The 144,179-nt window shown below is 38.6% G+C and overlaps 3 protein-coding genes across 6 annotated transcripts in view; 1 reads left to right on the top strand and 2 right to left on the bottom strand.

Moving 5' to 3' along the window:
• Nucleotides 1–843, bottom strand: part of LOC126282514 (probable E3 ubiquitin-protein ligase HERC1) — a 715,173-nt gene extending 714,330 nt beyond the window's left edge. The window contains 1 exon segment of the mRNA XM_049982172.1: nt 291–843. Within this exon segment, the coding sequence (XP_049838129.1) occupies nt 291–662 (372 nt within the window). The 5' untranslated portion in view covers nt 663–843.
• A 40-nt stretch (nt 844–883) lies between these two features.
• On the top strand, nt 884–1,992 carry LOC126281417 (vacuolar-sorting protein SNF8). Its single transcript, XM_049980355.1, has one exon. It carries the CDS (start codon nt 1,137–1,139, stop codon nt 1,887–1,889), a length of 753 nt encoding a protein of 250 aa, XP_049836312.1. The 5' UTR covers nt 884–1,136; the 3' UTR covers nt 1,890–1,992.
• A 32,640-nt stretch (nt 1,993–34,632) lies between these two features.
• On the bottom strand, nt 34,633–128,478 carry LOC126282087 (sodium channel and clathrin linker 1-like). 4 transcript variants are annotated; one of them, XM_049981545.1, is made up of 11 exons: nt 124,471–124,673; nt 118,360–118,408; nt 89,948–90,112; nt 72,741–72,863; nt 72,478–72,667; nt 60,396–60,644; nt 40,307–40,449; nt 36,410–36,645; nt 36,155–36,280; nt 35,947–36,051; nt 34,633–35,866 (listed from the first exon to the last, which is right to left on the bottom strand). In XM_049981545.1, the coding sequence occupies exons 4-11, from the start codon at nt 72,840–72,842 to the stop codon at nt 35,698–35,700; spliced, it is 1,320 nt and encodes a 439-aa protein (XP_049837502.1). In that variant the 5' UTR covers nt 72,843–72,863; nt 89,948–90,112; nt 118,360–118,408; nt 124,471–124,673; the 3' UTR covers nt 34,633–35,697. The 4 variants fall into 4 exon arrangements, with proteins under 4 accessions (XP_049837502.1, XP_049837499.1, XP_049837500.1 ...); XM_049981542.1 differs by lacking the exon at nt 124,471–124,673 and adding an exon at nt 128,006–128,478 and having other exon boundaries at nt 34,685–35,866; XM_049981543.1 differs by lacking the exons at nt 89,948–90,112; nt 124,471–124,673 and adding an exon at nt 128,006–128,340 and having other exon boundaries at nt 34,685–35,866.
• Between the last annotated feature and the right edge of the window lie 15,701 nt (nt 128,479–144,179).

Here is a 144,179-nt window from a genome sequence, read left to right as displayed (position 1 = left end):
TGTAAATGGCCAGTATGTATCCTCATATGTAAATACATTAAATAACGTAGAACAATGTGTTCCACATGTACCATATCAAATTGTTAATAAACCAATACTGAACAAAAGAATGAAAACACTATTGCTTCAACTTCATTGCATTTAAATGTGCATAGAGTTGTAGTCTACTAAGTATTAACAGCTTCTTACGTTCTTGGCATCTATCATTTCTTCATTATGGATCCAATGCGCAAACTTCTATCATAAACACATAAATCAAAGTGTTTAGGAGAACTGTCATTCTCACATACCTTGTCCTTGTCGTGATATTTGGCCCAAATTGCATAAAATATTCGACGCAAAACTAGCAGTCTATGCATCAACACTAACGAAAAAGATGAATCTGCACAAACATGTTGAGCAAGCTCTAATTGAGCCGCCAGTAAACTTGTTATGTGATGGTCGAGTTCAGCTGCTGTTGGTGATTCGCATTCAAAATCAGGTAACCCAGCATCTTGATTAGGTTTGATATGTGATGCTGGTGTCAAAATGACTTCTTTATTTGCTAACAATCGGCTAAAAAGCGATACTAAATTATGACCGGTTACTACATATTCGCAGTTTTCATTCACCCAAGTGCTATTTAGGTGGTCGAGCCACTTTTCCCTTAAATTTGAAGTCATGGTTAGTCAGTTTTCCAATAACAACACGAGCTTAACACTATTTTCATGCATCTAACACACGTATACATTGCGCTACTACGAATTCCATAATCCCTATACACAAAAAATCCTACTGTATTTACAAGTATCAAAGACACTCTCAAAGACACCACTACCATTGCAGCTGTCAACCACGCTAGATAGTCAGATGTTTTTTATAAATTCTTTGACTCGCGTTTCTTTTTTTTTTTATTTCGAGGAGGACTGGGAAGTGCGAAGTGTCAACACTCAACCCTCGACAGTCAATTCCTTCATAGTTCATTCCGAAAGTTGTGTTGTGTAGATTGAGGTGTGTTTCCGTAGAGACGTGCGATACCCAAGTTAAGCGTGAAAGAAATATGTTTATCTTATGAACATTAATATCCAGTGGTTTGGTATCAAATTAAAAATTACGAAATACGTCTAAACTGTCTACGTAAAAGAAGTTAGCTGATAATGAGGCGGCGGGCAGGAGTTGGTGCTATACAAAAGCAAAGACTGGAACAAGAGAAATACAAAGACAAGGGCACTGAACTGCAGGAAAATCAGTTGGAGCAAATGACGAAACAGCTTGAAGTTTTCCGAGCAAATCTTGAAGAATTCGCATCCAAACATAAAAAAGAAATCAAGAAAAACGCCCAATTCAGAAGACAGTTTCAGGAAATGTGTGCATCAATCGGCGTCGACCCTTTAGCGTCCGGCAAAGGCTTCTGGTCGGTTCTCGGAATTGGCGACTTTTACTATGAACTAAGTGTACAAATAGTGGAAGTCTGTTTAGCAACCAACTATAAAAACGGCGGCCTTATTAGTTTAGACGAACTAAGACACCGTTTGATACAAGCTAGAGGCAAGAATAAACAGCATCAGGATATTACAGTAGACGACCTGCTAAGCGCAGCAAAAAAACTTAGAATTTTTGGAGACGGATTTTCTGTTGTACCAATTGGTAAAGGACAGTACTTAGTTCAGTCAGTACCAGGTGAACTCAGCATGGATCATACAGCCGTTCTGCAACAAGCTGCTAATAGTGGGAAAGCAAATGTCTCTGTATCTGACTTACAGGATCAGTTACGGTGGGAGAGAAACCGTGCTCAGAAAGCACTCGATTATATGGTCAAAGAAGGTCTTGCTTGGATTGACACGCAAGATGTTAATGATGTATTATATTGGTTTCCAAGTTTATTTGCTGCCTGTGTATCTGCTGCTTAATACAGAATTGTCAAGAAGCAAAGCAAATTTCATCTGTTCAGACTATTAATGTACTTCACATAAAATATTATTGGCGTTAGAAAATAAAATATATTGTACATGATGTGATGTGTTTCTTGTTGCAAATGTATGACCATTGTCAGGCATTTATTTTAACAATTGCAGTACTTCTGTTAAGGTACATATGTTTTATTTGGCTGTAGAAGCATTGAAAACTTTGGGTATTTTCATTCAAATTAGTGTAATAAGTTTTCTTCTCATTAGACTTATTTGATGCATATTGCAATTTTAGCTGAACTTTGTCATATGTAACATGGATCATTCAAGCTTCAGTTTATAATTTATGTAGTAATGAGGAAGAATTTTTTAGTACACAATGATTTGACTAATATCCTTCTTGTGGCATACACCAAATCATTCTTATGTCCATCTAGCATGTTCTATAGATATGAACAAGGGCAACCTTCAGGGATGTGGAATGGGCAGGGTAAACATTAACAAAAGATAAGTGTTAGTGGCAAAGAGCCTGACTACAAATGTCACAGGTTAGATCCCCAGTCATTTCTAGGTTTTTAATCTAGCACTCATCACTTCCTTCACCTTTGGCAGTGTTTGTTAATGTGCAGAACCTTGGTTCTCAATCAATCAAGTTGCATCTTGGTTCAGAATCCATGTTAAACTGCAGGCCCCCCTGTAACTGGTTAAGTCAGTTCAAAGGTCAGATGAAGGCAACAGGATGCTACCTCTCATAGGACCATACCTACTGAAAGGCAATGTCATGTGGTTAGGGCCTTCCGTCACGTAGACTGGTCACCTGGTGGAAGTCTTTTGATTTGAAGCCACTTTGGCAACTTGCGCGACGCGATTGGGTGAGATGACGATGATGACAACATAACACCCAGTCCATTAGCGGAGAAAATCTCCGACCCAGCTGGGAATTGAAACCCGGGCCCCTTAGCATGTCATTCCCTCATGCTGACCGATCAGCTATCGAGGCGCCTACCTACTAAAGCACTCTCTTGTTCAGTTCTATCTTCAGGTTGGTGACTGCTTCACATTTTTAATCACATATTAGAAACTTAATCCATATACTGCACTAACTATAGACTAGCACTATACTGCTTAATGTTATCAATGCTACTTCTTAATTATCAGTTTGAAGGTTAGTTGGCAGCCATTCTTCTCCAATCCTCTGTGTTTCCTACTGGTCTTTTTATTTCCTGAAATGAAACTGCTCAGTATTGCAGTCTAGATCCTCCTGGCAATTTTAGCTGAACTTTGTCAAAGCACTATACTTTGTCCTGAATCATTCCTACCATTAAATTAATTAGAAAACTATTGTGTTCTCAGTAAAGAGATTCCCCCCCCCCCCCCCCCCCCCCATTCTTTTAAGAGTTCCTTCATTTGTGCATTTTGCTATCCACAAGATTTCTTCCATCCACCTCAAGCACTATGTTTCAAATGCCTCCAGATATTTCCTATATCTGTATCTATACTCTGCAAACCACTGTAAGTTGCATGGCAGAGGGTAAATCTTATTGTACAATTTGTTAGGGTTTCTTCATGTTCCATTCACATATGGAGCATAGGAAGAATAATTGTTGAGTGCCTCTGTGCATGCAGCATTTACGCTATCTTATCCTCACGATCCCTATGTGAGCGTTATGTGGGGAGTTGTAATATGTTCCTAGATTAATCATTTAAAACTGGTTCTTGAAACTTGGTTAATAGACATTCTTGTGATAGTTTACATCTATCTTGAAGAGTCTTCCTGTTCAGTTCCTTCAGTATCTCTGTGACACTCTCCCACAGATTAAACAAACCCGTGACCAATTGTGCTGCCCTTCTCTGTTCTGCGACATATATTGGTATATCATGACTGTGACACATACAGGGCTATATTCCAGACCTCTATATCTACAGACATGCTCTGCAAACTATGGTGAAGGGCATGGTACAGTATCCAAGTCATATATAGAGTGCAGGGAGAATGGCTGCTTAAATGCCTTTTTGCTTGCTGTGGTTAGTATGTGGGAGTGATACAGAAGGGGTTGTTACATGAAGTAGGCTTCTGCAGGATAATTTGCATTTTATCTTTAAGCGTCTACCAATTCAGGTGTGGTCCCCCCCCCCCCCCCCTCTTTTTTTCCCCTGGATGTTCTGTCATGAATCATCAAACCTGACCTTACATGTTTGCCTTCTTTGAATATGTTAAGTATCCGACGTTAGTCCTATTGCTGTGTGTCCCCAAAATGTGGTACTATTCTAAGGAGGGATGCACAAGTAGTCCCCTTCATGGACTGATTGTGTTTTCCCAGTATCCTATCAATGAACTGAATATTGCCAGCAGCTTTACATACAACCGAACCTATGTGAGCATTCACTTTCATAACCATAAAAATTGTTCTACCCAAATATTTGCCTGAGTTGATTGATTCCAATCATGACACACTGATACTCTAGTCCTATTGTTTTGTGAAGTGTGCAGCTTTAATTTATGTACATTTAAAGAAACTTGCCAACCTATGCACTACTTTGAAATCTTATATGCGTCAATAACTGTGCAACTTTTTTCCTGCAGTACTCCATAATAGATAACTGTGTAATTGGCAAAAAGTCTGAGGTTACTATTAATATTGTCTGCCAGACCATTAACATGTAAACTGAGCAGCACGAGTCCCAGTACACTTACCTGGAGCATATTTGTGTCGACAATTCTCCATCCCAGATAACATGCCATGGCCTCCCTAACGAGAAATCCTCAATCTGGTCACATATTTTGTTTTCATGTGATAGTACATTTGTTAGTAAAAATTAGTGTGGTACAAGTCAAGTGCTTTTCAAAGGTCAAGAAATACCTCATTCATCTGGTTGTCTTGATCCACAGCTTTCAGCATGTCGTATGAGAAAAGTGCTAGTTTGGTTTCACATTACAAATGTTTTGGAATCCAATATGGTTGAAACTATGTTGTATAAACCTCACTATATTTTTTGCCTCAGAATATATTCTAGTATTCTACAACAGATGGCCATCAGTGAGACTGAACAGCAGATTTGTGGGTCAGTTCTGCTGCACTCATTATTCCTGTACAAGAACTCTCACAAATGCACTTCGTCTGCAAGAGGACAAGCATCAATCGTGGACTACATGATAACCAACGAGTTGAGAATGTTGCTTGACACAAGAGTCTTTAAGGCCTATAAAATTTATACAGACCATCATCTTCCCGTAGGTGCAGCAAGATTTCCACACAGATGACTAAATGACAACACAAAGATAAGAGAGCCACACAGGTCAAACCCAATGCACTATAGAATGGAGCTATTACAAGATCAAAAGTATAAAATGGCTGTAACAGTGCAGATTAAGAAAAATATAAGTATGAAGTAGGGGAAACAGATGAAATATGATGGGAAACGTGATACAAATTTTGAAAGCATAGGAATGAAGAAACATTGCAGTAGAAAACAAAGACTGAATGTCTGGGTCAAGGATAAGAAGAAAGTTATCAAAGATGAGAGAAATGCTTGAAGTGATATTTGGCAACAAAGGAAGCAGAAGATTTCACAGAGTGGGAAAGGAAATGAGCAGTAGCTAAAAGAGAGACTAGAAAAAGGCACAGTGAAAAATGGGATCATTTCACCAACAACCTAGAAAAAGAGATAGAAAGATTGAATCCTCAACATTCATAAACATTAAGAAACTGAAGAGAAAAGTAAGGTGCAAGTCAGACTTTCACATGATGAAGAGATTTGACATTATTTTCAAGAGCTATAGACCTAGAATAAAACGGGATATCGACAAGAGGAAATATATCTAATAGACACTAACACACCAGATGAAATCCAGTAAAAGTAGCAGATATCCTGGGGAGGATGGCATTAATGTGGAACTTTTGAAGTCAGTTATAGAATATTAGAGGAAGAGATGCAGAACTTCATAAACGTGATCTGGGGAACAAACACAATCACAAATACGACAGAGACAGTTGTCATCCAATCCATAAAGAAGGTGATATCAGAACCTGCAATGGAATAAGCTTGCTCAACACTGGTAAAATTTGTTCCAGCATTCATAATATCAAAGTTAATAACTTTTTTATGGACTACTATTGTAAGAAGAGTACAATGTATTCCAGAAAGACAGATTATCTGAAGATGGCCATTTCACACTCAAGATGCTAACTGAGAAAAGGAAAGAATTCAGCCTAGAAACACATCTGACATTGATTGGTTTAAAGAACACAGTTAACAAGCGAAAACTTTGGCAATTTCGGACAGAAAGTGGTACTCCAACACATATCATAAAAGGAATTTAGAACACATACACTCAAAATGTGATTTCAGGCAGAACTGAACAATAGATGTAAAAATGGAAACACATTGAACATGGAGTTACATGAGGATGTTGTCTGGCCATTTCTATTAAACATCTATGAGGGTTGCCCAGAAAGTAACGCACTGCATTTTTTTTTCTTTCAGCAATTCACACATGAGAGAGTTGTGCTTTAGCTACACCCGCTATTTTTTCACATAATCTCAATCACGTTCAGTGGCCTTCCCCCAAAAAGAAAAAAGGGCCTGTATGCCCTATTGGTACCAGTGCTTGTCCTGGTGGCAGAGCCAGTGCTTCACTGTGTGAATAACCTCCTCATTGTCCACAAAATGTCTTCCATGAATGGCATTCTTTAATGGCCCAAACAAGTAGAAATCATAGGGGCTGGGTCAGGGCAGTATGCTAGATGGTGTAACACTGTCTAAGCATGTTTTGCAATGTGTTCAGGAGTCCTCAGACTTGTGTTGGGCCGAGTGTTATCGTGTTGCAGCTAAACATCTTCTGGGTTGCTGCAGTGGCGGAGTCACCAGAAGTGTATCTTGACTTTTGTTAATGTGTTGACATATGCTTCGGAATTAATGGTACCACCTCTTGGTATCACAGCAATGAGAATCACACCTTCACAGTCCCAGAATATGGTTATCATGACTTTACCAGTGGAAGCAGTTGCTTTGAATTTTTTCTTCAGTGGGAATGGCACAATTCTATTGACAATCATTTCGTTTCGGGCTTAAATGGTGAACCCTGATTTCAACACCTGTCACAACCCAGAACAAGAAGGCCTCCCCCTCAGCTTCAAAATGTTGCACCAAATTTAAGACAAATGTTTTTTTCTGGGCAATTTGTGACCCACTGTTAGACACCCCAGGACCTATCTTGCACACACTTTGAATATTCAAGAGTGCAGATAATTGCATCCATACTTCCTCTTTGCTGATTGATAGATGCAGCACCAACTGCCAAATTGTAAAGCGTCCGTCCTCACCAATGACAACATCAGCTTGCTACAACATGTCAGGTGTGACAGCCGTGGATGGTCTCCCCGACTGTTGCAAATCATGGAGCTCCACCAAATCGACTTCTGATGACCTCACCCTTTGTGCCCAGCAACTAACTGTACTTCTGTCAACAGCAGGTGCTCCCTAGACTTTGCACAAGTGTTTGTGAATATTCTCCACAGTTTCTTTCTCTGCAGTGAGAATTCAATGATGGTACTTTGCTTGTAACACACATCATCTACAGAAGACGGCATTTTGAAACTGTTCTGCAGCTACGGTATCTGTTGGAAGTGACAGAAACTTGGCGTGCTCACTCAAGAGACTTCAAACAATACATTCGTAACGTTTCGCATTCTTAGCATCGTTTTCAGCTGAGAAAAAATGTGATGCATTACTTTCTGCGCAACCCCCATATTTAAATAAAATCATCAATGAATAGAGACAAAAACCTCTTGGTAGAATCCAGGTAGGGAGTGACCTAGATATGCTACTGTTTGCAGGTGACCAGGTACTTTTTGCAGGATCTGTTAATAATGTACTCAGATCAGTGCATAACCTGCACACCAGAGTAAAAATGTACTATATGGAGAGCTCCCTCAATAAAACCAAAGTTAAGGTCTTCAGGGGAAAGGTCAGAAGAGAACTAAAATTTCAACAGAGAATGCAACTCTAGAGTAAGTTTCAAATTCAAATAACTAGGGTACAGCCTCAAACAATGGAAAATTAAGAATGTAATAACAACAATATGGAATGGACAGATTGCTACTCATTATGTAGAAGCAGTGTTGAGTCACAAGGCAGGCACAGTGAAAAACAATGCTATAAATATTCAACTGTCTGACTAAGTCCATCAGATGTACACAACTGAAACACATTCACAAGTCACAAACACATGGCCACTGTCATCTCCAGGTGCTAAGTCATGACTGTAGACAACAGCTAGCAGTCAGGCCTTGGTGCCCAGAGAAGACGGAGGCTGTGTGTGTGAGCATTTTCTACGTCCAATGAAGGACATAGCCCATAAATAATTTAGGAGTAAAGGAGACCACTCACTCAATAGAAAAAGCATTGAGTTGTAAATAAGCACTCAATAAAGAATAAAAACTAACTTTCAGAAAAGCTGGTATTGGAGGGAAGGATCCAAATGGCACAGGTTGTGAAACAGCCATTGAACTCAAGCATGTTGTGCTCAGCAGTGTGCTGTGCAACTAGGTGGTCAAATCTGTTCTTGGCCACAGTTTGGCAGTGGTCATTTGGTTAATTGTCATGCCTGTAAAATGCTATGCAGAAATTGCAGCAGAGCTATTGTGTGACACGGCTGCTTTCACATGTGGCCCTGCCTCTGATGATATACTACAAAGCTTATGACAGGACTGGAGTAGGATGTGCTGGGTGGGTGAATAGGGCAGGTCTTTTACCCGAGTCTTGCACAGGGGTATGACATTACTGGCAAGGAAGTGGAAGCACATAGGAATGGAACAGGTTATGTAGATTGGGTGGGGAATGGAATATCACTTCTGAATGGGTGGCAAGGATGACGGGTAGGACACCCCCATTTCTGGGCATGATGACAGATAATTAAAAACTTAGTGAAGGACATAATTCAGTTGCTCCAGTCTGGAGTGCTATTGGGTGATGAGGAACTGCTCCTTTGCAGTTAGTCCGATGTCTCAATATTTCTACCATTCTTTTTCATTGCACCTGTCTGTGACTCAACAACACCTCTATATGCTGAATAGCAATCTATCCTTCCCATATTGTATGCTGAATAGCAATCTATCCTCTCCATATTGTAAGGCAAAATCTCATGTACACCCAACAAAAGAATGTGCAACAAAAAGTCAGAGGGCTGTTAAATAGCATCTTCAGGCCACCTCTTGTTCAGCAGCAAACCAGGCTCAAACTATGCAACACTCTGGTAAATCTTACCCTCTTGTATCACAGTGAAACTTGTACATTCCGTACGGGGTACAAATGGAGATTAACGATTGCCGAGACACAGTTCATGAAACGAAAAGCTGACTACACACAGTGAGACAGGAAATGATCTGATGACATTGTTAAGGATCTGAAAATAAAACCCATTTTCTTCATGGTTCAGAACAACTTGGAAAGACCATACGCTACAGACCGAAGACCAGTCGCGCCCTCTGAAAAATCCTCAAATATCAACCCAGACACAGAAGAGATGTAAAAAGACCAGCATGGAGATGAAATGAGATCATAACAGATCACTAGGCGTAATACTGGATACGGTATATATGAAGAAGAAGACCTGCTACCCTTCTTGTGGACGGGAGTGACCTGTGCTTTCTTCCAACCACAGGACACAGCTTTTTCTTCGTGGTATCTATGGTGTATTTTGATTAAGATAGGAGCTATCTGAGCAGAAAATGTTGTATATAATCTTATAGAAACTCCTTCAGACATAAGAGCCTTGTTCAACAGTACCTGTTTTTAAATAACATTGGCCATTGACACTAATGTATATAACATTCACCTTTGTATTGTTGTGAGAATTAAACTGGAGCAACGCTCTGTATCTTCCTTTGTAAAGGAACATTTGGAAAAAAAATTTAGTATTTTTGCTTTTAGTGTTCTGTTCAGTTGCTGAATCATCTATGAATCTCTGGATACCAACTTTGGTGCAACTGCAGCATTTATATATGATCATAATTTATTTAGGTTTTATGAGAAACTTTTGATGAGATTCTGCTACAGTAGTCTTTGAAGGATTGACACATTTTTACCCTTTTGACAGCCAAAAAATTTCACTCAGTATTTCTCTGCCTATGTCCCTATGTCTTGTTTTATACCCATTACACAGTAGTTCCATTTCTTTACAGTGAATGGAAGGTCCTTCTATCATGAACTGCTCTACTAGGTACATATGTGGTCAACTGTTCGTTTAAACTAGAGCTGCATTTCCTCTGTGTGCCTTGCCCAGAGGTAAATGTTTCGATTTCGTCTTTGACATATGTCATGATTTTGTTTTTATCTAGCTTACTGAGCACAGAAATCTTTCTGCTTGTGTTATTTACCCTTTGAACTTACATACTCTTTCTTTCAACATGAACATCACTAAGAAGTCAGGTCTACTTTAGCCATTATACGTAATATATTGTCATCATAGGTGGACTTCTGAACTATTAGTTCCAATTTTTTTTTAAAGAAGAGAAAGCATGTAATATTATTTTGCAGGATGTCTTGTCATGCTCATCACTTATAACACAGTAATTTTCCCATTCAATTGCTGGATGATTAATGTCTCCCCCCAATTGTGATAGTATGGTTGAGGAACATATGTACTAGTAAACTTAAATTTTCTCTCAAGCTCTTGGTTACATCAAGGGAAATGGCCATCCATGCTCAGGGGCAATGGGAATGTCACATTCCCCCTCCCCTAACTTTCAGGGATAGAAAAAAAATATAGTGTAGTTAGACATTTTCTTTCAAGAAAATGATTTAAAAGTGGGTTTTTAACTGGGTCAGAGCTGTAACTTCCTTATGGCTACTTTTTCCAGAAACTGTTGTATGTCAAGCTTTGATTCTATAAGGAACTGTTGTGCACAATGACCATAGGCTCTAAAGAAGGTGGGGCACATAGCAATCAGTCGCAATCCCAATAGTTTTCATTACTCTGGTGTATCTAAATTTTGGCAAATAGCCATCTTCAACAACTGCAATACAAGGAAAATTACAGAATCAGAATTAATTTACTTTACATAGAACAATAAGTAGAACACCATGTTATTCAATGGCAGCCGTCCATTCTGGTCAGCATACCAGTCATGGCAGTACATGTCACCCTATGATCTTACTAGTGTTTAACATAGAAGGAAACTGTAGCAGTTATTTACAGCAAGTACAACAGTTTTAGTTTACGTAATATAGTGCAAGTAATGTCCTCTATGTAATGAATTAACTAACAGTGTTTCATTTCAATACAGTAGTTTAAAAGCCTCCTTTTAAATGTCTATAATCAACAAGCACATTTCCATATCACTTTAACATATTGAAGAAATGCCAACTTACAGCATGCTTGCTCATATCTTACTGGTGAAGTGATCCATCAACACCTATGCAAAGAATCATTAATAGGTTCATACAATTGTCTTACACAAAATTATTACATTGTTTTAGAAATAAAAATTAAGAAATAAAAAGATTTTGTTGAAGATCATCTTGATAAAATACAGATACATACCAAACTGAAATTCTTCAAAAGCTAAAACCTAGCGTAGTCAATCATATCATAGTGCTTAAGTGATATATTGCATATTTAATATAAAGGAAATATAAAAGTCTTTGCAAGCAATTTTTATGAAGATCTGTTAATGTAGCTGTAAAATAATGATGATCAACATAACAAGGCTGATTTTTAAGGGTATTTGAAAATTGTTTTCCCAAGAAAATAGTTAAACATAATTCCAAGAAAACATATAAAAAACCTTGGCTAACTAAAGGAATAAGAATATCTTGCAACCGTAAAGAGAACTGTGTCTAACAGCAAGAGGGAGTACTGACCCCGAAATTGTTCAATACTATAAAAACTATTGTGCGGTACTAAGAAAAGTTATTAAAAAGTCCTGAAGTATGTGTATCATGTCTGAGATCAGTAACTCTGATACTAAAATTAAAGCAATTTGGAATATTATTGAAAGGGAAACAGGGCAACCATAGGACAGGAAGACTTTAGTGCCATAAAACTGAATGACAAGTGTACTAACAAACAATCAGAAATTGAAAATATTTTCAATAATCATTTTTTAAATGTTGTGGAGAAAGTAGGGTCTAGATCTTCACTAGAAGAGGCAAGGCTTCTAATAAAAGAGGCCATACCTGTGCAGTTCGAAACAACTGTATTTCCACCAACCACTCCCTCTGAAATCAGTAAAATAATAAACTCGCTGAAAAGCATTTCCAGCAAGATACTTAAAGCTTGTTCCCCACAGATAAGTAGGATTTCAGCCACGTATGTAATAGCTCTTTGGAGCAGGGTGTTTTCCCCGATAGACTGAAATATGGCATTGTAAAACCATTGCATTAAAAGGGGGATACAACGGATGTCAACAACTATCGCCCAATCTCTCTTCTGACAGCTCTATCAAAAATTTTTGAGAAAGTAATGTATTCAAGAATAGTCTCCCATATTTGTAAAAATAAAGTACTAACAAAACGTCAGTTTGGTTTTCAGAAAGGCTTTTCAACATAAAATGCTATATACGCTTTCACTGATCAAATATTAAATGCTCTGAATAACCGGACATCACCCACTGGTATTTTTTGTGATCTCTCAAAGGCCTTTGATTGTGTAAATCATGGAATTCTTTTAGATAAGCCAAATCATTATGGTTTGAGGGGGGCAGTGCATAAATGGTTTAATTCATACTTAACTGAAAGAATGCAGAAAGTTGTAATAAGTGATTCATGTAAGTGAAAAATAAGAGCTGATTCCTCAAACTGGGGGGGCTATCAAGTACGGGGTCCCACATGGTTCGGTCTTAGGTCCTTTACTGTTCTTGATATACATTAATGGTGGTGGTGGTTGTTGGGATGTTTAAGGGGGACTAAACAGCTAAGGTCATCAGTCCCCCATACATTAATGACTTACCATTCCACATTGACGAAGATGCAAAGTTAGTTCTTTTTGCTGATGATACAAGTATGGTAATAACATCCAAAAACCAAGAACTAAGTTATGTAATTGTAAATGATGTTTTTCACAAAATTATTAAGTGGTTCTCAGCAAACGGACTCTCTTTAAATTTTGATAAAACACAGTATATACAGTTCCATACAGTAAATGGCACAACTCCAGTAATAAATATGGACTTTGAACAGAAGTCTGTAGCTAAGGTAGAATTTTCAAAATTTTTAGGTGTGTCCATTGATGAGAGGTTGAACTGGAAGCAACACATTGATGCTCTGCTGAAACGTCTGAGTTCAGCTATGTATGCTATTAGGGTTATTGCAAATTTTGGTGATAAGAATCTCAGTAAACTAGCTTACTATGCCTACTTTCATTCACTGCTTTCGTATGGCATCATATTCTGGGGTAATTCATCGTTGAGTAGAAAAGTATTCATTGCTCAAAAACGTGTAATCAGAATAATTGCTGGAGACCACACACGGTCATCCTGCAGACATCTATTTAAGGATCTAGGGATCCTCACAGTACATATATTCACTTATGAAATTTGTTGTTAATACTCCTACCCAGTTCAAAAGTAATAGCAGTGTGCATAGCTATAACACCAGGAGAAAGGATGATCTTCACTATGCAGGGTTAAATCTGACTTTGGCAAAGAAAGGGGTAAATTATGCTGCCACAAAAGTCTTTGGTCACCTACCAAACAGCATCAAAAGCCTGACAGATAGTCAACCAACATTTAAAAATAAATTAAAAGAATTTCTAGATGACAACTCCTTCTACTCACTGGCTGAATTTTTAGATATAAATTAAGGGAAAAAAAAACTAGCTTAAACATTAGTGTCATGCAATATTTTGTGTAATGCAATATCTTGTACAGACATCTTTTATTAACCTGACACGTTCCACATCATTACGAAGTGTCGTATTCATGATCTATGGAACAAGTATTAATCTAATCTTTAACCAGGCACATTCAGTAAAACATACAAATGCCTTCTATTGCCATAAAATTTCATACATAAATATAGGGTGTAGCTCCAACTATGTATGCTGCCTTTAAGGCCAAAAACTGAATAGTGATTTAATTGTTTGGTGGTAAAATAGACATAGCGTTGAATAGTACCAGAAAAAAAGAAAGACAGGATGATCCTTAATAATACTTGATGTTCTCACATACTACCATGCCAAGTCTTGTCTTTTTAAAGGCAGGCCGAATTTCCCATATTGTATCCCTCCTGGCTCACGATCTCAGCTGCTCTTCACCAACATCTACTCACTTGGCAGGTGAACATCAGATGACCTCAGATGGTAGTAATCTCCACCTCTTCCAGGAGGTCCATGAATCTGCCTTTCTCAGACTTGTGCAACAACTTGACTCCTCACCTCAGAGAGAGGAGGGTGTGTCCACTGTCACCTAGGTGGACAGCGAAGTTGGATCTCCCAACTATATCCCTCCCGTCCAAAGCTACATGCTCACCAGACTTGATCTCAAGTCTTCTAGTCCGCTGCTCATGTTCTCACAGTCGCATTCTTGTTTCCCAAGCACGGGGTCCTGGGTTCGATTCCCGGTGGGGTCAGGGAGTTTCACCTGCCTCAAGTTGACTGGGTATTTGTGTTGTCCTTATCATTTCATCATCACTCATGGACGTGGCAAGATTGGACTGAGAAAAGGTTGCGAATTTGTATGTGTGCTGATAACTGCTCAGTTGAGTGCCCCACAATCCAAACATCATCATCAAGTCTTCTACCTGTCCATCCCACGTAACAGGTGTCACAGCCTGGACAATATGTTCTGTACACGCCTGATTCTTTGTGTATGTTTCTTTTATCAACCTCATTAGTCACAGTATGGCCAAACCTGTTAGTAGTTGAGAAGGAAACCTTTATGTTTTTTAAACTGATACTGTTTTTGTACTAAAGGTGTCATAGTATGGCAAGCAAATATTTTCTTATCCCTGTCTTCCATTTTGTTGCTACCTACCGTTTCTCTTACATTTTTGTATTTTTTTTACAATTTTTTTGTAAACTTTATATACATAATGAGGTGGGCAGTTGTTTGCCCTGACAATGTGTTGAAGAGTGCCCAATTCTTTTTCCTGTTCAGCTGGAGAGAGTGGGAGCTTAAGAAGAAGATTAACAGAAAAATAAAAGAAGGCATTCTTCTTATGCTGATTTGCTTGATTTGAATGGTATTCAATAGTAATATCAGTATAAGTATTTTTTCTGAAATTCCAGAATCTATTTTTCACATTATCATTCCTTATGTTTATGTCTCAGAAGTCAATGGAACCATTGTTTTCTAGCAGGTGAACTTGATTTTTTGATGTAGTCCATCGAACCTGTCTGCAATTGTATGAATTACATCATCATTGCCTTTCACCAGCAGCATTATGTCATCAACATACCTAAAGTAGTACACTATCTTTACTGACAGATCTGGATTTTCTAGACAGTTGATGAACATGTCAACCACTAAGTCGGATATGGAGCTTCCCATGCTAAGCCCATCATTTTGGAGACACATGTTTCCATCAAAGTTAAAGTAACTGTACTTCAAAACTTCCGACAACAAATCAATAAATTTGTTAATTTCATCATTTGACAGCCTACTCTAATCGCACAAATTTTCCTTAATGATTCCAATGGTATTAGTAACCACTACATTCATATGTTACTAATGTTCCTGGTCAGTTCATAACTAATTTTGATTCAAAATTACTTACTCAAATGATAATGTTTCTTTAAGAAATTAAGACATTTCTTAGCAACTTTACTGAATAGGTCCCCCTTCCATTGACAATTGGCCTTATTGACAATGAATTTTTAGGGATCTTAATCTGCGCCCTAAGTGTAGGGATGCATGGGTTCATTACCTGGAGTTGCTGTATTTCTCAATGTGAAAGATTTCTTTATATGTTTGTAACTTATCATTCAGTTTTTTATGTGCTTCTGATGTTAGATCTCTATCTATTCATCTGATACTGTTTTAATCAAAAAGCTTTTTAGTCTTAGTGATGTATTCATCCTTCCCTACTACGAGGGCGAGTCAAATGAAAACCTTAAATCTGTAATAACAAATTGGAATTTCGTGCCATTATCCTGTAAGTTGGTAAGCATGCTACAAACAGCATGCAGAATGGCCTGTAGGTGGCAGCATAGTGCAGATGCACACATACCATCGCAGTTATCAGTATAAAAATGGCCGCTCCACGTGCAACTTGGACCAGGGAAGAACAGCATTCTGTTATTCGGTTTTTGCGTAGTGAAGGTGTGAAACCTATTGAAATTCATCGACGAATGAAGGTTCAGTACAGTGATGCGTGTTTGTCACAGCAGCAAGTCCACGAATGGAGTAGGAAGTTCGCAAATGGTGTGAATTCAGTGGAAGATGCTCCTCGTCCAGGTCAGGCACAACGAGTTGTGACTCCATAGAGCATTGCAGCAATTGAAGCCATAGTGAAGGAAAAGTGCCGAGTGACACTGCATGGCATTGCAGCATGTTTACAGATTAGTCATGGGTCAGCACACCACACTTTGCATGATGTGCTCCAGTTTCAAAAGTGTCTGCAAGATGGGTGCCATGGCAGCTGACTCCTGAAATGAGAGAACGACGTGTTGATGCGAGTTCCCTTTATCTGACTTCATAATGATAGCATCGTCATCAATAAGCTTTTGGTTAGTATGATATGTAACCATTTTCTTCTTTGGCGCTTTGAATGAGAAGGTGATGGCTTCCTTGCAAGAATCGTTTGGGGACGAAACCTGTGTTCACTTCCACCAACCGGAAATGAAGAGGGCGTGCAAAGAATGGCGCCATTCCTGATCACCAAAACCAAAGTAGTTTCGAACAGAATCATCAGCAGGGAAGGTTATGCTGACACTCTTTTGGGACGAAAAAGACGTCATTTTGGTGCATTACAGGTCTAGAGGGACCACTGTCACCTAGAGCGACCACTGTCACCAGTGCATCGTACATAGATCTAAAAAATCATCTGCGCCCTGCAATTAAATCAAAGCACTTTGCACTTTAACATTCCCATTTTTGCAGTTGCTGTTGAATTTTGTCAGTACATATCTTGGTGTTATCTTATTCACAATACATTCTTTGTTAAACACAATAATCTGGAAGGATTTAGCAAGTCTGATCCTTAAATGTTTGTATTTATAATACATTGCACTTGCTCAGTTCAGGAGACTCTTAACCAGCTTTGATGCCATAAGGAACTGTTGTGCAAAGCGACTATAGACTATAAGGAAGTAGAGGCACACAGGCACATCTAGGTATGCAAGAGTAATAAAAGCTAGTGAGATTGCGACTATTGCTGTGTGCCTGTCCTTCCTCAGTTATCGTATGGACGCCCTTGTCTGGGGAATGAGGCTGGTGTCTGATAGAAAGCTCCAAATATAACTATCTTCATTAATCATCACAGTGTATTGTTATTATCCAAATATAAATTTATACCTGCTCTTGATACTGTGTCTTGGCCAATCAATATCACATGCAGCTTCAACAGGAAGGGAAGATTGGAGCCCTTCGGGCAATCTGGATAGTGCTGGGGAGGAACTGATGAGGTTAAGGGGTGAGAAGAGTGAAGACAGGTGGGAAGTAGTAGCAAGGAACAGGGGCCACAGAACGAGAACAGGATCTGACAGTTTCATCATTGGCTTGCCTGGTTACTTCAGTCAACTAAGGAAGAGGCTCAAGTAGATGTAAGTGTAGTCAGCACTCAACAGACTTTCACTAGGAAACCAACTGTTTCAAAAAAAAAAAAAAAAAAAAAAAAAAAAAAAAAAAAAAAGTAGACATTAGGAGGAAAGTTCTGTTGTTAGGAAGTAGCCATGGAAAAATTAGGTGACAGGTACCAGGTCACAAGTATTTTCAAGCCCAGTGCATGTCTTAGCCAAGTGATAGACGATGTAGGATCATTGTGCAAGGGTTTTACAAAGCAGGATCATCTTGTGGTAGTGGGTGAAGTGTGAAATAGTAATGACAGGGATCAGGGCTATAATATTGAGTGTGACCTGGTAAAAATGGCATCTGCAACAAACTATACAGATGTTGGCTTAGTTCTTGATTTCATGCAGTATGATTGGCCCCAATTGAACAGCTCTGTCAGGAGGGTCAATATGGAGCTCGATCAGCTGCTTCAGGCGGCTACTTTGTCAGGCATAGGTTTGGTTCTAGATGATGGTACTGGTATGTGGGACTTCACAAGACATGGCCTGCATCTCGGTAGGAAAGGGAAGGGTAAAATGGCTGGGATGATAGCAAAACATCCAACACTGACTGAAATTAAGCTTAATGAGAAGTTCATACAGGCAAGTCCTAGACAGTTTTGGAATATTACAAGATTCGCATAACAGTACAGTGAAAAATAATGTTAGTATGTCACAAGATTCTCATAAATGCACAGTGAAAAATAGTGTTAGTATATTGCATCAGAATATCAGGGGATTAAACAACAAAGTAGATGAGCTTCTTGTTTGTTTAGAAGATTTAGAAACTGAGGGTGGAATAGATGTACTATGCCTGTCTGAACATCACATAGTCATAGGTATGGAAATGGTAAATGTAGGTGGAAATAAGTTTTAGCACATGTAAGTACAAACACTATGGAGGGAGGAGGAGTTGCCATTTATGTTCCAATCTGTCTTAGTGTGAAAAATTTGGAAACCAAAAAATTTTGCATAGAGCAACATATAGAAACATGTGCATGTGAGCTTAATCTAAATAATTGCACTTTTATAATTGTAGCCATGGATAGGTCACCATTGGGAAATTTTCAACTATTTTTGAAAAAACTTGGATTCTTTGTTGTGCTATCTGTCAGTCATAGGAAGCAAATTAATGTTTGCAGTCAATGTATCTTTTTTTGAAGGAGTCCGATAGAAAGCTCAACTTTGGTTCTTTCAATTTGACATCAGTTATTGATTTTGTTACTCACTTGGTACAGGAAAGCAGCACACTTGATAGATAATGTTTTCTAGACCAAGATAAATTTTATTAAATAAAAACTTTTCCTGTTAAGAATGATCTGTCTGATCATGATGCACATATAGTTACAGTATATGATATAGCTCCATACAGGAATACAAAACAGTCCTCTAAAACAGTGCTTTCAATTAACGATTTAACAATCCAAAATTTTAGGGAAAGCTTGCAACAGTTAGAATGGGATGAGGTGTGCAGCGAACATGATGCTAATTTAAAATTTAACCTATTTCATGATACCTTTGCGAGTATATTTGAAAACAGTTTCCCTAAGAAAACAGTGAAATATAATTCTAAGAAACCACGTAAAAAGCCATGGCTTACTAAAGGGATAAAAACATTTTGTAAACAGAAATGGAAAATGTATCTTATAGCTAGGAGGAGTAATGATCCCAAGACAGTGAAACATTATAAAAACTACTGCACTGTAATAAGAAAAGTTATTAATAAGTCCAGAAGTATGTGCATTATGTCTGAGATTAACGCGTCTGATAATGAAATTAAAACATTTTGAATATTGTTAAAAGGGAAATAGGGCAACAGAGAGCATAGGAAAACTGCATTTCTATCAAACTAAATGAAAAGTTTGTTTCAAAAAGTCAGAAGTAGAAAACATTTTTAATAACCATTTTTAAGTGTTTTAGAGAAAATGGGATCCAGCTATTCACTACAAAATGCAAGACAGTATATGGAAGAGGCAGTACCTATGCAATCTAATAAAACTGAAATTCAACCCACCTCTACTACTGAAATTAGGAAAATAATAAATTCACTCAAAAGCAAAACGTCACGTGGAATTGATGGCATTTCCAACAGAGTACTAAAAGCTTGTTGCCAACAAATAAGTTGGATTCTCAGCCACATATGTAGTAGCTCACTGAAACAGGGCATTTTTCCAGATAGACTGAAATATTATATTGTTAAACCATTGCATACAAAATGGGAGAGGTCAGATGTTAATAACTACTGCCAATCTCATTTCTGACAGCTTTATGCAAAATTCTTGAAAAAGTAACATGTTCAAGAGCAGCATTGCATATTTGTACTAATGAGTTCTACAAAACGTCAGTTTGGTTTTCAGAAAGGCTTTTCAAAAGAAAATGCTATATATGCTTTCACTGATCAAATATTAAATGCATTGAATAACTGAACATCACCCATTGGGATATTTTGTGATCTCTCAAAGGCTTTTGATTGTCTGAATCATGAAATTCTTCTAGATAAGCTTAAGCAATGTGGTATGAGTGGGACAGTGCACAAATGGTTTGATTCATATTTAACTGGAAGAATGCAGAAGGTTGAAATGAACAGTACAGATAGTCTGCAAAAATCAACAGAGTCCTCTAACTGGGGAGGTATCTAGAATGGTTTCCCACAGGGCCCCTTATTGTCCTTAATTTATATTAATGACATGACACACTATATTCATGAAGATGCAAAGCTAATTCTTTTTGCTGATGATACAGGTATAGTAATCACACCCAACAAGCAAAAATCAGCCCAGGAAATTGTAAATAAAGTCTTGCAGAAAATCATTAAGTAGATTTCTGGAAATGGACTCTCACTAAATGTTGAGAAAACACAGTTTATACAATTCTGTACAGTAAATGGCATAACACCATTGATAAATAAAGACTATGGCCAGAAGTCTGTTGCTAAGGCAGAATATTCAAAATTTCTGAGTGTGTACATTGATGAGAAATTGAATTTTAAGAAACACATAGATGATCTGCTGAAACGGTTAGGTTCAGCTACTTATGCTATTACGGTTATTCATCATTAAAAAGAAAGTATTCATTGCACAAAAGTGTGTAATCAGAATAATAGCCAGAGCCCTCCCAAGATCACCTTGCAGACATTTATTTAATGAAATCATGATTTTCACCGTACTCTCACAATACATATATTGACTTATGAAATTTGTCATTAATAATCCATCCCAATTCAGAAATAACAGCGAAGTGCATAGCTACAACACTAGAAGAAAGGCTGATCTTCATTATTCTCGAATAAATCTCACTTTGCCACAGAATGGGGTGAATTATGCAGCCACAAAAATCTTTGGTCGTTTGCCAAATAGCATTAAAAGTGTGACAGGTAATCAACCTACATTTAAAAGCAAATTAAAAGAATTTCTGAATGACAACTCCTCCTACTCAATAGAAAATAATTAATTATTTTGTGTAAAGAAAACTTATGTTTAAGTGACACGTTCCACATCATTATGAAATGTCGTATTCATGATCTATGGAACAAGGATTAAGGATTAATGTATGCATGTATGTATGTATGTTTGTACATACTATTGCCTTGGTACATTTGAAAATCTCATCTACTGTGACAAATACACCACCAACATTCTCCATTAGCTTATCTTTTTGACACTAACTCAGATCTTTAAAGTCAGTACCGCCATTAGACCGTTTTGTATTTGCAGTATTACATTTACACAATCATGATTTCGGCTTAAAATGTCATTATCAAGTGTTTTAATGTTATACAGTGCAAAAGATAGCATACTGTTGTATTTAAAATACACTATTAGACACATTGTATTTTAAATACGATAGTACGCCATCTTAGGCACTGTATAACATGAAAATACTTTATAATGGCATTTTAAGCCGAAATCATGATCGTGTAAATGTAATATAGCAAATAAAAAACAGTCTAATGGTGATACTGACTTTAAAGAAATATATTATGACTGTTGTTGTTGTTGTTGTGGTCTTCAGTCCTGAGACTGGTTTGTTGCAGCTCTCCATCCTACTCTATCCTGTGCAAGCTTCTTCATCTCCGAGTACCTACTGCTGCAACCTACATCCTTCTGAATCTGCTTAGCGTATTCATCTCTTTGTCTCCCTCTATGATTTTTACCCTCCACGCTGCCCTCCAATACTAAACTGGTGATCCCTTGATGCCTCAGAACATGTCCTACCAACCGATCCCTTCTTCTAGTTAAATTGTGCCACGAACTACTCTTCTCCCCAATCCTATTCAATACTTCCTCATTAGTTGTGTGATCTACCCATCTAATCTTTAGCATTCTTCTGTAGCACCACATTTCAAAAAATTCTATTCTCTTCTTCTCCAAACTATTTATCGTCCATGTTTCACTTCCATACAAGGCTACACTCCATACAAATACTTTCAGAAACGACTTCCTGACACTTAAACCTATACTCGATGTTAACAAATTTCTCTTCTTCAGGAATGCTATCCTTGCCATTGCCAGTCTACATTTTATATCCTCTCTACTTTGACCATCATCAGTTATTTTGCTCCCCAAATAGCAAAACTCCTTTACTACTTTAAGTGTCTCGTTTCCTAATCTAATTCCCTCAGCATCACCTGACTTAATTCGACTACATTCCATTATCCTTGTTTTGCTTTTGTTGATTTTCATCTTATATCCTTTCAAGACACTATTCATTCTGTTCAACTGCTCCTCAAAGTCCTTTGCTGTCTCTGACAGAATTACAGTGTCATCGGCAAACCTCAAAGTTTTTATTTCTTCTCCATGGATTTTAATACCTACTCCAATTTTTTCTTTTGTTTCCTTCACTGCTTGCTCAATATAAAGATTGAATAACATCGGGGAGAGGCTACAACCCAGTCTCACTCCCTTCCCAACCACTGCTTCCCTTTCATGCCCCTCGACTCTTATAACTGCCATCTGGTTTCTGTACAAATTGTAAATAGCCTTTCGCTACCTGTATTTTACCCCTGCCACTTTCAGAATTTGAAAGAGAGTATTCCAGTCAACATTGTCAAAAGCTTTCTCTAAGTCTACAAATGCTAGGAATGTAGGTTTGTCTTTCCTTAATCTGGCTTCTAAGATAAGTCGTAGGGTCAGTATTTCCTCACATGTTCCGATACTTCTACGGAATCCAAACTGATTTTCCCCGAGGTCAGCTTCTACCAATTTTTCCATTCGTCTGTAAAGAATTCGAGTTAGTATTTTGCAGCCGTGACTTATCAAACTGATAGTTCGGTAATTTTCACATCTGTCAACATCTGCTTTCTTTGGGATTCGAATTATTATATTCTTCTTTAAGACTGAGGGTATTTCGCCTGTCTCATACATCTTGCTCATCAGCTGGTAGAGTTTTGTCAGGACTGGCTCTCCCAAGGCTGTCAGTAGTTCTAATGGAATGTTGTCTACTCCCGGGGCCTTGTTTCGACTCAGGTCTTTCGGTCCTCTGTCAAACTCTTCACGCAGTATCGGATCTCCCATTTCATCTTCATCTACATCCTCTTCTATTTCCATAATATTGCCCTTAAGTACATCGCCCTTGTATAGACCCTCTATATACTCCTTCCACCTTTCTGCTTTCCCTTCTTTGCTTACAACTGGGTTTTCATCTGACCTCTTGATAGTCATACAAGTGGTTCTCTTTTCTCCAAAGATCTCTTTAATTTTCCTGTAGGCAGTATTTATCTTACCCCTAGTGAGATAAGCCTCTACATCCTTACATTTGTCCTCTAGCCATCCCTGCTTAGCCATTTTGCACTTCCTGTCGATCTCATTTTTGAGACGTTTGTATTCCTTTTTGCCTGCTTCATTTACTGCATTTTTATATTTTCTCCTTTCATCAATTAAATTCATAATTTCTTCTGTTACCCAAGGATTTTTACTAGCCCTCATCTTTTTACCTACTTGATCCTCTGCTGCCTTCACCACTTCATCGCTCAAAGCTACCCATTCTTCTTCTACTGTATTTCTTTCCCCCATTCTTGCCAATTGTTCCCTTATGCTCTCCCTGAACCTCTGTACAACCTCTGGTTCTTCCAGTTTATCCAGATCCCATCTCCTTAAATTCCCACCTTTTTGCAGTTTCTTCAGTTTTAATCTACAGTTCATAACCAGTAAATTGTGTTCAGAGTCCACGTCTGCCCCTGGAAATGTCTTACAATTTAAAACCTGGTTCTTAAATCTCTTTCTTACCATTACATAATCTATCTGATACCTTCTAGTATCTCCAGGATTCTTCCATGTATACAATCTTCTTTTATGATTCTTGAACCAAGTGTTAGCTATGATTAGGTAGTGCTCTGTGCAAAATTCCACCAGGTAGCTTCCTCTTTCGTTTCTTACCCCCAGTCCATATTCACCTACTATGTTTCCTTCTCTCCCTTTTCCTACTGACGAATTCCAGTCACCCATGACTATTAAATTTTCATCTCCCTTTTTGTTTCTTTTATTTCATCATACATTTCTTCAATCACTTTGTCATCTGCAGAGCTAGTAGGCATATAAACTTGTACTACAGTGGTAGGCGTGGGTTTCGTATCTATCTTGGCCACAATAATGCGTTCACTATGCTGTTTGTAGTAGCTTACCCACATTCCTATTTTCCTATTCATTATTAAACCTACTCCTGCAGTACCCCTATCTGATTTTGTGTTTATAACCCTTTAGTCACCTGACCAGAAGTATTGTTCCTCCTGCCACTGAACTTCACTTATTCCCACTATATCTAACTTTATCCTATCCATTACCCTTTTTAAATTTTCTAACCTACCTGCCCGATTAAGGGATCTGACATTCCACGCTCCGATCCGTAGTACGCCAGTTTTATTTCTCCTGATAACGACATCCTTTTGAGTAGTCCCTGCCCGGAGGACCGAATGGGGGACTATTTTACCTCCGGAATGTTTTACCCAAGAGGACGCCATCATCATTTAACCATACAGTGAAGCTGCATGCCCTCGGGAAAAATTACGGCTGTAGTTTCCCCTTGCTATCAGCCGTTCGCAGTACCAGAACAGCAAGGCCATTTTGGTTAGTGTTACAAGGCCAGATCAGTGAATCATTCAGACTGTTGCCCTGCAACTACTGTTTTCAACAGTCTGGTGCTCTCTTCAGGAACCACACATTTTGTCTGGCCTCTCAACAGATACCCCTCCGTTGTGGTTGCACCTACGGTACGGTTGTCTGTATCGCTGAGGCACGCAAGCCTCCCCACCAACGGCAAGGTCCATGGTTCGTGGGGGATAAGATGATATGACTGTGGCCCCAAATTATAAAAAAATTATTAACTCAGATGTGCCCCAAAAATCTCACTGTTGTCAATTTTGACATTTAGCCAGTGTTCTGTATGAGCTCCATTTGTAACATTACTGACCTGGCTTTTGTCCATAATTTGAATTAAACTAACACACAAATTCAGTGGTGAAGTTAATTATTTTATTTTAGATGCTAAACACTGTTCAGATTTACATGAAAAAGTCGCAGTTCATACTTAGTACTATCCTGCAGTAATTTATCGGAGAAAAGTACACTATGGTAATTCAATTAACTCAGTCCATAATGAGAACCACCATGTTGACACAATAGGTTGTTCTGGTGATAATGACATCATACTTCTTGGTAATTGCAACACAGTTAAGTTAAAATGTCCATTCCTCTGATATACAGAAAACACTCGAAAGTTATTAAACATTAATGTTATTGAGTTTTGTGGATGGTGGTGCACATATTTTCGCATGCAGCACAGGCAGAGTATTGGTGTTAGTTAACACTAGAAGCATACCCAGCATATCTTACTCAAGAGCTTTCAGTCCACAAACTGCCAGCTTTGGGTTTGTTTGTTTGTTTTGTTTTAGGGTGCAAAAACAACTTTTGGGTGTTGTCTGGCTACTTAAATATGGGTGTATTAATAAATTGTAAATACATAAATTACATTATGCTTTGAAAATTGGCTAGCGTGGATTTTTGTGTTTTCATGAACTACCAGAACTGATGTGATTCTGGCTTATAGGAAATGTTGTTAGTTATAAATTTAGAAAAATACATGGATGCTATTATTCTTCCACTCATTCCACACAATTATGATTTATTGTGAAAAAGATCCATGGAACGTGAAACGAATTAACTAACTGTGAATCCTCTTGTTTACATGTATGGACACCAACTTGCAAATTAGCATAAATTACATGAAATTATTAATTAGTCAGTTAATTAATCAATGCTATATGGCATTTTTACAGAAAAATTAACTAACAGAAGTATGTAATCAAAGTTCAGAATCCAATAACAGTTACGATAAAATCTGCAATGGAAAATGGCAATCATCTGGAGCTTTGATGTTAACTATGGATAGACAGATATCCATCAATCACAGGCCCTGCAGACCACACGCTGCTTCCACAGACTGCCTCATTTTTTCCTGTTTTGTGCCCAGTTCCTCCAGGTGTCTTCAATCCTCAGGGCTGCTAGGTCCTTCATCTGTCGTCCATCCAGCACTGCGTTGGTCATCCAATGGGGCGTTTGGTGTTTGGTTTCCCCTCTAGTGCCACCTTTGTCTGTCTTCCATCTGGCATAGGGGCTACATGGCCCACCCATTGTATTCTTTTGCTCTTTATCTTCAGTAGGATAGCTGTTTGTCACATCAGAAGGTAGATTTCCTCATTTTTCCTCCTCCTGCATTCTCCATTACGTAAAATTGGTCCCCATATCTTCAACATTACTCTTGTTTCATATATTAATAGTTTTTCCCTTTCTTGCTTAGTCATGCTCCGTATTTTTAAACCATACATTACTGCTGGGTATATCAATTTGTTGCTGATTTTCGTCTTTTTGTTCACTGAGATCAATTTAGAGCCGAGTGTCTCTGAGGGAATGCATGCATTTCATTCCCACTGCTATTCTTTCCTTGATGTCCATTTTTATGTTGTCCGTGGTAAGGCAAGATCCAAGTATTTGAACTGGTGTACACTCTTGAACCTGTTGCCATCTATCTGAAGAAATTCTGCCTGCTCTTGTCTTCTTCCTGAGCCCTGCCTTCTGTGCATAATTGTCCATTTTCTGGTACATTCCTTCCAACTCATGCTTTGATTCACTTTGTAGTACTAAGTCATCTGCATATGCAAGACAATTGAAGTTACCGTCCATATGTACTCCACCCCATTCCTGTTGCCTACACTCTTTTATTACATTCTCCAAGATGACATTGAACAGAACACATGAGAGAGCTACCCCTTGTCTAAGGCCTGTCTGAATCTCGAATGTTTCTGAAGTGGCTACTCAGAAACATACTGCTACCTTTGACCCTTCCATATACGCTTGCACCACTCTCACTAGTTTCCCAGGGATTCTGAAGTCATTCATTGCATTGTATAGGCTATTCCTGTGGATGCTGTCATATGCATGTTGAAAATCGATGAACAGGCTGTAGATATCTTTTATCATATTCCCAGAGTTTTTCAACCAATTGTCTTAGTGTGACAATGTGATGTATTGTCGGTCAGTTTGGTCAAAAGGCAGCTTGGTACTCCTGTATGTTGTTCTCTATAAATGGTTGCAATTTTCAGAGGATAATGATGGACAGTAACTTATATGTTACTTTCAACAAGCTGATTGCTCTGTAGTTACCACATTCCATTTTGCTTCACTTCTTGTATATTGGGCATATTATAGCCAATTTCCATTCTTCTGGCAGTGTCTCCTTCTCCCATATCAACTGCATCAGTTTATATATCTCTAAGTGTAATCTCTCACCTCCGTCCTTGATTAATTCTGAAGTTATTCTGTCCTCTCCTGGCTCTTTGTTGTTTCTGAGTCCTATGATTGCAGTATTCAAGTCTTCTTCACTAACTTCCCATTCTTCTTCATATTTCCTTTCCTCCATAGTGTCTGCAGGTAACATCTCATCTGGGTCTGGGCAGTTCAACAGTTCTGAGAAATATTCTTTCCACCTTTCTGCAATTTTTTTCTTGTCATTTATCCAGTTGCCATTCTTATCTCTAATGAAAAAAGTTGGGCTCTAAAATCAATGTTTCCAATTTTTTATGTATTGGAAGAATTGCCTTGAATCTTGTTTTGGCTCTCTGCCTCAACTTTTTCTAGCAAACTGGTTCGTTATATTCTCTTCTCTGCTCTTAAGATTCTTTGCCTCCCTTCTGACGTTGATAAAATTTTCCCTTTTCTGCTCATTCTCCCCGTCAGCTCCCTGTCAGCTATTGCTTATGTTACTTAGTTTCAGATAATTTAAAGTATTTACCCAGGAAACGGGTCTGCAAGACTTTCCGTTTCTTCTCAAATATACTGATTAGCTCATAGAGTTTTGCATGCTGCGAACTGCAGTACTAACACCAATTAATTATATTTTCAAATTATGAGTACCCTAATGCACATAGAACAACCAAAATGATCTTTCTTCTTCTTCTTCTTTGTTGTCGCCTTGTCCCACGTCACATAGGATTGGCGTTGCTCTTCTGGATCCTTCTCCTCCACAGTACTCTATCCATTGCCTTTCTCTTCTTCCATCATTTCTCCCTTAGGTCCCCAGATATTTTATCCTTCCACCTCTTCCTCAGTCGGGAGGACAACAGTTCAATCTGGTCTCCAGCCATCCTGATTTAGGTTTTCCGTGGTTTCCCTAAATCGTTTCAGGCAAATGACGAGATGGTTCCTTTGAAAGGGCACGGCCGATTTCCTTCCTAACCGTTCCCTAACCTGAGCTTTCGCTCCGTCTCTAATGACCTCGTTGTCGACGCGACGTTAAACACTAACCACCACCACCTCATCTTCAGTCTTCCTCTCCTTCTCACTCCTTCAATCTCTATATCTTCAACTCTGTTTCCGATATACTCTTCCCCTTTTCTCTGTAAGTGTCCGTACCACCTTAGTGTGCTCTCTTGTATCTTTTTCCCCATGAGTCCCACTTTCACAGCTCCTCTAACAAATTCGTTTCTAATCCTGTCCTTCCTTGTTACCCCACACACCCACTTCAGCATCCACATTTCCGCCACTTCCATCTTCCTTTCCTGGGCTACTGTGATTGGCCATGTCTCTGCCCTGTATATCATAGCAGGCCTTACCACTGACTTGTACACTTTCCCTTTCAACCCAATGCTCACCTTCTTGTCACACAACACCCCAATCATTTTCCTCCAGTTGTTCCAGCTGCAATTTATTCGGTGTTGTATCTCACTTTCCAGTCCTCCGTCCCTCTGCATGTACGACCCCAGGTATTTAAATTTGCAGACCGATTTCAGCTCATCATTCTGGATCTAGCAAGACCTCATCTGCACAACCTTCAGTGTTAAATATTCTGACTTCGTCTTGCTAATTTTCATCCCTCTTTCTTCTAGTGCCTTCCTCCAATCCTCCAGCTTTTCCTCAAATCTGTCGATGCTCTGCTCACAAAGAACCACATCATCCACAAACTTCGTATTCCACAGCACTTCCTTCTTCACATCTTTCACCAGCACATCCATAATCAGGTCAAAGAGGTAGGAACTAAGCGCAGACCCTTGATGTAACCCTACTTTTACTGGAAACTCCTTTGTCATGCCCACACTACTTCTCACCTGTGTTGGGTCATTGCTCCTCTGTACATTTCCTTCACTAACCTCACATACTTCTCTGGCAAGCACTGCTCTCTCATGCTTCTCCATATTTCTTCCCTTGGGACTCTGTCATATTCTTTCTCCAAATCAATGAAAGCCATATGTAGATCGGCTTATAGCTCCCTGTGTCTCTCCACTATCCGCCTTAAAGCATGTATTGCATCAGTCGTTCCTCTTCCAGGCATGAACCCAAAATTTTCTTCACACACCACAGTCTCCTTGCGTAATCTTGCTTCTATAACTCTTTTCAAAATTTTCATTGTATGTGCCATCACTTTAATACCTCTACAGTTACTACAGTCCTGCACATCACCTTTCCCCTAAAATTGGGATCAGTGCACTAATTCTCCACTCGTCTGGCATCTCCTCTTGTCACCAAATCTTCTTCATTAAATCCAAATGGAGATCAAGTCCCTTTTTTATCGAGACACTTCCATGCCACAAAGGGGATCTGGTCTTGGCCAACTGCCTTCCCATTTTTCATCTTTTCAACTGCCCGTTCGATTTCATCTCTACTTATACCCATCACTAATCCTTCATTTGCCCCTCCTTCCTCAGTTTTCACTTTTACATTTTCTTCATTCAGCAATTTCTCAAAATAATTCAACCACCTTTGGATTATTTTTCCATGGTCATGCAGAATTATTTCTGTTTCATCTTTCATTTGTTTTAGTGCTGTTAGATCCTTAGAAGCTTTATCTCTTGATTTGCCAATCCATATCAGTTGTCTCATATCCTGATTTTTCTGTAGTTGTTTGTATGCCTCCCTTACTGATTCAGCTTTAGTTTTAGCCATGGCTCATTTTGCCTCCCTCTTTGCACTTTTGTATGCTTGCCCATCCTCAGCACTTCCGGACATATCCCACTTCCTCTTAGCATCTTTCTTTTCCCTCACAACCTTCTGCACCTCTTCATTCCACCACCATGCATCCATATCTTTTGGCATCCCTCTCCCAGATGTTAACCCAAACACTTCCTCCCCGGTCTTCCTTATAACAGCACTATTTATTTTCCACCACTTCTGCACACTCTCTGTCAATTTTACCTTTCCCAGTACTTTTTCACTAAACTCCGCTCAAATTTTTATCCTTTAATCTCCACCATTTAATTTTCCTTTCACATTGATTTATGTGCCTCTGTCTTTTACATACTTTCATCTCACAATCCGCTACAATCAACTTGCTGTTCTTTCACTGTATATGAACTTAGTATTTTGCACCTCCCCACTATTTTATTTCTACATAATATGTAATCAATCTGGCTTTTATATTTTCTTTGGAAGTAGGTATTCGTAATCACTACACCAAAAGCCAGTGCAAACTCCACTATCTTTTTGCCTTCCTCATTTCTCTTGCCATACCCCCATCCTCCATGCCACCTCCCTTCCCCACCTTTCCTACCACCAACATGACCATTTAGATCCTGTCTGACAACCAAAATGATCTGTTGAACAATAAAGTCATGTGAAATTAAGTCGAAATGAGATTTTGAGATGTTCATGTAAATGTTACAAGCCAATAAATAAATGTATTAAAATAACATAAAAGTTAGCAACAAAATTGGTTATTTTTATGGGACGGAAAAAAATAAACCAAGTGAGAAGAATCCATCTAGCTATGTCACACACTGCTTTTTGACTACTGCAAAATTTGGGACTTAATTGCAAATGTATCAGCATTTGTTCACTATGATTTTAATCATTTCATCCATGAGTGATATTTCTTTGGGTCTTATACTAATACTTTGGGTTCTATTATAGCTATAATTATTCTACATACATTTGAACTGCCCGTTAAGTAGTTAACAGTACTTATCATTTTGATGTCCATTCCATCACACTTTATTCTTCCATATCCTCTTGACATTCTCCAATGCCTTTCTCAATGCACAGATTGTACAAACTGTAACGAGTTACACACCTTGTATATTCCTTTTTAAACATAGGACTGCTGTTGGCCCTCACTGTTTGTATGTATGTCGCCTCTTTGGGTTTTACACTGCTCAGTTACTGTTTTTCTGGCTCTAAAATATAGGCCAACAGACATATTCAAGTTTGCATTATTCAAGGCTTTCCTAATCTATGAAAACAGTAAATAATAGTTTTCTAATGTCCAGCATTTTGTCTGTTTATGCATATCATGGTTGAATTTAATCAAGTAAATGAGCAAAAAAGCTGCTAATTTCTGAATACTAAGTCCCACAAACATATGCTCAGTAACACGAAGGACACAATACGAAACCACCATTACAAATCAAAAACAGCAGCATATTTTCAAAATTTGGTACCTTTTGCTTATTATATGCACAAACACACACTGCTGCCTTATAACAATACTGCTTGACAAATGGTGGTAAAACTAAAGCACTACTGATAGTACTTGTCCCTGTTGGAACGGATTCAGATGTCTGAGGTAAAACTATCCCCGTCTTAAGGTTAGTTTGAATACTGGCACACTTTACTAAACAAGGTTCTACTCAAGGAAATTAGAGGTGTTAGTCTGCTGTATATTCAAACATCTTGAACAATAGAATAACTGTTCCATCTGACGCAATTCTCCAAGGAATAAAATCTAATTTAATTTTTAAAAAAAGTTTCCCAAAAGCATCTTTACATTGAAATACAAGGAATTTAAGCTGAAAAAACATATTTGATTTTATCGATTTTGAAAACACTTTGGATCAAGTTGGAAATTGTGTCAATGTCAGTGACTACTATCTGCATATAATAAATAAACAATACATGAAAAAGAAGACAATTCCAGTTGGCAGTAGAATAGCTAAACTAAATAAATTGCTTGAAAAGTGTTCTGAAGCCCATTGACTAGCACAGTCTGTGTTTTCTTTTTCCTGTCAGAAACCTCTTTCTCAATATTCTTCTGACCACAGGACATCTCTATATAGCGATGTAGTGCAGGTAAGAGTAAACCTACATTATCAGTTCAATCCTAGTCAATTGGCTTTCCAGTCAGTAATACAATGTGCCTTGGGTACACTGTTCAGTCTGTTGACATGCCTGAAAGTTGATTTCAAGCTTAGATCGTGCATGTATTAGCATTTTTTGTCACGAATGATTGTCAACAAGTCATCTGCCTAATTACAGTGCGCCACAACAATGTCATTCAAACATTCAACCACTATTGTGAGAGACAAAGCATTGAAGATTGCCTCTTAAGAGTTTCCTGCTGTCAATGACAGCAGCTAATGAGCATTACCATAACGATTAAACTATCAGCACAAAAAAATTGTATAATTAATTTTTGCTTTTTAGCAGGCACATGTCTGCAAACCTGGTATACAAAAAACTCTCCATGACACTGTACTGTAGCACATTGCAAGAGAAGTCAAAACAAAATGACAGAGCCTATCAATAAAGTCAATTGTTGGGTGGTAATTCATTATCTGGATTTGAAGGGGAACGACACCACAGCAATCCGTGCTGAGTGCATGGAAGTGCATGTACATCATATGCCACAGTGGTTAGCTGGCATACACACTTCCAAAGTGGGCAAACAAGTGTGAAGACAGAGAACAAAGTGCCAGAGTGCATATCTGTGAAGTATTGGGAGACAGAAATGAGGTGGGGGATCTCGTGCTCAAAGACTTGTGTACCATAATCGATGTTATGGTGGAAAAATTAAAAATCAATCATGAATCAGTTTTCGCCTTACATAACATTTTGAACACAACAAAGGTCACCACATGCTAGGTTTTGTGATTGCTCATACAATCAAAAAACCTGCTGAACCAATGCAGCAGCGGAACTGTTGCAGCTGTGTCAAGCAATTCAGATTACTCTGTAAGTCACCTAATCACCAAGGATGAGTGCTGGATGCGTTACTATGGTCCTGACACAAGGGAGTAAAGCAGGCAATCGAAATTTTTGGATTCATCTTTGCCAAAAAAGATGACTGAACAATCATTGAACACGGTAATTCTGAATGTTTTCTGGGACCACCATGATGTGGTGGTAGCAGATTTTGCTTGTAAGTAGCAAAATGTTACAGGAGCATATTATTGACATCTGACTTGGTTACATGCAGATGTTAAAAGTCACAGAAAGCTGCTCAAGGGAATGTTTGCGTTCCATGACAATGCCCAGGGTCATCCTGCACAAGACAGACAGACAATAAACGACTGTGTGGCAGACATTTTAAGAACAGCAATGAAGTGATTTTTGAGGAGGAACATTTCCTGAACAGCCAAAATTTTATGACAATCCCTGGTATCTGCAAGCTTTGTGGGCTTCAGTTCCATGAAGGGGCGGGTGGGGTTAAGAAAGAATAAACTTCATGAAACCATCAAAATTTAACTTCACTGTCAAATAAAGACAACACAATAACTAAAGGAAAGGCAGTCTGTCAGAAAGTGCACATCATTCGAATAACCTTGAATAACTTGCTTCCCTACACACTGTGTGATATGCATGCTAACATCATCCTTAGCATTCTGTTCACAAGATCGTTGCAGCTCAAACTTGTTTTAGTTTTGGTGGTAGCTTTCCTGCAGGGACCCAGTGTGTTAGAAAGGTTCCAGTGCAGAGATACAGCAAATTTCAGTGTGTCCCAAGTGAATTTACTATTGTTCATGTCAGTAAATTCCACATTCTATTCCATTCGGTCAATTCCTGAGGCTTGGAGTGCACAAGCATTATCTGTTAAAAGACATTCCAATTGCAAAAATGTTGGTAGGGCTGGAAAACAAAAACAGGAGGATTGTCTTTTACTAGCACATAGCCATCAAATTACCTTGCAAAAAGTGAGAACTGTCTGAAATCCATAAATGCAGCTGCCCCAAAACACAAATTACGCATGAGGCTGTGTGCCTGAAATGTGCATTGGTGCATCCCACCTCCATACACTCTACAGTGATGGTCAGATGTCAGATTCGTACAATTAAGATCTTCACTAACTCATACAACTACAAACAGAACACATTGCTACATTCCATTCTTGGTTTTCATGTTTGATTTTGAACACTTACCTTCAAAATCTAAAAAGATGCAAAAGTGCAATTTTACAAAACTATAGTGATGCCTTTTTTTTGTTTATGGAAGCAAGAGTTGGATAAATAAAAAGAAAGATGACACCAAAATACAAGGGGCAGAGATGAGATTCTTCAGGAAAATGAAGGTTTGCACAAGAATGTTATCTAATCAGAAACAAAAGCACTTGCAACTAGTTGAATGTGTATACTATTAAAGAGAGAAGAACTGAACACACACACAATTATAAAGCACACCATTCTTTCGATATTCCACACAATTGCATTTTCTGAAGCATTGTACTTTGCCATCCCCTTTTAGCTAAATTAACTGTACACCCAATGTATCTGAAAGTGGAATTTTAAGTTCAATCTTCTGGCCTTAGGAGAGAAGGTTAAAATTTGATTTTGGGAAAACTGTTAGATTCAGATTCAGATTCTTTATTGGTCATTCAGCATTATTACATGCAATAGACTTCGTCAGTTCACTTAACCTAATATTTTTATAAAATATATTTAACACATTTAACTTAAGTTGATATTGGGTATTTCTAAAAATTCTTCTATTGAATAGAATGGGTTCATTAACAAGAAGCTGTGTAGCTTTTCCTTAAATAATTTGATTGGCATGCTTGTGGCATATTTGTACAATTTGTTATATATTTTAATTGACATGTACTTATGGCTATTGTTTGTTTTTGCTAATCTATTCTGTGGCAAGATCAGAGAAGTACAGTTTCTTGTATTGTAGTCATGTCTTTGATTCATTACACTTAAATTAGGTAGTTCCGCAACATCTTAAAACATCCCACTACTCTCGTAAGACAAATAACTCTGAACATCAATGAGATATCTTCTGTTGTATGTGCTTGCAAGAATAAAACCATTTTGTTGAGTTAAATAGCTGACACCTGCTTTTATTCAGACATCATTAAGTTACTACCTGCATTGTAGATGCAATTTTCAGTGTCCACCAGTTACCAGAGAGCTTTTAACATCCCACTATTAATGAAAGGCAGAGGGTGTTTATATTGGCTTCAAGTGCCAAATGGGGATGTTAGACTGGTCTGGTAGAGGCAGTTGGGCATGGCAAGAGGTGTATTAACAGTGAGTGCTATCAATATTGTAATGGTAACTTCCTCATTTAATTTCTGAACAGTATTGTTTTCTACAGCCTTTTCTTCTTTTTTGCACAATGGACTCTCCAGTTTCTGAAATTAGCTTCTGTTATCCTATAATAAATTTTACTTAAATCACCACCTACCCCTAATTTCTGAAACAGAGAGGTGATTTAACTAATAATCCATTTTTATTCAATAAATTTCATGATTATTTATTTTATTACAAAACCATATGATAGTACATAAATTACAATGCAATTATTAGAAAATCACTAGAATAGCATATCCCTGTATTATTTCCATTAGATTGTGTGTCAAAACAGAAAATAAGGAAGAATAAAAGACTAATGCACTTACAACACAAGAACATTAAGAACTATTGTCTAGCCGAGTATGGTCAAAAGCCATCTCTCGTAATGTTCTCTGCATTTCTTTTTCTAAAAATCTATTTCGAATCTTCAGTTCATTTCTTTGCCGTTGCAGATTCTTTATTCGAGATTCAAATTTCTCGGTGAGGCTTAATACTGTGTTCTCCCACCTGAAAGATTTAATTGAAGTTGAATATCAAGTGTTATTTGTCTGTGGAATTTTCATATTCATAAAATAAATTTTTATTACTTGTTTTTTAAAGATATTTGTGCATTGAGGTGATGCTGAAGTTCATTAGTTGTCTCCAATTCTTTTTTCTTTAGTTCCTGTAAACTAGTTAATAAACTGCCTTCCCTGTAAGCAGAAATGAGATTAGTTCTTTGAATGAAAATGATTGTTAGATAAATTTCAACAAAATAATATAAATGAGCAGCACTTGACCATATATTCAGCTTACTTAATGCTATGAAGAGCTGTTTTGTTTTCGCCAGACTGTGCTTTTAATAATGCTACAGTTAGTTCTGCCACATGCTGTTCTAAGCTTAAATACTGTTGCATTTGTTCCTGTATCTCCAATGTGTGCCTATTTACCATCAGTAAGAGAAAAAGTTCATGAGATATCAGAGAGGCATCAGATTTCTGAGAGGCTTTATGTCATATCATGTTATGTACAAAACCATCTTTTTTAAATTTTTTTGCCAGATTCAATTACCTCTCTTGGATGTGCTGAATTCTTGTTAGGAGCTCATCCTTTTCTCTGGAAATCTGCAGCTTATCTTTCTCTGCTTTATGTAGTTGGTGATATAGAGCTTTGAGATATTCTTCTGTGTGTTTGTTGCTATTTACTGCAAATATCATTTTTTCTGTGTGTACTTTCTTCAGTTCTTCTTCAAGCTTCTTGCACTCCTGCTGAGCCTTTTCGAGTTTCTCACTTTGTTCTTTAAGATTCTGTTAATATTTCATACTAAATTATACACAATAAATATTACTTTCATTTACTTAGTACTAAGCTTTTGCAACATAATGCATAAACAAAATCAAAATGTTGGCTTCTCCACACTATTAACATAAGATTTTGAGATAAAAACAAGGGTGTGACAGAAGACATGGTTTATACTATTGAGACACCAGTGAGGATTTGATAATCTGTGCAACTCTCACACACCAACACACACATATATTCTATGTGTAAGTGGCAATCAAAAAGTTTCCATTTGAGGGAATTGCTGCAGAAACAGGAATAGAATAGAATATTTATTCACCTTTGAACATTTTCATGTGGAGTTAGTATCTTCATACAAAAATCTATACATTTATAACTATAACATTACAGTGATTTTATACAGATCCTTACCTAATTACGTTACAAAGAGACAGTTGGATGTGTAAATACTTTAGGAAAGTACACTGTTGTACCAACTGATCACTTTTTGAAAACCTAATACAGTATGCACGGTATATGCAACGTATCGCGACTCCAGTGCCATTTTAAATAAGACATTCAAGAAATCGTTCACATTGGAGAAACATGTAAACATACCATCATTCAACCATCAGACAGAGTCCTGTATGGATGAGACAACTGAAAGATTTGAAAGCAAATAAATCACCAGGTACAGATGGAATCCCAATTCAGTTTTACAAAGAGTACTCGACAGAACTGGCCCCCTGCCTAGCCTTCATTTATCATGTATCTCCCACCCAGCACAAAGTCCCAAACGACTGGAATAAAGTACAGTTGACTTCAGCATATAAGAAAAGAATGGATCTGCAAAATTACAGACCAATACCCCTTAACTTCAGTTTGCTGCAGAATCCTTGAACATATTCTCTGTCTGAATTTATTAAACTTTCTTGAGACTGAGAAGCTTATGTCCATGAATTAGCAAGGTTAAAGAAAGAATCGCTCTTGTGAAACTTAGCTTGCACTTTTCTCACATGATACACTGTGAATTATGGATGAAGGGCAACAGGCAGATTCCATAGATCTAGAATTCCAGAAAGCATTTGACACGACGCCCCATTGCAGGATGTTAACAAAGGTATGAGCATATGGAATAAGTTCACAGATATGTGAGTGGCTCCAAAACTTCTTTAATCATAGAAGCAAGTATGTTGTCCTCGATGGTAAATATTCATCAGACACAATGGTATTGTCAGAAGTGCCCCAGGGAAATGTGATAGGACCGCTGTTGTTCTCTGTACACATAAATGATCTGACAGACAGGATGGGCTGCAATCTGCAGTTGTTTGCCAATGATTTTATGGTGTATGGTAAGGGGTCAAAGTTGAGTTAATGTCAAAAGATACAAGATGACTTAGATCTAAAATTTCTATTTTCTGTGATGATTAAAACATAGTTCTAAACATGGAAAAATGTAAGTTAATGCAGATGCTTAGGAAGAACAAACCTATAATGTTCGGACACAGTGTTACTGGTGTCCTGCTTGACACATTCAAGTCATTTAAATATCTGGGCATAATGTTGCAAAGCGATATAAAATGGAATGAGCATGTGAAAACTGTGGTAGGGAAGGTGAATGCTCGACTTTGGTTTATTAGGAGAATTTTAAGAAAGAGTGGTTTACCTGTAAAAGAGGCCGCATATAGGATGCTGGTGCAATCTATTCTTAAGTACTGCTTGAGTGTTTGGTATTCGTACCAGATCAGATTGAAGGGAGACATCGAAGCAGTTCAGAGGCAGGCCACTAGATTTGTTACTGGTAGGTTCAAACCACACGTAAGTGTTACATAGATGCTTCTACTCAAATGGAAATCCCTGGAGTGGAGGTGATGTTCTTTCCAAGAAATACTATTGAGAAAATTTAGAGAACTGGTATCTGAAGTTGACTGCCAAACAATTCTACTGCCAAAAAAATACATTGTGTGTAAGGGCCATGAAGATAAGAGATGAGAAATTAGGGCTCATACAAAGACGTATACACAGTTGTTTTTCCTCACTCTATTTGCTAGTGGAACATGAAAGGAAATGACTAGTAGTGGTACAGGGTACCCTCCGCCACACATCATATGGTCGCTTGCGGAGTATGTATGTAGATGTTTATAAGCACTGACTTGTAGCCAAGGGATTGGTATGGCATTTGTGTCTTTCCAACAAGTGTGCAGTAAATGGGAAAATGTGAACCATAACGACATTATTACCAAATGCATCCAAGCATTTTCATGGCTGCTGAAGGACAAGCACCAGCAGACAGCAATCAGAGAATGAAGAATATGTATGGTGCAGCATGTCTGTTGAAAACTGCTGTTACGGAATGATGTGCCGAGTTCCATGCTGGTTGCAATACAAAACAAGACACCGGTTGATCTGGGAGGCCAGCCAACTCAAATGAAAGACATTCAAGCACCTGCTCTACAGTCTGGCTCTCTTCCCGCACAATTATTATGTCTTCAGTCCTTTGAAAAAGGCTTCGAAGGGTCAACAATTCCTGTTGAATGAGGATGTACAGCAGACAGTTACAGATGTTTTTGTGCAGTTGGATTCACTGTTTTACCAAATAGGTATCTTCAACCTGGTACTTCAGTGGGATGATTGAGTGTTTTTGCGAATTTCTGTGTTTTGGCCAAATCTGTGTAGTTCTTCGAGGGTATTTTTGTTTTTGTTTTTTAATACAAAATTCAGCAAATTTTTTTTTGCAAATTCAATGGTATTTTTGCCGGATTTAGTGGTGCTTTTTTTGTCCAATTTGGTGGAGTATTTTTATCAAATTTGGTGTCACTTTCTGGCAAATTGGTAGTTCTTTTCCTAATTTCTTTGCTATATACGTCGCCAAAACAGAAATTGTTATGCAGGAAACGAAATTCATTTTAAGATCATACATGAACCCCCAGCCTTGAGGAGGTGAGAAGCCAATATGCAGTTTTAACATTCAGTAACTATCAGTTATGAGTATTAGTAAATTGCTGACCTTATTTTTATAATATTTTTATACACTGGAAAGCTATAAATTATGCAATATATCATAAAAGTTGCCAATTTTGCATTACTTTGCTAAAAACTGGTAATTTTGCATTATCATTTTCATGAAATTTTCCTGTCCCTACATCTATACAGTAATAATAAACACATGTAACCACCTGCAACACCGTGACCTTGATCTTTTAGCACAGTTGCCCAGCTGAGAAGTATAATGTGCTAGACAAGCAAGACGTGCCAATGTAAGGGGGCAATGAGAGGCCACCCATCAATTTGCTACAAATGAATTTGTCTATCCTCATTTTTATTTATTATTTCCATCCTACAAGGATTGTCACTTGGGCAACATTTCCATGTTTTTATTCTTGCTCCCTTATGGATATGACCAATATATGCATCATTGATAAAAATTGGACGCTGATGACCTCAATGTTGAGTGCCCATAAGCCCCAACAGATAAAAATTGGCCAAAATATAACTTATCACAGCAAAAGTTTGCAGAAATATGAACTATCATTAAAAAGGCTTAAATATGACTTTATATGCATAATAAAAATATGTTTTTCTGTACTATAATACCCAGATCCATTCATAAATTGTTGTAAAATTCACTCTAAAGTCCAGAAAAAAATATGGCTTGTCATTAAAGTCTGGGTCCTAATTACAGCTTACCATTTCAAGGTTTCGCATATCGCGAAGAAAAATTTCCATTTTAGAATTACAGTGCTTTTTCACTAAGTCAGTTTCCTTCTTCACATTCTTGTTAACTTCTTCAGATACATTTTTCAGAGCTTTCTGGAGCTGAACATTCTCTTCTGTTTTTTGAAGATAAATAAAAGTCACTGATTGAACAACACTGCATTTTTTTTTTATTCCTTAGAATTGGCATAACATTGCTACAATCTAGGTACATATCATTAAATTAAGTGAATAATAATTAAATACAATGAACAATTACAATACCAATAGTAACAATAATAATAAAATAATAATTGGCAGTGACTTTGAAAAGGTTGTTATTCTTGTCTACATGTAAATTGATTTTATTATCAGATATGACTTTCAAAGACATACAAATTGTCGAAAATCTTATCAGTTCACTGTCAAACATGAAGCATTATTGCCTACTTCCAGATGTGATGTCAATGTAGTACAAACTGAAACCTTTAAAGTTAAGTAGTTTAGTTTGAGTAGAACATGCAACACAACCAGAGAGATACCCAGATTGATATCTAATTAGAGGAAGTAAACTGTAAAGCTAAAAAGTGTTTACACTGCATTTGGAAAGTTTTACTGGCAGACAGTACTGTCTGCTTGTTGGCAAAACCCAGTATTAAAAAAAAGTATGGGCGATGACACAAAGCGCAAGTTCAGATTGAGAAAGGATATAGAAGGAAATTGGCTGTGCACTATCGCAGGAACGATCCTAGTATTCATCAAAAGCTACTAAAGTCTATACCACCAAGCATTTTTCTAGAATATTAGTGAAATAATCTAATATTTGAGTTACAGTGATACTGCATCAAAGAGAAATTTAACTGAGAAAACAAATAAATAGTGAGAGAGAAATGTTTGCCAGTACTTAACTTAAGGAGGTGTAATGTACAGTATTGCCAACACACACGTATATAAATAAAAGAGATGTTCTACTTAGCTTTTGGAACTAGTACTTCCTTCATTGGAAAGGAGTGAGAGATAGGCTGAACAAGGTTGAAAACGAAGGACATGTGTGCAGGCTCAACTGCAGTGAGGAGAAGGGCAGACAAAGATGAAGGGGGATCTTTCTGAGAAAGTGGCCCGATATGGTATACTGGTAACCACTGTGTCAGGTCCAGTCCAGAGGCAATAAAAACAGAGTGAGAAGTAAAGAATCATGCTGCAGAGCATGTTCAGTGGCTGGGTACAGGGTGTCCAATGAGGACAGCTCTTCTATCCTCACTCATCCTTCAGTCAGTTTAGTGGTGGTAATACCTCTATAAAATGCTATGTATTGAACACGTTAGCTGATATACAACATGAATTGTTTTGCAAGTTGCTCTGTCTTTGATATTACAGGATTTACCAGTGGTGGGGCTGGACTACATGGTAGTGGGTTAGTGGGTGGCTGCAGCAAGTTCTACAGGGAGAATGGGGGCAGGGGATGATTGAATGGGTAGCAACCTTGGGGTAAGGATAATGGTTTGGGATGGTCTTATGGTTAGACTAGGATGTTAACAGAGCAACAGTAGGTGTATAATGTGGGGAGAATAACAGTGAGAGAGTGTCTCATTTCAGGATTTGATTTGAGAATGTTAGTCTTGGTGGAGTAAATTATTGAAGCAGTCAAAGCTTCGGCAGTACTAGGTGAAAAGGGGGGTTGCTTCTCAGTTTTTTGGAAGTGGGAACTGTTTTACTCAAGAGTGTAAGAGTAGGATACAGATCGGGAGATATGTTTTCGAATAAGACCTGGGAGGTACTTGAAATTCTTCTGGATCTGCAGCATTATAGATGTCTTGTAAGGACATTATACACTGAAGAGCCAAAGAAATTGGTACACCTACCTAAAATTGATTAGGACCCCTGCGAGCAAGCGGAAGTGCCACAACACAACGTGGTATAGACTTGACGAATGTCTGAAGTAGTGCTGGAGGGAACTCACACCATGATGTCCATAAATCCATAAGAGTATGAGGGGGTGAAGATCTCTTCTGAACAGCATCCCAGATATGTGCAATAATGTTCATATCTGGAGAGTTTGGTGGCCAGTGGAAGTGTTTAAACTCAGAAGTGTTTTCCTGGAGCCACTCATTAACAATTCTGGATGTGTGGGGTGTCACATTGTCCTGCTGGAATTGCCCAAGTCCATCAGAAAGCACAATGGACATGAAAGGATGCAGGTGATCATACAGGATGTGTATTTACGTTTCACCTGTTAGAGTCGTATCTAAATATATCAGGGGGTCCATATCACTCCAACTGCACATGCCCCACACAATTACAGAGCCTCCACCAGCCTGAACAGTCCCCACCTGACATGCAGGATCCATGCATTTGTGAGATTGTCTCTGTATCAGTAAATGTCCATCTGCTCGATACAATCTGAAACAAGACTCGTCCGGCCAGCCAACGTGTCTCCAGTCATCAACAGTCCAATTTCATTCTTGACTGGCCCAGGCATTTGTGTCATGCAGTCGTCAAGGGTACATGAGTGGGCCTTTTCTCCAATAGCCCATGCCAATGATGTTTCGTTGAATGGTTCACATGCTGACACTTGTTGATGGCCCAGCACTGAAATCTGAGCAATTTGCAGAAGGTTGAATGATTCTCTTCAGTTGCCATTGGCCCTGTTCTTGCAGGACGTCAGAAATCTGATGTTTTACCAGACTCCAGATATTCACACTACTCTCGTGAAATGGTCGTATGGGAAAATCCCACGCCATCACTACCTCGGAGATGCTGTGTCCCATCGCTCATGCACCAACTATAGTATCACACTCAATCTCACTTAAATCTTGATAACCTGCAATTGTAGCAGCAGTAACCAATCTAACAAATGCACCAGACACTTGCTGTCTTACATAGGCATAGTCGATTAAAGCACCATATTCTGCCTGTTTACATATCTCTGTATTTGAATACACCTGTGTATAGCAGTTTCTTTGGTGCTACGGTGTATGCGTAGTAAGCTAAACCACTAAGATATTCAAAGACTTTTTAAAAGACTTATTTTCTGGTGATACGAACTTATTTCAACTTCTTGGCCATTGTCAAGCTATCTGCAGACATAAGGAGTTGTTACTTCATATCTCTATGTCTATTAATAATAACAATTTCTTGTATCTCTGTTGTAGTGCTTACTGCCATAACATTGGTAACCCTTTCACTGTCTAATACTTTGTATTGCTGCATACTGTTGGTGCAGTGCAGACGAAATTGTTATGCTCTAAATATTTAATGATTCTGAAGTGGAATTTATTGCTGAGCAATTTCGCAAAGAGCTATTTAAGATTATCTGTAAGTCTGTCAGCTTCAATTGAAGTGAGATTGAATTTATGGTGACCAGGAGGATTACAGGTGGGAGATGGGGGGAATGGATGCTTGGGAAAGTTATTGTTGTCCTATAAGTAGGGTGGGAGGCTCTGTGTGATGAGTTGGAGGTGCTGGTCAACCAGGACTGAAATGTGTTCGGTGGGGTCTTTAATGCCAGCTATTGTATTTGCGTATTTTAGGAAGTAGGTAGAAAGTGGATGTGTGTTGATCAGGATGGGCATGGAGTTCTTTAAAAGCAGTTATGAGTCCTTGTGAGGGACCTAGGGTTTGCAGGATTTCCTGCTGCTGAGCCTGGGTGGAAGGAATGGCGTGATTAGGAAGAAATTTGTACATTGAAGGAGTCCAAGAATTGATAGTGCTGCTCTTTCACCTACCCCAGTCAAGTACTACGGTAGTCAAGCCCTTATGCATATGGCAAATAATGACAGAGTGGTGTGCCTTCAGGTAATGGAAAGATACGGACTTAGCTCAAAGGTTTGGAATTTCAGTGATATTTCTCAGGATGGTCTGAGGGGCAATGTTGGAAGTGAAAAACTTATGGAATGTCTGGAGTGGATGGTTTTGGGGAAGAGAAAAGGTATCTCTTTGGGATTTGGGTAGACCTCTTATAGACTGGATTTTATGCTCATTCTGGCAATTTTGGGTTAGGATTAGGTGATGAAGTAGTATTTCCAGTTGTGGTTCTCATTACATTTGCATGTGGGGTTCAAGATGGGGCCTTTGGAAAGAACAAATGTCTCAGGATCAGTAAATGATCTGGACGAGAGGTTAAGGATTGAATGAGGGCCAGGGTTGTGGGGTTTTGAAGATTGATTAGGGTTATAGTTGGGCACGGATGGAAGATGTGCTGGGGTTGAGTAAGGAGGCCAGGCTGGGCTTATTCACCAGGAAGAGGGATTTTGTTGGTGGCAGTGTTGGGGATGCTAGTTGTAAAAGTGGGAGAGAGAGAGACATGACTTGTGATGTATTTGACTAACAAGATAATATGAGATGTTTTGCTCATGTTTATGACTGGCTTCAAAGGGGGAATGCACAATGTGTACTAGTAAGTCCAGGAATTAAAAGGTGGTGATTTCAAGGAGATACAAAAAGAGAGAGTAGATGTTGGGAGTGGTGGAGGGTACAGGCACTTTAATGGTCAAGTACAAGATGGGTAAGGGCTGAAGATCAATCAATCTTCTGCCAGTGAAGCTGTGAGTACCGGGCGTGACTCATGCTTCGGTAGCTCAGTTGGTAGAGCACTTGCCCGCGAAAGGCAAAGGTCCCGAGTTCGAGTCTCGGTCGGGCACACAGTTTTAATCTGCCAGGAAGTTTCATATCAGCGCACACTCCGCTGCAGAGTGAAAATCTCATTCTGGAAACATCCCCCAGACTGTGGCTAAGCCATGTCTCCGCAATATCCTTTCTTTCAGGAGTGCTAGTTCTGCAAGTTTCGCAGAAGAGCTTCTGTAAAGTTTGGAAGGTAGGAGACGGATACTGGCAGAAGTGAAGCTGTGAGTACCGGGCGTGAGTCGTGCTTCGGTAGCTCAGTTGGTAGAGCACTTGCCCGCGAAAGGCAAAGGTCCCAAGTTCGAGTCTCGGTCGGGCACACAGTTTTAATCTGCCAGGAAGTTTCATATCAGCACACACTCCGCTGCAGAGTGAAAATCTCATTCTGGAAACATCCCCCAGGCTGTGGCTAAGCCATGTCTCCACAATATCCTTTCTTTCAGGAGTGCTAGTTCTGCAAGTTTCGCAGAAGAGCTTCTGTAAAGTTTGGAAGGTAGGAGACGGATACTGGCAGAAGTGAAGCTGTGAGTACCGGGCGTGAGTCGTGCTTCGGTAGCTCAGTTGGTAGAACACTTGCCCGCGAAAGGCAAAGGACCCGAGTTCGAGTCTCGGTTGGGCACACAGTTTTAATCTGCCAGGAAGTTTCATATCCGCGCACACTCCGCTGCAGAGTGAAAATCTCATTCTGGAAACATCCCCCAAGCTGTGGCTAAGCCATGTCTCCGCAATATCCTTTCTTTCAGGAGTGCTAGTTCTGCAAGTTTCGCAGAAGAGCTTCTGTAAAGTTTGGAAGGTAGGAGACGGATACTGGCAGAAGTGAAGCTGTGAGTACCGGGCGTGAGTCGTGCTTCGGTAGCTCAGTTGGTAAAGCACTTGCCCGCGAAAGGCAAAGGTCCCGAGTTCGAGTCTCGGTCGGGCACATAGTTTTAATCTGCCAGGAAGTTTCATATCAGCACACACTCCGCTGCAGAGTGAAAATCTCATTATGGTTAATGTTAGTTATGTGGCAACATCTGGATACAAAGCAAAGGCACACTTATTAAAATATTTAAGCTATCATGCCATCATCAGATGAATTTCTTGATGATACCCAATGTTTCATCCCTAACTGCAGAAATGTCACCAAGAGAGGTTGTAGCTTTCCTGAAAGCAAAATGCAGACACCCTGGCTCGCTCTCGACTGAAGTAAAATTCCACTTCCATGTGCTCCCCTGAAATGGCATGACATCAAACATTTTGAAAACTCAAGAGCAATTGGTCATTAGCCACTACTGCTAACACCGTGTGGTGATCTTCTTCAATACTGGAATCCAAATAGCTTTCAGTTCCATACCCTCCTCCTTACATTTAAATGTGTTTATTAATCTCTATGGCTTCTCTGTGCTGCCTTTCATAGTACTCACATGTGGTTGCCAGTACCTAAGTCTTATCAAACAGGAACTGGTGGTCTCCTGGCTACAAGTCATTTCTGTCACACTTGATCCACATGAGAGCATGCAGAAACAGAATTTTATTTCAGTCAATAGTAAGCTAGGATGTGCATCAGGCCTTCAAAAAAGCTACAACACCCCCCCCCCCCCCCCTCTCCCTCAATCCAGCCCCTGGAAGACATCCTCTGCAGATGGAGATGAAATGTTAGGTTTCAACAAACAATTCACACAACCACAGCATAATGGCCTGGAACATTTTAATAAATGTAACCTTCCCATCCACAAAAATTTACATTTTACAAACCAAAGGCAATGTGCTATGTTGTAGGAATTAAAACAAATCAACTGATTCACGAACACAAGAACACAGCTTTCATTCTCAACAACTTCAGTGCCACAAACCCACAGTAAATTTAAAATATATTCAATACTTTCTATGGAAATATTGTGAAGAAGCTACTACAAAGCATCATTAAACCCTTACACAATACAAAAAATAAAATAAAATCTTCAGCAGCCTCTACATTCGTTTGCACAGACTTGCACAAATAAAGTGGTTGTCCACAATCTGCATTTACACAATTACTCTGCAGTTCAGACTTAAGTATTTGGCAGAGTGTTCTCAGAAAACTTTCAGACTATTTCTTGACTTTAAAGTTTTGGAAACATTTCTGTAATTGGAGTGAAGCAGCAATTGGTACAAAATGCTAAAAATCAAGTAAAACAGTCTTGATCACGTTTTCAGATTTTTATTTGTTACCAACTGGTTTCAGCCCTTTACTCGGACTATCTTCAAACTTTTCCCCACCATTTTGGCTGCTGGTGGCAGCAGATAGAGCGAGATCCATGGAAGTAAGGATGGCACTGCAGTGACATCCTTACTTTGACGGCACCTTGAAAATGGTCTGAGGAAAGGGCCCAACCGGCTGCTAAAGAATAAAAATATGAAAATGCAATCAAGACTGTTTTTATTTGATTTTTAGTATTTATAGACTATTCCATTCTTGAATAGCGTTTGGGAAAAATGAACACATAAATCTCCTTGTGCAGCCTCTTATTTTATTACAATGGTCATTTTTCCCCCTGTAGGTGGCAGTTAACACTAGAAGGACTGTACTGGTCAATCTGACAGGTGAATGTTGTTTACCATGTAATAAATAGTGTATATTTTAATTTATGGACCTTATTTGTTATGACTTTCAATATATCTTGATAGTTTATAATTTCTGTAAAAGACATACATCTATATGTCTATTACAAAATCTGAAAAATTATAAATGTTTTTACCTTAAAGGATCGCAGTCGGTCATTGTGACTGGTGAGATATTTTTACACTACTGGCCATTAAAATTGCTACACCAAGAAGAAATGCAGATGATAAACGGGTATTCATTGGACAAATATATTATACTAGAATTGACATGCGATTACATTTTCACGCAATTTGGGTGCATAGATCCTAAGAAATAAGTACCCAGAACAACCACCTCTGGCTGTAATAACAGCCTTAATATGCCTGGGCATTGAGTCAAACAGAGCTTGGATGGCATGTACAGGTACAACTGCCCATGCAGCTTCAACACGATACCACAGTTCATCAAGAGTAGTGACTGGCGTATTGTGACGAGCCAGTTGTTCAGCCACCATTGACCAGACGTTTTCAATTGGTGAGAGATCTGGAGAATGTGCTGGCCAGGGCAGCAGTCTAACATTTTCTGTATCCAGAACATCCCGTACAGGACCTGCAACATGCGGTCGTGCATTATCCTGTTGAAATGTAGGGTTTCGCAGGGATCAAATGAAGGCTAGAGCCATAGGTCATAACACATCTGAAATGTAACGTCCACTGTGCAAAGTGTCATCAATGCGAACAAGAGGTGACTGAGACGTGTAACCAATGGCACCCCATACCATCATGCCGGGTGATATGCCAGTATGGCGATGACGAATACATGCTTCCAATGTGCGTTCACCGCAATGTCGCCAAACACGGATGTGACCATCATGATGCTGTAAGCAGAACCTGGGTCATCTGAACAAATCACGTTTTGCCATTTGTGCACCCAGATTCGTCTTTGAGTACACCATTGAAGGCGCTCCTGTCTGTGATGAAGCGTCAAGGGTAACCGCAGCCATGGTCTCCAAGCTCCTGCTGCAAACGTCGTCGAAGTGTTCATGCAGATGGTTATTGTCTTGCAAACGTGCCCATCTATTGACTCAGGTATCGAGCCGTGGCTTCACGATCCATTACAGCCATGCGGATAAGATGCCTGTCATCTCAACTGCTAGTGATATGAGGCCGTCGGGATCCAGCATGGCATTCCGTATTACCCTCCTGAACCCACCGATTCCATATTCTGCTAACAGTCATTGGATCTCGACCAGCGCAAGCAGCAATCGCAATAGGCTACAATCTGATCTTTATCAAAGTTGGAAATGTGATGGTACGCATTTCTTCTCCTCACATGAGGCATCACAACAACATTTCACCAGGCAACGCTGGTCAACTGCTGTTTGTGTATGAGAAACCGGTTGGAAACTTTCCTCATTTCAACACGTTGTAGGTGTTGCTACCGGCGCCAATCTTGTGTGAATGCTCTGAAAAGCTAATCATTTGCATATCACAGCATCTTCTTCCTGATAGTTAAATTTTGGGCCTGTAGCACGTCATCTTAATGGTGTAGCAATTTTAATGGCCAGTAGTGTAGATTTCATGTCTGTAAAGGCACAACAACTGATTTTTCATCCACTTAGCTTATTTTATTTCATTGTTATAATGTCGTTCCCACTCTCTCTTCACATTTTACTCTATTTAGTGGAAGAGTGGACATACTTTAGTTACTGTTCTCTGTCAATACACAGTTGTGCTCTGAAGAAGTTTAACATTCTCTTCATTATTATGGGGCACCAGTGTTTTTGTTTTGATGAAGAATTACTGAATTACATGAACAGTTTACCAGAAGAAGATTCTGAAAGAGTAGATATTTTTGACTGTAATGAGTTGGATGATAAAGATGTCAAAGATTATAAAGATGATACAAAATGTCAGCCCCATGAAACAGAAAGAGGCAAATTGTTGGGATTGAAAGATGAATATTCAGAAACTGTACAACAATATACGAATAACCCAGTGCTTAGACGTTCGATTCTGCTGACACCACAAATTCCTTCTCACAGTTGGAAAAAAGGACAGAAAAAAATGACATTCATCTCACCATCTGGAAGTTGGAAGTGCACAGACTGCAGTCAACGGAACAGTGTGAACTTGAATTGGACGAGGGAATGCACCTCGAAGATTAGTGCATCACAATGTGTTGGTAGAAACTCCTGGGATAACCTGTAGTTTCAGGCAGTGTATGATGAGTGTTAATAGACAATAATATTCTACAGAATATAAAAAAAACTTCACAGAAATTAGGGGCCAAGAACTTCTCCAGTATGAGTCATGGTTATTTGATATTGCCCAATTAGAAGCTGCCATTGCTGCAATGCAAGCATATGGAGTGTATGGAAGAAAGAATTTCCCCCTGAAACTTCTGTCGTCTCAAGTGTGGGAATGAGGCATTTTTTCTTGCACTATGGGAAGAAATAAGATCATAGATGTCATGCAATTTTTGAGATTCAATGACAAGCACACTCACAAGCTTTGCAGCAGCTACTCCAGTCTGGAATTCATTTGCAGCTATCTTTATCCAGAACTGTAAACCAGGTGCATTTATACCCGTGGATAAGCAGCTCTATCCACACAAAGCTTGGTGCCGCTATATACGATACATGAGTAATGCAGAAGACAAATTTGGTTTGAAGTTTTGGCTTGCAGCAGATGCCAGTTGTAAATATAGTGTGAATGGGTTTTCTTATTTGGGTAAACAAAGTGCAAGACCCACTAACATACTTGATGCAGATTTTAGAAGAAATGTAACATGTGACAATCTCTTCACAGCCAAACATCTTTCAGAGCACTGAAGTGGGAGAACACAACCATGATGGGTACAATGAACAGAACCCGAAGAAAAGTTCCACCATTAGCAAAGTCTACTGCTGGATCTTTGTATGATACTATTTTATACAAATCTAGTGTCACAACAGCTACTTGCTATAAGAGGAAGACCAACAAAAATGTTGTTCTATTGAGCACAATGCAGCAGCCAGTTGCAGTGGATGAACAAACACAGGAGAAACTCCCTAAAACTGTGAGCTTCTACAATTCCATTAAATTTGGAGTTGATATTCTGGGGCAGATATCTTGTCTGTACACTGTCAAATTTAATTGCCGCAGATGGCCTTTGCACATGTTTTCAACATCCTAGACCTTGCTGGAATCAACACCTGGTTCCTTTACAGAAAGACAACAGGAGAAAAAGTTAGCCGGTGAATATTTCTTTTCAAATTAGCAGAACAACTCTCCTCTGCATATTTATATTCAAGGAAATGACCTTTTCATACATTCTCTGTGACCCCTGAAATATGTAAGGTATCATACGGAAGACCTGCCAGATAGGAGGATGCAAATTTTGAACAAAACTAAAAATCAGTGCGTGCAGAGGAATAAATTTGAACTTCATCCATGTGCTGGAAGTGTTCAGTATGTGTGCAGTGCGTTGATGAATATGGTGGCTTGGACTGAAAAGGTGTCACAGGGAGAAAAAATGTTATTTTCTCATTATTGCTACAGCAATGTGTGTTCATTTTTGTTCATTTTTCAGACTAAATACATGTTAATAACGTATTTGGGGCTATGAATGAGTACAGGTCACACAGATAAAAGATGTTATTGTAAAATTATATGTTTCTTTGCATTTTTAAGTTTAGTTTAAATTGATTTTGTATTTTCTATGTATTCCTTATTTTGATCTTTTTTATTTAATTAAATACACTTTCTACAGAAATTTTATGCAACATGCATTTGTAAGATAAGCATAAAGAACTATTGTCCTATAAAGATTCCGTACTCAACTACCTTAACAAGTAAAATTGCAAACAGAGAGCAAAAATTTCACTGGTAAAAATGACTGGTAGCGGGCCTTCTAGGTAGTTTGCTGATGCAGGTCTTCCTATTGTTCAAAGAATATTTTGGCATTCAGAGGAGACAGCTGGTGACTGAAATTTTGTGAAACATATCTTCACAATGAAAACTAGCTGTTTCAATGATTACCACCCTAAGTTGTTCAACACGTCTGAGACTCTGTCTCACTTACCTTGTCATAATACAAAACAAGCTTTCCTTCTTTGAACTTTTTTATGTCAACCCAATTTGCTAAGGGTGCCATACTGCACATCTATACTCCAGAGGAAGACAGACAAACATAATGTAGGCAGTCTACTAGATTTGTTACATCTTCTAACTGTTCTGCCAATAAAACACAGTCATTTGTTCACCTTCTTCACAACATCTTCTGTGCAATGGTTTGTAAAAGTAATGACAAGGTATTTAGTTAAATAGATAACCTTTAAACTTGCATTATTTATAATGTAACGACAAGATAACAGATTCCTTTTGGTACTCATGTGGAGGACCTCATAACTTTTATTGTTTAGGGTCAATTGCCACTTTTCACCATGTGGATATCGTATCTATGCCATTTTGCAATTGGTTTTGATGACTTCAATTGACAGTAAATAACAGCATCAACTGCAAACAACGTAATACCACAGCTCAGATTTTCTCCTAAATTGTATACATACATTACAAACAACAGGAGGGCCTACAACACTTCCTTGGGGAAATGCAGGTATCATTTCAATTTCATTAGCTGACTTCTCCATCAGTCAGTATGAACTGTGACTTTCCTAGTAAGAAATCACACATCCAAACTGAGATATTACTCTATAGACACACAATTGGATTACAAGCCACTTGTGAAGAACAACCATATCAAAAACCATCTGGAAATCTAGAAATAATGAAATCACCTTGATGACTTCTGTTGATAACCAGGCTGTATTTCACAAGAATTCACACTGGTTACGTGTCAACAGATCTTTTTCTTTGAGGTATTTCAAAATATCAGAACACAGCATACATTCTAAAATTCTATTGCAAATTGATGTGAATGATATGTGTCTTACAATTCAGTGGATTACTTTTATTTTCTTTCTTGTGTATTACTGTATCCTGTACAAGTTTCCAGTCTGTAGGTATGAACCTTTTATCAAACAGGTGGTTGTGTATGATTATTAAAAATGCAGCTACAGCAGAGTGTTGATTACCTGAACGTTGATCAACCAAGCAACCAGTTATCCAAACTGATACATGCTTGCATATGGCATTCTCCCCCCACCAAATGGTCTTACCCCACCCCTTCCCCACCCTCCTACCATACACCAACACTGAGTTGTGAATAGTAACCAAATAGTAACTTGTGTAAATTTTGCAGTGTAAAGTAAACTTGTGATATGAAATGCTGTGACGTAAATGTGCCGTTCTTTCTACGAGAAATAAATACAAGATAAAAGAAAGATTGTAGGAAAGTGAATTTGCAACTAAGTTATCTAATGAATACTAGGTTGGTAAGTCAACATTGACAGTTGTAACAAAAATCATGCAGGACAGCGAAACTGTAACCTCGTCACTGATAAATCTGATGCCACCAGTTTCTCTTCAACTAGTGGTTCAGAAAATGAAGATGAAAATATACCAGCTGCTTCTGAAGCATTTACATCTTTAGGTAATGCATTGTGATGGTTTGAAGCTAGAGATAAAAGTGACCAACATCAAATATCTGTCCTGAAACAAGTGCTTGACTTAGCTGCTCATAGTGGGTAGGTTTGCTGAGAAAGACCAAAATTAAATATTTTTCAAAGTGTTTATTCTGCATGTATTTGCTTTACATACAAAATTATTCTACTCCTGCCTTCAAGCACCACAGTGAATAACCTTGTCAACCGCTTATAGTACCCACACCCGGCGTAGATGACCTTTCCAAACTTCTACATCCTCTAAAACTCCCTTCCAACACTACATGAAATCCAGAACCCAGGCAAACCCAAAACACTGATGTTACTCTTTCCACCAAATACCTCACTCCCACAGAAGTTTCAGGCCTCACCTTCAGTCCCACACTCAATTTTAACCATGTTGGATTTGTCAAAGACCTCCTTTCCTTCTCCAGATCCCTACAGTGGAAACGCTTCTTTGCCATAAATCCCTCCAACTGTAGCTAACCTACTCCCAATATTGAACCATGCCTCTCCCAGGTCATGCCACCATACAACTGTGATCCTCCCCCTTTCCCATCTCCTGGTCACCTTCCAGGAATTTCTTACCTTCAACCTGGCCTCACCATCCTTCTCAGGTCCCTTCCTATGAGCACTAACCTTTCGGCAGAAGAAAGGACAGCTGTATACAACCTCAAAACAGATTCTGACCTAATCATACTGCCTGAAGACAAAGGCTCCACCACTGTCATGATGAAACACATTGATTAACTGACAGAAGGCTTTCACCAGCTCCCTCACTCCTTTACCTACAAGCTCTGCCACAGTGATCATATCACAGAAGTTCAACATAGGCTCCAATCCCTAATGAAATCCACAGGCTCATCCCGTAACCATGCTCCCCATGTCCATCATCCCACACACCCAACCCAACAAACTTCTACAGTCTCCCCAAAATTCATAAACCCAACAATCCTGGATGCCCCATTGTAGCTGGTTATAGTACTCCTACTGAAAAAAAATTGTTCTTGTTGACCAACACATCCAATCAACCACCTGAAAACTAGCTAAGGCCACCTGCATGGCACCCTCCTTACACAAACCTTTTTATCAGCCATCTAGAGGAAATCTTGCTACCCTCCCAAAACGCCAAATCTCTTTTCTGGTTCAGTCTCCTTGATGACGTCTTCATGATCTGGACTCGGGGTCAAGGCACCATATTATCATTCCTTCAAAACCACAACACCTTCCCTCCCATCTGCTTCAATACAGGCCTCTATCTCTGTCCACACATTGTAGTGATTCAAGAATTTCTGCATAAATTCTAGAACCACTTGGCCTTCCACTGTCTTGAACACATGATATATTAGATGTGAGTGGGGAAAAGGAACCCTATCAGACCCATGGCATCCTTCGAAGATGGTAGGTGGAGCACTCTTTTCAGCTGGTGTGATGTAAACTGAACCAGTTGTGTGCAGGTCTGAAGTTTGTCGTGAGAAGACTGTAGACACGACGGTCGATGGCACCGACAAGTACTTGTCGGTCAGTCTATGAAAGTCGTACTGAAAGCAAATGGCAGAACCAAGGAACTGCAGTTTTATTCTGTCTGTTTTGTAATTGTGGCTATTATTAGTGACAAAAGAACAGTTGAGTTGAGAATACTTTTAAGGAACTCTTAACACAGGCTTGCTAGAGGCAAGACATGTTTATGATTTCTGTGGTTGTTAAACCAACTCTGTTGAAAATGTACCTTAATAGTATCTAATGTGAGATGACATGGGTGACTTACAAGAAGTCGAATATTTATTTGAGAAATGATAATTTCTGTTCTTTGTGGAAGTTGAAATATACTGAGAATGAACTAAAAGTATTCTTCGAGAACCTACTTATCTCACGAGAAAAGAGAGAGTCTTATATGTTACTTTAACTAGCATCATTCTTCAGAGAAGAAGTTTTTAGAGACTGACGTAGCCAGCTATCCAGAGAAGAAAATCAGCTATGCATACCAAGTAAGTTGACAAGTGTAAAAGAAGTGGGAAGGTTGCAATCCAACTCCACACATTCTTGTCATCAAAAACATTCCACTAAACATCAACAGTACCTGTATTTCAATAGTTGATCTATCATCATCCCTGAAATGAGAGACATCCTAACCAAGATCCTTCCTACCCCTCCCAACCTATATAATGTCATAGTTCATTCCTATCCCACTCCCACTCCCAAGCCCTTGCCACATGGATCATATACCTGTGGAAGATCCAGATGCAAGACCTGCCCAATCCACCCACCTGGTACTTCCTACTCCAGTACTGCCATAGGCTTATACTTTCCCATCAGAGGATGGGCCACCTGTGAAAGCAGCTGTATCATATACCAGCTGTATTGCAATTTCTGTACAGCTCTTTACGTTGGTATGACAATTGATAAGCTGTCCACCAGAATGAGTAGCCACCACCAAAATGTGGCCAAAAACAAGATAGCAGCTGAACATAATATGCTCAGTTTCAACAGCTGCTTTTTGACCCAGGGCATCTGGATCCTTCCTTCCACCACCAGCTTTTCTGAATTATGAAGATGGGCATTATTGTTGCAATATATCCTTCTCTCCTGGATCCATCCTGGACTCAGTCACCGTTAACTGACTGTCCTCACACCCTCCACCCAACTGCTTCCCTCCCTCTGTCCATCATTGCCTACCAATTGCCTTCTCCCCATCACTTTCATCATGTACTGCTTCCCATTAGCTTCAACACCCGTGCATCACATGCATAGCCTATGCACCTGCCACTCCTCCCCCTGCATTCCTAGCCAGCAAACTGGCTGCATCCCTCCAAACTGCAAGCTATCCCCTCCTCTCCAGCCCCTCTTTTTGCCTCTCTCTCTCTCTCCCTCTCCCCCCTCCTTCCCTCCCTCTGCCCACCCCACCCAACAATTTCAACGCCACTCTAGCACTCTAGTCCACTCCTGGCATTGTGCGTCCAGCCAGCAAGAAATTTGTCTTTTCTGTGTCAACGACTCAACGCTTCTGGTTTTTGGTGAGTGGTCTCCTTTACTCCTAAAGTCTTTGCCTTCTTAATTTCTGTAGAGGAGTTAAACAACATCTTTTATAATGTTGTTGATGTATTTAAGGCTTGGTCTTCCTGTAGTTCTTTCTCTATTGACACGTGTTTGTTTTAGGAGCCATTCATGTCCCAACAGATGACCAATAGTTGGAACTCTTCTTTTTAAGATAGTGTTTCATAAACTCCACTTCCCTCTTACCCTTCTAATGACTTTGTCATTTGTGAGCTTATCAATCCATCTGATTTTCAGACATACCTGTTACAAAACATCTCAAAAATATTCAGTCTTTTCCTTTCTTCACACCCCAGAGTCCAGGTCTCACAGTCATTCAAGGTCACAATCCAAACATATGTTTTCAGAGATTTTTCCTTGATTTGTATGCCGTTACTGTTTGAGATTAATATCTTCTTTTTTCCTTAAGACACTTTCTGCTCACGTAATTTGGCTCCTTATTTCTTCTTGCTACTTCTATTAGTAATCTTGCTTCCTAAATAAGTAACTGACTCAATTTGTTGTAGTAGCTTGTCACATACAAGTAATCATACTATGGCTTGACATTCTTTGTCACAAACCATTACCTTTGTTTTTGCAGTAAGTCACATACATTACATCATACTATGACTTGTCATTCTTTGCTGCAAACTGTTTCCTTTGTTCGGGATGGTTCCTCTGAAAGAGCACGGCCGATTTCCTTCCCCATCCAACCCTAACACGAGCTTTTGCTCCGTCTCTAATGACCTCATTGTCGACGGGACGTTAAAAAACATTAACCTAACCTGTTACCTTTGTTTTACAATCATTTTCATGTTGCACTTTTTCAGTAACTTAATCCAATTTGTTTAATATGGTTTTGAGGTCTTCTTCACTTTTATGTAAAACAACTGTCACCAGCATAGACATTACTTTGCCGTATATTCTACACAAATATCTAAATGTTTCCTGACTCTAGCATTGTGTCCTCAATGTATAGCTTAAAAATATATTGAACAATGGAAATCCCAGATTACAATATCGGCAGTATTATGAGAAGGGTACAATCTCACTTCCTCTAATGATGACATGCTGTGTTGCAGTCAAGCAAAATGAATATACTGTTGCACAATTAGCTTTGTTTTTTTTTCCATTTTACTTTAGCAGACATATCATTTATGTCTTAAGACTTATCTATATTGTTAAATTCTTTTATATACTTTCATCTATAGAGAATTTTAATACTAATATTGCTCCTCTGGTGATTCAACTTTTTCAGAATTTGAACTGATCTTTTGAGTGTGCAGTTTCAACTATTTGTTGTATTCAACTGAGAGTGATGTGGTTATTATTTTTAGCACCTAGACCTACCCAATTTCACATTTGTTCATTATCATCATCATCACTTAACAGTTCCAGTTTCCCGGGTACTGGTAATTAGCCTTTTCCACTTCATCCTATCCAAATACACCTGTTCACGGAGAATATCATACACTGTCCATCCTCTGGTCACTAGATAATTAAGTCCATCCATCGGGTATGAGGTCTTCCTTGACGTCTTTTCCCATCCACCTGTCTTTTCAAATTTATTTAGGCTGTTCTATTCTAGTTGGCTCCATTCTCATCACATGCCCGTACCATTGAAAACTAGATGTACCTATTTAATCTAATAAGGATGTCTTTATTCCGACTTCTTTCCTCACCTCCTCATTCCTTAACTTGTTGATCTTGGTCTTCTGGATGGTGGATCTATGAAATTTCATCTCTGCTGCTTGCAGCCTTGATGATTCTCTTTTGGTGAGGGTACATGTTTCAAAACCATAGGTCAAAATTGGTACGAAATAGCTATTAAACATCATAAGTTTGGTTTGTTTTGGAATAAAGTCATCCCATAAAAGTGATCTTACTTGTTGGTAGAATTCAGATCCTTTTTGCACTCTGTTGATGATTTCATTTCTGACCAAATTATCACTGGAAATTACACTTCCAAGGTAAGGGTCCACACACTCTAGTTGGTGGTCTCGTAGTTTTACACTTGCTGGTTGTCCATCTCTGTTGGCTGCCATCACCACTGTCTTGGTCTTGCTTCACTCTTGGTCTCAAACCATGATGATCGTCCTTCCCCAATTTGTGCGCAACTAGTAGGGTCTTTGTACAACATCTGAATTTTTCTTATTAGTCCTTCTAGCACATTCTTTTTCCTCAGGTATTCCCAGATCTTATCTCTTATAACACTATCATAGGCTTTTTCTACATCCAGGAATACAATAACCAATTTCTTGCCTTTCTCCCAATACTTTTCCATCAACATGCAAGTGCTAAAAATTAGATCTATTGCTGATCTGTTACTTCTGAAGCCGTATTGTTCCTCCTCCACCTGTGTTTCTATGATAGTTCTCGGACTCTTTTCTATGATCTCAAGTATTTTCAGCCCATGAGACAATAGGGTTATTCCTCTATAGCTGGTGGGTTTCTGCCTGCTACCTTTCTTAAACAGGGGAATTATTACATCCTTGCTATAATCCACAGACATTTTGTTATCTGCCCATATGGCATTGAGTACTCGGTGCAGCCACTGTATGCATTGGATACTTGCAGCCTTTATCATGTCTGCGTTCACTTCATCTGCACCTGAAGATTTTCCTTTAGGCAAAGATTTTAAGGCTGCCCCTGTTTCTGTCCAGGTGATGGGAGTTTCCTTATTGTAAGTGTGGATTTCCAGCTCTGTATTTGGTTCTCAACTGTTTCTGTCCAGGTGATGGGAGTTTCCCCATTTGTTAGAGATGGGAATTACAAGGTTTCTGTCAAAACCACGGGCCTCTTTGAAGACAAATTCCCAATACAGCCTGCATCTACGTCTGTTTCTTTCTTATAATAATTTAAGACAGTCTACTGTTTATAAGCAGTTTCTTTATGTTCTGATTCCATAATACTGCAATTCCATCATTTTTCACATAATCTTCCTCTCAGCTAATCCAGTTTTTCAGGATTTTTGTATTCCTGTTCATCTTCCTCTTTATTTGAAGTTTTTGGTTTCCTTCTTTGTTCTAACATATTAAAGCAAGGGACTGACTTCTGTTCAAGAGATCATCCTAATAAGTATGCATAGTAATGGTGCAAGTTCCAAGATACACATATACATTAATTAGCATGTGACAGTTTGAATAAGGTGAGTTGCCATTGTTTATTTAACAATGAAATTAGGGGGAAATGTATAAACAGAAGAAAAGGGGAGAACATATTTTAAAATTACTAAGAATTCCATCATTTTTCACATAATCTTCCTCTCAGCTAATCCAGTTTTTCATATGATGTGCCAAAACATTATGGCCACCTGCTCAGTAAAATTTTGTCTTCCCTTAGAAAGAAATAAATCAGTGATCCTGATGGCATCTTTGGTAGTTTTTTTTGAAGGTATGTGGCACCAGGTTTCTATGCTCCTGTGAATTAGGAACTGGCAGTTTTGCACCTAGAGATGGTGTCCAACAGTGTCCCCAAGATGTTCCATTAGGTCCAGATCAGGCATAGCTGATGGCCAAGACAGCAATGTAAGTTCACTATAATGTCCCTCAAACCTTCTGTCCTTGTGATTGGGACAGATATCCTGTTGCAAAATGCCACTGCCATGAGGAAAGACCTTAAGTATGAATGGATATAAGCAGTTACAATAATGGTCACATGGTCCACAACTGTCATGGTGTCTTCGATTACTAATAAGGTCCCATAAAAGCCCAGGTGAAAGTCTTACATAGCATAGTCCTGCCCACACTGGCCTGATTGTTGGATGGAGAAGTATCCGGGAACAGCTGTCGACCTGGTGAAACAAGAAAAGTGATTCATCTGAAAAGGTGACACATTTCTAGGGATCCACAACCAATGATACTATGCCCATTACAATCTTAACTGACATTGTCATTGGATCAAAATGGGAATGGGTAGGGGCTGTTTGCTGTGGAGCTCCAAGCTCAGAGAGTGGGCAAGTCTCTGTGATGAGGCACGGATGTCCAACAACTTGTTGCCATGGTTTCATTGTTCTTCATTCACTTTTAATAGATGCTTAATACAGTACACTGCTAAAAGCTGACCAGTTTTGCCATTTCCGACATTCTCATTGCCAGGAGCTGGGCTGTAACAATCAGCCCTTTGTCAATGTTGCTTATGTCAGTGAGTTTCCCCATTTATGGTCCATATCATCAGTAGAATGATTTCCCATTCCCCTCTGCTCTGTCTACTTTCCTTACTACATCACCTGCCCATAATTCCAGCAGGTGGCATTCACTCTCATTGTGGGCAGTGGTCGTAATGTTTTGGCTCATCAGTGTAAATATATGTAAATACTTAACGATTTATTTGCATTTCCCTCATTAAGGCAGAATCTTTTTCTGCAATAGCTGCTTCAACAAGAGTGATAGCTTCTCTCACTTTCTCTTGAGCCTCTGACTCACGAGTTATTAGATCTTCCATATTTTTATGGCAAGTCAGCAGAGCAGCTTCCAAGTCTTTACATGTGGCATTCAATGTTTCTGTTTTATGAATAAGCTCCATCTCTTTGTTTCCTGAACAGTGCAGTTTTTCCATAAGTTTACACTCTCCTGTAGAACCAGAAGAATATGAAAGTTATTCCACATTGTAAAATGCCATACAATATTTTTATAGAATAAGATATTTCTGAATCACAAGATATGAAACAAAGCTCACATTAAATCAAACTCTCTCTGTTTTGAACAGATGTCAGTTGAAATAAAATGTTCAACCTTTAAATAATGGTCACCAATGTCATCTGAGAAGTTAAAAGTATGTGACATAATTTATTAGTACTTTATAAACAGCTCTATGATGATGGAATTCTCACACAATGGCATTACATAACTACAAGTATTGTCTGTATTTTTGTTTCTGCTGTATGACAGTGAGTTTTCACCAATGTTATACATTAATTTTGTAGCTATACATTACTGAACCTATAATCTGTATGTCGCACTCATAAAATTAAACAATGGGAAATCCAGGACGGAATGTCACAATATTATGAAAAGGATAATTGTTACTCACTGTGTAATGGTGACTCTGAGTTGCAGATAGGCACAACAAAAAGACTGTCACACTGCAGTATGGCTTCAGCTGCCAGAGACTGAAGTCATGTGTGTATGAGTTGTGTTTGCATCATGTGTGTGTGTATGTGTGTGTGTGTGTGTGTGTGTGTGTGTGTCATCTATTTTTGACAAAGGCCTTGTTGGCTGAAAGCTTATTTTGTGAAGCGATATGTGCAGTTGACAGCTCACTGTTCAAAGTATTTCACGAATAACTCATACAGTCAGCGACAGGAGTATCAACACAACAACTGTGTTTCGGTAGTTACAGGGTCATGGGACTTTTTGACGTCAGCACATGGAAACTGTTCAGCTAAAACAGATTATTCCAGCTTCAGTGCTCACCTGCAGGCAGGCAGGTGCTCGCAGGCAGAGGTGAACAAACAGCTCATGCATTTATGTCAGGCAACCACCTGCTAACAGTCAGGGGTGGGCAAGCGACTTATGGCCTGCAGTCAACACTTAACACACAACAATACTGGCTAGGCAGTTGACAATAACTTCAAAAATATTATGGAAACAGCATATGATAAACAAAAAAATTCAGCCTAAACCAAATAAAAAAATTCAACCTAAACCAAAGGTACTGAAACTGAAACTTTTTTTACATTTGTGGAATATGATCTATGTTTTTACTTGCAAATGATGAAATATTTTGTGTCAGACTCTGTTTTACTGCAAAATGCAGAATGCTCATCAATGTTGGATCTTGAAGTTGGGACCTACCTGCAGTTTCTGCAGTTTTTATCATGTCCACAATAAAATATTGACCTACAGAGTCAAAGGACATGAAAGGGAAGCAGTAATGAGAAGGGAGTGAGACACGGTTGTAGCCTCTTCTCAATGTAGTTCAATCCATACGTCAAGCAAATTGCAAAGGAAACCAAGGAGAAATTTGGAAAGAGAATTAAAATTTAGAGAAAAGACATAAATCTTTAATGTCTACCAATGACATTGTAATTCTGTAAGAGATGGCAAAGGACTATGAAGAGCAATTTAATGGAGTGTATAGTGTCTCAAAAAGAGACCAACAAAAGTAAAACAAAGCTAATGGAATGTAGTCAAATCAGTCAGGTGATACTGCGTGAATTCTATTAAGAAATGAGACACTAAAAGTAGTATATGAGTTTTACAATTTGGGCACAAAAATAACAGTTATTTTCTGGTGTAGGGAGGATATAACATGCAGACTGGCAACAGGAAGAGAAAGTTTTCTGAAAAAGATAAATTTGTTAACACACAAAACCAAAAAACAAAAAAACAAAAAATATTAAATGTTAGGAATTCTTTTCTTCTCTGGAGTGCAGCATTGCAGCATTGAACAGAAGTGTAATGTAGGTGTTAAACAGTTCAGATAAGAGAAGAATAGAAGCTTTGAAAATGTAGTGCTACTGAAGAATGCTGAAGATGAAGTGGGCAGGTTGAATTACTAATGAGGAGGTACAGACTTGAATTGGGGAAAAAGAAGTTTATGGAACAACCACACTAAAAAAAGGGATTGGTTGAGATGACACATTCTGAGGCATTAGGGAATCAGATCCTGAATCTTTGCCTTAAAACTGTGACAAAGCTGCATAATTTTTTGTTAATAAACCATGAAACATGTATCTTGGAGGTAACATGAACAATGAGCGGCATTTGAATAAAGTTGTGTTTCCTTTACCAAGCTGCCTTTGAAACAGGTGCACTTCAGCCATGAATACATTCATTTTATCATAAAAATTAATAATCAGCAAAACTTTCACTTGTATTGTCACATAAAGGGTGTCCCAGAAATGGTGTGATGAACTTCAAGTCATTGTAAAGGGTGTCTTGAGCAATAAATTAAGCATAGAAACCAAGAGACCAGAAATGTCATCAAGCAGTGCTACAGAATGTTGAAGTTATAGGCTCTAGCACCTGCCACTAGGGCACCCCTTCAGCAGCAAACCTGACTCTGTAGGCGAACTGACTGTAGGTGGAACACCTCGCAATCTTGTTTGTTATTCAATGATCACGACTGATTGCCACGATCACCAGTGGTGGTGATGAAGCTAGCTGCTGCATGAAAGGTATTGTCTCTTACGAATGCAAAGTTCTATTGCCTTGGTGGATGATGGTTTCAAGCACAGGTTTCTATCTCCAGTTTATTTTTCTCCTGCACACTGAAAAATGCTGGAGATTTCAGAGGATCCAGTTGGAAAATACAGTGTGGACAGAAACCCATGTCTGAAATTGATATCCATCAAAGCAACAGAGCATCACATTCATAGCAGACAAGGCCTTTCTACACAACAGCTAGCTCCATCTTCTCCACTAGTAATTGTGGCAACCTGTCGCAATCACTGAATAACAAACAACACTGTGAAATGTTCTACCTGCAGTCCATCATCAAACAAAGTCATATTCGCTGCTGAAGAGGTGGACTAGCAGCAGGAGCCAGCACAGAAACTTTGGCTCTCTGTAGTATCATTGGATGATGTTTCTGGATATGGGTTCCTATTCTTGGTTTGTTCCTCAAGATGTCCCCTATAACCCCTCAAAATCTATTGCATCATTTCTGGGGCAATTTGTATAAATTATTTATCACACAAATAAGAGAATCTGTGTAGACATGAAAGAGCAGGGTGCTTTGCCAGCAGATGAGCTATGTGTGCTCACAGGCACCTGTGAGTCACGGGACAGAGTTGGTACAGTCTGAGTTAAAAGAGTATACATGGACAGCCTATTCAGAAGTGACACCACTCCCAGTCTATTCATTCTGTTATTTTTCCCTAGAGAATAGGCACAAAAAAACAGTTTGAAAAGATGATACTTGCTTCATAACAAAATAATATTATTAAAAGAGTTAACTGAGACAATGCAATTACTTCAGTGAAGATTAGGGAATTATGCACTTTGTACATCACAGGGCAGTCTTTGGAGAGCAGATAGAAGCAAAGAATGATGGTAGTTGATTCTTAGGACGCAATGTGACATTACATATCCTCACAAAGTGTTGGATGAAGCAAGGTGACAAAGTTGGAAAACAATGGACTTGTATCCACCTATCCATATTTATATTTTCTATGAGTTCCCTAAATTGTGTCAGGTGAACTCTGGGATGGTTCCTTTGAAAGGATGTGGTTGACTTCCTTCCTCAATCTGAACTTGTCCTACATCTCCAAAGACCCCACTGCCAATGGAATCTTGAACCCTAACCTTCCTTCCTCCCGTGCACAATGGATTGGCTCTACCATACAGTGCTTTATCATCTTCTCCATCTTTGTATATCAGGGAAGTTCTGGACACTGGTGATTCATGTACATATAAAGTGGACATTGCATCATTCTCAGCAGCCAGCAGTTTACATCTGAACACAATGACATTGACAGAAGTGAAAATCTCAAGAATTTTATTTAGCTTATCCTAGTACGAAAAGTATTTTATTCTGTCACTCCACTATGCAAGTCTATGATAATGTAAAACTCAGTGAAGACATAAAGAAAACATACAATGCAAAATGCTAAAGAGGAAACAATACATAATTTAATATCATGTTAAAAGTCAACTGACTAATTGTTATTAGCACAAATGCACTTCTTAGAATTATTGTTACTGTCTTCTGTAAATACCCATGTGTGGCAGAAAAAAGCATTATGGAGTAAAACAACTTAGATCTGAAAAAGATTGTAGGAGAAATAAATCACATGTTTGATTAAGATGCTATGCAGTCTATGGACTTTTGATTTCTGAATCATCATTCATCCTCCTAACAGAACTTCTGCAATTGAATTTTAATGTCACATCAGTGACTATAAACTGAATGGTGAATGCACAAAGCATGTGTCATTAAGTCATTTTTTGGAAATATGAACGGGTGGATTTTTCTAATATAATCAACCTACATATCAGAGATAAAAATGGAGTGTTGAAAACAAAATGCACAAACTGTAAAGTTACAAGAATTTTTTTGCTCAAAGGTTATTACCTCGTGTTACAAGACTCACTGAAATGAGATGCATCCGATATAAGATTATTTTCTCTCTCCTTGACCTGGTCTCTCTTTTATGCTCACTACACGGCACATTTCTGAATGGTGCCAATATAACTGAGGACCTTTTTGCTAATCACCTATCTAATATTTTTGCAACAGTGTTGGTATAAAAGACCCCTGCATCACCTTTTATCGGTATTAACAACAATAGGTATCCTGTTAGTGAAAACACGTGCAAAGCGAAAGTTACCAAACAGCAATGCATAGCAGGTCCATCAATGAAATAATGAAACACAAAGATTCACTCATATCTATGCACTCTACCTCATGTACAACACAGTATTTAAAAGAATGCAAAAAATTTAGTTCTAACTGCAAAGAAAAAATATTGTGCGCTGCAATGCATAATACATTTTGGCCTCCCAGGTTATTACTGCCAGATACAATTGGCTAATTAAACCTGGGATGAAGTCTATACAGTAAACAATGTAGAAGAAAACTTCCAGCCAAAAGGCCTTCTTCAGAATGAGACAACATACACACACACACACACACACACACACACACACACACATTTACGCTAATGCAACTCACACACAAATGACCATTGTCTCTGGTTGGTGTTTTTTTTGTTATGCCTGCTTGCACCTCAACATCCCCACTCTATGGTAAATAGCAATCTATCCTTTTCATAATATTGTCATTATTCCATCCTGGATACTCCATTGTTAAATCCTCTGAGGATCTTAAATACCTCAATTCCTTACAAAAATTCTGTACCAATCAATAGTTCTTAAGTATCATCACAATTACAAAGCAGAATGCAGGAGATACGGCTTGCTGCAAAAAAAAATCATTTAATTACAGAAAAATTACAGAAAGTAAGCAGTATGATATATCATAAACAAGAAACAGGATAATGGAGAAACAATTACAATGAGATAAAGATGGCCATAGATCAATAGAAAATCCATGAGTGCTAGGAAATTTTGTAAATGAAACAATGGAAAAATCCACGATGAAATAACAACAACATGGAAAGGATACAGTGCTCCTCTCCACACAAAGGGGGCCTTAGTCACAGACACATATAACAAAAAAGAATACTAAAAATATTTAAGGTTTCAGACAAAGTCCTTCCTCAGAAGTAAAACTCTTGCCACATTCCCACAACAACAAGTCAAATGCATATGGTTATTGTTTCCTGGCACTAAGGTTAGACTGTGACTGCATCTGATGTGAGCAACACAGTCGTAGTCAGGCCTTAGCATCCAGAGACAGTAGCCATGTGTGTATGGTTTCTTGCTGTGTGAATGCGTGAAAGATTTACTTCTGAGGAAGGACTTTGTTTGAAACCTTAAATATGTCTACTATTCCCTTTTGCTGTAACTGTCTGTGATTCATTGTCTCCCTGAGTAGCAATTTATCCTTTCTATATTGTTGAAATTCCGTAAATTACTAATTTTCAGATATTGTGGGGAAGTTGCAACAAACTCTACATAAAACAAGTGTAGCACGCATTACGAATTATGTAACCAGCATAATGATGTATCCCACAATAGAGCAAGAAATCAATAAACAAAAATTAAAAGGCAGGAGGGACGGGTGAGGTGCCAATCTCTGCCCTGATGGTAAGCACAATAAATTACTGTTTCAGTTTCAGCACTTTTCTGGATTATTTAAAGTACCCAAAAATTGTGCTCCAGCTAAAGGAAGGTAATGCAGAGAACAATTTAAGTGCAGGTTAGTTTCCCTGTTCTCATCAGCCTCAAAAGCAATAGAACCAATATTGAAGGACAGAGTAATGAGTTACCTGAATAAATACAATATTCTTAATGAGTACAGGTTGGTTTGTGAGGAAGCAGATATAAAGTATAAGCCATAACAGAGTTTATAAATGTAATACTTCAAGCTATCAACAGTAATGACTGTGTTACAGATGTATTTTTCAAACTACTGAAGACTTTTGACACTGTCGGCCATATTGACCATAAAATGCTACTAAACAAACTCAAATATTTGGGTGTAACAGATTCTAGGGATATGAAATGGAATGATCACGTAGGCTCAGTCATGGGTAAAGCAGGTGGCAGACTTTGCTTCACTGGGTAAATGCAATAAATCTACAAAGGAGATTGCTTACAAAGCACTCATGTGAATGGCTCGAGAATACTGCTCAAGTGTTTGGGACCCGTACCAAATAGGACTAACAGGGGATATTGAACGTATGCAGAAAACAGAAGCACAAATGGTCACAGATTCATTTGATCCATGGGAGACTGTCACATAAATACTGAAGGAACTGAACTGGAAGACTTTTGAAAAGAGATGTAAACTATCCCAAGAAAGTCTGTTAATGAAATTTCAAGAATCGGCTTTAAATGGTGACTATAGGAACTTACTACAATCCCCTTCATATCGCTCACATAGGAATCATGACGATAAGATTAGAATAATTACTGCATGCACAGAGGCCTACCATCATTCTTCCTATGCTCCATATGTGAATGGAACAGGAAGAAACCCTAATAACAGGTGCAATGGCACATACCTTCTGCCATACACTTCTCAGTGATTTACAGATTTTGGACGCAAATGTAGATGTAGATGTAAAAGGAATAGCTAATGAGTGGTACCACTCATACACAGCAAACAAAGTCAAAAGCCAGAGATGGCCCACACTCTAGGTGAAGCTGAATTTTTAGTGAAGTCATAATTATACCAGAAACACAATAACACAGGTGTTCCTCAGGAGAGTACATTAGGAATGATGTCAATGATTTTGCAGACAATACAAGACATGGAGAAAAAAATAATCTTTGCTGATGAAAGTAACATTTCAGTGCTTGACAGTAATGTTACAGTCCTCCTAGCTGAGGAAGCAAATGAACCCCTCAAATGCACACAACTGACACAATATAATAAATACATCTGTAGCTTAGATACAAAGATGGCCAATTCCATTTCTTTAACAATTTGAGATAATGACAGATTTCAAGAGCACATACCACTGGGAATCGAATTGTAGCATTCTATAGTGACAAAAATGGCCAGAACCATTTTAAAATTATTTTTGAATATTTGCCTTGGTTGTATTGGCCAGCCTTAAATCATGTTGGTGACAGAAACAGCCACCTCCAAAGCACCAATCACAAGGCTTAATTCAGTCATGGGACATCACAATCTCATCATGCTTTAGAGACATATTAATGAGCAGTGTGTTCTGCATCAGGATTTTTTCATGCTATGAGGGAAGCAGAAAATAATATAGCTGTAATGTCATATGATATGCAAAAAAACAAGCCATTACCAAAGATTTTAGATCAAAGCATATGCTAATAAAAGCAGCTATACTACTATGATTTGACAGTGGTTTCTGGATGTTCTAGTGGAAGTGAGCTCTGCGAAAAGAGAATGCATCAATTTATTCTTGGGCAGAGCATGAAATGGAGAAGTCATCAAATGAATTAACCTCTGCAGTGTTCGAGGAAGTTGAATAAATCTACAACCATCTACTTTCAAGGCAAAGATAATGCATGCCTGGTGTCAGATTGGTGTACAGGTCAAAACAAAAATATGATCTTGTCGACAATTTCCATTGTGCCATGATAAATTTAGGGATCATGGAACAATCAAACTTTTAGGAAAGGAAGGCCAATCAAGACTGGAAGGCAGAAGCTAAAGCCTGTGTTAGAGATCCATCTAAGCTTCTTTTTAAAATTTAAAAACCAAACCAAAGTCAGTATGTGTCAGTAATGAACAAAACTATAACTTTAAAATCTTTGGCTGTCATGAAACCAAGGAAAAACCCAAGAGACATTTTTCCCAATGAACTTAAGATCAGAGTAAACACATATGTGTCCAAGGCACAAGACTTGCAAGGATTACAAAACACTACAGTGAAAAATGGAATGAAACTGAACACAGAGATTCACAATAAATTCAAGCTAGGTAAGGGGCCAAGGCCATAGACTACTTCGACTACTCTTTCTAAAATCAAAAGGAATTCATCTGGACCTGGTGATTTATTTGCTTTCAAGTCTTTCAGTTATTTCTCCATGCAAAGTATGCTTATTGCTATGTCACCCATACAGGAGTCTGTCCAAAAGAGAAATGATGGTATGTTTGTACGATTCTCCTGTGTGATATTTAAGACTTTGGCTTTTGTTTTGCTATCTTCAACTATCTCACCAGACTGATCAACAAGGGACTGAATGGGAGCCTTAGACCCGCTTAGTGATTTCAAGTATGACCAGAATTTCTTGGGTTCTCTGAAAGATCTTTTGTTAAGGTGTGACAGTGGTAGATGATGTATGTTTCGCACATAAATCTTATCACAGATGCATGAATCTCTACTAAACTTTTCTTGACATCATTTATGAGTTCCCTTTTGAACCAAGAGTACAACAGCCTCTGCTTCCTCAGCATCTGCCGAATTTTGCAATTAAACCAAACCTACCACCCACCAGCAATACCTCTACAGCTATCACTCATTCCACACAACCTAGCTACCCTTGACCAATGGATCTGTAGTGATGAGCAGTTCCTCTCAAAATATACCAATGGTCTCACTGAGTCCTACACAGACTGAAATTACCCTTTCAACCGTATACAGAAAGAGATCTACCACAACAACACCTACTCCAGTCCAGTCAAAAGCGTCATGTATCCCTTCAAAGGCAGGGCTACCTGTGAAACCAGTCACGTCATCTACAAGCATAGCTGCAACCACTGCGCTGTGTTCTACATGGACATGACAACCAACAAACTGTCTGTTGCATGAATGGCCACCGACAAACTGTGGCCAAGAAACAGCTGGACCACTCTATTGCAGAGCACGCTACCCAAGACGATTTTCTTCATTTCAATAATTGCTTCACAACCTGTGCCCTCTGGATCCTTCCCATCAAGACCAGCTTCTCTGAACAATGCAGGTGGGGACACTTCCTGCAATATCTCCTACACTCTCACAACCCTCCTGGCCTAAACCTTCATTAGCCACTGTCCATTACCCACCTACCCCTTCCCTGTTCCCATTCCAGCACTACACAGCCACCAATGCACACAGTCTTTTTACTTCTATGCTTTTCTGCTGCCTCCTTCACTCCCCACCCCTCCCCACATCCACCACCCTCCCGCCTACCCTCCATCTAACCTCCCAAATGCACCTAGCTGCCCTACCACCTTCCCATCTCATCCCTGTATGCTCCCACAATCAGTATTTTACTGTTCCCCACCCCTACCCTCCTATCCTTCTGCCTCCCCACTCCAGCCTCCTCCTTACCCTGCCATCAGACCACTACTCGTATCATACACTGCTATTCGCAGTCTGGCCTCTGCAACCAGAGATAGTGGTCATGTTCGTGTGCATTGTGTTTGCTTGAATATGTATGCATGTGTTGTCTACTTCAGAAGAAGGCCTTTTGCCCAAGAGCTTACCTGTGTAGCAGTCTTTTTGTTCTGCCTGTCTGCAACTCAACATCTCCATTATATGGTGAGTAGTAGTCTTTTCTTTTCATACTATTGTCATTATTCCATCCTGGATTTTCCACAATTAAAGATTACTTAGAGAACTAAGGATAGGCGTCAAGGATGTCATTATTAGTGCCTATTAAAGTATCATAACTTCAACAACTCAGATCTCACTCCCTCTGAGTGAATGTTAAGTTTTTCATACAGGCAAAAGGGGAAACATGGAGACTTAACAGAAGTGTCCAAAAGTCATATTCAAACATGTGTGGTGAGTAGTGAAAAGTGTGGTGAAACTAAATGAACAGTATGTAATTATTTTTCATATTACTAAGCTAACTTCTTCCAAGCGTGTACAACTATAACAGAATTGCACATTAGGAGTAACTGAACGAAATGGTGTATTTGTTAAAGATGTTCTTCATTGTGGGCGTGACAGACATAAATACATTAAATGAATGCAACATTTTTCTGCTTAGGCTCTTATTTATTTCAAATCATGAAATCTAATGAAAAGTATATAGAGATAGTAACTGTTCTTGAAAGAACAGATATTACTGATGACAGTGCAGCTTCTCTAGACTAAATGATAATTAACTGAAACCCTCAGCTGCCAACAGGTGTTGTTGATATACCTCGATGGGGACTTGAAAATGTGTGCCCCGACCAGGACTTGAACCGAGGATCTCCTGCTTACATGGCAGATGCTCTATCCATCTGAGCCACCGAGGACACAAATGGATAGCGCGACTGCAGGGACTTACTACTTGCACGCTTCCCGTGACACCCACAATCCCAACTGTCCACAATCTACAGACATAATGTACCTAATAGATATTTGCCCATCCACTCATTACTCGTGCACACTAAGGTGATGATTCCCATAAGAGTTTGGGCAACCTGTGCGCATTCGCACAGATGATGGTCAATGGCTGGGTAGCCTTTAACTATATACATGAAGATAGTAACTGTTCTCAAAAGAACAGATACCACTGATGACCGTGCAGCTTCTCTAGAATAATTGATAATTAATTTAAACCCTCAGCTGCTGGCAGGTGTTGTTGATATACCTCAATCGGGTCAGCTGAAAAAGTGTGCCCCGACCGGGACTCGAACCCAAGATCTCCTGCTTACATGGCCGACGCTCTATCCATCTGAGTCACCAAGAATAACCTGTGTGAATGCACACAGGTTGCTCGAACTCTTACAGGAATTGTCACCTTAGTGTGTGCGAGTAATGAGTGGATGGGCAAATATCTATTAGGCACATTACGTATGTAGATTGTGGACAGTTGGGAATGTGGGTCTCATGGGAAGCGTGCAAGGGGTAAGTCCCTGCAGTTGCACTATTCATCTGTGTCCTCTGTGGCTGAGGGTTTCAATTAATTATCATCTAATGAAAAGGATAGTTGCTGCTTACCATATAGTGGAGATGCTGAGTCACAGAAAGGCACAACAAAAAGACTTACCTTCTGAAGGTGTTTTCGTTGTGCCTTTCAGCGAGTCAGCATCTCTGCTATATGGTGATTAGCAATTACTATTTTCATTATATTGTTACATTCCACCCTGGATTTTCCATTGTTTAAATCATGGAATCTATTTCTTTAATGATGGAAACTGAAATATGTTTCGGAAAAAACTTCACAGAATCACGAAATGGAAGGAGTTAATCCACTAGCACAAAGCATAATTCACAAAATACTAATTTAATAACTGCACTGTCAGCTGTCTTATGTTAGTCAGTGACATTGATAATAACAGCAGCAACAGTTAAAAAATTCACATTCAAGATACTTTTTTATAACTATAAGTCACTGACAATAATATTCAGGATGTTGACAAAAAGAGTTTAAAGATCTATGGAATACTTTGGCAGAAATTTTAATAAAGGGATAAAAATATTACACTTACTTTCTAAAACTTCTTTCAGCAATAAACTATTTTCTTGTAGTTCTTTTGATAGAGCCTCCTTTTGATTTTTAACTTCTATTAAATCTTTTTCAAGGATTTTATTTCTAAGCCTTTCTTTGCTTTCATCCCTACTAACTTCCACCAATTTTGCTTCTAAGAGTTTCAGAGCAACAGAGTATTCTTCCTTTGTCTGAAATCATCCAATAATTAGGCAAATAACATATTATTACATCTATAAATCATTTACACAAATAGTGGGTCACCTTATTAAGCTCCCTGTAGGCTGTTTCCACACGTGTACTGTTTTGATAAAGCTTTAACTCCTTCTCTAAAATATCAACTTCTTTCACAGATACTCGCCACATATCAACAGCTACTTCCTTCTCCTGTTATAAACAAAAAGACTGTTTAGTTCAAACTGGACATACAATTTGCAATAACAACACACTAAATAAATAAGACTAATTCAAACCACATGAACTGACCTATTTGGTATAAAAATGTGAAAGGAAGGTACTAATCCCATGTGCACTAACCAATATGTATATATGCTCATTAAAAGAAACAACATCTTTCACATATTGCTTCCCTTTTTCAGAATACCTGCAAAGCACCATTACAGAAATAGAAGAAAGCTCTTTTCCTTCACTTATCAGTGCCCACCCCATTTTCTTTCCTCTCACATCAGCCACATTTCTACACAACATTGCACGACTGTCCTGTGGGTCTTAAAATGTGTGTCAACGAATCTTTTACACTGAACCCTTATAAAAAATAAGTGACAGTTGAACACTACAAAATTATGTTCTGCAGGACTGATCATCACTCACAAATTTCTACATTTTCAAGATGAATATTGATCAACTAATTTAATATTTTCTAAACCATAAAACAAATTTTAGGAAAAATTCACAGAAATTTGGTACATTTAAATAAAGGCACCCCCCCCCCCCCCCTTCCCTGAACCATGGACCTTGCCGTTGGTGGGGAGGCTTGCGTGCCTCAGCGATACAGATAGCCATACCGTAGGTGCAACCACAACGGAGGGGCATCTGTTGAGAGGTCAGACAAACGTGTGGTTCCTGAAGAGCGGCAGCAGCCTTTTCAGTACTTGCAAGGGCAACAGTCTGGATGATTGACTGATCTGGCCTTGTGATACTAACCAAAACGGCCTTGATGTGCTGGTACTGCGAACGGCTGAAAGCAAGGGGAAACTAAAGCCATAATTTTTCTCGAGGGCGTATAGCTTTACTGTATGGTTAAATGATGATGGCATCCTCTTGAGTAAAATATTCCACAGGTAAAATAGTCCCCCATTCAGACCTCCAGGCCGGGACTACTCAATAGGACGTCATTATCAGGAGATCAGGAGAAAGAAAACTGGTGTTCTACAGATTGGAGCATGGCATGTCAGATCCCTTAATTGGGCAGGTAGGTTAGAAAATTTAAAAATGGAAATGGTTAAGTCAAAGTTAGATATAGTGGGAATAAGTGAAGTTCGGTGGCAGGAGGAACAAGACTTTTGGTCAGTCAAATAAAGGGTTATAAATACAAAATCAAATAGGGGTAATGCAGAAGTAAGTTTAATAATGAATAATAAAAAAAAAATAGGAGTGCGGGTAAGCTACTACAAATAGCATAGTGAATGCATTATTGTGGCCAAGATAGATTCGAAGCCCACGCCTACTACAGTAGTAAAAGTTTATACACCAACTAGTTCTGCAGATGATGAAGAAATTGATGAAATGTATAATTAGATAAAAGAAATTATTCACGTAGTGAAGGGAGATGAAAATTTAATAGTCATGGCTGACTGGTATTCGACAGTAGGAAAAGGAAGAGAAGGAAACATAGTAGGTGAATATGGATTGGGGGTAAGAAATGAAAGAGGAAGCCACCTGGTAGAATTTTGCACAGAGCATAACTTAATCATAGCTAACACTTGGTTCAAGAATCATAAAAGAAGGTTGTATACATGGAAGAAGCCTGGAGATACTGACAGGTTTCAGATAGATTATATAATCGTAAGAGATTTAGGAACCAGGTTTTCTCAAATTATAAGACATTGCTAGGGGCAGATGTGGACTCTGACCACAATCTATTGGTTATGAACTGTAGATTAAAGCTGAAGAAACTGCAAAAAGTGGAAATCTAAGGAGATGGGGCCTGGATAAACTGAAAGAACCAGAGGTTGTACAGATTTTCAGGGAGAGCATAAGGGAACAATTGACAGGAATGGGGGAAAGAAATACAGTAGAAGAAGAATGGGTAGCTTTGAGGGATGAAATAGTGAAGGCAGCAGAGGATCAAGTAGGTAAAAACACGAGGCTAGTAGAAATCCTTGGGTAACAGAAGAGATACTGAATTTAATTGATGAAAGGAGAAAATACAAAAATGCTGTAAGTGAAGCAGGCAAAAAGGAATACAAACGTCTCAAAAATGAGATCGACAGGAAGTGCAAAATGGCTAAGCAGGAATGGTTAGAGGACAAATGTAAGGATGTAGAGGCTTATCTCATGAGGGTAAGATAGATACTGCCTACAGGAAAATTAAAGAGACCTTTGGAGAAAACAGAACCACTTGTATGAATATCAAGAGCTCAGATGGAAACCCAGTTCTAAACAAAGAAGGGAAAACTGAAAGGTGGTAGGAGTATATAGAGGGTCTAAACAAGGGCGATGTACTTGGGGACAATATTATGGAAATGGAAGAGGATGTTGATGAAGGTGAAATGGGAGATATGATAATGCGTGAAGAGTTTGTCAGAGCACTGAAAGATCTAAGTCAAAACAAGGCCCCAGGAGTAGACAACATTCCATTAGAACTACTGAGAGCCTTGGGAGAGCCAGTCCTGACAAAACTCTACCATCTGGTGAGCAAGATGTATGAGACAGGTGAAATACCCTCAGACTTCAAGAAGAATATAATAATTCCAATCACAAAGAAATCAGGTGTTGACAGATGTGAAAATTACCGAACTATCAGTTTAATAAGTCACAGCTGCAAAATACTAACATGAATTCTTTACAGACAAATGGAAAAACTAGTAGAAGCTGACCTCGGGAAAGATCAGTTTGGATTCCATAGAAATATTGGAACACGTGAGGCAATACTGACCCTACGACTTATCTTAGAAGCTAGATTAAGGAAGGGCAAACCTATGTTTCTAGCATTTGTAGACTTAGAGAAAGCTTTTAACAATGATGACTGGAATACTCTCTTTCAAATTCTGAAGGTGGCAGGGGTAAAATACACGGAGCGAAAAGCTATTAACAATTTGTACAGAAACCAGATTGCAGTTGTAAGAGTCGAGGGACATGAAAGAGAAGCAATGGTTGGTAAGGGAGTGAGATAGGGTTGTAGCCTCTCCTCAATGTTATTCAATTTGTATATTGAGCAAGCAGTGAAGGAAACAAAAGAAAAATTCGGAGTAGGTATTTGTGAGTCTGCTTTCGTCGTTCATCTGAGCCTCACGCCTCAGTAGTGTGTTTACATTTTGTGGCGTGCACTGCAGCTGTAGTGGTAATAACCTAAGTACTGACAAACTTATTTGTGCTCTGTAATACAGTTATTAAATTTAATAGATTTCAGTGGTGTTGCGTGCCGTTTGTGGCAAAATAACGACTTAATAAACTTTTGTAATTGTTCACTCGCTGTATTTTATAGAGTTTTCAGTGTGTTGAAGTCATTTAGTAAATTTCGTGCTTTAGTTTTCAACTGACATTTATTGTTCTTTCTAGTGAAATATTTCAGTAAAATTTTCATTTAGTGTTTTAACTTCGCTTGGTGTTACAGTGGTTGTTTTAATTTTTTGGTTTTAGCTAGTAATTTTGTGAAGTTTTGCTGGTATTGGTATCGGCTGTGTTGTAGTAGTATTAATACAAGTAGCTGCTTTCTTAGTAGGCAGAGAATTTCGAGACCATTATTGTTACCTCTTAAATAGTTCTACTAGTGTAACTGAACTTTGGTAACGTAGATGTATAGTTTTTTCAGTAACTAAAATTTTACCATGAGTGAAAAGTGTGGGCTCTATCGTAGGTTTGTGATTAGTGGATTACGGTGTGGGATTTCTTCAAAGTATTTTCATTGGGGGGAATGCAGTGGGGAAGCCAGTGATCATTTTAGGGAGATCCTCTCCTGGGAATGTAGAATCTGTAGTAGAAACAAGTTAATAGAGCAGCAGGAGTGTAAGATCTGTGCCCTTCAGGTGCAGTTATAATGTGCAAAGGAGGAACTAGATAGGTTGAGGAGGGTGAAGGGTGGTGTGGAATGGGAACTGGCAGTTGGCAAGAAGGTAGCTAGGAAGAGGAGGTATTCAGACAGTTTTACTTTGCATACATGCAATAATACGGCCAACTGTCAGAGTTGAGTGGAGAGGAGCCTCGTGTAGCCGTAGATGTAGGTAACATGCAGCAGTCATCAGCATTTAGGAGGCCTAGGTTAGTTGCAAAGTCTAGCAGAAAGAAGGTTCTGCAGCTAGGGAGTTCCCACAGTAGAGGTGTGGGTCAGCAGTTGCAGGAAGTGTTGGGGAGTGAGTATCAGGTCACCAGCATTGTGAAGCCTAGTGCAGAGTTCGCTCAGGTGACTGAAAGCATAGGGGAGTTATGTAAGAATTTTACGAAACAGGATCAGGTAGTGATAGTGGATGGAGCAGGGAACAGTCTCGATAGGGATGGGAAATATGATGTCAGTGGTGACTTGGTTAAGATAGCTACTCAAACTGGTGGCAATAATGTGCATTTCATGCAACTGTTTCAGTGTCATGATCGGCCTCACCTTAATGCGGCTGTTATGCGCATTAATGTGGGGCTGGGGAGGGCACTGATGACAGAGGGCATGGATCACACCTCAGTGTTACCAGCTGGGTCTATCAGTAGATGAGGTTTCACTAGGCATGGCCTGCACCTCAATAGGTATGGGAAGGGGAGGCTGGCTAAGCTTATAAGTGACAGTGTAGTGGGTGGTGGTGGAAAAATTCCTGTAGTTGTTGGTGTTAGAGCTGCACCTTTTTTAGACTGAAGTCAGCTGATAGGTATACCTGCTTAAAGGAAGTGCCTCTAACTAAGGGCTCACCTCCAGAGGATGTAATGTTTCCACATAGAGAAGGAATTAGCATATTTCATCAAAATATAAGAGGTATTAGAGATAAAGTTAGTGAACTGCTAATAGATGTTAACTCTGAAATTATTGGTATATCAGAGCACCACTTAAATAATTTGATAATTCAGAGGCTTCCTTTACCAGGCTACAGATTAGCTGGCTGTTTCTCAAGGAGTTCCTTGTGGGGTGGGGGAGTGGCTCTGTACGTAAAAAACAGTATTTCATTTGAGTCCATAGACATATCACGACACTGCAATGAACAGATATTTGAAAGTTGTGCAGCATTAGTTGAATTTAGTGATACTAAACTTATAATTGCTGTTGTTTATAGGTCCCATAACTTCAACTTCAGAGCATTTTTGCTTAAGCTAGACAGGGTTCTTGATTCACTTTGTAGGACGTACCAGAAAGTAGTTATATGTGGTGACTTCAATATTAATTTTGTACATGATTGTGCAAGAAAAAGGATGTTGGTAGATCTCCTAAATTTATATGATCTGATGCAAACTGTGTTTTTTCCAACTAGGGTGCAGGGCAACAGTAGCGCAGTCATAGACAATATTTTTATTCATTCTTCATTACTAGATGGGCATTCTGTTAGTAAAAGGGTGAATGGCCTTTCAGAGTATGATGCACAAATTTTAACACTAAAAGGTTTTTGTACTCAAACCAATGTCGTATTTAATTACAAACTACGTAGGAAAGTTCATCCAACAGCAATAGAGAGTTTTTCAAAACTTGTCAAGAAACAAGAGTGGCAAGATGTTTATAGTGCCGATAATATAGATGATAAATACAATGCTTTCCATAACACATTTCTCCTGCTCTTTGAGAGTTGCTTTCCATTAGAACATTCTAAACAGGGTACCAGCAGTAATGGACAGACCGGTTGGCTAACTAATGGGATAAGGATATCACGTAGAACAAAGCAGGAGTTATATCAAAATGTTGGAAGTAGTCACAATCAAACTACAGTAGTCCATTACAAACAGTATTGTAAGGTGCTTAAAAATGTTATTAGCAAGGCAAAAAGTATGTGGTATGCAAATAGAACAGCTAATTCACAGGATAAAATTAAAGCCATATGGTCAGTTGTGAAGGAAGTGTCTGGTCAGCAGCACAAGGTTGATGATATAAAGTCAGTTCGCAGTAATAATATTTCTGTTACTGATAAATTAGATATATGTACAGTATTTAACACCCATTTTCTGAGCATTGGTGGTGAATTAAATAAAAATTTAGTTTCTACAGGAAATCATATAAATTTCTTAGCAAATGCCTTTCCGAGATTGACGTCTGAAATACTCCTCTATGATACAGACAAGAGGGAGATTGAGTCAATAATTAAATCACAGAAGACTAAGGACTCTCATGGTTATGATGGAGTGTCTAGTAGAATATTAAAGTACTGTGCTGCACATGTTAGCCCTGTATTTAGCCATATTTGTAATTTTTCCTTTAGGAATGGTCAGTTTCCTGAGAGATTAAAGTACTCAGTAGTAAAGCAGGTTTATAAAAAAGGGAGAAACAGATAATGTAGATAATTTTAGCCTATTTCTATGCCATCAGTGTTTGCAAAAGTTATCGAAAAGGCTGTGTATGTAAGGTTAATTGATCATTTTATATCACACGATTTGCTATCAAATGTACAGTTCGGCTTTAGAAGTCGTTTGACAACTGAAAATGCTATATTCTCTTTTCTCTGTGAGGTACTGGATGGGCTAAACAAAAAGTTTCTAACACTTGGCGTATTTTTTGATTTAATAAAGGCATTTGACTGTGTTGATCTCACAATATTGCTCCAGAAGTTGGACCATTACGGAATAAGGGGAGTAGCTCACAATTGGTTCACCTCTTACTTTAGCAACAGGCAGCAAAATGTCATTATTCACAATGTTGATAACGGCTGTGATGTGGGAACTGAATGGGGTACTGTCAAGTGGGGGGTGCCCCAGGAATCAGTGTTGGGGCCGCTCCTGTTCCTTATTTATATAAATGATATGCCCTCCAGTATTATGGGTAACTCTAAAATATTTCTGTTTGTTGATGACACTAGCTTGGTAGTAAAGGATGTTGTGTGCAACATTGATTCGGTTTCAAGTAGTGCAGTACATGACCTCAGTTCATGGCTTGTAGAAAATAAACTAACGTTAAATCACAGTAAGACTCAGTTTTTACAGTTTCTAACACACAATTCAACAAAACCTGACATTTTAATCTCACAGAATGGGCATATGATTAGTGAAACTGAACAGTTCAAATTCCTAGGTGTTCAGATAGATGGTAAGCTGTTGTGGAAAGCCCACATTCAGGATCTTGTTCAAAGACTTAATACTGCTATTTTCACTATTTGAACGGTATCGAAAGTGAGTGATACTTCGACACGTAAATTAGTCTACTTTGCTTATTTTCATTCACTTACGTCATATGGTATTATGTTTTGGGGTAACTCTTCCCATTCTAGAAGGATATTTTTGGCTCAGAAATGGGCGGTTCGGGCAATAAGTGGTGTGAGTTCATGAACCTCTTGTTGACCTCTGTTCACAAGTCTGGGTATTTTGACATTGGCCTCTCAATATGTATATTTGTTATTGTCGTTTCTTGTTACCAAGATTATTTTATTTCTAGCAATAAGCAGCTTTCACTCAGTTAATACTCGGCAGAAATCAAACCTCCATTTGGATTGGACTTCCTTAACTCTTGTGCAAAAAGGTGTGCAGTATATTGCTGCATCCATTTTCAATAAGCTGCCGTTTGAATTCAAAAATCTTAGCAGTAATCCATGTGCTTTCAAATCAAAACTGAAGAGTTTCCTCAAGGGTCACTCCTTCTATTCTGTTGAGGAGTTCCTTGAAAAATTAAGCTGATTCTCATTGTATTGCTGATAGTGTTTGCTTAAACTTATGGACTGATTTTCTTTCAGGTTCATGAACATTTATTTTAATCTGTTATTACTTTTATGTTGTAAATTCATGTACTGACACATTCCATGACCTTGGAGATTTGCTCCTCAATTTGGTCCTACGGAACTTGACATGTAAATAAATAAATAAATTAATCCATGGAGAAGAAATAAAAACTTTGAGATTCGCCAATGACATTGTAATTCTGTCAGAGACAGCAAAGGACTTGGAAGAGCAGTTGAATGGAATGGATAGTGTCTTGAAAGGAGGATATAAGATGAACATCAACAAAAGCAAAACAAGGATAATGGAATGTAGTTGAATTAAGTCGGGTGATGCTGAGGGAATTAGATTAGGAAATGAGACACTTAAAGTAGTAAAGGAGTTTTGCTGTCTGGGGAGCAAAATAACTGAAGATGGCTGAAGTAGAGGGGATATAAAATGTAGAATGGCAATGGCAAGGAAAGCGTTTTTGAAGAAGAGAAATTTGTTAACATCGAGTATAGATTTAAGTGTCAGGAAGTCATTTCTGAAAGTATTTGTATGGAGTGTAGCCATGTATGGAAGTGAAACACGGACGATAAATAGGTTGGACAAGAAGAGAATAGAAGCTTTCAAAATGTGGTGCTACAGAAGAATGCTGAAGATTAGATGGGTAGATCACATAACTAATGAGGAGGTATTGAATAGAATTGGGGAGAAGAGGAGTTTGTGGCACAACTTGACTAGAAGAATGGATCGGCTGGCAGGACATGTTCTGAGGCATCAAGGCATCACCAGTTTAGTATTGGAGGGCAGCATGGAGGGTAAACATCATAGAGTGAGACCAAGAGATGAATACACTAAGCAGATTCAGAGGGATGTAGGTTGCAGTAGGTACTGGGAGATGAAGCAGCTTGCACAGGTAGAGTAGCATGGAGAGCTGAAGACCACAACAACAACAACAAGAAGTAAAGGCAGAAAATAAAGTAAATGTCCAATGAAGCAATCTTTGACAAACTACAAATTTAGCAGTAAGTTATGTTCTATATATTAAAAATTAAATATAATGGGATGATCACTTGATATTTAGAATGACAAACAAAAACCTTACTTTAAAAAAAAGAAAACATATAACACCATTTATCAGAAATAAGGAACATTTACCAAACTGGAACAATAATTTAGCCAAGTGAAGTCACACTGTGTGATAGAGTTTTGAAGCCTGTTGAAATAACCCCAATGACTTACACTCCTTACCAATGAACAACTAATATCTTAAACATGAAAACTAAAGGCAGTGAACCAATGAACAACTAATATCTTAAACATGAAAACTAAAGGCAGTGAACTGTTTCTCTCTCTCTCTCTCTCTCTCTCTCTCTCTCTCACACACACACACACACACACACACACACATATGAGCACATGTTTCTGCAGATCCCAGCAGGAAGAAGAATTTTCGAAAGTCATGGAGTCAAAAGCACATTAATTGTGTCATAAGAAAAGTTCACTTGGAAAAAATTTTAAATTATGAAAAAGAATGCTGGCTAGTAATGACTTTTAGGAGGAGATATCCTTAGTGTATACTGCAGAGAAACACACAGAAAAGTACAGGAAACTATCCTAGCAGTTTTCTATACAAAGGCTAATGAACCTATTTTATGACAATGAACATTACATCTGATAAATTTTGATATTACAATATGACAAGTAAGGGCCAAAGAAAATGATGGCTGCTTCAACAAACACATCACACAGGTTGACATGACAACACATAATACCTAGCAAAAATATGATGCAGTAACTGGAACGCAGTTCAGCACGTTTCATATGAGAAGGGGTTTCTACAACACAGGGCAGCTGCCTCAGTGCAATTTCCCTGCCACAGCTAAATTTATCACCCAACTAGCAGCATACTGTCCACAGTGAAACACACATGAACCCAGCAACATTCAGTGCAGCATTACCTAGTCACATGTCAGGAAGCTCTATATAGAGTGAGCAGACTTTTTTTCTATGCCGTGTCCTGCAAATGATCTTTAGCAACAGAATAGAGTACTTTCATCTTTAGTAACTTGTGTGCATATAGTAATTCTATTTCAAATCAATCAGTGACAGTTCCAAATTATTAATTGAAGGTCAAGAAAAAATCATAATGCTTGCAATAGAACAGTGCACCACAGTCATGGGAAAAACAATGAATATGCCTAGGCAGCTCTTGCTCTCCCTCTGTGTTAAACACCAGCCCATCCATTGGTAGTGATCTTCATTAGCAGTGTTTGGTGTTGGCCCAATCTCTAACCCGATGTTGACCCAATACAGCCTAGGACTCTGTCCAACACTCTAATGTGCCTGCACCAGACACAGAGTAGGACCCCAGCCAGATCTTCATCTAGGACATCGACCAGACATCGACCAAACACTGTCCCAGGACACTGATTTGCTCTATAGTGAGAACTCCATCATTCTACCAGAAGTGGCTCTTATTTTCCATTTAATGTCAGAACTGTGAACTAGTCATCTGTGTGTTACCAATAAAAATGTTCTTTCATTGTAGCCTGTGGACCAACTTCATTACATGCTGTCCTCGCCAACTTGTGAAGACCAAGACATAAAGGTGACAATGAAGAAAGGTCTTATGTGTGTGACAATGAGGAATGGTCTTACATGTGTGACTTTTCTTTCATGGACACTTCTCTCATCGTCAAGATCTCCAAGGCTCGTCCTGGATTAGAATGCTCACTCCTGCAACTTTCCCAGTTGCGGGGTCTGCATTTGCAACACTTACCCAAGGCATTGCTCACTTGACTCATCACTGTTTGATGACAAGTGCCCCACATGTTACAGACGGACAGACAGAAGAGCACAGCTTCTCCACCTTGCATGACACTGAGCTTCTTTGACAGAGTCTCAACTGTTCTGATACCCTTCCCCAGTTCAAGACACAGTGCAACTGCCAGGACACAGTGTGGCTGCCATCAATCCCAGGGCAGTTCTCACTCTACTCACCACTGTCCGGTGACAAGTGCCCCACTTACTACAGACGGACAGACAGAACAGCATGGCTTCTCCATCCTGAATGGCACTTCCTGTGCACTACTGAGCTTCTTTGACAGAGTCTCAACTGTTCCAAAGCCCACCCCCAGCTCAGGACACAGTGCAGCTATTGTCAATCCTCCACAGCTGGACAATGCTTTGGATTCATGATCCACTGGTTCAAACTGTTTCTCAACGTCTCTAGGCTTCTCATTGTGCCTTTGCTGCCTCCAGCTCCTCTGTATTCAGTATCACTACATACATTGCTGTTTTCTTAGGTTTTGTTGCTCCCTATTGCTCTAGCGCTTCCTCGGCCTCTGCTGCCTTCTCCAATTCTGGCAAATCCTTTGGCTCCACAATCCCTCTCCAACAATCCTGTCTCTTCAGGCTCAGCCAATTCCTAGAACCCAGAAGCCTCCTCCAGAGCAGCTCCAGCTCTGCGGGCCCCGCCAGCTCCTACAAAACGGCACCTGCTATTTTCAGCATCATTGGCACCTCCAGCTCCGGTTCCACCAGCTCCACTGTCACCAGCTCTGGTGCCTCCTGCTCCAGTACCACCTGCTCCGGTGACTACTACTCTTGTGCCTCCTGCCCCAGTGCCTCCTAGTCTGGCGCCAGCTGCTCCAGTATCTCCTGCTCTGGTGCCTCCTACTCTGTTGCCTCCTGCTTCACTGCCTTCTGGTGCCTCCATGTCATAATGATGGGACGACTGACTGTTTTCAACAAATGACTGGCCAGGCAACTGCTTTTTTCTTCAGTCAACTTTTTCAGTTGAATAAAAGAACCAAATGAAACTGTTCTCAGTGGCAAAGTTGGCTATATGAATATTTTCACTCACTCACTGGGTTTAACTGGTTTCAGTCAACAACCAACTGAAACAAGTCTCCACTGGTGGTGGCCATTATATGAATGTTTTCACTCACTGATTGGTCTGAATGTTTTCATTCCGTGCAAGACAACCGACTGACATACTTCTCTGTTGACTCCGGCTGTCTGTCGATTGTGGCCATTGCAGAACATTTTTGCTCACTTGTCTAGTTTGTGCTGTTTCCTTAGATGCGAGACAACCAACTGCCACAAGTATCTGTCACTTGCACCAGTTATATGAATATTTTCTCTCAGTCTCTGTTTGAGTGTTTTCACTCTCATACTTTTTCACCCTTTACCATGAGGGCAACGGTCATTGGGACAGGCATGTGGCACAACCGCCACAGGCTCCTACTACTAATGCCAGGGTCGAGGTTGCAGCCATCATGAGGAGGTGGTGCAGTGGCCGGCACGAGCGCAGCACTGCCGGGACCTGTGTTAGTGGCAATTGGCCACCTCCTTCTGCCATCTGTTGCCCTGGCCATGGCTGCAACAAATACTGACATGAGGCATGTGGGATGCTCAGAGGCTCCTTTTTATAATTAATGGATCATTGCACCTTTTTGGTAAAACAGACTGCAAACAGTTGCAAAAATCTGGCATGCATTCTTCGCATACCCTAACAGAACTTTTGTGCTCATTCAAGTTTGTACTTCCAATAAAGCATTATTAGTTACGTGTTGTTAATTTCACCTAGAACAATGTAATTCACATACATTTATATATCAATTTTATATTGCAAAAAGAAGAATTAGTCTTTCAGCACATTATTAAATGAGAACTTGTATGCTTATTTTAACTTTGACACGTCCACTGAGATGCCTTCATGTATACCTGGTGTGGGGCGACTCTCTGGGTGTATACATACCCCAGTTTATATCATGTGCCACTGCTTTACTTCACCTAATGCAAGCACTACAGACTGGTTTCACTCAGAAGAATAACTGGGTAATTCAGTCAAATAAACAACTAAACAGTGGTTTCTGTTGAATGGACAAAAGAATATATGCTTTAACCAACACAAAAACTAAAGACTGGTTTCATTTGAAAAGGAACAATGAATAACTCAGTCAGCACACAAAACACCACCAGATTGTGTCAACTGTTTCCATTTGAAACTTGAAACTTTGTGGCAGATTAAAACTGTGCACCAGACCGAGACTCGAACTCGGGACCTTTGCCTTTTCCGTTTGGTTGCTCCCATAGACTGGTTTCACTCAAAAGGATGAATGAATAATCCAACTGATATATAGAGTTGATTATTTTTCAACAACCAACTGAATTGGCTGTTTTTGTTTGATTGTTCCCAACAATACAATCTGGGTTGCCACTGCACTCCTACACATGCCACCATGTTCCTATGTAACCTACTGCACTCCTACACATGCCACTGTGCTTATACATATGCCACCAAACTCCTACAAGCAGCACTGCACTCCTACACACCCCACCATGCAAGTCCACTACCATATTGCAGCCTTTTGCACCTGTTGCTGCTTCTGCATATGGAACTTGGCCCACAGTCTGAGTAGCATTGCTCCACTTCCTCGCCAGTCTGACACCAACTTTTCTGGATGGATCTTCCATTTTCCTTTTGTGAATCTCTGATGCAAATGTTTTCTTCTGTGCCTTCTTTGTGCACAGGTTTTCCTTTTCCTCCAGTGCCTTTCCTTCACATGTTCCAATCCATTTCCTCCTCCTGCATCATCAGTGCCACAGCCTCCAACGGCTTCTTCCCCCTAGAGCACTCACATTATGGATTTCTACTTCCCTCTCCAACCTCACTGTGTGCTCATCCCGTTCTCCACTTTTTGGTGCCTCTATTGCACTCAGCACCACTTCTCCATCTCTCGTTCATCTCCTCCTCGACCTCCCCCTCCCGGCCGTCTGTGACCGATGGCTTCGCAATCTCTTTTGAAGGGTAGAGGGTCTGTGATTTCTGGCCACTCACCTGGCAATGTACCACCAAGGAACACACATGTGGCTGGTGGACTGCTGTACCTTCAGCATCCTCTGCTGAAGCCAGATACATGCGGCAATCCGAACTATGGTCGCACACATCCTGCTGTGTTCATACCAGATGACAACAGCAACATAAACATCACTCTGTGTATGTGTCAGACTCCAGCAGACTCCCAACAGGCACCAGCATCGCCAGTCAGCAGTGCATGCAGCTGATTGCAGTGCTGCAAATGCGGCATTACTTTTCTCCTGTGTGCCACATGATATGCATCCTCATCTCATGAGACTCTCAAGTAAATCTTTGCACAGGAGTACTTAAGTTGCTGCACAACCATTAGCCAGCACTTGCTTTCACTCCAGGCTTTTTTGTTAGTCAAGTATGTGTTGCTAAACTTATGTCACCTGTGAAACTTGGGTTAACTTCTGATTAACCTAGTAAGTCTAAGAATGTTTATGCCCTCCTGTATGTGTATATTAGTGAAAAAGCTGCTGATATCAAAAGAAACCATAGTAGAACTCGAATTATTCAGATGACTCAGTACCAGACCTGATAAGGATAACCAAATATCCAGATAATTGAATAAATCATGAAATCAGGTAATTTCTTTTTAAAACAGCTAAATTTGTATATACATACTACAGTAATATTAATTTAATGACTGCAAAACAATGTTGTTTAGATTTTGTACAGTACAGTAGTTATGTAGTATTACTTCTTGAACATATCAGTCAGAGTCACTTATTTTACTGTCTTCACTCATTTACATCCAGCCATGTCTCGCATCCACTTGATGGTGAGCAGCTGTATATTGTCAGACTCAGGCTGCTGCCTCACCCATGTTAGACACGTAAATGCTTCACCAGCTAAAGGTCGGGCATCTGGTTAAGCAACACTGTCGCCCACCTGGCCATCAGTTTCTGCTCTCACAATTTGAATGATTTCATCATCAATGAGAATTTGGAAGCCAGGTCTGAAGAATCACAACCAAGTAACTCACCTATATCATCTGCACCGCATTCTAAATGTCCAGGAATTTTTAAAAGGATCTTTCTTATTTTCTCAAGTGATACTTCATCTTCTACTACTTCTGTTTCTTCCTCTTCCTTTTCATATTTCTTCTTTTCACATTTGTCTTTCTGTACCTCATCTTTGGTTGAAATGCCTTTCAATTTATTCCAAGCTCTTTTTAATGTGGTTGTCTTCATCATATTCCATGTTTCTGCCACCATCTGAGAGCAGTCTTTTATATTTAATTGTTGGTGACGAGTCGCAATGCCACCTTCATTTACTTCTATCAAAAGCTTCCTCAACAGTTGTCTTTCATAATATGGTAACTAACTGACCCATTAGCTGGAGCAAATTTGTTACATTTGGCAGTAGGCCTTTTGGTATTTTTTTTTTTACACCAGTTGCAAAAATTGAATCATACCATTTACAAAAAAAAAAGTAGCAATCATTCAGGCCTTTGGTTGATTCTTGTGAAAGATGGAAATCCTGTTTTTTTTATTATTATTATTTTCCTGTCTACAGAAGGGGTATATTGTGATTTCCCATAGAATTAGCACAGTCTTTACTAACCTTATGGCCAGAAACAATAGTTTTCCTTTTAGAAGCTAAAGTTCTTTTAGGCAAGGCCTTCCAAATAAAGCCTCACATATTTGTTGAACGAAAATTCAGGGTCATAAGGATCTGCTTAAATTTTGAATTTCTCAATAAAATTTTCTGCTGCTTTTGGGTGTATGATAATTTTTCACTATTAAACTCCAACTTGCTAATACAGTGCCTTGCCTTGAAATTCTGTAGCCAGCTATTGCTCACTTTAAATTAACACAAACTGTTATTTTTCTCAGCTAAAAGATGGTTTTTGGAAACAAATGGCACTGAAAGAGGGTTTTCCAAAGCTCGCTGCTGCAAATACCACTTGAACACAGCTTTTGCTTGATGAAATCCCATCTTCATTCTCAAGGACAAACACAAAGTTTAAAACTGAGGATTTGTTTTTTATGTCTGAAATTGAAGATGTTCCCACACTAAACATCTCACCCTAACTGCTTACCACTCATGCTTTTGCCTAATTGTTCAAGGACATTTACCTTGTCTGTCAATGATAAAACAATTCATTTCCTTTCAGAGGACATATGCTGGTAAAGTGGTAAAGTAAACCATGTGCACAAAGCAAAGCAAAAGACACGGAAGATGGAATATGTAGGGACAAATCAGTCTATACATTAAGGACACAATACATACTAATATATCCAGAATGAGATTTTCACTCTGCAGCGGAGTGTGCGCTGATATGAAACTTCCTGGCAGATTAAAACTGTGTGCCCGACCGAGACTCGAACTCGGGACCTTTGCCTTTCGCACGACTCACGTCCGGTACTCACAGCTTTACTTCTGCCAGTTGGTAGAGCACTTGCCCGCGAAAGGCAAAGGTCCCGAGTTCGAGTCTCGGTCGGGCACACAGTTTTAATCTGCCAGGAGGTTTCATACTGATATAGGTCACAATATGATGAGCGCCATACACACAACAATGCTCACATTGTGTGTACAACAATTTGCATGCTGTATTCATTGTGCACTGGAAAATTTTTTTCCCTTAATACATTCGCTTCAGATTAATTTCAGAACAATAAATTAGTTTATAGTGTACTACATACTGTAATAAATATCAAAGAAAACCAACATTTTTAGTTGCACATTTTTTTCCTCAAATCAATATGGATAACAGGTGACCTGGATCGCTGGATTTTAGATAATTGGAGTTTGTGGCTTGTAACTTTTAACTTATTCAAGATGTCACACAGTTTCCGCTCTTTGATTCTCATCACTAGATCTGGTAATGTTTAGCAATGTTAAATGTCTGAAGAAATACAATTCTGAGATTCAACTCTGTTGAACAAAATCTAATATTATTGAAAATGTAATTCAAATATTATAATAAAGATAGTAAAAAATCTTAATGTTGACTGTGATTTTTACACTGCAGCGATACCAAAAATCCAGATTTAGTTTTCTCTGAATAAGCTGCCTTTTGATAACGATCAATGATCCTCCAATCAAGATTAGAGAAAGAAATATTACAGTATGGGATTAAATATGACTGGTCCTACAAAACTATAGACGCAGTACTTCTCCAACCAATAGTAATACTGCAGAAAGCTTTTGATAACATGGAAATATACTTCCACCAGAACTGTCATGGTTTTAATTCATCAATCACTGCTACATGTGATATATTTCGGCAATACTATTATAATGTAATATATATCATTCCTAGCAGCTCTGCACTTTTTAGCCATTCTGTTCACTTACCTCAGTTACTATAAAATATATCCTACGAGACAGCACAATATCTGAGTACATAATTGTATCTAAACCATTGATTAAGAAATGTCAAGGAGCCATGGTAGTGAGCATTTGGGTGTCTGTACTGTTTTGTGTGTAAATGTGTGTACTTTCCACCATAAAAAGAGCTAGAGATCAAAAGCTAGCTAACACCATGTCCTGTTACATTGTCTATGCTGCACGTGTTAGTGTTCTAAAGGCAAATGGTTGCTTTTTCTTTATATTGTGTGTAATTAAGAGATGTACTGTAAATTAGTTAATTCAACTGTACCTGAAGTGCAGCCTGGAGCTGCTTCTCCAGATTTGACACAAGATCTGAATTCTTGTGGTCTCTGGAACATACTTTTGAATCCAGATTCACTTTCAGCTTTTCAGACAGTACATCATTTTCATGAAGAACTTTCTTAAGTTCATTCTTCAACTGTGCATGTTCTCTCTGGAAAAGGTTAGATGTAGTATACACAATGTAAGTGAGACGAAAGATACAAATATGGGACACAATAAACATGTGACAAAGACAGAAATGTTTTGCTCACACAAAACTTTTTCCCTTTCAGTCAGACAGAAAAGGTTTCTTCTGCAAATTCTGAAAGAGGAGCAGGCTAAAAACCAAAATTCGTTCCATCATTAGCTGAAAGAGATGTATGAAGAACAGAAAACTAAACAGGGAAAAAAACCAAAAAGCTAGAAAAAGGAAAACACAGACTAAGATCTATGACAACAAGTGCTAAAGAAAAGGTATTCATAATATGCTGTGTGACAGGAGAGACATGGCATACAGAGAAAGAGAAATGAGATTATGAACATGAACAATCACAATATATATAGCTTATCTTGAAAAATGGTGGTAAACGTAAACCAAAAATATGTTTCCATTAGTATCTACATACTTTTATCAATATGCAAGGGCAGACTCAACACTAAATCAGCACTAACCAAAGCATCAGTTAGTCCTAATGGATGGTGGGCTATACAAAGCACAACCTACACTTCAATATGCCTAAAATACTTATTAAAGGAAAAGCTACGCCCTCTTTACAATAAATAAAAGAGCGAGCAAGCTGTTCTTTTGTTCAGCTATGATGTGTAAGTATGTCAATGCACTGTTTCCGAATATAACTGATACTCAAGAAACATAAATAACTTCATACTCCAGAACAAGTCTCTGCTACTTTGAACAAACCACCAACAAACTGAAGGAACCTATCTCATTTTGCTACAGTTAAGTTAACATGCATGTTTCATTTCACGTGTTCCTCACAGTAACTCCAAAATATCTGTAAAGTATGATATATTCCACAAGAGGTTTATAATACCTGAACACTGTTCATGAAATAATTTTGTCACAATTTTTATAGATTTTAAGCCAGATCCAGCACTTACACTAGGATAAAAACTCTTCAGTGTCCAAATGAATATTCACCAAACTTTCTTCTGATCACTTTGTCTCAGTCAATTATTAAAAAATTTGGATAACAATTAACATTTTTTTCCTGCCCATTTATAAAGACAGTAACAGAAATAATCAAAAACATGTCATCACTGTTCTCCCGGTGTATACAGACTTACTTCAGTGCCCACTTCAACATGCTTACAATAACATTCTTGAAAACTTCTACATCTAAGAATGGATCCAAACTTGAGGAATGTGCAGAATACTGTAACAGCAACAGCTAAAGATTTGTCATTTGTAGGTCCAACAATGTCTGCTTATCTAACAGAAAAGATCAGTGTTACACTAAGTTCACATAATTACAAACACTGAACTATGTGGAAATGTGCAAATAAGTGTCAGTAAGTTTTGATGCCAAAGATACAATACCAGCACACAAGTAAACTGAATAGGGCAGAATGATCAGTTATTGTAAAATCTGTTTCTTTGAGCAGTACCCCATAGCCCATACATAATATGCTGCAAAGACAGCGGTGTGTGTGTTTTTGTGTGTGTCTACACAACTGTAAAATCCATACATCCTTGTACAGTGTGTTGGCTTGATACTCAAAACTTCTCCAGTGACAGGTCACCAGAACAAATGTGATAACAAATTCACAAACTTTGAAGAGTGAATGAATGATATATTTTCAACTGCGGAAAAAAAAAGTCCACTTTTACATCAAAGATAAAAGGGAGAATGGATCATTTAGAACAAAGGTTAGATATGGGTTTCAATCAAGTAGAAGATATAGATGAATGGTTTGAGATACAAGTAAACTAGACAGCAAATTGATCTGTGTGTATGCTACGAAGGCACACAAGATGATTTACTTAAGAGGACAGAAAGGTTTGAGAAGGAACTTTTATAAGCAAAAATTAGTTTACACAACGTAACAACTAGATATGTAGATACAATTACACAATTAATGATTTAGAACACAGAATACAGAAGCTAGAATGTAAAAGGAAACTTGTGATTAGCTGTATGCATATTTAACCCAAGGATATTATAAAAACCTTGGAAGATACAGCTTTTAATTCATTACTGATGGGAATTCAAATGATTCCAGCCAACTCAAAAGAAACCAACAGTAGCACACATATAGATAACAAATAATGTCACACTGAATTCTGAATTTGTACATCATAAAGAAAGAAAGAACCAAAATGCTGATTTAATTAAAGATAAGTCACCATCTTATAAATAAAATGATTTTTCCACTGTGCTGAGTATGACATTAAACCATAAATTTCTAAAGTTTCCCCCATCTGGTGATACAAGCCTAAGATTTTCTTGAAAACTGTCACAGGGAAATTACCAAATATATGGAGTGAGCATAATAAGATATGTTTTGTCTTCAGTCATTTAATAGGAAATGCGCATGATGAAGCATACTTAAATTACAGGAATTTAGAACTTACAGCAACTCAGAGTGCAAATTTGAAATATTGGAGTGACAGAGCTCAGAAGAAATTACTTCTGAAATTATTAGGGTCCAAACCATATGAGTAGCCTAGATGCAAAATCCGTTAACTGTATGACGTACGAAACTGATATAATCATGATAAACTTTTCCTATCCAAACTATTAAATTTAAAGACTTCATTCTTTTCTAAAAATAAGTAAACATAACTAACTGCACAGAATTAATGGCCGAAATCTGTGATTATGTTTTATGATTTAAAATCTTAAGTTAAATACTGACTTAGCAGTTCCAGCATCTGATTTATGCAGTTTGGAGATTTAGCAAACATATTGATACAATTACAAAACAAATATTCATTTGCAAAATCCGCTATTTGGTGATATTTTAGATGTTAGGAAGGACAGAAAAGTGGAATTCAATTATTGTGAATATAAACAGAATACGTTTTATTTCAAAGAGAAGTCTTAAAATTCATCAAAATTGGCATATAAAAATATGAAGGTAACATTATTTTACTAGCAAAAACTCACTTACTTAATGTCAAAAAGAGAACAAAGATGAGAGTTCTACACTAGACTTTATTTTAAAAACAAAATATACCATTGCGCTTTTTACACCACAAGACATTGTAGAAATTTAAAATATTCTAGAAAATTAATCATCATCATCATTTAAGACTGATTATGCCTCTCAGCATTCAGTCTGGAGCATAGTCCCCCTTATAAAATTCCTCCAAGATCTCCTATTCAGTGCTAACATTGATGCCTCTTCTGATGTTAAGCCTATTACTTCAAAATCATTCTTAACCGAATCCAGGTACCTTCTCCTTGGTCTACCCCGATTCCTCCTACCCTCTACTGCTGAACCCATGAGTCTCTTGGGTAACCTTGCTTCTCCCATGCGTGTAACATGACTCCACCATCTAAGCCTGTTCGCCCTGACTGCTACATCTATAGAGCTCATTCCCAGTTTTTCTTTGATTTCCTCATTGTGCACACCCTCCTGCCATTGTTCCCGTCTACTAGTATCTGCAATCATCCTAGCTACTTTCATATCTGTAACCTCAACCTTATTGATAAGGTAACCTGAACCCACCCAGCTTTCGCTCCCATACAATAAAGTTGGTCGAAAGATTGAACGGTGCACAGATAACTTAGTCTTGGTACTGACTTCCTTCTTGCAGAAGAGAGTAGATCGTAGCTGAGCGCTCACTGTATTAGCTTTGCTACACCTCGCTTCCAGTTCTTTCAATATGTTGCCATCCTGTGAGAATATGTATCCTAAGTACTTGAAACCATCCACCTGTTCTAACTTTGTTTCTCCTATTTGGCACTCAATCCGTTTATATCTCTTTCCCACTGACATTACTTTTGATTTGGGGATGCTAATCTTCATACCATAGTCCTTACATTTCTAATCTAACTCTGTAATACTTCTTTGCAAACTTAGAATAGAATCTGCCATCACAACTAAGTCATCCGCATATGCGAGACTGCTTATTTTGTGTTCACCTATCTTAATCTCACCCAGCCAGTCTATTGTTTTCAACACATGATCCATAAATAATATGAACAACAGTGGAGGTTGCAGCCTTGTCTTACCCCTGAAACTACTCTGAACCATGGACTCAATTTATCGTCTACTCTAACTGCTGCCTGACTATCTATGTAAAGACCTTTAATTGCTTGCAAAAGTTTGCCTCTTATTCCATAATCACGTAGAATAGGCAATAACTTACAATTCCCTGTTCCACTCGTAACACTTCTCCATTATTTGCCATAAGCTAAAGATCTGGTCCTGACAACCTCTAAGAGACCTAAATCCACACTGATTTTCATCCAATTTGTCCTCAACTAATACTCGCACTTTCCTTTCAACAATACCTGAGAAGATTTTACCCACATCACTTATCAAAGAGATACCTCTGTAGTTGTTACAATATTTTCTGTTTCCATGTTTAAAGATTGGTGTGATTACTGCTTTCGTCCAGTCTGATGGAACCTGTCCCGACTCCCACACCATTTCAGTTATCCTGTGTAGCCATTTAAGACTTGACACTCCACTGTATTTGGTGAGTTCCGACTTAATTTCATCCACCGCAGCCACTTTATTGCACTGCAATCTATTGACCATTTTCTCCACTTCCTCAAATGTGATCCTATTTCCATCATCATTCCTGTCCCATTGTACATCGAAATCTGAAACATTACTGATCGTATTTTCACCCACATTAAGCAACTCTTCAAAATATTCCCTCCATCTGCCCAAGGCATAAACAGGATTCACCAGCAGTTTTCCTGACCTGTCCAAAATACTTGTCATTTCCCCCTTACCTCCCTTTCGGAGACTGCTAATTACACTCTAGAATGGTTTTCCAGCAGCTTGACCCGTAGTCTCCAACCTGTTTCCAAAATGTTCCCAAATTTCTTCTTGGATGCTGTAATTATCTGTTTGGCTTTGTTTCTTTCTTCAACATGATTTTCTCTGTCTACCTGAGTTCTAGTATGTACCCATTTTTGATATGCCTTCTTTTTCTTTTTACAGGCTGCTTTGACTGTGTCATTCCACCAAGCTGTTTGCTTCATCCTACCTTTACACACTACTGTTCCAAGACATTCTTTGGCCACTTCTAGTACTGTGTCCCTGTACCTTGTCCATTCCTTTTCCAGTGACTGCAATTGACTACATTCAACTAACTGGTACCTTTCTGAGATCACTGTTATTTACTTGTGTCTGATTTCCTTATCCTGAAGTTTCTCCACTCTTATCCTCCTACACATGGACCTGACCTCCTGCACTTTTGGCCTCACAATACCAATTTCACTGCCGATTAAATAGTGATCAGTGTCATCAAAGAATCCCCTGAACACACGTGTGTCCCTCACAGCCTTCCTGAATTCCTGATCTGTTATTATATAGTCAGTGACAGATCTGGTTCCCCTGCCTTCTCAAGTATACCGGTGAATGTTCTTATGTTTAAAGAAGGAGTTTGTGATTACTAAGCCCTTACTGGTACAGAAATCCAAGAGTTGTTTCCCGTTCCTGTTGGCCTCCATATCCTCTCCAAATTTACCCATAACTTTTTTATACCCTTCTGTTCGATTTCCAATCCTGGCATTAAACCCATGAGCAGAACACTGTCCTTGTCCTTTACTCTAACAACTACATCACTGAGTGCATAATAAAAACTATCCATCTTATCTTGATCTGTCCCTTCACAATGAGAATACACTGACACAATCCAAATTTTCTTGCTAAACACTGTCAAATCTATCCACATCAGTCTTTCATTTACATACCTTATTGCAACTATGCTGGGTTCCCTTTCTTTCCAGATGTAAAGCCCTACACCCCATTGTGCTATTCCTGCTTTGACTCCTGACAGGTAGACCTTGTATTCTCCTGCTTTCTCTTCTTTCTCACCCCTTACCCGAATGTCACTAACAGCTAAAACATCCAGCCCCATCTTACTTGCAGCCTCTGCCAGCTCTACCTTCTTCCCAGAGTAGCCCCCATTGATATTAATAGCTCCCAATCTCGTTACCATTCATTTGCCGAGTCGTGCCTTAGGAGTCCCTGGTTTGTCAATTAGACGTGGGACTCCGTCACCTCCAAAGGTCCGAGGCATTTTGCTCTGATTGTTGCCAGCATCATATTTATAGTACCAGGGAAGCAGGTTGCTAGCCTTACTAGCCCAGGGTCCCATTGAGTTTACCCCTAATGGTTGAGGGACTAACCAGTGGATTTGGTAGTCTTTGCATCTGAGCACAAAGGTGGCCACGACTGGGAATATGTCCGAGATGGCCAGCCTTATTCCAAAGTAACTGGTATCCTGACTGTCAGGACCACTTACTTGGCCACTCATACGTTGCCCATGGTTCATGAACTAGGACATGATACCAGGAACCCACACCATGAACCACCTAGAAAATGAAATTAGTCGAAAATTGCTTTTAAGTGACATAAACCTCAACCTTGCCCATCAACTCAAAATTGATTCCAGCAATGGTAGGAGCGACTCTAGGAGTCCCTTCCTGCTCATCTAACACCTCTGTGTAGAATCTGATTTTGTCACTGGTCGCCCAGTCTTCACCAAAGTGCAGCACCAAAAGCTTTCTGATGTCTCCCAGTTTGGCTTCTGAAAGTTCTACACCACTTGCGATTGGGGTTGGGTCATTTCCTGGATGCTCTTCCCCTCTTCAGCTTCAAAGTTGTAAAAGGGTTCTCCGCGAACTAGACAGATCTAGTTTTTTTGCTTTTTGTAAACACAATTTGTTTGGCTTTTTGAATCTGGAAATCCCAGTTACCTGTACTTTCACTAATCCTTCCACATATGTCATAACAATAAGTGTCATCACAGTTTTTATTGCGTAACATTGCTTTAATAATACTTTTCAAGTTATTACCTTTCTGTTTTAAAATAATTTCTTTTCCACTGATCAAAACGCCCCTTCCGTTTCTAGGAGGGAATGTCACCCTTGGTCTTGTTATAGCCATTTGCAATTAAAATGTTCGGTTCGACTTCTTGCAGAATTCCTACTATTTCAATTACTCCAACTTTGTTTGTACCATCTTCTGCATTTAAATCGTCCACAAAATCACTTATTTTCTTCAAAACGCTCACACAAATATGTCAACAAACATTCTAGCGATCAGCTGAAATGTACTTATGTATATTTTGACAATGCATCGGCAGCGAGAGCTTCATTGTTGCATACATGATCACTGCAGCGCAACCCACCTAACTCTGAGTAAGAAAAATATCCCTAAAATATCCCTTTTAAATTGAAAAGTAGCTTTGAATTTCTAGATTATTAAGTCTGCCGTTAGTTGGGAGGCTTTGCATCTGGACATGGCACGGTGACTGCCATTCCTGTTGAACTTGGCAGGTTTTGCAAATGTTGCACATTTAGCGGGCTTTGCAACCAAGTGTGCTGTTAACAGCTTTTGTAATTGAACATGATTTTCTGCAGCCAATTTCAACGATTCATAATGAGTTTTGCACCCTGAAACCTATACCATAGCAATAGCAGCAAAAGATGTAGTAAAAGAAGAAATTAGTAGAATGGTCTCACAGGATGTAATAGGATCGTCAACTAGTTATTACAACAAGCCATTGGTAGTTGTCAGAAAATAGGATGGATCGGTATGGTTTTATCAGATGTCAGAACAATGAATAAAATCATAGAACCAGAATGGGATTGGTCTCCAGTCATTGAAGAGTTACTGCTAAAATTTACAGAAATGAAATATACACTCCTGGAAATGGAAAAAAGAACACATTGATACCGGTGAGTCAGACCCATTATACTTGCTCCGGACACTGCGAGAGGGCTGTACAAGCATTGATCACACGCAGGGCACAGCGGACACACCAGGAACCGCGGTGTTGGCCGTCGAATGGCGCTAGCTGCGCAGCATTTGTGCACCGCCGCCGTCAGTGTCAGCCAGTTTACCGTGGCATACGGAGCTCCATCGCAGTCTTTAACACTCGTAGCATGCCGCGACAGCGTGGACGTGAACCGTATGTGCAGTTGACAGACTTTGAGCGAGGGCGTATAGTGGGCATGCAGGAGGCCGGGTGGACGTACCGTCGAATTGCTCAACACGTGGGGCGTGAGGTCTCCACAGTACATCGATGTTGTCGCCAGTGGTCGGCGGAAGGTGCACGTGCCCGTCGACCTGGGACCGGACCGCAGCGACGCACGGATGCACGCCAAGACCGTAGGATCCTGCGCAGTGCCGTAGGGGACCGCACCGCCACTTCCCAGCAAATTAGGGACACTGTTGCTCCTGGGGTATCGGCGAGGACCATTCGCAACCGTCTCCATGAAGCTGCGCTACGGTCCCGCACACCGTTAGGCCGTCTTCCGCTCACGCCCCAACATCGTGCAGCCCGCCTCCAGTGGTGACTCGACAGGCGTGAATGGAGGGATGAATGGAGACGTGTCGTCTTCAGCGATGAGAGTCGCTTCTGCCTTGGTGCCAATGATGGTCGTATGCGTGTTTGGCGCCGTGCAGGTGAGCGCCACAATCAGGACTGCATTCGACCGAGGCACACAGGGCCAACACCCGGCATCATGGTGTGGGGAGCGATCTCCTACACTGGCCGTACACCTCTGCTGATCGTCGAGGGGACACTGAATAGTGCACGGTACATCCAAACCGTCATCGAACCCATCGTTCTACCATTCCTAGACCGGCAAGGGAACTTGCTGTTCCAACAGGACAATGCACGTCCGCATGTATCCCGTGCCACCCAACGTGCTCTAGAAGGTGTAAGTCAACTACCCTGGCCAGCAAGATCTCCGGATCTGCCCCCCATTGAGCATGTTTGGGACTGGATGAAGCGTCGTCTCACGCGGTCTGCACGTCCAGCACGAACGCTGGTCCAACTGAGGCGCCAGGTGGAAATGGCATGGCAAGCCGTTTTACAGGACTACATCCAGCATCTCTACGATCGTCTCCACGGGAGAATAGCAGCCTGCATTGCTGCGAAAGGTGGATATACACTGTACTAGTGCCGACATTGTGCATGCTCTGTTGCCTGTGTCTATGTGCCTGTGGTTCTGTCAGTGTGATCATGTGATGTATCTGACCCCAGGAATGTGTCAATAAGGTTTCCCCTTCCTGGGACAATCAATTCACGGTGTTCTTATTTCAATTTCCAGGAGTGTATAAGCACAATGGACCTTACTTCAGAGTACTGGCAGGTTTAGTTACATGCAGAGTCCAGGAAATATAAAGCATTTGTTTTTGAAGGTAGATCTGCAATTATTAGACTTTTGGATAAAACCACAGGCAAGAAACTATGTAAAAAGACATTATTTTATATGGAAGACAGTGTTGTCACTTTGAAAACTTGGAATGAACACCTTTAAACATTAGACCAATTTTTTACAATATTATTTTCACAAGGAATAACTATTAAGCTTTCATTATTGCAATTTGGTTGTAGATAAGCATATGTACAGAACTCTCTAATAAAAACAATTAAAATCATACCTTGGAATGCTGGGTTATAACAGGAAGTTTCTAACACAAGAGGTTTTGAATGCACATCACTTATAAGCGTTTCTAAAGCAGAACACACCTTGGCAGCAGCTGCTAGATTTTATGTTGGAGTTTAATAATAGGAAAATAGTTTAGCAGAGTCACCATTGCTAGTACAATCAAACTTTAAAGCACCTTCTCATCTGGCTACCGATGCATACGACTATGACACTGGATCCATCTGCATCATGAAATACCTACTCAAATGGAATGAAACACTGCACGATTACATTTGCTAGTATGTTGTTAACATATATTGGGAGGAATTATGAAGTTACAAAGAAGGAGACACTAGCAGTGGTTTGATCACTTAAGAATTTCAGATACTTATTAGCAGGACATGAAACAATATGCACAGTGAATACAGTGCATTAGCATTCTACTTAAAAGTAAGCTTTTGCATAGTTGGTTAACACGCTGGGCAGTATTCCTTCAACAGTTTAACTTTCTTGGTTTATTTTCACGTGTAGAATCACTTCACATATTATGTGGCACTACTACTGAATCACACTGTCTATAGGCATGTGCGCATGTGCCCACACACACACACACACACACACACACACACACACACACACAGGTTGATTCAGCAGTAATGTCACATAATTTGTGAGGTGATTCAACATGTGAAAATAAACCAAAAACTCCTATGAACTTATATAACTATAAAGAGAGAGAGAGAGAGAGAGAGAGAGAGAGAGAGAGAGAGAGAGAGAGAGAGAGAGAGAGATATGGACAGTCCACTCCTGAATTGATTCAAAGAGCCAAATCCTTCTCTGGAGGGGGTGATAGGTGATTCAGAAAAAATAAATGGTAGCTCATCTAATTTCAGAATGTATTTCTGATCACTATAAAGAACAAAATGAAAATTCTCTGGTAGGCTGCTGCAATGCTGCCCTTTGCTACATCCGTGGGAAAATGTTTCCCAAGCTAAAAAATGTATTATAGACCAAATGCACTTGTGAATTTGCATACCTTGTTAATATGTGAAGCTTTTCTCATCCACGAAAACAACCAAAAATAAAGAAAGCTCCGTGTTTTTTTTTTTTTTTTTTTTTTTTTTCAATTGGCTGCAACGACGTACCCATTCCTTCATCTCAATAGTAAAGTCAATTATGACACTATGAAAGTAAGCACAACACAATACCCAGTTCCCAAGAGGAAAAAATAAAAAAGATTTGACCTGGCCAAGAATCGAACCTGGGTCTCTTCACTTGGTAATCCGCCACCCTGACTGAGCAGCTACCATAGCCTAATGACAGACTGCTTCTTTAGAATGGTATACTGAGATAGAAAACTCTTTCCACATCACGTTTCCATGCTTCATTCAAAAAGATAACCTCAAATTCCAGAAGCTCAATAAGCATTTACATACTTTGAGAGATATGTTACTTCTTATCTTTTGACTTAGCATCACATTCAGAATGTATTTTCAGTGATTATATAAGATGTGGTCTTCAGCCATCATCCGGTACGAGCATATCACAAGGCAACCCAGGCATCACTCCCCTCCCAATAGCTCGGATCTCCCAACACTCTCACCAATCGGACCGTAAGCTGTCCACTAGCTCACAGCATCCCACCACTTTCAGAGACTGGATCATAAGGTAGCTCAATGCCTTTCTTCTCCCCACCATTCTCAGGGATTGGATCACAAGGTAGTTCACTTGCTCAATTCTCCCCACAACTCTTATAGATCGGATTGCAAGGTAGCTCACTGCTCCCCACCACTCTCACACGCAGATGAGATCACACGGAGCAGATCAAATGGTGACTTGAGGTGTCACTTTGTTCTCTGCACTCTTGGCGCAGGGATATAGCTTGCAGCTCACCTTCCTGACTGAACACCTCTCCATCCGAGTTAAGCTTTTTATAAAAATAATGGTATGTGCAACACATACTTATTTTAACATATATGCTAGTCCATGTATACCAATTGCCTCAGGAAGAATGGTCATTATTCAGGGATATGACAGGAACAATCATTTGAAAAAAAAAGCTAAATATGCACATATGCCCTATTCCAAAGTGTTTCTGAGACAGAACACATTTAAAGTTACTTTTGTATGTTTTCCTTGAAAAATGCAAAATCCATGGGCTGTAGCAAAAACGTGACACAGACTAAAATTAAACTACATTAAATTTCCTATAAAAAAGTACTAGTCATTCTTTCTCTAGGACTTAATAATTCACATAAAGAGAGATAATAATGAAAATCTCACATGACATGTAGGCACTGGGATCTATATATGTAATGTAAGCCAATTTGAGGTAGTTTCCTGACTTGATAGCCCACGTGTCCTACATCAAGTTATTCATTTCAACTTCTGTTTACACTAGTGTGACACATTGTAAACAAAATGCATACGTTCAGAAAAAGTTTTTTGCTTCAAGTGAATGTTCCTATCATCCCTGAGTATTAATCCTTTATCCTGGGGCAACCTGTCTGTTGTGTTTAATTTTCTAATTATTTCTTTAACCTGGACAGATTAATGCACCTGGTACCTCTCTTATATCAGACTCGAGTTTAATATGTAATTAAAAAACTTTTAAAAAATCATATTTTAATATATCTCTTCTTCTTCTTCTTCTTCTACTACTACTTCTCTCTGCATGTATTAAGTATTTGGCTGTAGCCCTCTTGGCTGAAATTGTTGAGTTTCCTTGGTCTTCCAAAACATCTTCTGCCCTCTGGGTAGTACTATCATCTCAAGAACTCACGAATGTACCCAGCTATTCTCCTTAGCAATTGGATCTCTAGTGCTTGTATTTTGATGAGACTGAGTGTTTCTGCTGTGTTGTCCAGGGAAGAGCTTCAATGTTTAGAGATCAGCAGTTATTGTGAGCAGCAGTGGGCCAACAGTAAGTTTCATCATTTGGATTGTTACGCAGTCCTGTACAGTAAATGAAGATCTGAAGGATTTTTCGATGGCGTTGTCACGTCAAGACAGAATTTTTCGCGACTACTGTCATATGCTTCCATGAAATAATTAGTAAGTCTATGCTTTGTTGCTTTGTTTATGGGACAATGACCTTATTGCTCAAAGTCAAGTAGTGGTCGAACTCCTTGGTGGGGACAAAGGGATCAGCTGTAGCTTGTACCTTGCTTATACTTCTCTAGATCACACAAGCTTTTCCATAAAGAGCATTTGGTCTTTATGTTTTAGATGAATGTATTGGCATGCCTTAGTTATTGTTTCTCTCATATTGATTGACTTTTGTTTCCTTTTTGCTTGCAATCAATTTTATTTTCAACAGTAGAAGTTCATTTATAAGTCTGATGTGCAGTGTCTCCGAGATTCATGAACTGTTTTAGCTATTCCATTAGGCAAGGTGCAGGTTTTTCATTCAGGTTTCCAGTTTTTGGGGGGAGCTTATTTATTGTGTAACTGAGTTAGTTTTGTAGTAAATCAATGGAGCTTGTCTTTCAAGTCCAGGAATGGAATGGAAGTCCTCTTCCAAATTATCTGTTGCACCTCTGATGCAAATTCAAGTACAATGACATACCGTAAGTTCCTGCATGCTGTCACTTACAATTTATTCCTTGGATATTTTAGAGTAAGTCATGAAAATAATGTTGTGAGCTGATTACAGGTACGAATTTCTTTGCTTTTGGATTCCGTGGATAATATTTGTATGCAGAATATGTAAGTGTTATGAGCATTATGCTACCTTGTTCACTTTTGGAGGACGCAGATTAGGCAAATTTTGCTATGGGATTTGAAATTTACAAACATATATTTGACTTGTTTGTCCTTTGATGTTTATGTATGTTTATTTGACTTGTTTGTCTTCATTAGTGTTGGACGTGAGTAGTGCAGGCAGTAATAAGTCAAAGCATTTGTTTGCTGCTACTGCAGCTCCTCATCTGTTGCTTCTGTGGTGTCTTAGGACAATGCAGAACTGGAGGGCATGCTTGGCTTGAACCAGGTGTCCACATTCATTAGAAGAAAGACATGAATGTCAACACTCTGAAATATATGGCAGAGTTCATTGAAATGAGTTGATGGTGATGGCCAACTGTGTTCTGCAGTAACAATACAGACACACTGGCAGAACCCATGGCTGCACGAGAAGACAAGTTTGTAGCTCCTAAAGGGAAGTCTTCAAAGTTCATTTGCACTGCTTTTTTCCAGCTTATATCTCCATCATTATCTGGCCATCTCTTGTTCACACACAATGCAGTCCAAGTATGGATATCATATTACTCAAAATTTTTATCTTTCAGCAGTGAAATCTTCACATACTGTCAGACTTGTCTTCGTGAATTCCTTTAATAATGTGCCTATTTCAAACCTTTTTGTATACGATAAAAACTTCACGACTGTGGCTCCAGATTTCGCAGATCATAACGTCCTACATCCTACTCTATAACTTCTGATTATATAATGTATTGCATGTATATTTATTTTCACTTTAAGCTTTTACAATTTAAAACATCTAAGTTAACAGTAAATATTTTAATTTTTCCAGCCTACTTTTCAGTGATGCACAACAATATGCCAGCCACATCCCCTTCGTCTAGAAGAATTATGAGTGATGTATGGTACCATTTTACCATAATGGGAGAAAAACAAAAATGCCACTACTGTCAGGAGATAATTTCCATGGCTTCTGGCTCACCACCAAACCTGAAGGGATATCTAAAATCGAAGCATCCTCTGGAATGATGTGGGTCAGGAAGTAGATGAAGAGTGCCATCAATCAATGCAGAGATTCAAGAAATCATTTCTCGTGAACTGTCCTCACTGGCGTCTGCTTTCACCTAGTGAAGTTATCCTCTGAGAAAGGCAAATAGGGTCTCAAACTGCATCCAGCTCATCAGGTTCTCGACTATGTCATGATTTATTTCTAACTGCTTTGGTTGTCCAACATGAAGAAACACATCTCATTTCTTAACCAGTAACCACTGTAATGTCTGACACTTTTTCAACCTGAGAGGAGTTTGATTAAACTATAGGTCAGCTTCAAGCAAGTCATGACCCGAAAAGGGTGGCAACTGTCGACTTGGACAAATATTTAACAGAGAGATCTTTGCCTAGAAACTGATGGAAAACAAGAAAATTGCTGCGGCTAATGTTGTATCAATTGGTTCTAAAAGTCACAATAACATCAATGCCCTGTGAACAAATATTTTCAAAAGTATGACAAATATGCACTGAGAAGAGAAACAGACTCACATTGACTAAAATGGGTCAGATTTTATTTATAAAACACAATGCTGAATAACTTTTCCTCTTTCGGTACATAACTGATAATACTGACTGCAAATGCTGACAGCAGACACACAATGATTACAGTGATGCTGTAATTCTTATATTGTATTTTTTTCCAATAAAAGTATCAAAATATAACAAGATCAGTCTTCACTCTTAAAATTTTTCCACTTGATAAAAAATATTTAGGATTTTGTTGTAATATATATAATTTTTACAGCAGACAATATTTAAAACTTTTATATCTCAATATTACTAGGGACATAACACAAAATTATTACTCCTCTTGATATGTTCTTTCAAAACAGGACCAAATCAGATAAAAATACAGATTTAGTAAGCTGGATTAAAAGGCAATGTGCCTTCCTTTTACTTATTTTTGGGGTGGGTGGTGAGTCATTCCAGTGAATGAGAAGTTCTGATCTGATCTCTTACATATATAACAACATTATGAAAAGGTAAGTTGCTACTCACCATTTAGAGGAGATGATGAGTCACAGATGGGCACAACAAAAAGACTGTCACAATATAAGCTTTCGGCCAACAAGGTCTTTGTAGAAAATAGACACACACACACATATATATATAATAGAAAGAAACTTCCACATGGGAAAAATATATTAAAAACAAAGATTCCAAGACTTACCAAATGGGAAAGCGCCGGTAGACAGGCACAATAAAATAACACACAAACACACACACAAAATTACGAGCTTTCGCAAACCGGCGGTTGCTTCGTCAGGAAAGAGGGAAGGAAAAGGAAAGATGAAAGGATGTGGAAGAGGGTAAGGAGTCATTCCAATCCCGGGAGCGGAAAGACTTACCTTAGGGGGAAAAAAGGATAGGTATATACTCGCACACACACACACACACACATATCCATCCATACATATACAGACACAAGCAGACATATTTAAAGGCCTTTAACTCGTCTTCCATTCTTATCATACATACTTGGTTCTTATCGTCAGCAGCGGCGGATGATACTTGTATCCGAGTTTTCATTTCTCTCCTGAGATTTCTTGGTTCTTATATGTATTGCAGAAAACACATCTCCCCTATAGTTTACACAAATCCTTCTGAGACTTTCCAATGTCTTGCACCATTTTATATTTACATTTCTTCACATTGTTTCGGCTGCCACTTTGTCTTGGCTTCCCTGCATTTCTTATTTATTTCATTCCTAATTGGCTTATATGGTTCAGAAAAAATCAAACAATGGGAACACCAGGTAGGAATATTAATAATGTAGGAAAAGATAGATTGGTACTTACGGTAAAGAAGACATGTCAAATTGCAGACATGCACAATTAAAAGATACTCCTTATAGCTTTAGGCCACAGCCCTCGCCAGTAAAAAGAACACACACACACACACACACACACACACACAAACAAGCACACCATATGCACACACGACCGCCAAATATAGCAATTTGGGCCAGAATGCCAGCATTCTGACCCAAGATGCCAGAATTGGCGGACGTGTGTTCATGAGATGTGCTTGCTTTTGTGTGTGTGTGTGTGTGTGTGTGTGTGTGTGTGTGTGTGTGTGTGTGTGTGTGTGTGTGTGTGCATGCCCTCTTTACTGACAAAGGTTGTGGCCTAAAGCTAAAAGTGAATGTCTTTTAATCAAACCTGCGTCTTTCATTCCATAGTAAATTACTGGTGTCCATCGATTATGCATATTTCATCTGAATGTACACATGAATGGAGTGTGGATGAAGTAGAAGACATTATTCAGATGACAGAACTGGTTCCTTAAGTACATGCAGAAATTCTGCACATGCTGGTGTTCCACGTACAAGAATATGGAAAATATTATTTATACATAGTCTATATCCTTATGGTTTACAATGGATTTAACATCTTTGAGAAAGAGAGGAAGGTAAACAAATGGAATTTCGTCATTAGCTAGTTGCAAATTGCTGAGTAATCTCATTAATAATATTTACTAATGAGGTTGCTTTCATTTGTGATGGTCTCAGGCCAGAATGCTAGCTTTCTGGCCCTAGATGCTGGAGTCGACAGTTGTGTGTGCATGAGCTATGCTTGCTTGTGTGTGTATGAATATTGCGTGTGTGTCCTCTTTACTGACAAATGCTGTGGCTGACAATTATAAGTGAGTGTCTTTTAATCGCGCCTGTCTACAACTTGACGTGTCTTTTTTACAATAAGTAGCAACCTATCTTTTCCTACATTGTTGAGTTCTATTGCTGTTTTTTTAATGATTTCATGATGCCTTCAGCTGCCATTCTCTTTATTTCATGTAAGATGGTACAATTTTGGCCTTAACATTAGAAATGGGTACATTAGTGTCATTTGCAATTTTAACACAGGAACAAGTCATATCAAGAATGTTAAAGACATCAGCCACTTATGTAAGAGCTTTTCAACAACTGATCAAAAGTAATGTGCTCTTAACACAGCAAAAAACCTTTTATAAGTTATTTTATGACAACTACATACAGTCATAGGAGCAAGGACGTACATGGCTTATAAACCACTAAAGAATCATCCATAAAGTAAGTTATAATGCACCTAGTTTATCTAGAAACATGACTGGTTCCTATCTTAAAATCACAAGTACCACTCATGTATCCAATGTTTAGTGCTACCATTTGAGGTCCTTGAAAATGGCCTTACACTGAAATAAGGAGAACAGCAGCTGAAAGCATCATGTATTCATTCAACAAATTTGTTGCAGCTGCAGACCCGGTTGCAATGAAAACTATACTGTTGTGTTTCTTTCGTTTTCAGACATTTTTGTTTTTCCTTCTTTCATCAGTCAAGTGTAGTGTTTCTTCTGTTACCCAAGGTTTCTTCTCAGATTTCTTCCTTGTATATATATTTGTCTGTTCTGCTTCTGTGACTGCCCTTTTTAGTCGTAGCCATGTCTATACAACTGTATTGCCTACTGTGGGATTCATTATCACAGTATCTACTGATCTACAGAAATTTAAACACACCTTATCATTTCACAGTATTAGACTATCCCACTTCTCTCCACACTAATTCTCCTGGACAAATCTCCTAAACTTCCGTGAACTCTTCACTATCACTAAACTGTGATCTGAGTCTATATCTAGATTAGATTCCATTAGATTTACTTTCATTCAATTGATCCGTAGTGAGGAGGCCCTCCAGGATGTAGAACATGTCAGAAAACCAATAATTCATGATGAATACTTACAACTAAAACAAATAAGCTAATGTACCATTCCACAGAACCCAAGTGGAATGATCGTAATTTTTTAATGAACACTATATGAAAGAGTCATTTTATAAATACTAATGCACTGAATCTAAAATAAAAAAGTTGTTTATTTATTTATAAGGTAATAAACGTGCAATACAACTACTATAATACTTATTTACAATGAACACATTACTGCACTGAAATGGTGCAGAAGTTAGATTGTACTTACACACACACACACACACACACACACACACACACACATTTACAATGAATACATTACTGCATTGAAATTGTGCAGAAGTTATAATATCACACACACAAATCAGTTAGTTCAACTGAGAAATTCATCAATGGAGTAAAGGAGTTGGCCACCAATAAATCCTTTAGGCTTCTCTTAAACTGAATTTCATTGGTTGTTAAGCTTTTCATGGCTGCTGGCAAGTTATTGAAAATGTGTGTTCCTGAATGATGCACACCTTTTTGTACAAGACTAAGTGACTTTAAATCCTTGTGAAGATTATTCTTATTTCTAGTATTGATCCCATGAATTGAGCTGTTGGTTTGAAAGAGTGGTATATTTTTAACGACAAATTTCATTAAGGAATAAATATAGTGGGAAGCCCTAAACAGGCTTCTGCAGGATGTTCTTGAGTTCACACCACATATAAATCTTACTGCACGTTCTTGTGCTCGGAAATCTTTAGCTTGGCTTGATGAATTACCCCAAAAAATAATTCCATATGACATTATGGAATGAAAGTAAGCATAGCATGCCAGCTTTTTCATTTTTATATCCCCTATGTCTGACATAATTCACATTGCAAATAGAGATTTGTTAAGACACTCCAGCAGTTCTGTGGTGTGCTCCTCCCAGTTGAATTTATTATCAAGCTGTAATGCCAAGAATTTAACACTGTTCACTTCTTCTATCTGCTTGTCATCGTATGTTTGGCATATACTTGTGAGACACCCCTTACAAGTTCTGAACTGCATGTAGTGTGTTTTTTCAAAGTTTAGTGACAAGGAATTGGCTAGGAACCAGTGATTAATGTCCATAAATATTTTATTAGCTGATATTTCTAAGACTACACTTTATTTGCTATTTATTGCAATGTTTATATCATTGGCAAACAAAACAAACTTGGCATCTGGTAACGTTACTGATGAAAGGTCATTTATATACACAAGAAAAAGTAAGGGCCCCAAAATGGAACCTTGTGGGACCCCACATATAATTAGTTCCCAGTTGGATGAAGCCTGATAGCTTTATACATGTCTCTTTCCTAATAATACCCTTTGTTTCCTGCCAGAGATATAAGATTTGAACCATTTTGCAGCATTTCCTGTTACACTATAATATTCTAATTTACTTAAAAGGATATTGTGATTTACACAATCAAATGCCTTTGACAGATCACAAAATATACCAGTTGCCTGCAATTTTTTGTCTAATGAATTAAGCACATGTTCACTGTAAGTGTAGATAGCCTTCTCAATATCAGAGCCCTTTAGAAATCCAGACTGTGACTTTGGCATTATGTTATTTGAGATAAGATGGTTATAAAGCCGATTGTACATTACTTTTTCTAAAATTTTTGAGAATGCTGGCAACAGTGAAATTGGATAGAAATTTGATGCTATTTCTTTATCTCCATTCTTAAACAGTGGCTTAACTTCAGCATCTTTCAACCATGCAGGAAATATTCCACTGATAAACGACTGGTTACACAGATAGCTTAATATGTTACTTACCTCAAAATCACATTCTTTAATTAACTTGATATTTCATCATACCCACTAGATGTTTTTGATTTTAAAGATTTTATGATGGACATTATTTCTGCTGGGGTAGTGGGGGTCAAATTCATATTATGGAAGTTATTTGAAATGTCTGGTCTGAGGTACTCCATAGCAGCATCTACCGAACCTGACAACCCCATCTTTTCAGTAACAGTAATAAAAGTTTGTTAAAAAGTTCTGCAACACTGTTCGCATCTCTCACCAATGTATCATTTACTCTTAATGCTATTTGTTCCTCTTCATGTCTGGCTCCACTGGTCTCCTCCTTCACTATATCCCATTTGTCTTTATTTTGTTATCTGATATGACTATCTTTTCCTTGTAATATATTTGCTTTGATGTCCATATTACAGCCTTTAATATTTTGCAGTATTTCTTGTAATTTGCTATAGCATCATCATCGGAACTGATTCGGATTGAGATAGTTTTCTTTTTGTTTTACAAGATACCCCTATTCCTTGAGTAATCCATCGCTTCTTTGTGGACTTTGCTCTAACCTTGGTAAGTTTTGGGGGAAAACAGTGTTCGAATAAGGTAAGCACTTTATTAGCAAAAGAGTTATATTTTTCATTCATGCCATGAGCACTGTAAACATCAGTCCGGTGAATGTCTCTGAGGAGTGTCCTAAAATAATAAATTTTTGGCTTATTGATTACACTCTTGAGCTCAGATTTAACAGATTTTATATCCTGTTCAGTATTAAAATTTAAAAGAAGAAACTGCATGTCATGGTCTGAGAGGTCATTGACTATTGGTTTTGTAATATAATTTTGTTCATTGGACTTTTCTATAAAGATATCATCAATGGCTGTTTGTGAGCAATTGGCTACCCTAGTGGGGAACTTTACAGTGGGAATTACGTTGAATGATAGTGTTACTAACTAATTAATGAACAATCTCATATAAAGATGTGAAACAATTACTAACAAAGAGATAGAGGGGCTGGCCAGTACTTACCTCAGCTCAGTACAGCCGATAGAAACACAAAAAACAACCGAAAATTTAAGTTCCTAGCTTTCGGAATAAATGTTCCTTCATCAGGGAGGAGAGAGGGGAAAGAAAGGGAAGAAGGGAAAGTGGATTTAGTTACTCACAACCCAGGTTATGAAGCAACACGGAAAGGAAAACAGGGAAGGTAGCAAGGATGGAGGCATGGTTGTCAGAGGGCTTCATTGAAATCACCAGCAACCACTATTTCTTTGTTTTTGGTTGTTAAACGGGCCAGTACAGCTTCAAGGTGGTTTACGAACAGATTAAAGTTACTTGCAGGTGCTCGATATACAGTTAATATTATGAAGGTTTTTTGTGAAATTCTACTTCTGCTGCACATGCTTCCATATGCTGTTCTAGGCAAAATTTATGAATGTCTATGTTCATAAATTTATGAAACTTTTAGTCTTGGGTATGTCTTACAATCAAATACCTGATTTCCAAATCTCAGTTCTCCAACCGCTCTTAATTATTAGACTTTCATCTCACTTACATACTAAATTACACATTCTGTCTCCTCTCTTCATCTCCTGCTTGTCCTGAACTATTGTTGTTGGTGTTGGGTTTGCTGTTGATTCTCTTAAGAATAATCCATTCACTGAACAGTTTGCAGTAACTCACTCTCTGCTCTACCTTCCTATTCATGACACATTCTGCACCTATTACACAGTTTTCTGTTAAGATATGATAAATGACTAAGTCAAAAGCTGTTTTTCATAAATTCCCCCACTGATTTCAATGAACTTTCCAACTATGTTGACAACATTACATGCAGTTCTTCCGAGACTGTCTTGGTGTTCTTTCATGAGGACAGCACTACTCATAATTAGAGCGATCAATCTGCCCCTTGCGTTTCTTTGTAGACTTCACTTTTCAACCATTCCCAAAGACAAAAGTCTATAGTGCTAAGCTCTAGAGGACTTAAAGGTCAAGAAAAGTAACCATTTCTTTCTGAGGAATGTTGATTTAGATGATGTGACAGATAGTGACTAGAATGTGCAATGGCTCTGACATGTTGCAAGAATATACCCATCCTCGTAGCCAAAGGAACCTCTTCCAATTATTCAGGAAGCTCATTTTCAAGAAAACCTAGATAATGGGCCCTGCAAGATGATGCAGTAACACAACAGGCCCAGGTAAGTGATTGTCTGTCACACACACCATACATTTTAAGACAAGTGCTCTTGAAAACATGTCTCCACAGAGGCATGTGTGTTTTCATATATCCACTGATCTAATTGTTATTTACATCTATTTATACATCTACAAACCTACTCCAGAAGACATTGTCTGGTGCATGGCAAAGGATACCTTGTACCACCACTAGTCACTTCCTTTTCTGTTCCACTCATAAATGAAGTGAGTGAAAAGTGACTGTCTATAAGCCTCTGTAACACCCCTAATTTCTCTTATCTTGTCTTTGCGGTCCTTACAAAAAATGTGCACTGGCTGTAATAGAATGATTCTGCAGTCAACTGCACGAGCTGGTTCTCTAAATTTTCTCAGCTGTTCTTCACAAAGAGAATCTTATCTTCCCTCCACAGATTGCCACTTGAGTTCATGAAGCATCTCTGTAATACTTTCTGTTGGTTGAATGTACCGGTAACAAATCTAGCAGCATGGCCCTGAATTGCTTCGATATCTTACTTCAACCTGAACTGGTGGAGATCCCATACACTAAAGCAGTATTCAAGAATGGGTTGCACTAGTGTTTTATATGCCATCTCCTTAATCAAAGAGCTACACTTTCCTAAAATTCTTCTAATTAACTAAAGTCGATCATTTGCATTCCCTACTATTATACACACATGCCCATTCCATTTCATATCACTTTGCAACATAGTGCCTAGATACTTAATTAATGTGACTGCATCCAGCTTCAGTCCACTGATACTGTATTCATACACTACAGGATTGTCTTTCCTACTCATCTACATTAAATTAGATTTTTCAATATTTAGAGAAATCTGCCATTCATCACACCAAACTGAGATTCTTTCTAAGTCACACTGTATCCTTCTACAGTCACTCAATTATCAGTGATATTGATACCATCAGAAAAGAAAGCAGCTTCATCAGTAAACATTATTAATGAGATTACTCTCAGCAATTTGCAAACACCTAATGACAAAATTCCAGTTGTTTGCTTTCTTGTCCTCCTCAAATATGTTAAATCCATTGTAAACAATAAGGAAATAGGCTATGTATATGTTGTTTGCCGTATTCTTGTATATGGAACACCAGTACGTGCAAAATATCTGCATGAACTTGTTAGAGGACTATGTTCTGTCACCTGAATGATATCTTCTACTTCATCCATACTCCATTCATTTGCACATTCAGATGAAATATGACTGCTGAGCACGGTACCAGTCTCTTGCAGTTTTGTGAAAACATGAGTGAACACTTTTGAATCTGTTACTCTGCTTTCCAAACTGCATGCAAGCACAATGCAGGTTGGATGTGGGCAGAGGCTCAGCCTATCTCATCTTTGCTTGGTACATCTCACAAGTACCCCATACAGAGTAACATTTCATTTAGCATCGCAGTACGGCATTTTCTGGTTGGCACAATTTTCTGCAGTTCTGCAGAATCTTGGTGTTAGCACTGATCACTCTTCACTATTTATTTGTGGCATAAAAGAAGTTTACACAATCAGCAGCTATTTGTACAAAAAAAGAGGCAGCCTCACAATCCATCAGCACAAACCTTTCAGAAAGAAGTAGATAGATATAAATTCTCAATATCTTCTATGTGATACACAGTTGCATAATCAACAGATACCAGTAATTTGCTATGGAATGACATTGCAACATCTTGTTGATAAATTTCAAGATTTATTTGACAATGAAAGAGCAGAAAAGTACAAATTGACAGATAGGATTCATGAAGAAGGACTCTGCACTAAATTTGCAGACATGGAGCACATGATGAAATTGGTGGTATCAATAGCAAATTTTCTGAAGTCACAAGCGATATTCCACTGTCAGTTTTCAGTGGAAGTAAACAAAGTGCATGGGGACTTTATATATTACTGAAAAGTATGTTGGTTAAGTCAATAGGCATGCCAGGAATGATTTTTCAATTTAAAAACTGCTGTTGTTGAATTTACAAAGGAAAAAGGAGAGCAAGAACAAGAAACAGCTTATTTCTCATCTGATACCTTTGAAAAGAAAATTGAAATGTGGAAGAAACAAATACTGACAAAAGACAATAAGTGGAAGAGACAAATTCTGACCAAAGATAATGTCCATTTCCCTAAGCTCACTGGCATTAAAGAAAACATGACGTTTGAAGAATTCATTGTGACGATGAAAGCACTGCCAATCATACACCTCTTTTTAAGACAATTTGCCATTTCAGTTGAAAGTGCTTCTGTGCATGATCAGATGAAACTGATCAATTACTTTCGATTAGATTAGAATAGATTCAGTTTTCATTCCAGAGATCCAAAATTGAGAAGTTTCTCATGGGTGTGGAACTTGTCAGAAGTATAACATAAAAAACATTTGTATAAATACGCACTTCCTTGACCATATGTCACGAGATTGTCAAAATATGTAAAAACTGGCCTCAATTGCCTGAGACTGCAGTCTTGTGTGTGTATGTGTGTTACTGGCCTTAATGGCCGAAAGTTATATTTGTGACAATCTTTTTGTTGTGTCTTCTTTTTGTTATGCCTATCTGCCACTCAGCATCTCCACTATACGTTGAGTAGCAACTTTTCTTTTCACAATATTGTTACAAATGTAATTTTCATTTAAAAGACAAATTCTCTAACAATAAAACTGTTTTCCTCGGGAAGAATTTCCACATCTCCATAATGAGGTCGCAAAAATGATAAAATATTTCGATCAACATATGTTCATGTAAGGCTTTTTTCAATTGTGACACTAAATAAATCACAAGTGCATGGCAAACTGAGTGAGACAATCAGTGAAATTGTCTACAGCTGTCCATATGCTGACTTTGTGTACCAGACAAAAATTATAAGACATCTTCAGCACACCAAAAATAATTAAATAATACTGAAAGTTTGTTTCATTTGTGAGCTGTGTTGTTCAAAAATATTAACAAATTCATACGCAGTGCAACTGTATTGCCATTTCAAAGCAACACTTTTGTAGTTTTCCCATCTTCCGTGGCATAGCAGTGTGGGAATTGTGCAGACAGGCAAGTGAGCTACGGCACATGAGCCAGAGATTTTCTCACATGCCAAATTCTTGTTTTTCCCTGGTCTACCACATTCCTACAAGCTGTAGCAGTGTTTCCATTAAAAAATTCTTACACAAATACTACACTGGCATACATATCATTCGTAAGTATATGCAATATGGTTAAATGATACAGTAGAATTGGCCAACAAAATCACAATCATAGTTCAAAATTTCAGTTATTTAAACTCTAACACAAATTTACAATTTGAACTTCAAATCAAAAATCACAATCAGTTGCTAAACCCATAGCAATTTGAACCCGTAGCAACTGGAATACCAACATGCATAATGAAAACTTATCTCTGTAACCAATAAAACTGGATGTATGATTTATTGAATGTTTTAATTGAATTAATCTGTTCTACCACTTTCTAAAAGATTCACTATTCCTCTGTACTACAGTGATAACATCTTTCCATGTGAGATTTGACATTTCAGTTTGATTTGATACTATTAATCTCAATCTGTGTCTTCTTCTTCTTTTTCCTTCTTGCCTTTTTCCATTTCTCTATGGGGTTGCCATAGTTGTATGAGTTTTGTAAATGGTAGGATTTTATGTAGCCCATCTGTCTGCATTTAGAGTAATCTCATGTTCGAGTGGGAGAATGTTTTCTACATCTTTGTGCAGTGTGTATCTGAGGTGGGATGTGGGTACCAGCTCAGTATTTACTTAGTTGGATGTGGGAAATGATGTAAAGACCACATTCAGAGTTGACGGCTCGGCATCCCTGATTGTTAATCCATGAAGCGGATTTGATCTAGAACATTTTCGCCTCCTGGAATGTTAGAAGTGGCAGGTTAATGCCCTTGGCTACACATGCAGATCAATCTGAATTTATGTATCACAAACAAGTGTCTGACCACCAACATTTTTGTACCAAAGTATACAAGAACATTAATACTTTTTTTAAAATTACTTCTAATCTAAGCATTTTTAATTTATTATTTTCATGGCTGGTTCCGCTCTTATACCTTCATTCCTGTGAAGGAATACAAAGGCTGTGGTACATATACCTTCTATTCTGTTAATGTAATGCTTAAATGTTTTTCCTACTGCCTACATTTATATTATTTTTAATGCATAGCATGCACTTCACAGTGGGTTGAAGAGTGTATATGTTGACATAATTCTCTACTCACAAAATATTTTATGAGTAATATCATATGAATTTGATATTACGTACACATTAACTTAACAAGCACAGCCTTATGAACCAAGCATCCACAGAAATAAACTGCATAGAAATAAAAATAAATAATTGTTTAATGCTGTAATGATGAAAAAATTACTGCGGAAAAAACAATCAAAAGTGTGGGAAACGTTTGACCTGGCCCAAAATTCTGATGATATTTATAAACAACTAAATACAAAGCTGTAAAGGACCAGCACATTAAGTCTCTGCAAACATTTACTCCATTCACGTGTTTTACGCCATAATATTTACTGTGAATATGATTTGTAGAACATAGAGTTTACCAACTAGCACTATTGTAACTACACAGGTGTTTATGTTAAAGTGTGGTACTAGACCCAGCCTGAAATCTTGGTCATGGTGACAGACTGATGTGTTGTGCAGCCCAAGTTCTAGGTTAGGTTAAAATGTGAAAATCTGGTTGTGAGCTGGTGAAGCAAATGGATGTAAAAGCCAAATATATGCTGTCATAACGAAACTGATCAGTAGCGAAACCTGAGATTTACATCCATGGCATACTGAAGAATGCAAGGAGGTTTCAATATGTAACTTTTGCTGGTGTTTCCACTAACCACAATTTATTATGATACAGTCATCAGCTAATCCACTAGTGGTTAGCATTGATGCTTCTAGATCACAAGGTCTTGGGTTTGATTCCCAGCAGGACTTGAGAGTTTCTTCACTCGAGGGCTGAGTGTTTGCAAATAGAAAGCAAAAATGACAACCAACACAATTTCACTTTGAAGTGGCTATGCTGGATAGGACAGGATAGAATTCAAAAAGAAAACTTCTGATATACGTCTACATCTACACTCTGAAAACCACTGTGAAGTGCATGGCAGAAGGTATGTCCTGTTGTACCAGTTATTATGGTTTCCTCTCATTCCATTGACGTACAGTGTGAGGGAAAAATTATTGCTTGAATGCCTCTGTGTGTGCTGTAATTATTCTAATCTTATCCTCACAGTCCCATATGAGCCACAGGTAGGGGCTGTAATATTCCTAGAGTCATCTTTTACAGGCGGTTCTTGACATTTTGTTAGTAGACCTTCTCAGGATAGTTTACATCTATCTTCAAGTCTTTCAGTTCAGTTTCTTCAGTATCTCCATGACACACTCCCACAGATGAAACAAACTTGTACCCATTCTTGCTGCCCTTCTCTGTATATGTTCAAACCCCCTGTTAGTCCTATTTGGTTACCGAGCGAGGTGGCGCAGTGATTAGACACTGGACTCTCATTCGGGGGGACGACGGTTCAATCCTGCGTCCGGCCATCCTGATTTAGGTTTTCCGTGATTTTCCTAAAACGCTCCAGGCCAATGCCGGGATGGTTCCTTTCAAAGGGCACGGCCGCCTTTCTTCCCCGTCCTTCCCTAATCCGATGAGACCAATGACCTCGTTGTCTGGTCTTCTTCCCCAAAAACAACAACAACAAGTCCTATTTGGTCACATTCACTTGAGCAAGGTCTAGAACTGATTGGATGAGTGTTTTGTAAGCAACAGATATTACAGTCATAGGAAACTATGTTTTTTCATTTTATGGAGTGCACAATTTTACAGTTTTGCACATTTAAAGCCAGTTGCCAATCTTTGCAGCACTTTGAAACCTTACCAAGTTCTGACTGATTATTTATGCAGCTTCTTTCAGACAGTATTTCATTACAGATAACTGCATCATTTGCAAAAAGTCTGAAGTTACTTTTAATAGTGTCTACAAGGTCATTAACATATGACATGAACAGCAAGGGTCCCAACATAATTCCCTGGGACACATCCAAAGTTACTTCTATGTCTGATGACGACTCTCCATCCAAGAAACATGCTGCAGCCTTCCTACCAAAAAATCCTCAGTCCAGTCACAAATCTCATTTGATACCCAATATAATCTTTCTTTTGACAGTAGCTGTGGGTGGGGCGCTGAGTGAAATGCTTTTTGGAGTTCAAGAAATTATATTTATAACATTTAAAAAAAAATTGCTTAAGACCATACAACTGGTCAGAATGTTGCCATACTATTCACCGGGAAGCGTTCTACAATTAAAATACTAACTCATTCCACATCATAGCAAGAGTCTCAACTATGATCCATGCAACATGCAAATAACTAAACCATTAAACAGTATGCATGTTTCAAAAGGCATGCTCCTTACCTTACACACAGCCACTTGCAGCTGCAGTTCGAGATATTCTCTATAATATCTGTAATAATTACAAGAAATGTTTCAGTGGTTGCTTCTTTCATATCTCCTACTGTATTTACAGAGATAAACCAACACTTTCAGTACTTTATATTAGCCATATTCCATGGATCTCACAGAGAAGACATTCTGGGAGGTGAAAAGAAGTCAAATGTGTTCATTTTATTAAAGCAGAATATAATGTAATGACATAAAATTATGAAATATTGTTGTATTGCAATGTTGATGGTAATTATAAAAAACTTAAAACATTGTCTGTAAAAGTTTGTGTGATGATACTGTTGAATCTTGGACAGAGCAGCAAAAATTGCCCAAAATAAAAGGTATTAATTCAGATTTTTAGTTCATCACATTACCCACAAGACATTTTATTTTATTTTATTATTATTTTATATGTCCTGGCTGATAGTTGAATGCATGTGTATCCATCTATCTGACTTCCAAGGCATCACAGTTTTCTCCTTGAAATCTTTGTAGAGACTAATTTTAATCAATGTTATGTCCACAACTGACATAATTTTAATCAATGTTATGTCACAACTGACATCAAGATGAGTTTCTCCCGAAAATTATTATGTAATTCTGAATCGAGTGGAAACATACAGAATAAACTAGTTTCATCATTTTTAAGTAATCTATAGCAGTAATCAAGTGCACTACAAATGTAGTAGAATCTGTGGTTCTAAATAATTAACATTCTACTTCATGTATTTCAATGTATGAGTAGACTATTTTTTACAGCTTATGGGCTCCTTTGGGTTACAATGTGATAGTCCATGTCAATCACATAATAATAGGCTCTCAGAATTTGAAGCAATCAGATATGAAGTGCCATAAAGTTCAATTTTGGGTCCACTGTTGTTTCTGATAACATAATTTATCTGTGTTTTGGCATTTCAGAAGATACAAATTTTACACATTTTGCAAATGATACAAGCACAGAAATAAAAAAAAATAATATCACCCCCTTCCTGAAAAAGCAAGTAATGAAATATTTGAAAATGTGAACAGTGGTTTATGGAAAATGGATTATCACTGAATCTTAACAAGGCTTAAGGAAAACAGATTATCACTGAGTCTTAACAAGACTTAATACACACAGTCCAGTACTTCACACAGAATGCCACAAACTACAAATGTGAGTTTCTCAAACAATGAAATTAAAGAAATGGAGAGCATTACTGTAAGTTTCAGGAACTACAGATGCATCACTACCTCAGCTGATGTATGCATGATCACTGCTGTAGGAAAGTTAAAAATGAAGAAACTAATTTATTCTGCATATTTCCATTCTCTATTATTATATTAGATTCAGATATAGTTTTCGTTCCATAGACTCAAAAAATGAGATGATTCTGATTGGGTGTGAAACATGTCAGAAAGTATAACATAAAAAAACATAAAACATTTGAATAGGCCTATAATACTTACTATCCTGATCATTTGTCAGGACATTGTCAAAATAGGTGACTACAATACAGTAAACTGTAATAGCTAATATTTACAAAATTAATATGCTGTCAGAATGAAATATTGTTATGCATTATTAATAAATTTATCATACACAAAATACCTAATCTTGACTCTTGTGACCAAGTGCTGTCAAAATAGAAATCTAACGGTCATTTTTGCTGAAGCTGGACTACCAGTCTCTGTCAAGATATTCATCTATAGAGTAGAAGGAGTTGCCCATCAAAATGTCTTTCAAACTACGTTTAAACTGTGCTTTATCTGAAACCAAGTTTTTAATGGCTGCTGGTAATTTATTGAAAATGTGTGTTCCTTAATATTGGATCCCTTTTTGGAAAAGGTAAGTGATTTTAGGTCTTTATGTGGATTATTCTTATTCCTAGCATTGATACTATGTATTGAGCTATTGGTTGGAAATATTCAATCTCACAGTATCTTACGCAAGAAAAAATGTAATTTCTATCTTTAATTGTAGAAATAAGTTATAAATATACAGTATTTCAAAAATTTGTAATTATTAACTGCATGGATCCGATTTGTCATAAAAATTTATAAAATGTATGTTTGACATTTGGAAAACCAATAGTTAAAAAGGTTTTCTGTTCAATATCCTGGGTACAATATATGTACTTAAAAAGAGATTTATTCGGTTTGAAGAGAAACCAGAGTATATGGACAAATAAATAAATAAAGAGATATATTACTTGCAACAAATTTAATTAAGGAACAGATATACCTAGAAGAAGTGGTTAGAAAACAAAGTCCCTTCAACAGGTTTCTAGATGATGTTCTTGAATTTACACACATTTGCATGCTAAAAACTTTTGCTTGGTTTGATGAGTTACCCCAGAATATGATCCCGTATGACATAATACAATGAGAGTAAGCAAAGTGTGCATTTTTTTTTAATATTTATATCTCCTACATCTGACATCATTCTTGCTGCAAATACAGACTTGTTTAAGTGCTTAAGTAATTCTGTGGTATGCCCTTCCCAAATGAATTTATTATTGAGTTGTAATCCTAGAAATTTAACAGTGTTGACCTCTTTGGATCTGCATGTCTTCATATGTTATAGATATGCTGGATGGCAATCTGTTAATGTTCTGAACTGCATGTAGTGGGTCTTTTCAAAGTTTAATGACAGTGACTTAGCTTTAAGCAATTTATTAATTGCAGTGAAAATTTGATTAGCAGCTATTTCTAAATCTGTACTTGACTTACTACTTATGGCAATGTTTGTATCATCTGCAAACAAAACAAACTCAGCATATAGCAATGTAACAGAGAAGTCATTAATGTACACAATAAAAAACAATGGACCTAAGATGGAACCTTGAGGAACACCACATGTAATGAATTCCCAGTCAGATGAAAACTGACTGCTTACTGCACCAGTATTTCGCAACAACAACCTTTGTTTCCTGTTAGTTAGATAAGACTCAAACCATTTTGCAGCACTGCCAGTGACACGGCAATATTCTAATTTTCTTAAGAGAATGGTGTGCTTCACACAGTCAAAGCTTTTCACAGGTCACGGAAAATACCAGTAGCCTCTAATTTATTATCTAATGCATTAAGTACATTCTCAGTGTAATTGTAAATAGCTTTCTCTATATCAGAACCCTTCGGACATCAAACTGTGACTTTGACAATATATCGTTTGCAGTCAGATGCTTAAGGAAGACACTTGACCATAACCTTTTCAAATACTTTTGAGAAAGCCAGCAAAAGTGAAATTTTTCAATAGTCTGATGGTAACTCTTTATCCCCTTTCTTGTGTAGATTCTTGACTTCAGGATATTTTAGCCAGTCTGGAAATGTTCAGCTGATAAGGGATTGATTACACAAATAACTTAAGATAGAATTTAATTCTCATGAGCACTCTTTGATTAACTTTGTTGATATGTTATCATACACTTTGGAATACTCAGATTTTTAAGGATTTTATGATGGATGCTACTTCTTTGGGAGATGTGTCATTTCCATTTTACTAAAGTTATTTTTAAAGACTGGTCTCAGATACTCCATTGCACTGTTGCCTGAACCTGATAACCCCAAGCTGTCAGTAACAGAAATGAAGTAGTTGTTTAAGAGGTTTGAAACACTAACGGTACTTGTTACCAAAGTTTCATTTATTTTTAGAGCTATCTGTTCCTCTTCCTTTTCGGCCCCACCTGTCTCTGTCTTCGCAATATCCCATACAGTTTTTATTTTGTTACCTGATGTAATTATCCTTTTCTCATAATAAGGCTGCTTCAATTTCTGGATTATTTGCTTCAATATTTTGCAGTATTCTTTGTAATGCATTACAATTCTAACCTCAGAGCTGTTCCTAGATAGTAGAAAGAGTCTCATTTTTGTCTCACATGATACCTTTATTCCTTGTGTAATCCATGGTTTATTTTTTGACTTGTGTGTGAGTTGAGTTACCTTCAGGGGAAAACAGGGAAAACAATTCTCAAATGTGGAGGCAACTTTATTAATGAAATAATTGTTCAGTGACAGAGCTTTTCAATACATCCACATTAAAATCTCCAGCAACCACTATTTCCTTATTTTTTGCCATGAGGTGGGATAGCAGAGCTTCCAGATTTTTTATGAAGAGGTTAAAATTTCCTGAAAGAGATCTGTATGTATCTACTATTATAAACGACTTACTATGAAATACTACTTCTGCTGCACAAGCTTCTAAGTGCTGCTCTGAGCAAAATTTATTAATATCAATATTCTTGAAATCAAAATAGTTTCTGACAAATATGACAACTCCAATCTCCATATTTTCTCTACAGAAATAAGAAGCTAAGTTGAATCCTTTAACATATCTGTACCAGCGGTCACGTGATGTTCAGAGAGGCAGATTATATCAACTGGTCTGCTAATTGTTCAACACAAATAAGCAACTCATTAAGCTTACCCCTTAGTCCTCGGATATTCTGATGCAATAATGATAGCAGATTTTGTGCACTGGCTGAATTACAACTGGATGAACCTAATTTTCCAGCTAATTTTTGAGTATCTTTAGTTGCAATCAGAGGCTATCTGCCTGAAATGTGTATATAAAAATTTGCTTTCTGGCTGCCTGTTTTATCAATGTGAATGTCGTTTTCAGCCTGTTTCTGAAAAACTTCTGTTTCTGCCCTTCCTACCCTAAGAAAACTGTTGAACTGTCATTTGTAACCACTGGTACTTTACCACTTGTGACACAGCAACCCCCCCCCCCCCCCCCCCACCCAATAAGTTATTTGCTTTTAGCCCACACAGTTTTTCCTTCCCTTTCCTGCTGAGGTGAAGGCCATGCCTAGTATAGTCCCACCTGCTGATAGAGTCAACAGGAACCACACCAATATGAGACCTCATGCCCATTCCAAGCAGCGGTTCCACCTCTAAATTAACTCTCCTAACAGAAGAGTTTAAAAGAGCCTGGTCATGGAGACTCAGAACAGACACAAGCCCAACACCAGTATGTCTCGTTGCTGAAGCTATCTTTACCGGGTCACTCTCAATTGAATAATTTTGGTTCCTATCTATGCTGTTGCCTGCCCCACCTACTATTACCATGGTCTTTACAAAGTGAACCTACATCCTCTATCACCTGACCCAGACTTGCACTAGGTTTAAAAAACCTTGTGACCTGGTAATCTGACCCTAGTACAGCCTGCAACAGTTGGCCAACACCTCTATCATGTGAACTACCTAACTTGCTTTTTCTGACTTCTTACTTGTCAAACACTTTTTGAAAGTTTGTTTTGTACTGTCTACTCCTACATCTATTTGTGGCTCATCAGTTTCCAATGGTGACAGCAGATCAAACCTGTTTTCTACATTCAAAACAACACTGTCTGAAAATGTCCTATTCCTATTTCTTCTATAACCCTGAATCAGGTATTTGTGGATACAAACTATAATGTAAGATGTATAAGTATAGCCTTAGTGATCATGAAACTCAAGTTGTTACCAGTTGTTACCCTCTAAAGATACTTGCTGCCCATCCAGAACTACAAAATAACTGTAACAGCAAGAAATTTCAGCACACATAATATAGAAACATTCAGTTCCCTGTTATCAGAAGAGATGTGTTACGAAGTTCTACGAATATATGACACCAACCAAATGTTCGAAAAGTGTACTGAAATCTTGAGTGGTTAACTTTGAAATTGCTTTCCCTCTCAAAACACAAGTAATAACAAGCAAAACTCCAAAAGCAAAAAAGAGATGAATACCAACAAGTAACAAAATCTCAAGAGCAAGGAAAAGAGAATTACTCAGATACAGAAAAAAACAATAACATACTCCCACTTCTGAATAGCTACATTCAGAAATACATCCAAATCTACAACAGAAATATAGTCAAATCTACAAAAGAGTGACGTAGGGGTGGGGAGGTCAAAGATAAGTTCATAAGAGAGTCACAAATAAATGCCAAGCAGTATGGAAAGTAATAAAAAGGAAGCAAATAAAGTGTACCCTAAAATAGAACCTATCATTCTGAACCATGAGAATAAGAGAGTAATGATAATCCCCAACACAGCACAAATCTTTTCAGGTGTTACTATGCAGATGTCACATATAATTTAATAGTTAGTGGCAAACCTGATACTAGAAAGATACAGAAAAACAAAGTGTGATGATGTTCCTCTTCAATCTATGTCTGTGGAAGAACTCCAGACGTAACCATCCAGTTGCAAAACTCTTTAAGAAAATGTCATCAGGAATTGATGGTACTCCCAACTATGCTGTAAAGCAATGTATTCCAACATTTCAATGCCTTTTGAATATGCAGTCAATTCACATTTTCAGACTGTTTACAAATTGCTTAAGTGGTCCCTATTCATAAGAAAGAAGACAAATCAAATATAGAAAATGTAAATAAAATAGAAAGACACTTCCACATGGGAAAAATATATTAAAAACAAAGATTCAAAGACTTACCAAGCGTGAAAGCGCCGGTAGATAGGCACAATGAATAAAACACATACACAGAATTTTGAGCTTTCGCAACCGGCGGCTGCTTCACCAGGAAAGAGGGAAGGAAAAGGAAAGATGAAAGGATGTGGGTTTTAAGGGAGAGGGTAAGGAGTCATTCCAATCCCGGGAGTGGAAAAAAGGATAGGTATATACTCGCACGCACACACACACACATATCCATCCATACATACACAGACACAAGCAGACATATTTAAAGGCAAAGAGTAAGGGCAGAGATGTAAGTCGAGGCGGAAGTGTGGAGGCAAAGATGTTGTTGAAAGACAGGTGAGGTATGAGTGGCGGCAACTTGAAATTAGCGGAGATTGAGGCCTGGTGGATAACGAGAAGAGAGGATATATTGAAGGGCAAGTTCCCATCTCTGGAGTTCGGACAGGTTGGTGTTGGTAGGAAGTATCCAGATAACTCGGACGGTGTAACACTGTGCCAAGATGTGCTGGCCGTGCACCAAGGCATGTTTAGCCACAGGGTGATCCTCATTACCAACAAACACTGTCTGCCTGTGTCCATTCATGCGAATGGACAGTTTGTTGCTGGTCATTCCCACATAGAAAGCGTCACTGTGTAGGCAGGTCAGTTGGTAAATCACGTGGGTGCTTTCACACGTGGCTCTGCCTTTGATCGTGTACAACTTCCGGGTTACAGGACTGGAGTAGGTGGTGGTGGGAGGGTGCATAGGACAGGTTTTACACCGGGGGCGGTTGCAAGGGTAGGAGCCAGAGGGTAGGGAAGGTGGTTTGGGGATTTCATAGGGATGAACCAAGAGGTTACGAAGGTTAGGTGGACGGCGGAAAGACACTCTTGGTGGAGTGGGGAGGATTTCATGAAGGATGGATCTCATTTTGGGGCAGGATTTTAGGAAGTCGTATCCCTGCTGGAGAGCTACATTGAGAGTCTGATCCAGTCCCGGGAAGTATCCTGTCACAAGTGGGGCACTTTTGGGGTTCTTCTGTGAGAGGTTCTGGGCTTGAGGGGATGAGGAGGTGGCTCTGGTTATCTGCTTCTGTACCAGGTCGGGAGGGTAGTTGCAGGATGCAAAAGCTGTTTTCAGGTTGGTAAGTCTTGGAATCTTTGTTTGCAAATATAGAAAATTGTAGACCAATTGCCTTATTATCAGGCTTCAGTAAAATAATAGCAAAAGGGGTGCATAGCAGGTTAATGAAATTTTTAGAGAAAAATGAAACTCTCACAGATATTCAGAATGGATTCCTGAAAAATAAATCAACAGCTAGTGCCATCAATGATTTTATACACAATGTCCTGCAAACAATGAATGGAAAACAAAGTGCCAATGGCATTTTTCAGACTTAAGTAAAGCCTTTGACATATTCAACCACAAAATACTGTTCAGCAAGCTTCAAGTATATGGCAAGGTACAATGCTAAAATGATTCATATTATACTTGACAAGCAGGAACATTAAATACAAATAAAACATGAACTACAGGAAAATACTAAAATACATTTCTCAGAGTGAGAGAAGAAAAAAGAAAAGAGTTCCTCAGGGATCCAATCCTGGGCTAACCTTCTTCCTCCTGTATATAAATGATTTAGACCTAAACACTGAGTCACAAGTAAATACTGCTTTTGCAGATGAAACATGCATCCTTATTACAGGAACCATCGCAAGTCGACTACAAGCAGTTGTAGATAAAACTACAGCACATTTAAACAGATCTTTTGGGGGCTATAAACTACCAATAAACACAAAAAAATTCTGAACTTCTGTTGAAAAAGTGACACATGAAACACCAATGTGGCAATAAACTCCAACCAAATTTTATATTCTCAAGTTTTTAGGCATATGCCTTCAAAATAACTTCAAATGGCATACACATATAACCTAAAAAAATGGAACACTAAATAAAATATGTTATACTCTATAATTATTCTCTATTAAAGCATATTGCCTACTTTGCTCAATTCCTTAGCATCCTACTTTACAGAATTATATTCTGGGGTAATGCACCACATAGTTCACTGATTTTCCTAACCCAGTCCACCTGCTTAGCTCAGTGGTAACGTGCTTGCCTCCTATGCGACAGACCCAGATTCAATTCCTGGCCAGGCTGGAGATTTTCTCCACTCATGGACTGGGTGTCATCCTCATCACCAGCACACAAGTTGCCCAATGTGGCGTTGACTGTACTAAGACTTGCCCTCAGCGGCTGAAGTTACCTGGATGGGGCCTCCTAACCAAGAATGCCATATGCTCATTGTCATTTTTCTTACCCCATAAAAGAACTGTAAGAGCAGTGCAACATGTTCAACAAACAGATTCCTCCAAACACCTCATTCAAAAGTTTACAATTCTCCAGCTTCTCTGTATGAACAACCAATAAATATGTAAGTATGTCACAATGAATTTCAAAGACATAAATGAAAATGTTAATCTCCATTAGCATGATACAAGACAATAGTAAAAGTCTTATATCCTGTCAATAAAGACATCAGCCTACAAAACTTCCGCAACAAACAGTGGTGTACAAATTTACAATAGTCTTTCATATAAGATTGAAACCGTATGATCAATCACATCCTTTTGTAAAAGCCTAAGGGCATTCTTATTGGATCATTGCTTCTATTTAGAAGTAGAATTTTTAGAACATTTCAGATACAAGAGACTTGGAACAATACAGTGCAGCTACTGCAAGTAGTGCAAACTCTTTTGTGGGTAATGCAAAAAATTTTGTACTCGCTGAAATAATCTGTATCTTTACGGCGTTGTCCTGTATCCCACAACCTGGAACAAATTTTGACTTGTGTAAATAAATAAAGAAATAAAATTAAATGTACATTTCCGTTTTCTTTCCACATCCCAAGGCCACTCTCTGCATGCTATGTATAGAATACGACTAATGTAATATAAACATAAAGTAATGTAACAGCCCTCCCCCCTCGTGGACTTAAATTTTGGTTGTAGTGTCAGATTTAAATATTGATGTTACGAATAAATCTTTTCATTCTGAGGACTAGTATCAGAACGATCAGAACTGGAATAGTTTGACAAGCCAAGCGGAGGATAATTAACGGATCATAAAAAAAACGTTCGCGAGAGCTCAAAATCGTTGCATTACCCTCCGTCTACGCAAAACTAAAAAGTGTTGAAACAGATACAGGTCAAAATAACACTGTTAACGTACTCATCTTTCACATTCACTTCATCCGTTATTTCCACTGAATTTTTAGATTTAATGTTATCTTTGTCATACTTTGTTAAAATACTCATTTTTCGTTAGCAACAGTCCAAAGCTGTGCACGGGTTGATATCGACAATTCATTGGTTTATTCCAAAGTTCAGCTCTAATTTCACAAATCAACCACATTACAATCGCGCTCAATATCACACATCATCCAAACAGCACGGGGCATATCCCAAAGTACTTCACCACACTACTGTTTCATTTAATTTACGTGTTTTGAGACGCAACAGTTACTTCATGTTGCCATGGTAACAGTATGGGCAAATGACAATACTGTTTTCATGACGATAACAGACCGCTCAACCACCTGTCAAAAAAATATTTCTTTTTGTATTTCGAAATAGAACTGACATTTGCGGCGCAAACTCAGCGCAATTCTTACGACCCGCCCGCCTAGAGAGACAGGCCCAAGCGCTAATTGACAAAAGAAAGGCAGCAAGCGCGGACCAATAGACGTCTCTGCAGTCTGCTCACTGCACTGTGGCACTTCGTAGCGGTAATATTCAAAATGAATTTCGTACCGAAGTATTGAGTTTTTCGGTTTTCAGACATGTGCGTCGCATATTAAACGGACTCACGAAACTTCTCTTTGGCATTAGAGTATCGCTTATCGTAAAAGTTTCGGTGATACATTTGATTTGAGATGTCACGCCTTTTGTGTGCTTGAGAACATCTTCCGTGAAAGAATTGAATTGTTTTCAGTTTCTGGATGCAAATTAAATAAGAAAAACACTCAGTATGGAGTGCGGGAGAACATCTGGTTAAATGTCTCTGTAAGTGCTGTAATTATTTTAATTTTATCTTAACTGTTCCTATAGGAGCAAAACAAAGGGAGCTGAAGAATATCTTTAGATTCTTTACTTAGTATTTGCCCTTGTAATTGTGAAGTAAGCTTTCACTGAGTAATTTGTCTCTTTCTTCAAGAATCTGCCAATTCAGGCTTTTCAACATTTCCGTTGGTTATTACTCATGTTTTGCAGCGCGTATTAACACATATTGTTAAGTATGAGGCTTCTCTATGGAATGGGTGTATGAGGTCAAAAGTCTTGGATATCATGCAGTGTGTGCCACAAGGATCTGTTCTTGGAACTTTACTCTTTGTAATATATATAAGTGACTTTCCTAACTCTATGTTGTGTAAATCCATACTCTATGTAGATGATATCAGTTTTGTTACAGCTGGGAAAGACTTATGAACATTAAAGCAGGAAAGTAGGGAGCATTGCAGAGCAGCCCATAAGTAGTTCCAAGTCAATGAATTGAGTATTAATCATGAAAAACTGTAAATTCCTTCTTTAGTGTATGTGTTAATGACAATAGAAGTGATTTTGCTTCAGCTAAACCATCCAGGTGCCATCTTGACTTGAAATTAACATGGCAGAGCCTATTGTATCTGTGCTAAGTTAGCACTTGTGATATATTTGTGAAGCCAACTAAGGTCTTGTGTTAGTGTTAAGTTATTGCTGAATGCATATGATGTTATTTTCCCACCCACCTAACATATGCCATTTTGTTATGAGAGAATTACCCTCCAGTCAAAAAAAGTTCTTGGTTGGTATAAGGAGGCAGTTGAATCCATTTGTGGAGTCAGAAATAATGAGTCTCGTCGACAACATTTCAAAAAACTGAAAACACAAACAGTTAAGTCCCTTTTTATATAATTTGTCTAATACATACAAAAGAATACCAACACAGTCACAAATTATGACAATCTGCTCATCAACATAATATATACATAAAACAACAGACTGGTATCACAGTCACTACACGTAAGAAAACTCAATAAAGCTACAGGTACATGGGGGTAAAACTATTTAACATGTTGTCAGTGCAGACACGCAATGCGTCACTGAGTATGTTTGGAAGTGTCATGCAGAAATGGCTTTGTGAAAAAAAGGCATTTTATACAGTAGAAGATTTATGTGAATATATTGGGTAGGCCTATATCATGTGCAGTACAATGGATAATTTCATATTTTGGTAGACAATAATGATCTAAAATATCTTTTACATCACATATGTTATTTATATAATTGTATATGTAAGAGCTCATGTACGCTTACGATGTCATTAACTGCATTTGTTAATGCTTAAAGATGGTAATAAATAAATCTAAATATAAAATTTCACTTTAAAAACTATTGTTTCTTACAAGAAACAAATCAATAGATGAGCGGTACTTGTTTGGGTTGACTCCATATACATACTGCAAAAACAAAATTGCAAATATCTCACAAAACTCCTGGGAAAATGAGATTTAGGAGACACAGACAGTACATTTGTATGAGCCATCCCATCCTATATAAATTCTACTTCAATTTTAACCAATATCTCCCCCCCCCCCCCCCTTACATAATTTCCGCCAACCTCAAAATCAGTAGTCACTGCTCAGCTGAACTTAGCAGTTTACTGCCTTCCTTGCAGAAGACCTTGTATCTCTTCCCTGCCAGACCTGATATAGTAATAGCATCTGCTAACAAAAATAGACACATAAATGAAGATGTCCTTGATCTGATTAGAAGTAATTATGAATCAATCCACCTTTCAATCCTCGGCAGCTCTCCATACGAACAAAACTGATCCCATAACTTCCCTCGCAAACAAATCCACAATTACAATCATGCCAACTCAAATGCCTACCAGCACATGGTCCGCAGCTCTTGGTCTCGAAGTCGCATTCTTGCTTCCTCAGCACGGGGTCCTGGGATCAATTCCTGGTGGGCTCCAGGATTTTCATCTGCCTCGAGCTGACTGGGTGTTTGTATTGTCCTCATCATTTCATCATAATTCATGAAAATGGCGAATTTGGACTGAACAAAGGTTGGGAATTTGTACCGGCATTGATAACCAAGCAGGTGAGCACTCCACAAACTAAACATCATTATCATCATCCACACACAGATAAGAAGCTAAAATCCTGAAGACATAACTAATATTGATTCTGTTCTACAGCAAACCTCAATTTAAGCTACTGTACAAATACTCACTCATCCCATCCACCCACATCAATATTGATTCTGTTCTACAGCAAACCTCAATGTAACCTACTATAGAAATACTCACTCATCCCATCTACCCACATCAACCTTCTCTGTACAAACTCTTGACATCTACATCTACTTCTGTACTGTGCAAATCACTGTGAGGTATGTGGCAGAGTGTATGTCCCACTTTACCAGTTATTAGGGTTTCTTCCTATTCCATTCACATGTTGACAGTGGAGAGAATGATTGTTTAAATGTCTGTGTGTGCTGTAATTAGTTGACCTTGTCCTCATGATGTCTATAAGAATGATCTATGGTTGGTTGTAGTAGATTCATAAAAGCCAGTTATTGAAACTTTATAAATAGATTTTCTCAGGATAGTTTACTTCCAGCTTCAAGAGTCTTCCAGTTCAGTTTCTTGCCTCTCTGTGACATTCTTCCATGGATCAAACAGCCTTTGGCCATTTTTGTTACCTTTCTCTGTGTACATTCAATATTCCCTGCTAACCCTATTTGGAATGGGTCCCGTACATTTCAGCAATATTCCAGAATGGGTTTCATGAGTGATTTGTTACTGCATTTTCCTGGTATTCTACCAACAAACCAAAGTCTACCATCTGTTTTACCCACAATGAACCCTATGTGATCAATCCATTTCATAGCACCCAAGAATTTATATGAGTTGGCTGGTTCCAACTGTGACTCGTTGATATTATAGTCATAGGATACTATGCTTTTTCATTCTGTGGGGTACACAGTTCAACATTTCAGAACATTTAAAGCAAGTTGTCAATCTCTGCACCATTTTGAAATCTTATTAAGATCTGACTGAATGTTTATGCAGTTTCTTTCAGGTAGAGTTTCACTACAAATAACTGTGTCATCTGCAAAAAGTCTGAAGTTACTATTAATATCATCTGCAAAGTCATTAATATACAAAATGAACAGCAATACATAAGGGCAATACATTGGGGGCTGAAGAATATCTCTAGATTCTTTACTTAATTTTAGTCCTTGAAATTTTGAAGTAAGCTGTCACTGATGATACTCCTACATCTGAGGATGACTTTCATCCAAGATAACACGCTGCATACTCCCTACCGAAAAACCCTCAATCCAATCACAAATTTCACTTGATGCCCTATATGATCATAATTTTGACAATAAGCATAGATGTGGCACTGAATCAAATGCTTTTTGGAAACCAAGAAATACTGCATCTGGCTGATTGCCTTGATGCAAAACTTTCAGTATGTCATGTGAGAAGAGTGTGAGTTGAGATTTGCGTGATTGATGTTTTTGGAATCCGCACTGGTTAGCATGGAGGAGATCATTCTGTTAGAGTTACCTCATTATGTCTGTGTTCAGAATATTTTCTAAAATTCTACAACAATTTGATATCAGGTTTAGTGGATGGTAGTTCTGTGGATCAATTCTACTATGGTTTTTTGTTCAAAGGATCTACAATATGCTGTAGTTAGAAGAGGGACTAGCTCAGCCACAAATTTGGCATAGAATCTGACAGGGATTCCATTGGGCGCTGGGGCTTTTCTCAATATGAAAAATTTCAGCTGTTTCTCAACACCACACTCAGTAAATCTTTTCAGTGGTATGAGGATTAAGTTGGACTGAGGTTCCTGGGCTTTCCTGTGTAAAGGAACATTGGAAATGAAGTTCAGCATTTCAGCTTTTGCTTTGATACACTAAATTTCAGTTCCTGTATCATTTGGGAATGATGGGGCAAAACTCTAGTGCACTAACTGGCATTATGTACAACCTGAATTTCTCTGGAATTTGTGAAAGACCATTTGACAATATTCCGTTATGATAGAGCAGACAGTCATGCCAAATCTACTGCTCTTTCCTCAACACTCGTGACTAGGACACACTAAAATGCTACTGCCAATAACAGAGACATATGCATAATTTACCCAATATAAAAAGATACTGGGCCTGTAAACAAGCATACTCTAAACTCAATAAGTCTCCTTTGCCTAAAATCTAACGGCTCTCTTCATACAAATCCATTAGGCTTACCTCAGTCTTCATCAAGGTGCTGAAATGCTTTGTCTCTAGATACATCTTCCTTCCCATCATATCATATGGCTTCTGTCACAGTTTCTCTGCAGGTGATGATCTCCTTCGTCTATATCTATAACAACAATACGAGTGTTATCCATTACTCTTCCTCTCCCCAGACACCCACCCCTCTACCTTCTATCTAAAGCAAACATCTAAAAACCACACCTCTGGTGAACTTAATCTAATGTGCTCGTGACACTGCCTTCCTTGACACTCATCCCATCAATCTCTTCACCCTCATCTCAATCATCTTCTGTTGTAACCACTGACACATCTTCAAGAATCCTCCAAAACTAGGCAATAATTACAGGAAAAACAACTTGAGCATTCCACTCCCATGAGCTCTACCATACAGCACAGCATTGTTCAATCCACCTAACTGAAACACTAAGATACCTACAAATGACGGTATGCTTATAGTCTCATAGATTCTGCACACTAAGTTGAATAATTCTTTAGCTGTTACTTCCCCAATTATTTTAGAAATTCTGAAGATAGTTCCATAAAAACACGGGAGAACTCCCGGATATCAGTAACGTCGTGTCACGATAATTCAGCACAGAGTCTTCTGGCCATCTTCTGGTGAATGCCACTATTGTAGTACTGGCGAGTACGCGTTGAGCTCCACTGTTTAAAGCCATACTGAGGTGGCACTGCGTATGCGCTGCTCTGCGTGCGCGTTTATAACAGCTCCGTGCGCTGCGCTTCGCAACCTCCACGGTGAAAGCTTGGCGTATTGATATCAGGTCAATTTTCATCTTTGTGCAGATAACTACATCAACTATGAAGTTTCTCTATAACAGGACTCCAAGCAGAGTTTAGCTGATAACCGCTATTTTGATTGATCAGAGTCTCATTGTCAGACAACCTTATTTCCACAGACTCATTGACAATCGAACTCCAAAAGTTTAATGTATGGGCAAAATGGAGCCATGATAAAGCTGTGACGAGGCAAACTGTCAAGATTGACAGACTTTCTAAACAGATGCAGCAGGAAGTTCCAACTCGACGATCTGTTGTTAATTTGACAGAGAAAACTTTAGATGACGCGACTGTGTCTGTGCTTGCAAAAGGACTGAATTTGCTCCCACACCTGTTTCCCCACCACTAATGGATTTCATCAGTGCCATTGAAGAAGCTGTATGCTGTCTTGATACAGATGAAGGGGAGGAAGTTCATTGAGAGTCTTGTCGTGTATTGACCAGAGTTGCACCAATGAAGAGTAACATCTCGCCCAAGGAGACGATAGCCCTCCGTAACTTATGAGCAGTTGTGGATACAGCAGTCTTAAAATCTGACAAAGGAAATGCTACTGTCCTCATACCAAGGGATGACTATATTAATAAGATCAATGTTTTATTATGTGACTCAATGTATCGCAACATCAATAAGGATCCCACGAGCCGAGTGGTGCGAAAAAGAGCACAACTTTTATCAAATAGTTCTCTACTGAAGGAGGTCATCAAGAGACTGAAACTGAACAGTTCAGTTCCGCCTAGGCTATATGGACTGCCTAAGACCCACAAGGAAAATGTGTCATTACATCCAATTGTGAGTAACATTGGAGCAGCCATCTACAACCTAGCCATATTCTTGGCATCTTTGCTCAAACCAATGATAGGCAAGTGTGTACATCACATAAAGAATTCTGGTGATTTTTATCAGCTGACTTCAGTCACTTCAACTGCATAATAATGACTTATTGGTCAGTCTTGATGTGGTTTCACTTTTCACAAAGGTGCCTCTGGTGGACTCACTACATCTCGTTGGCAATATGTTTGGTGTAGACATTACAGTGTTGTTTGAGCACACTCTCTCCTCTACATATTTTATATTTAACAATGAATTTTACGAAAAATCTGATGGTGTCACCATGGGGAGTCCTTTGTCTCCCCTGATGGCCAATCTTTTATGGAAGATTTTGAGGAGAGAGCACTCGACTCTGCCACTTTTAAACCAACAGTATTTTGGCGATACATTGACAATACTTTTATCGTGTGGCCTCATGATCTGGACCGTTTCCAAGAATTTTTACGTCACATGAACTCCATACATGAAAACATAAAGTTTACAATGGAGATAGAAAAAGATGGTTGTCCGCCTTTTTTAGACATCTTGGTGCGACGGAAGAGTGATGGCATACTTGGTCACTCGGTGTACAGAAAGCCCACTCATACAGACCTGTATCTACAAGTTACTAGTTGCCATCATCCAGCACAAACAATGGGCGTTCTCAAGACCTTGATCGACCATGCCCATACCATCTCTGACGCTGACAGTCTTCAAGCGGAACTGGAACATCTGCAAAGTATTTCTGAAAAATGGCTTTTCACCTAGGCAAGTGAACAGAGTGATGAAGACCTCACCAACGGCATACTCGCCTTCTCCAACCCACCAAGTCCGCAATCGCCAAACATTGTACTTCCACAGACAATTCCATGAATTACAACAACACAAAAATTTTGGCCCATACATCAAACTTTTTGGAGTTCGATTATCAATGAGTCTGTGGAAATAAAATTGTCTGACATCGAGACTCTCATCAATCGAGATAGCAGTTATCAGCTAAACTCTGCTTGGAATCCTGTTATAGAGAAACTTCGTAGTTGATGTAGTTATCTGCACTAAGATGAAAATCGACCTGATATCGATACGCCAAGCTTTCACCATGGAGGGCGCGAAGCGCAGCACACGGAGCTGTCATGAACGTGCACGCTGAGCAGCGCATGCGCAATGTCACCTCAGAATGGCTTTAAATAGCGGAGCTCAGAGTGTACTCGCCAGTACTACAATAGTGGCACTCACCTGAAGATGACCAGAAGACTCTGTGCCAAAATATCGTGGCAGGGCGTTACTGATATCCGGCAGTTCTCCCATATTTTTATGGAACAATCAGTACACCAGGAAAGCTTTAAACATCACAATTCTGAAGATATCTTATCATTTCCTTCTGCTTTGTTTGAGCACAAGTCTTCCAAAGCTTGATTATACTCCTGCCTCTAATGCTGGATCCCTTACACCCTCAACTTCAACATACATTTCTTCTTATCAGGTCCTCATTCTAATACACCATTCTGTGTACTCTTTCCACCTCTCGACTCTACACTCTGAATTTAATAGTGGAATTCCTTTTTACACTCTTAATGTTGACTCCTTTCCTTTAAAATGCTCTGAAAGTTATTGTGATTTTGAATCTGTCATTCCAATGACCATTTACATTTTTCTTCATATTTTCCTACAGTCATTTAACTTTATTTTTCTTGCACTTCCTATTGATTTCATTTCTAAGTTACTTGTCTTTGTATTTCCTTCTTTTGTTGATTAATGGAAGCATTTGTTCTGCTATTCACCGTTTCTTCACAGTTGCCTTTCTGATTCATAACCACTGTATCTACAGCCTCAGAGGATTTCAAATGCATGCCATAATTATGTTTTTCTTCAATATCCCACTTTCCTATGCACTGTTTCTGCCAACTGATTCTCATTAAATTTCAGTCTACTCTTCATCATTACTAAATTGTGATTCAAGTCTATATCTGTTCCTGCATATGTTTTACAATATAACATCTGATTTAAAAATCTCTGTCTCACCATTACTCAATCCAGATGATATATTCTTGTGTCTCCAGGCCTTTTCCAAGTATACTTCTTCCACTTGTGATTGTTGAACAATATATTTGCTGTTACTAGATACTTTAGAACTCAAGTAGTGTTTTGCCTCTCACATTCCTAGTGCCGAGATTTTATTACCTAGTAATTCACCCATCTATCCCTCCCCCTACTCCAGCATTCCAATCCCCCATGATTATCACATGTTCATTTCCCTTTAATACTGTGTACCCTACCCAGTTCCTTCATGTACTCTCTCCACATCAGCATTTTCTGCTTGTGACATGAGTATGTATATTTGAATTATAGTTGTTAGCATTGGTTTGCTTTCAGCTGTGATTAAAAAAATTGTATTGCAGTGCAACGTACCAAGTTATTCACCACTGCCAAGTGCTCAGATATGCGCCATTTCTGAGTCTATTTGTTATTGAAACCAATCATCTGTACAATGATACTGAAAGTTGACCACAGTTTTGGTATATCTAAGTTCACCTTCATCAGAAACAAAAATACACCTAGACAGGGAGACACCTTCATTAGCAAAAAACTTAGCAACATATCTGATATAAAAGAAAAACACTTATAGCTTTAAATACCATGAAAATTACCAAAGCATTACAAGCACAAAAACTTTAAGTCACTTGTTAAAATCACATCCTGCTGTGTAGGTGCATAAAACAATCATGCCAAAGGCGTCGTCAATAGTTAAAATTAAAATGCTGTGTTTGCATCAACCATCTCTTCATAAATATGCTGTACTGATGGAGGTGATATTTTAATTTTAACTATTGACGACGCCTTTGGCACGATTGTTTTATGCACCTCCACTGCACTTGTAAGGGAGATAGCGTCACAGACATGATATGTGAATTGGAGTGGCAAGCATTAAAGCAAAGGCATTTTTCGTTGCGACGGGATCTTCTCATGAAATTTCAATCACCAGTTTTCTCCTCCAATTGCAAAAACATTCTGTTGGCACCCACCTACATAGGGAGAAATGATCATCATGATAAAATAAGAGAAATCAGGGCTCCCACAGAAAAATTTAATTGCTTGTTTCTCCCACATGCCGTTCGAGAGTGGAATGGTAGGGAGACAGCTTGAAGGTGGTTCATTGAACCCTCTGCCAGACACTTTATTGTGAATAGCAGAGTAATCACATAGATGTAGATGAGGATGTGATATTAGTAAGTGACTAAAAGTTTTTGTGCTTGTAATACTTTGGTAATTTTCATGGTCTTTAAAGCTATAAGTATTTTTTTCTTTTATCTTAGTTGCTAAGTTTCTTGGTAATGAGGGTGTCTCCCTGTCCAGGTGTATTTTTGCTTCTGATGAAGGTATATTTAGATATACCAAAACCATGGTCAAGGATTTCAATAAATCTTTATCCTGCAACTGTTTAGCTGTTATCATTTACCATGAAGATTTTCAGCAGTTGCTGCTTCAGCCATGTTTAAAATTTTGAGATTATTTGCATTAGTAGTTTTTGTATGGGCTGGTAAACACTGCTTGCTGTACTTGCACACTTTCACACTTGCACACAACAGTTACATATCACAGGATGGGTTTCAATGATATGCACAGTTTGAAAGTGGCATCACTTTATTATAAATGGTTGCAGAACATAGCCAAGGAGCACTTTGCCAACTTTGTCCATAAAACATACAGTTCACAAAACTTCTCTTAACACCCCCCCCCCCCCCTCCCACACACACACACACTCTAATCTTAGCAAAAGGGCTATGGCAATGTGCAGCCATGCCCTATCTATCACCACTGTCCACCACCTTGCAACTGACTGCTGACCAGTCAGTGAACAGCCATGGTGTGGGAAACAGTTACACATATTGAGTAGCACTGACTCGTACCTGGCTTTCCAGACCTGCTGTTTACAGTCTGATACATCTCAGCTGGATTATTCACAGAAATTCACTCTTTCCTATACCTTTTCATTCATAACAAATCCTAATCTTGTTATATAATTTTCTGCTGTTCTAGGTACAACGCTACATTTGTTCAGATCAAATAAGTTAATCCCCATTTACATTTTACTACACTGACCCCTGCTGCATCTAATTTTAGCCTTTGAACATAAATTTTCAGATTTTCTAGCTTCCCTGGCGTATTCAGACTTCTGGTATTCCACACTCTGACTCTAGAATGTTACTCCCTCATTTTTCCCCCTTTTTTTCTTATGGTCACCTGCTGCTTGACAGTCCCTCATGGAGATCTGAGTGGGAGAATAATCCAGTATGCTGTGCCAGTGGGGAGGTCATGACACATTTCCTGTGGATACACCATATGTGTATTTAATACAGAGTTTCTATTGCCTTCTGCATCTTCCTGCTATTGATAACTGCTGATGCTTCTGTGTTTAGAGGCAGTTTGTCATCTGAAGGGAGAAGGATGTCCTAAACTTCTATCTGCTTCTTCGCCATGTTTTGACAAGACCGTTGGAAGACTGAGGGTCACGTCTTCTGCCAGAAGAATTTCTAATGGTTTTTATTCAAAATGTATAGAGTGACTGGTATAAAACCTGGGAAACATGGCTTTTGATTAATAATCAAAGACATTATCCTAGACTGTGGTATCCTGTTCAACCTCGAAGTTTTCACATCACCTCAGATACCTTCTCCTGATCTACAACTCCCAGAAACTCGAGTACTTACATTTTATTGTATTTACCAAATTTGAAAATCCTGTCCTACTGTCAGACCTCTAACAACACACCCCACCTTCCCTCTATCCCCAAACACTCCTCATCCTTTCCCAATGTGATTTCAATAGCCTGCCCTCACAGACCATGAAATCATCTTCCATATCTATGCGTTATATCAGCCTTAATGTACTCTACTCCTTCCAATCTAATGAACGGTACAATCCTACCCAGCTGGTTCGTGACATATACATTCTAACCATTAGTTGTTTTTCATATAAACATCCAGTGTCTTTTATATACTATCCTCTTCAAGTCAGTGGGTTTACCCAACACTACCACCTAGTATTATTACTAAAAGCTATCATCGCCATCATCATCACCATGCAACATGGTAGCACTCACTTCACAAAAATCATGTGACATGTTTCATAATTATTTTTTAATGCAATTTGGGGCAAATAAAAGTGGCCCAAAGCATAGAGTTCCAGGCGACAAAGAAATACAGGAGAGGAAAGAAAATATAGTACTAACCGGACTGTAGCAAATGTTGAAAATGACCACCATTCATCTCTTGGCACTTATGGGCCTTAGTCAGCAAGTTTCTGAAGGCAGATTGAATCTGTACTGCTAGAATTGCAGCAGTCCCATCCAAAATGTTATGCTGCAGTTCCTGAAGACTATGAGGGTTGTTGTTATAAACCTTAGACTTGAGGGCTCCCCACACAAAGTAATCGCACACTGACAGATCAAGTGACCTGGGTGGCCAGTTAGGGCCACAACCAGACTGACCTCTGCTAACAATTCTGTCAGGCATGAAGATTGTGCACATGTGCTCCAAGGTTCATCCAGCTGTAGGGGCAGTTGCTCCATCCTGTTGAAAGTAAATGTAGGTCTTTTCCTCCTCCATTAAGGCTCTAAGAAATGATTTCAAAACATTGGCAATGTAACATGTCAAAGTCAATGTGTGGTGAAAGAGGATGGGACCAATAATGCAGACACTGCACACCAAATCCCAACCTACTGATCATGCAATGGTGTTTTGTGGAATTTATGCAGATTTTCCACTGCCCAGAACCTGTTATTCTGTGAGCTGACATGACCACTCAGATGAAACCAGGCTTCATCAAACATAAAGAACAGATCCATGTCCAAGCCATTCATTTTTATTTCAGTGAACAGCCAGTCACAAATCTGGAGACACTGAGAAGCATCTGCTGGTTTTAATGGATGAACAACAGACAGTTGGTAGATATGCACGCGCAGGTCCAGATGAGGTATTCGTCAGCATGATCGACACAGTGTGCTGATCTGCGACAGGCATTGGGTTGATTTGGTAGGGCTCTGAAACATATTCTGGATAAATGTAGCCACATTTTCTAGTGTGCAGGCACATTTCAGAATGTTGTTTGACTTGTTCAAAACAGATCCTGTTTGACATCATTTTCAAACTGAGCATTGCATGGCACTCTTTGATGGCACTTTAACAACATTAAAGTTCTCAGCAGACAACTGACAACACCGATTCTACAACTTTGTTGTCACATAGCTTTCCACAATGAACACCCTGTGGTCCACTGTGAGTACCACTGCTCAACTAACACTGACACAGCCCACACTACACTCTGAACTGGTGTAGATCAAATGGTTCAAATGACTCTAAGCACTATGGGACTTAACATCTGATATCATCAGTCCCCTAGACTTAGAGCTAGTTAAACAGGAGCTAAATCTAAAAAATCTGTGATATATTCTCTACAGTAAGAATTGTGAACAGTTCACTGGTAAGTTTGTCTGCAGTAAACTATGATTTAATGTGGAGTTAATTTGCTTCCATATTCTGTCTACAGCTTGATGGGAGCTCTGTCAGGCCTTGTGACTCTTATTCAACAACATACTAATATTGTATCACATGTCTCTGGATCGATATGTGTTGCGGTAGCTTTTCTTAATTCTCCATTGTGAGAAGAACTGAAAATTGAACTCAGCATTTCAGCTTATAGTGGTGGTGGTGGTGGTGGTGGTTAGTGTTTAACGTCCCGTCGACAACGAGGTCATTAGAGACGGAGCGCAAGCTCGGGTTAGGGAAGGATTGGGAAGGAAATCAGCCATGCCCTTTCAAAGGAACCATCCCGGCATTTGCCTGAAACGATTTAGGGAAATCACGGAAAACCTAAATCAGGATGGCCGGAGACGGGATTGAACCGTCGTCCTTCCAAATGCGAGTCCAGTGTGCTAACCACTGCGCCACCTCGCTCGGTTTTTCAGCTTATAAGTCAGTAACAAGGGACTGGGTGCATGTCTTGACATGTGACAAAGGTTTTTTTTAGGATTATGGAGAGGTGATAATGTAAAATTATGCTACAATAAATGCTGAGGACTTTGCACTTTGGCCTTCTGGAAATGGCTATGTGTACAAAACTGTTTGTACTTTTGTGCTCAATTGATGTATTGCCTTTTTTCTTTTGTTCCAGGATTTTCGGCAACATTTTTAAAGTTATGTTTCTGATGTTTCAGCGGCATAAGTGGCTGGCATCATCAAAAACTCATCCTCTTTTGCTGGTGGTGCATTGGAGCTGAGCCCACAGCCTGAGTTTATACATACTTGCTGTACCAATGACTGAGTGGCTTTCCGGTGTCATTCTCACTGTTGTTCTTCCCTTAGTTACCTGCAATGATCATTTGCTATAGCACAGGAACCCATGATCCATTTATCTGAAGGCTTTGTTCTTTTATTTTAAAGCTATAGTCATACGCATGAATATCAAAGTCTTTCCTTAACAGACAGGCACTGTAGCTCTTCTCCGTAATGAGAACTTGCATGTCCAGTGCTGCCATGATCAATTTCTCCGCCTTTCACAGCTGCTAATCCATTTATGTTTAGTAATGGAGTGTCTGGTCATTCAATACAGACTTTTCATATGTACTTGATATGCAGTGTACTCCTGACATTGCAAGTGGTATACTTTCTGTCCTCTGACAATCTGACACACTTTCCAGCATTCTTGATCAGTTTGGATATAATATATACCCTGTGTTCATTCAGTATATGACTGACTCTGTCTGTCTCCAAGGGGATGTATGTCAGAAAGCTGTATCTGACATTTCTTCTTCCTACATGTCACTTTACTGGTGCTAGGTTTTGTGACACTTCTTATATAACTAATAAAATACCCATAAATCTCAGATTTTTGTCGTGTGCACTATGTGTGAGTGTTAATCACACCTCTTTTTTGGCTCTCTTGATGATTTGAAAGTTTATGCTTGTATCAGTTCATGTTTGTTGGATTTTGATACTTGCTGAGCCCCATGTTCTCATCATTCCTCATGACCAGAACATCTAAACAGAGCAGCTGTCGATCCTTTTCTACCTCCACTGTAAGTTTAATATTGGCCTGGAGGCTGTTCACGTGTCTTAGGAATTCACTGAGTTTTTCCTCAACAGGGTTCCACATATCTGTAGCATATCTGCCATGTCCAGCCCCTGTCTTTCAGAATGCTCCGTGAAGAAATTGGTAACCACTGGACTAAGTTGGCTACCCATGGCATTCCAGTCGTTCGTAGAAATTGGCATTCCACATAAAGTAGCTCACAGGAGCACATGCATGAAACAGCTTCTTGATACCCTGCAGGAAAAGGGAGCTGATATGCTCTAAAAAGAATGGAGTGACACTTTGATAAAGAAGGAAACAATACAGAGTTAATCAAATCATTTGGTCCAAGTTTTATTTCTTCAAATTCCCACCATTGTCCTAAGTCCTTTACATATGTGTCAGTCTTTCCCAAGTGCAACTGAAGCAGAGAAGCCATGTGTTTCAAAGTTTTATACATTGATGACCCAGGAGCACTTATGATGGGTCTTTAGGCTTTACCAATAGTGTGGGATTTTAGGAACATAGAGAGAAGATGGTATTGTTTCTGTGATGTGGGTGCCCCCTGCAAGCTTGCTGAGAGAGAAGATGCCTTCATTAACCGAGTTCCACCGCAGTGCATCTGCACTTAGCTTTTGGTAGGACACTCAGGTGTAGCAGATCATATTCATACTCGTCATAGTCTTTGGTCTTCATAACAAGTCAAATTTCCGTTGACAGCATGCAGCATTAGTACAATATATTCTTAACAGTCTCATGGCTCTTGACAGTTTGTAACTGTTCTTTTCAGGTTGCAAGCTGTTGGTGTTGCTCGACGCAGCATACTGGTAGTGTCAGTGCCGCTTTTCTTGGCTTTTTCATAAGGAAGGGTCTGTGTGGCCTCTTCAGTGTTACCACTGATATCCTCTTTGTGCAGTTCTGTGTGTGGTAGTGAAATTCCCTTCTGTTTGAAGGATGGGTACTTCATCTGAGGACAGTTGTTGTTCATTTCAGTTGACAACTGTGTGTGATAAGCTAGGAACTGACTTGTCAATTTGCTTTCCACATCTTTCAAACATATTACGTTCAACTTTTTCCTCTTCCAATCAATGCAATAGGCAGTACATTATGCATGCTAAGTGATGCTGTTGCTATTGTACCACTGAGTTGATAGAAAAATCCAAAAATTGCTTCTCAGTTAATGCCAAATCTTTCTGTGTTGCATGAATCTGCTTGTGGAGAAAAGCTTGTTCCATCTAATCACAGGTACAATGTTCCTGCACAGTGGTGAACAAGTGCTTATATTTCAGGATATTTGGTGTGATTCCTTCACTTCAACACCTTCTTCCACAGTTGATCACAGTGATGGTGCAAGCTCAAAATCTCCTCCCTTTAGATGGTAGTACCAAATTATTGAGGCTTTTGTGATCACT

Source organism: Schistocerca gregaria, chromosome 7, assembly GCF_023897955.1.
Source record: "Schistocerca gregaria isolate iqSchGreg1 chromosome 7, iqSchGreg1.2, whole genome shotgun sequence".
NCBI lineage: Eukaryota > Metazoa > Arthropoda > Insecta > Orthoptera > Acrididae > Schistocerca > Schistocerca gregaria.
The sequence above is the reverse complement of the archived record's forward strand: the minus strand, read 5'-3'. Positions and strand labels throughout refer to the sequence as shown.

Bases quoted from the DNA above. Each gene is read 5' to 3' on its own strand.
- LOC126281417 (XM_049980355.1), top strand. From the start codon at position 1,137: ATGAGGCGGCGGGCAGGAGTTGGTGCTATACAAAAGCAAAGACTGGAA.
- LOC126282087 (XM_049981542.1), bottom strand. From the start codon at position 128,091: ATGAGTATTTTAACAAAGTATGACAAAGATAACATTAAATCTAAAAAT. The intron at 90,113-118,359 runs GTAAGGAGCATG...AACCTTTTCCAG, and splicing joins TGCAAGTGGCTGTGTGTAAG to AGAGAACATGCACAGTTGAA. The intron at 36,052-36,154 runs GTAAGCTGAATA...TTCTGCTTACAG, and splicing joins ACAGCTCTTCATAGCATTAA to GGAAGGCAGTTTATTAACTA.